Consider the following 144,179-nt stretch of genomic DNA (forward strand, 5'->3'; position numbering starts at 1 on the left):
TGGTTCACATAAGCACCCTGAAGATTATTGCTGGAGCTCCCAAGTTAACCCACTTGACACAATGTCGACCTTCCCCAAATTCTCATCCTCTTACGTTGGCTGATGTTTTCAGAATTGTTCAACAGCTCCTTCACTAGCTTCGAAAATGCATTTCAGGATCACTCTGTTAGAAGTGTTTTCCCATGCAGGCGTTCTTTACGTCATGATTTGCATTGTTAGGCTCGGTTGGCCTCAGAAGGAGGGTGTGCAATTCATACCGGTGCAGGGTTTGGCTCTGTTGCTTTAAAGTTGTCGGGAAACTAGAATGTAGCGTGTGAAAGCGTTCACCACTGCGAAATGCTCAAGTTTGGAAGCTTTCCTAAAGATCCAAGAAACGGGTAGGTTTCACTTAAAAGAAAACCGCAGGTAAACTTATTTCAGACATGGAATACCTCTAGCAGCAGCAAAGTGGAGTAATAGAAGAAACGAGCAACTGGAATGACTGTGAAGCTTTGTAGATTAAATGCAAGGCACCAGTCACAGATGGAAACTTGAGTTTGGAAACGCCCGTCACATTGTGAGCTGATGAACTAAGTAGGGAAATGGGAGGCAAATGCGGCACTGGACGTGCACAGCCCTTGTTTAGAATTAGGCTCTTGAACAGAGCTGCTCAGAAAGCTGGGAAGGGAAACGGGAGTAATGGCATGTGAAGACAAAGGGGTTACCGTAAGGCAACGGTTGCGATAAGTGCTTTCAAAGTGCTAAACCATCCTTTTGGATGTCATAGGAGGGAGCAGCTGAGGAGTTGAGGGCGACAAGGGGTCACTTCTGCAGGGCCAGCAATTACTTCAGAAACACAGACTCTTCAGAATCGGCAGTCTACCAAAGTCGTAACACAACAGCGTGGTGTGTTGAGCGGTCTTGGAAAAAAAGCTGACCGCTGGACTGTGTGTGATAGCAACGATAAACTTGGAAACTTCTTACAGCTTACTAAAAATAACGTCTTGGGATCTACTCAGCTCGGGATCTTACCATGCTACTCATGTTAGAGATGAAAGAAGATTTTACAGAGCTGAGTTTCTCTCACAGTCCAGATACATTCTGTGTTTTTAGGGAACATGAAAGGAATGACTGAATGATATTAAGCAGGAAATTTTTTTATTACAGTAAAAACTATGATTCCGTCATACTAAGTAATGTAGCTGGACCTGTGGGGAGATCCTTTGTTGAAGTTTTTCCATCAGTTTTAAAATGAAGGTAAAGAGATGGTTTCAAATAATTTTATTATCATCTATATTGTTTTCTGAAAATAAACTGTATGTTCTATACAGTTATTTTTCATTACACCTTCTTCCACATATGGAATATTTGGTTGGCTTTCTAGTCATTCAGGAATTTACTTTTGAGTTTTCTTCTCTTTTGGCAAATGTGAAAGAAAAGATGTGGCAAAGTAATAATTTTACATCAGATAGCAAGGGTGTCTGTTTATTCAAGGTTGGAAAAACTCATGGGTTGTCTAATTGTGATCATTTGACTTTAATTTGATCCATTCTTAATAAAAGACTTGCCCTCTATTTGACATATTACAGTAATACCTTTCTCTGAAGGTTAGGTGTTCTTTGTTTCCAAGGCCTTTTTTTTTTTTTTAAATTATTTAGTTGTAATAAAACATTGCAAAATAGAATATTCCCTACGATTAGCTAGCTAGCAGTGCATATAAACTTACACAGTGGGAACATATTCCTTTAGGCCACAGTAGCTGACCTACAAACAGTGTTATTTCACATAGCTTTTACATACCATCACAATTTTTTTAGAACTAGTATGATCAATGGAAATTTGCTCCCTTACGCCAACTTTTCTGAACTACATAGCCTCTATATTGAAGGTTTTACTGCTCCCTAAAAGTGACACCAAAGCCTTAATCTTTGTCCTCTCAGTTGTTTTGGGTTTAGGATTTAGAAACAATCTTCATCTTTAGTGCTTTTTTTTTTGGTTAAAGCTCTGAACTTACACCAAATATCTAAATGTGCTGATCTGAATTCTAGGCAGAAGGTGTGTCTAATATGACCGTCACTGAATCTAGAGTCAAAACCAGAGAGTGCACAACATAGTACTAAAGGTTTATTCTTGAAACGTAGCAAGGAACAGTTTCCTAATTTATATGTTATCATTTTCTATCCATTTTTGAGTAAACCACAGGCAGATGCCTTAGCAGAAGGCAAATGTTCTAGGGAGAGATTTGTAGTGAAAGAAGAGGTATTTGGAAAAAAATTTTATAGCGCGAGATCCAAGCTAAAGGGGAGAATGAAAGGTGTGAATGAAAATAAGAGACAATGCTTTTAATGTGCAACGTGAGTAGCTCATATTTGGAAGAGGGCTTTGTATAGGCAAGATTTCCAAGAAAGAACCACAGTTTTGGCCCATACTAAGAGCTGAAATATGAGGAATGAAGAATTTTGAGTGAAAATTTTGGGTGGCTTAGAAGTCTGTTGAAGACATATTAATGGGGGTAACATACTAGCTATGCCCACTGCCAGACATAAATAACGTGTCTAAGTCATCATTCTCATCAGGGAAAAATCTGAGGAGACTCCGTGCTCTTGTTACGTTCAGCTACTTGTCTACAAAGGGCTGGAGATGAGACCAGGCTAAACGTCTTGCCTCAGGTCAGTTCTGGAAGCTGTGTGGAACCCAAATACTTGATTTGCAGCACCTTTTCTGACTGCAATGCTTTATGTTTTAACAAGAAATCATACAGTTTGTTAAAAAAAAAAAAAATAGAACTCATGAAATATTTCTCATGAACCAGCTGCTCGTGTGATGCTTCAGCTACAGCAGAGGCTAGGTTTGCTGTAATACTTGCTGAAAGCCCTGCTGAGAGGACAGCTGTCACCTCTCAGATGAGGGGCAATGGCCATCCCATCAAAGCAGCGTCGGAAGGGTTGGCTTCTGCTGACAGGTCCTGCCAATGTGCGTTATTGGTAGCGTTATTGCAGAAAATGAGGGGGTTGGATTTTCGTCGGGTTTTAGGATATCTGGAGGAATCATAGTTCCTATTTAGTGATATTGGTCTAGAGATGAACTCGTATGCGAGATGATGTAATAGATCATAAAGTTTTATTTAGAAAGCTGATAAAATTCAAAACTGAAGAGATTTTTCTGTGGTGGTGTCATTTGTCATCACTTCCCCTCCCCCCCCCCCCCCCCCCCAAAAAATAAAAATAAAGGAAAAAAAGAATGTGGAGAAGAATCCTTTGCTCTGTATAAAATGTCAGTGTCATTGCAAAGTGCCTCCACTGTTGATCACAGTAATAGTAGAAAATTAAAGTTCTACATAAAAAACAGATAGTAATTCTTAGAAGACCAAACTACATTGCGTTAAAGCAAAAAGGAGAGTAGTGAAACCTCGAGATTTAAGGTAATATATATGAATCTTTTCCTTTTCAATTATGAAGTTCTATCTGGTGCAGCAAAATTCTCAAAATTGAGAGGAGGAGTTATCAGGGAGTCTCATCCTTTTTTAAATTCATGGATTGCATGAAAATGTGTAAGTTGCCTATCTTCCTTTAATAGTGCTTGGCCGTCTGCTGACTTTGACATTTTAATCACCTTCATGTTCTGGATGTGTGCAATTCGTTGTTATGCTAGTAATCTGAATATTCCCCAGGATTTTTCTGGATGAGAGGTTACAGAGTATTATGACTTAAATTTGTTTTTTTTTTTTTTAATGCATGTGTCTTCAGAGGATTGATGAAGATTATAAAGTATGAAATAAAATCTCACTTGTTTTATTGACTAATAGCACACAACATTGTTCTAGCAGAAAGCTAGCTAAAAAATCGATATTTTTAAGTAACATCACATCTTATCCACAATTCTGCGAAGCGCTGGCCATATTATCTTGTTCTGAGTTGGAGCCTAGTCAGTGTTTGGATCAGCATTAAGTCCTACCCAAAAGGCTGAAGTATCACCAAGCAGTTTCTAGGGCTGAACTTAGATCTTGACAATTTAAAATAGAACTAAAATGTGAAACAATCATATAGTCTTCCCAGCTGTAGCAAAAAGAAAATAAAACAGGAAGGAAACTTGGGTACTGGCAAGTTGAAGCGGGTGAAGGTAATGTAGAACTGCACGCCTGCCACAAGCCATTGGTGATATTGCTTGTAAGCTGTCGTTAGGAATCGGCTGCAGCACGGCGGGAAAGAAGTGTTAAAACCATTCAGTGGAATAAGAGGTATCCTAGTCATTCTTTATTATAGAAATTATATATAGTTGCAAAAGATTTAGCTGAAAATTTCCTCTTGAGGAAGCGGCAAATACAGCCAGCGAGCCAGGAGTCAGATTTTAATGAAGGCAAAATGAAGTTCGAAGTATAAACGCGATGCAGTATCGTCTGCTTGGGTTTGATGGCTACAAAGGTGAATCAAAGACAGATGAAGAGAAAATACAGATAGTAAAGAGAAGGCCAAATCTTCAGACCTGACAGAAAAGAAAACGTTTATTTGGAATAGAATGGTCTTGTTACAGTAAATATGATATCTAACATGTTTAGTTTCGTAGAGGGGATTGTTGGCAGAGAGGGATGTGGTGAGAAATGCTGGTCGAGTTGCAGGCACGTGCACTGGAATGCAAGCCAAGTATTTACATCCCTTGAGAAGTGCTGTACTATGGCTTTTTATCTCGAACCTCTGCGTAACTTCGTGTAATTAGAAAATAATTATCTGATAACTATATTTGCTGTTGAAGCTTGGATTAGGATATCAAAATTAAAGAGAGGGAGAGTGAACTTAAAGGAGCTGTTTTGCAAAAGTTGCATCTTGCCGAAGTTGGAAAGATGCTTGGTTTTATGCTAGTGTACCTTCGTCATTAGAAAGGTAAATCCGTTTTAAAATTGGGCAACTTGTTGGTGAATTAAACCAAGTCACACTTTATGGGTTTGCGTAATTACAATTTGTGGTATGTGACACACTGAAATCATTCTAGCAAAAGATCAAGGAAAGTTAAAAGCAAACTTCTGAGTCTCTGAACCTACCTGGTTACTTTGTGTTTTGCGAATTCCACAGGCCTGGAGGAAAAAAAAAAAAAAAAAAAGATGATGAAATATTGTCCAACTCTATCCAATAATGGATTATGACAGATGGGATTTATGAATCTCATGACGTGCTCTTTATTGATCAGAAGCTGATCATAGCGTTTGAATTAATAAAAGTACAGTTAAAGCCATTCACAAATGATGCTTGGGCATAAGTGAGAGTAGGCTTTATTGATTTCTAGTGTCAACGGTGCTTGAGAGAGATATTCCATATGTTCAACATATGAAAATAGCAGAAACAAAAAATCAAAAGAAATCTCTCCTACCCTATCAGCCAATAAAGTTTTAAATGTGTTTGTAAAGAATGGAGTGGGCTCAGTGCAGCACATCCATGTGTGTTTCATAATATCCCATCATTTAAATGAGCAGCACAAATAATCAGTTAAAATTATTAAGTATGTGTTTGCTGAAGGACTTATTTAAAACACAGTTTTACCATTTTCCCAATATATATCTGACTACCGAGTTATTTTAAGTAGGTTTTCAATAGGGAAAGCAATGAAATTTACTTTTCTATCTATGCCTCTCCTGTGCAATGTACCTGCCATGGACACAGAACATTCCAGTGGGAAAATAATCATAACCAGATTTGGTATGCCTTCATCTTCCAAAAGTATTTTCGAAGCATTTTATGTGGCTCTTACAAGTCTTCTGTATCGTATCATGTCAAGTTCTGGTCATAGGCCAACGAACCTTTGGTTTCTTACACTACAGGGGAGCGTGCCAAAAATGCATCTCTGAGATATCAAAGAAGTCATGCGGTGTAGATACACAGCGCGGAAAGTAAGGCTCGATGTCGTTACACGGGATTTCAGTGTACGACCTGCCGTCGTTAGGAGTGTGTTGTATGAAAAAGATCTTCACGCTTATTTAATACCCAGTCCTTTGGAACTGGCAGAATCTGGGCATTGTTTCTTTCGTTACGGGGTTAGGGGTAGTTGTCTCCTGTAGTATGTGTTCGTGTTAACTCGTACCCTGCTGCCGTTAGGTGAAATGGTTTTTGCCAAAATGCCTTTTGCTTGGATGTGGAAGCTCGTGGTTCCCCTGTTTAGACCTTTTGCCCAGTATATTCATATGGACGTTGATCAGAACCGCTCCACTGGTCAATTCAGTATAAGCTTTGAGAACTTGTAAGTAGTTTTTTGAAGTGACTGAGAATTTTCTGGATCACAAAACTGTTTAATCTTCATAGGAGTGATACAACCTGATGTAAGGAAGGGGGTAAATAGAAAATTCATTACCTACAACTTAGCGCTTCCTTTACTAGCTGTTTCTTTAAAACCTCTTCCACTGGAATTTCTCCTTGTGCCAGCCTGGGTACCTTCAGTCTGCTGCTGCTTTTTCAGAGAATGACTTTTAAATATTTGAGATGGTCTGTCCCCGTTTCCTCCTAGTCAATTATGCAGCTTTGGAGAGAAGCATGGAGATTGTTTATTAACCTCTTACCTCGTCAGACAAAATTTGATGGAACTTTTTTGTATTTTCTATGAAACACCTCCAGGTAACCTCGACCTTTATTTGGTAGCTGCCTCGCGTCATTTGACCACTAGCATAAATCAATACAGGTAGCATTCCTGGTTTTCTAGCTGCTGTGGGTTACCCTCGGCTAGCAGCCAGGTGCCCACCCAGTCGCTCGCTTGCTCCGCTCTCCCATGGGAGTGGGACAAAATAGAAGGAAGGTGTGGAGATGCGTGGGTCAAGGTAACGATCATTTGTTAGTGAAAGCCGAAGCTGTGCCTACGAGCAAAGGAAGAAGAGGAATGTGTTTACTGCTGCCCATGGGCAGGCAGATGTTTAACCACTTCTTGGAAAGCAGGGCCTGAGCGTACGTGATTGTTCCTTGGGAAGACAATCGCCGTGACCAGAATCATTCCTCCTTCCTCCTCTTCCTCCTTTCCCTGCGCTTTTACTGCCGAGCACAGCACCATATGGTATGGAGCATCCCTCTGGGTCAGCTGTCCCAGCTGCGTCCCCTCCGATCTCTTGCCCACCCTCAGCCTGCTCGCTGGGGACAAAGAGAGAAGGTGCTGGCACAGTGCGAGCGCTGCTCAGCAATAGCTGGACCTTGGTGCAGCGTCAGCACTTTTTTGAGCCACAAATCCAAAGCCACGGCACCGTAGCACTGCTGTGAAGCGAACTCCCTCCCAGCCGGACCCAGGATGCTAATATTGACCAAATATTGTTCACAAAGGGTGAAAATAACCTCTGCACTGTAACGTGCTTCTAATGATGAACCCGCTTGTGGCAGCTCTGACCAGGTTAGGCTTCTTGCGTCAGAGAAAAAGCTCAGCTTGCCAGAGCAAGAGGAAAGGAAGCACGGTGCTTGTCAATAGATCTTGCCCATTTTCTTTTCCCTCCTTCTTAATGAGATTCATGTGTCATATGGCCAATTAAAATGAAGGATACATTTGAGAATACCATTTATTTAGTAAAGAATATATTTAGTTGCTAACAAACGTTGATAGTCTTGAAAAGCAAAAAGAAATGGCATAGGATAGGCTTTATCCACCGGCTTTTAATAACAACTTTCCTGTTCATTCTGGAAATGCTAAAGGATTTTGTAGTGTAAAATGTGTATTTATTGTGATATTGCTGTTCTAGGTGAAATATGTCAGTTTTGAAGCATGACTAATGTATATTTAATGATTTTTAATTTTACAACACAACTAATCCGTACTGTTTATAGTTCAGAAGGCAGCTATGTCAGTGCACAGTGTAAGATGCGTGCGATGAGGGAAGCAGCGAAGAGCGTCTGAAACGATGCGTACTCAGAATACTCCGTACTTAAAAATAATATCCATACAAGTCTGTGTCAGAGTGTGTCTGCACGTGTTGATCTAAATGCCCTACTTTTCAGGAAATTCTGTGCTCGTCTGGTTAAGCTAATATTCTTCAGGAATAGTGATGTGATGTGTCCAATTTTAGAGTATTCAGACCAATAAAGGGGGCTTGGCAAGTGTTTGTAAATTGGGCCAAATGTGTATTTTTGCTATTTCTATTAATGGAACGAGCGCTTTCAGATCAGAGGACTTGATTTCTAGATCCTGTGCAAAGTAATGAATTTGTTGCAAAAGGCAATAATAAAACCTTTTAAAGAATTTTATCAATTTGTGGAGAAAAGAAGAAAAACACTAAACAAATCCTTGCACTGGAACTCTATCACCGAAAATGAAAAATGTAATTGCCTGAAAATTTTCAAACTCTCAGTTCATTAGACGCTGCAATTTTCAGTGGAAATCAGCTAACTTGAAGCATACTGTAGTTGTCAACTTAAACCAAAACAATGTCATCGTAAATCCTAAGCAGGCTGTAGAAAAACATATGGTTCAGCAAATACAATAAACCTTCATTGCAGAAATCATACACATAAACCAGATCACCATCTGAAGTAGTAACACAGATTATAAAGGCAGCCCTTGAAAAGGCATCCCCCACTTTAATGAAACAAGTTTCAGTTGAAAACGAAAAGATTAAAGAACCACAACAAAAAAATTTCCCGAAGTCATATCATTTATAAGTACAACCGGTTTCCAGATGCAAAAATGCTCAGCTGTTTGTGCTATGAGCTTGCAATTCAAACCATGTCTTTCATTGATCTACAGAACCCCTTCGATTTGACTTTTGTGTAAAGATCTGCCTAAGTATTAGACGTCCAGTCACCTTCATTGGGGCTGGGCATAGGCAGAGGAAGCCAATATGCAACGATTTACAGCATCAAGACCTTGTCTTTCTTCTCAAATTTATCTCTCAAATCTGTTCTTATTGTTTGTATTTGATATGCATGAAGATAAACAAAATTACAGTAAACAGCATTATAAACGCATTAGTTTTATGATGGTAAAATAAACCATTTGACATATGTTTGAAATTCTGCTAGGAAAAACAAATAGACAAAAAGAAAACCCAAAAAAAACCCTAGCTGAATTGAGACCTTCATAATATTTGTTTTGAAATCCAAGGGAACTTGATGATGACTGCCACAACAGTGTCATAATTATTCTTAGTATCCAGAAACAAGGGGGAAAGGACGCAGGATTGGTTGTGTAAAGTAAGTAATGTGGACCTTTCTGGACAAACAGGAGTTCCCAGGTTGAGGAGCAGCCCTGCCAAACGTGCTGTTCTCGCATGATTTGAACTTTAGACTATTTGATTACTCACTGCCCTTTAATTAATCACCGTCACTTAACAACAACAGATGTGATTGTATAGTTTAGTAAGACCTTATTCTCCTTGGATTAGGAAAGAGGTACAGAGGAAGGGAGCAAGAAGAAGAAACCAGGAAAAGGAAAGAAAGCTCTAAGTTACAGTTACAACACTCGAAGAGTGCTGCCAAGCATGGCTAAGATGTGGCCAAGTATAAATTCAGTTGGAAAATTATAGGAACTACCAAAACAGTGAAGTTCTGAAAGAACCGTGTAAAAAAAGTACTAACATCCAAAATATCCGTAAAGATTTTATGATACATGAACTGCAGTGATTAGGCACTGGGCTTAAAGATCTAAACAGCCTGTTTAATCTTCTGTTCTGCTGTTATAGTGTATAGCATAAGGAGTCCCATTCTTGAAGATCAGGCATAATCTAAGAAAATGTGTAGTTATGTTCTGTTGTTTCACGTTAGTGAAGTTATAGGGTACAACATACCAAACAGGATAGAATCATAGATTCGTGCAACGGTCCCTGAAGATCATCTAGTTCCAGCCCCCCTGCCATGGGCAGGGACACCTTCCACTAGAGCAGGTTGCTCCCAGCCCCATCCAGCCTGGCCTTGAACATCCAACCTGGCTTTTAATCTAATTTTGGGTCTATTGAAGGCTGAAGAATGTGTATTTAATTTGAAATTGTTAGTCATTGCCACTTAAGGGTAGACAGCACTACTTAGAACGTGTGTGAGTGTGTATGTCTAGGGCCAACTGTACACGTGCCAGTATTGCACTAAATAACTGCAGTTTCCTTGGGTAAAGATGGGTATCTGCTGGCTTAGCATTTAGTTTCCAACTACTTCGTTTCTATAAGGCGTTATCCAACAGATTACTGCTAGTCTCCAAAGTGTTAGCATCTCTACCAGGAATTCTACTGTCTCCTTGCCAACCTCCCAAAATAAAGACTAGAATTCATGTACTAATTCAATAGTAACGTTAACCCAGTTTGAGAAATCTTCATGTCAGCCTCAACTGTGACTGGCCAAAGGCCAAGCGTTTGTCAGATGGATTTTGGCAGTGGATTAAAAATGAAATCTATTTCTGTTACTTTTTTTTTTTATGTCAAGCATACATTTTTCACTCCGTTTTGACACAGATTTAAACTACTAAGTGACATTTTGTAGGACTGCAGAATTCCATGAAAGATATCTTCCTTAAAATGTTTTGGCAACCATATTAAAAAAAAAAAAAAAAAAAAAAAATTGTAAAAATCTTGCTGAGTTGAAAATATTGAGTTGAGTTTAATTCTTGGTTTCTATTTTTCAGTTTGTTGTCACTAATAAGTGGTCCTTTTGTGTTTGGATTTTAGGCATCCCAAATGATGCTGCAGGTTTGTAAAAGATGCCTGGGTGTTTAAATTTTATTTTATTTTATTACATGATATTAAAATAAGGAACAATACTTGCTTCCTTTTCAGAATACCTATTCTTTGCTGTAAACTCTTGATGATTCAAGAGGAAATATGCTGCCCACTCACTGGATGTTGTTCTTTTTTGCATCAATTCCATGTTGCAGATGATAGAGGAAAAGTTTTATAAAGTTTCACAAATACATAATTTTACTACTTGATGACAGAGAAGGAAAAGGAATTTGACTGTCAGGAGCGTTATCTGCTCTAGAGAAAATAGCCAACCGATAACTGCCTAAAAATTGGTCAATTAAAGTTGAATGGCCAATGAACGGTTATGGTGGAATATGTCTCATTTTAGGACAAAGTATAAACATAGAGGAACGCTGGCAGTTGAGAGATTCATTTACTATTGTGGCAGAGATAACTGGAAATTAAATCTGTCACTGAAGTTGCTAAGCCATACAATACAAAAGCTGTTCTCACCTAATAAATCGTACAAAGTGGAACTAGAATGAAGTTTGAATCTCAAAAGGGTCATTTTCTTTAGCAGAATGGTACGATACTTGTGCTATAGCTAGTTGGCCAATATCCACACAAAGTGTGAAGGCCACGGGCTAGTAACAGTTAAAGCTGTCATTACTTCTGGTATTATCTATTGAAGTCCATACTCTCAGCAATGAAGCAAAACGTTTACGCTGGGTACGTAAGCTCTTGTTGACTGAAGTGTTCTGAACACAAGCAGAGACATTGATTTATTTTTTTTTTCCTAAAAATGTGGAAAATACAAATGAAGATAGAACATCTTTGAGAGGGTAATGTGGCTTACTTTAAAAATGGTAATAATTGCTTTCCTAAGATTGTGTAATTTCAATTGCTGTATAAAATTATTAGCACTAACGATAAAACAGAGGTTTTTTACCGTGTCAAATATTAAGAATTGTGAAAAGCCGTTCATTTTAGAGCTTTCCTTGTTTCTTCTGAAAGTTTTATCAGGTCAATTCTGTTCCCTAAAAGCATTTTGTTTTAATCAGTAACATTTTCTAACGGAGATATGTTTAGTTGTATATTTTCTTTCCAGGTCTATGTTTTACTTCATGCACAATGATTGAATCAGCAGTAGGGGACAGAAGAATCACATTAACCGTTTTAGTCAATTTTTAGGTTTGTGGGTTTTTTTTTTCCCTTGGCTTGTTCAAAGGTCCATTGAAGTCAGTTGGGAGTCTCTCCCATTTAGTTTTGAATCACGTTCCTAATTTTTCCTCATTAGTGGGAATTCTTTCTGTATGGTTGTTTAAAAAAAGGTGACTGAAGGAAGGTGATGAAGATGTAGCAGAAAATGCATGAGGTAATTCTTTGCCGTGTGATTTCTAGACTTTATTTTTTAAACCCCTAGGATTTAGACATTCACGTGGGCTGCCAGGCTGGGTAACTGGGTGCCACTTTGTACGTAAGAGTATGTCTGCAGTGTTTGCGGCTACAGGGAGGAAAAAGGAGCTTCTGTTACTTAAGGTGCGTGAAAGAAGCGGTACTTCAAAATTTTGCTTGAACTCGGAGTATTAACGCGATAGCTTGGATCTGGGTTTCCCTGCTGTCGTATGGCATCTGCAACCTGAAGGCTCATGTTGATGCTGCCTAAAGAGGCCTGCTTAGTCTTGGCCTGGGCTTTTAGAGTGGAGGGAGTGCAATGGAAGGAAACTAGATGAGAAAGCCCCTTTCTGCTAAGTTCAATCTTAAAAATACAAGCGTTTGATTCAGAGCGCTGTGATTCCTTAGATCTGTCATGTTAAAAATGCTTTTATTTCTGCACTGTTTCTAGGTGGCTCTGGAGAGGGAGCCTCTCAGAGTCCTGTCAAAGTGGAAGCAGCCAAGCAAACAAATTTTGAAATGACAGGTCTGTCCAGAATGTCTGCGGTCTAATGAAATCTCTATGTCGAGATACTCTGCTTCGTCCAGTCTTCTCCAATAAAATATCCACAAATCAGCTTTCAGTTAATGTATGTGCCTCTCAGGGGAGCTCGTAAATGGGAACACAGGTTAGATTCAGCATTTGTAAACAAAGTGTAGTATTAAATAGTACCTTTAACCTGCTTTCAGGCAGGAATTTTTAGAGGATTTAAAAAAAAAAAAAAAAAATTAAGAAAACAGTCAAAGAGCTGGCTTGCCAAATGGGATTTTACTGACTCTCACAGCTCTAACCATTACTATACCACAAATAATATTTAACGTGTCGAAAGCACATCGCCGTGCCCGGTGGGTATTTGTTCACATCACGCAGTTTGGCTCCGTTCGAGACACTTGGCAGCCTCTAGCCAAGGAAGGCCAAGAACTGGAAGAGCAGGAACGTTGCAGGTCAAGGCTTGCTCGCTGGCAAAGTTGTGCGGGGAAGTTTGCACGGTGCCTGTCTGCGTTGTGCTTGGCTCTACGTGGTGTTGTCAGTCCTTTATTTTCAGGAGCACAAAACTCATCCCAAATGTAAAACGCGTATTTTGTGTGAATGTCTGTATTACATTTGATGGACGTTTTCTAATAGAGTGCCAGACACTGAAATTCTTATATGGCCCCAGAGAGGGGATCACTTACAATGCAAGGTGCCAGTTATTACAGCTGTTTTTCATGGCATTTAATGGGATTTTTTTTTGTTGTTGATGTAGCTCAAGTAGCTCATGTAGTCTTTTACACGTCTAGCTGGAGCTACGGAAATTTGTATTAGAATTAGGTACAATTCCATACGTAAGTCCAGTGTAGATTTCTTCTTGGTAGATATCTGCTGTACCTGAAAAAAATTATTTTCTCTTACTGCTTAAAAAAGGGTGCCTTAAAAAGAGCTTCACTGAAAGGACATATACCTCATTCTTGGGGAAGATTTTCTGCAAAATCAGTAATTTTGCCAGGTAAAGACTAGGCTCTTAGACTAGACTGGCCAGATACACATGCTATCAGCTGTAATGATATCTATAACCAGATATCACGATGACTGTGGCTTGAAGAAATAACTCTTTTTGCCAAATACACAAAAATAAGTAGTCAATGCACCGCAAGAAACTGATTGGTCCTTGTTTTAACTAATTATCCTATGCCTGTCTGAAAATAGAATTGAGGGTTTTGTGTGTTTATCAGTAAGAGGCAATATTTATGTTGACAGTGACTGACAATACTTCTGTTTAGAGGAAAATGTCCTATTGAGCTTCCCCAAAAAGTTCGTTGTGGCATTTATTCACACCTAATTAGCACCTCTTGGGATTAATACATCATTTTATCAAACTAATGCAACCTTAGTATAAAAAGATGTAAATTCAATATAACAACACATACCTGGATAGTTTAATTAATCTGTCTAAACTGAACATGCCACTCCAAATTTATAATGATCAAGCTTTAAACTTCCTCTGGAATTCTCAGAATATTAATTGGCTGTTTTGCTAATGACTGCTCTCCTTGTTGTGCAGGGTAGTTGCTAGAAGCCCCGTTGACCCTGATGGCAGGTAATGTAAGGGAAAAATCTGTATTTTAATACGCTTGTGGAGTAAATAATACACCAGATTTAAGTTTAAATAATATACTGAGTATAACTAATGATTTAACTGAACTAGTGTAGGTTGAAGTAAAAGCAAATAAATGCTTGTGATATAGTTCATCAATAGCTTGCTTATTTAAGGTTCTTTTCTTTATGCTGGAACTTTTTATGTAGGTGAGAAAACCGCAAAGAACATTGTTAACTGTGGTGTTATGGAAGTTCAGAATTTTCAGAAGTATTGAAGACGTACTTGAAGTATACTTCCAAAGAGCTTTTCAGGCTTACTCTATTGTACCTTTACATCTTATACAAAGTACTCTTCGTATAAGAGATTCTTCTCACTCTCCACTCCATTATTTCCCAGTCCTTTTTACTTGTATCCGTTGCTTCTTATTCAGATTATATCAATAAATAACCACCTCTCCTGAGCCCCTCTTCTCTCCAGGGCCCCCTCTAAGGGATTTTTCCAGCAGACCCCTGTAAAGACCAAAGCCTGCTCCTGGTGTCCACAGCTGCAATCCTGCAGTTTGTCTCGTTCCCTCCTCTCAGGATCCTGAACTCCACCATCTCACGGTCACTGCTGGTAAGGCTGCTCCCAGCCTTCACGTGCCTGCCCAGTTCTTCCTTGTTTTTACATATGAGGTCCAGCAGAGAACCTCCTGTCATCAGCTCTTCGCCTGTGGCAGGAAGTTGTCACCCATGCACTTAAGAAACTGCCTGGGTTGCTTGCACCCTGCCCTGTTGCCCTTCTAGCAGCTATTGGGGCACTTAAAGTCCCAAAGGAGGACGATGGCCTGTGAAAACGGAGCTTCTTCCCGTTGTCTGAAGAAGGCCTCGTTGATGACTTCTTCCTGATCAGGCATCCTCTAACAGACACCCACCACAACATCATCCGCGTTGGTCTGCCTCCTGATCTTTACCCATAAGCTTTCAGCTGGCTTGTCACCCACCCCCAGAGCAGAGCTCCATGGGTTTCTACTGCTCTGTCATACCAAGGGCAACTCTCCCTCCTCACTTTCCTGGTTTGTCCTTCCTAAAGAACATCTCCTGCAGCGAGTTATCCCACCACATCTCTGGTGGCAATGAGATCGCAGCCCTGCAACTGCACATAGACCTCTGATTCCTCCTGTTTGTTCCCCAAGGTGTGTGCATTAGCGTGCAGGCGTTTCAGAGAGGGACTTAGTTACGCTGATTTTCCAGAAACGGTGAGAGCTTTCTCCATAACACTGTCTTGGAGGCACTTCCTTATTTTCCTACCTTTGCGTGAGACGGGCTCCCTTCAGCCCTGTTTGGTTGGCTGTGAGGTCTTTCTAATTATGAATGTCTGCTGATTTTAGACTGTAAGTAAAATACCATGGATCTTCCTTTAGATACCAAAATTACCCTAGTTCCAACAGCACAGGGCATTTCTAATTTTGAATTAGTCTATCTGGTCTTAGAAGCAGTAGTGATATGGCCTAAAGAGAATTGGATGTATGAATTTTCTCCGTCACTAGAAAGGTCAGCATTTCTAGAAAGAGTCAATGGAAAAAATAAAACACTCTATTAAAATTTAAAAGAAAAATCAATTAAAATCGTCAGAATTGATATACAATAAAGCACAAATTGAATTTTCAATATTTGAAGCTGATACCTCAAAAATACGATTTAGGATGCCTGAAATGGAAAGGCAACTTATTTCAAAGGTGGTACTTCAGTGCAGTGGAGCAAGGAGGAGAAAAATTTAAGAAAAGCAGCCTTTTTCATATGAAACAATGAAATGCTTTTCTTTTTTTGTCATCCTTAGTCCTTGTAAGAAAAGGCATTACCATTTGTAAGAGACAATTTCTTGGAGGATGAGACGTCCAGAGTTTAGGCGTATTTAGGAGGACAGTGACTTATCACATAAGCTATTCTGTGGGCTGTTTTACTTTGAGCTCCTGTGCTTGATAAGGTAGAGCTGAAAATAATATGGCATTTGAGAAGTATCGGGCTGCACAAGGGATATATGATAATGCACATTGAAAAGCAAACATGTCCCTTCAGCAGTATTTCAGGGCATGACCAGTAATATAACTTATTTAATTTTCCTACTCAGTTTTCTAGATGAGAGCAATTGCTTTGTTAATATATTCTAGGGTACCTGAGTGTAATATCTTACTAATATGTGTCCTGAATGACGACTGAAGCGTCTTTATTAATTTAAAGATACTAGCATTTTCAACGTATGAGAGCAACAAAAATACAAAGACACATTTACCTCTTTGTGGTGCAGTATATCAGCTCTCATTAGCAAAGTATGTCTCTCATTCTCATTTGAAAGTTCAACCCCTAATATTTCTTCAAATATCTTATAATAAGAAGAGACCTCTTGTTCCTTATTCGTACTCTATCACTTGGTGTTAGCGGGTGAGGTTTGAGTGCTATGAAATGCAATTTTTCTAATTGCTCAGTCTGTGAAAAAAACATCTTTAACACTCTTCAGCTGTAATTTTAGCCACCTTTTCTATAATTTAAGCAGATTTTATTTCGTTTGTGTGTTCCAGAGTGCATATAAAACAGAGATGTGTAGTTAGGAAAAGTATGTCATGAAGCCCATTCACTTCAGCCTATCTATTTTCCAATATCAGATGATAGTATAAGATCTATGGCAAAAGAAAACATTACTTCTGGACACGGTTTTCATTTTGTTTAATGGAAAGCGGTAAACGGTAGCTAAATATGTAACAAATGCTGATAGAAATGAGCAGGAAGGGACCAAATTTTGGTTTCATTGTTATTGTAATTCATTTTAAAGCTTTTCAGTTCAATAGACTTGCTCTGAATTTGCAGTGATGTAACTGAAATCTGAATTTATCGCTGGAAATCTGTCTGTTCTCTGATGCTTTAAGTTGTGGTCTAGCGACGCTTGTCTTTTAACTGAAACACAAGAAGCACAATTTAATTGCAATTTTATGCACAAAGAGCAATAATTTTCTTCCTGACTGACAGGTTCTAAATGGTTGTCACTTGTAAAGTACATAACTATCACTTTCAGGTAGTTTTGTTTGAGTTATGTGAGCATTGCAGTTTCTTGGGAAAGTTCCACAAAAAAAAATGTTATTTCCTTAAAAAAGAAACAACATGTAGCTCTATTGTGGTGGGGAAGGGAACATCAAACAATGTCAAACTGCTAAGTTCAATTTATTAAGTGAACTGAGTGAGGGACAGGTGATGCCAGGGGAAGCTTTTCACATCACATACACACACACATACACACAATTACCTTTTGAAGTACCTTTGAAACAATTGTTCGCCCCAACTATTGATCCCAAGAGTTTGGACTGTCAAGCTCCGGAGAAGGCGATGCTCCCTCTGATGACTTTCAGAGCCCAGCTCTGGGGTGGTGGCTTGGTTCCATTTTAAGCAGAGTGCTCTGCTCCTGTGCAGAGTTGGACACCAGTGTTACAACGTCCTCCCAGTCTGCTTCTCTGGTGCCTGATCAGTCTTCATAGCCAAATGCCATCCCATCTGCGATGATATCACTGTATGCCTTTCTAGCCATTTCTCCTTCCCCTTGCTCATCCATGGTCTGTATGAAGGCCCGCTACTGTCTGTTCTAGTTGCGTGGTCACGGGGGTGATGGCTTACCACATTCAGCCCTTTGTTGGATTGTATCCAGCTCCTGGCCAAGGCAAGGCCATGCTACCCCCCTGTCAAAACTCAAACGTTGTATCGGTGAATTAAGAAGTCGTAGGACTGAGCCTTGCAAAAGAAAATATGATTCAAGCCCAACACATGAGAACTGGACGAGGTCATTGTCTTGTAAGTGCTTCCTTTCATGTCAAAGCTGTCAAGGTGACAGTCACACCTTACCACACGTTGGCAAGTACAGAGAGCAGTGATGTGGATGACAAGGAGAAATATCAGACATCCTGTTGTGCCCATCCTCGACAAAGAGATAGAAATGCATTGCATAGAATCACCCCCAAGTCCTTCTCCCCAGGGTGCTCTCCATCCGCTCATCCCCCAGCCTGTACCTGTGCTTGAGATTGCCCCAACCCGGGTGCAGGACCTTGCCCTTGGCCCTGTTGAACTTTATGAGGTGCACATGGGCCCACGTCTCCAGCCTGTCCAGGTCCCTCTGGATGGCCTCCCTTCCCTCCAGCGTGTTGACCTCACCACACAGCTTGGTGTTGTCAGCCAACTTGCTGAGGGTGCACTGATCCCACTGTCTGTGTCCCCAACAAAGATGTTAAACATCACCAGTCCCAATACCGACCCCTGAGGAGCTCCCCTCGTCACTGATCTCCGCTCGGACGTTGAGCCGTTGACCGTGACACTTTGAGTGCGACTATCTAGCCGCTTCCTGATCCACCGAGTGGTCCAGCTGTCAAGTACATGTCTTCTCTAGTTTAAAGATAAGGGTGTCATGTGGGATAGTCAAATGCTTTGCACAAGTCCAGGTAGATGATGTCAGGTGCTCTTCCCTTGTCCACCAACACTGTAACCCCATTGTGGAAGGCCACCACATTTGTCAGGCATGATTTGCCCTTAGTGAAGCCATGGTGGCTGTCACCAATCACCTCCTTATTTTCCATGCGCCCTAGCATATCTTCCAGGACAGTCAGCTCCATGATCTTGCCGGGCACAGAGGTGAGACTGACCGGCTTGTAGTTCCCTATTTCTTCCTTTTTTCCATTTTTAAAAGTGGGGGTTATTTATAGCTGCGTTTCTTGGTCTGCGGTGCAAAACTTCAGCGTGCTTCAAGGTCGTGTCTGCATTTGTCGTGAGACACCACAATTGGTTCTGCCATAAAACAACTATCTTGCAGTAAGTGAAATAACTGAGGTAAAACATGCCATTACGACTCAAAATCACTTTTGAGAACTTATGCTAGAATAAATTCCTCAGTTTCTCATGGACAACTGTAAATGTAATGCCCAACTTGCCTAATAAAACTGCAAGAGGAATAGAAAAGATGGTGACACCTTCATTAACTTCATGATAGTTTTTTATTCCTGAAAATGGCTGTGAAAAAGTGATGTCGCCCAGTTAATTATACAACAAATTTAACACTGTGACAGAGTGATCTTTCTCTTGGAATTATTGTATAATACCTGGAGACGCTGACATATTCTGCTATTTTTCTGACCACTGTGGTGTTCTCTGGGCGCTGCTTAGATGTGAAGTATAAAAAAACAAGTATATATTTCAAATTTTTCTGGACCCAGTAGTTCTAGCTGTCAGCAGAAAACTTTCTTAGTCTTAATGGGAGAACCAGCCAAACGTGTTAGCCGGGTATAACCGACACACGGTAATAATAGAAATGTAAAGAAATTAATGTAAAATTAATTTCTGGTACTGTTTCATTGGTAAAACCTCATTCGGTACTTTCAAATGTGAGAGCATAAGATGTTTAGAATGTAGAGAATAGAGGAAGATCATGTAATTTTATGATTTTTTTCTTCCTTTTCCTTTGTTTCTTTAAGCTTCTTACGGCATTTCTGACAAATAGAACCGTGTTTGCTTAAGAAAAGAAGAAAAAAGGTCACTATAGTAAATATTCAGTATCTTGGATGATAAGTGGTTCAGGCAAAATTCAAAGAAGTTCCTTCATGTTTTCCAAATGCTATTGATGCCAATTATTAATTTCTTATTCTTTGTAAATATTAATTAATGCAAAACGGCATGATTGCTGCAATCCTGACATTATTTGGCCGTATTCTCAGATAAGTAAACGATGAAATATTCAGTGACAACATTTCAAATTAATTCTTTTTGCTGCCTTCAAATTGCCACCAAAAGTACATTGTACCAGCCCATTTTATTGAAGCCTGTATTCCCCAACACCCATCAGATACATTGGTTAATACACAGCCGTGAAGATGCTGTAATTCTGCAAGAGAGAAGTACAGCAAAACTTTGTTGTGAGCTGGTGATTTTAAAGAATGAAAGTTCGTGTTGATGTTGTGTGAAGAATTATAATTAGACCTTCAGCTCCTTTCTAGGGTTGCTAGCTGAAAAAGAAAAAGGAATGCAGGAAATTTCTTGGTGCTTTCCACCTTCAAATTTTAACATGGACAATATTTTTCTTTTCTTTTTTTTTTCTTCTTTGAAGTCTCTGAAAGAAATGTAGAAAGACAGACAAAGTACAAGCCATATAGTAATTACGGGGAAGTAGCGGAAGACGACTTGTAAGATTTTTGCGCCCGTTCTGTTGTTCTTTGTTCAGGTTATATGAACACAGTTGTGAAACGGCAGGGTAAATTAAGGTCCTGGCATAGCAGATTAAAACCTGTGCAAGTAGTTGGCCTGATGTGAACAATCGCTTTGACTTTATTCAGTCAAATAATGAGGCTATTTTAAAATTCACTGAAGGAAATGGGAATCTTAGGGCTTCCAGCATTAGGCTAAAAATAATGGTTGGTGTGAAAAGGGAAGTCAAGAATAATTGCTTTTCTGTGTTGCAAATATAAGACTTTTTTGGAAGTAAGAGTTTGTAGAACATTTCTTGTACTTCATAGTGTGCAGTGGCCTGAGAGTTTTAGTTCCCTGGGATTATGTGTCGACCAGGATTGGGTCTCATTATTATTACTTATTTTATCATGTAGGTCATTGACAGATAATCCAGAAGGTAGAAGCTCGCTTGCAGGTGGTGTAGATGTACCTGACGCGCTGTTTTGGAGAGGTCATTAACAGGTAAGACAGACAAAAGGTGTTATCTCCATTTGATGTGTGAACAGCAGGGGCACGGGAAAGGGAAGTTGAAGCCAGAATTTCAACCATGATGCCAAGGTGATATATTTTCTAAATTCCCAGTATCAAGTGCTGTGGGTAAAAATATTTATAATATGCTGAGTGGCTCTCTTAAACCTGTTTTTCATGTGAAATTACATGTCTTCTCAGGGAACATGTCGTTTTCCAGACATGATTTTATAAGGGGCGTTCAGGAAAATTTCTTTGAATTTTTTTGTAAAGCAGAGGCCAAATTCAGCAGTTAGATGTTCCATCAATATGCAAATAGATGTAGGGCTGATTTTTTAGTTGTCACCTGGCTCTGCCTTAAATGAAAAAAATGTGTACCTCTTTATTGTGTTCTGTGTTTCCAGAGATTAAAATCCTTTCCTGAATGCTTAACTTTTCAAAGTTGCTGATTTGAATGGATCTGTCCTTTCCAAGTCCAAAGATTTTGGGGATATTGACTTTATGTTGAGTTTCTAAGGGAGATTAATATTGTTTTGCGTCCTGTGAGATGAATATCTACAGTACCAGAGTTCAAGTTTAAGAGAATTTCTGAATCTGTGAGGAAAGAGATTCCGATGTAAGTCTACAAAACAGTTGGTTTTTAGGAGTGAAGCTCTTAGCTATGCCTTGAAGTTTGAAGAAAGAGGAATTGACTGATAGAATCTAGGTAGTGTCATGGTAGTGACTCTTTGTTCTTGTCTACTGTGCCAATTTTAACCCTCGAATTGTTTGTGCTAGGAACCTGGTTATGAGATTTATTGTATTAATTGTTGTGCATTTGGTTTCAGTGGGGTTCTGGAACAGGCTATGTAATACAGTATGCAGTCAGTATTCTTCTGTGTGGTGGGTGGGTTGGTTTTTGTTTTATTTAATATTACAAAGAGATTAGTAATAGCCACAGCCAAAGTTAAAGTGTTACACCTATGACATAGTGTGTATGATATGAGTCAATGTCAAAGAATAACAGAAGCGGAATAAACATTACAGTTCCGTTCTTGTTTCCCTAGGTGTTTTAGTGTACTCCTGATATCTATAATGCTGTTAACGGATGTAGTTACAGTTGTTTTTCTTTCTGTTTCCATGCCAAATTCAGAAGAAACATAAGATAAATAGGATGGGGACAAGAAGTTTGCATCTTTAAGTGTACCTGGTGAACATGCTTGAGGCAATGAAGGTTAATGACAAAATTTTAAGAACTGTTTATCCTGTGACCAGTATAGCAATAGGAAGCATAATGTAGGTGTATGTACCAAATACGGCCGTACTGAAACAGTGAAAGGAAACGGTAGCCAGAATGTAACGCGGGCTTTCATGTTCATCACAGTAATTGTTGGTCATTTCAGCATTAAACATTAACACGCCTCACCACTTACCAGATGGGGTTTAGAAGATGTTTGGTTATTTTTGGCCTTATGTCTTTTTAATAAGTGCGTGATAAAATATATAGATGTACATTTCTCCTGTAGACCATGAGTTGGCGTTTTTGATGTAACGTGTATGTTAAACACATACTCTGTGTTTGCCTGAGAAGGTGAATGGCCTTGACGCTGTTCATCAGTTCAGACTAAAATCTTGGAGAATATTGGCTTCATAATTTTAAGTGTTAAACTTTAAAAGGGTTCATGTTAGCAGTCACTGAGAGGACTCAAAGATCCTGGGACAGTCTTAGACAGCACACTTGGGTCTCTCTTCATGCTTTACAACCTACTGGCTGTGGATTCACACCTTCCTGCTGGTGGGCCAGTGAGGGTTGTAATGACAGGAGAGTTACAATCCCGTGGTGAATTACTGTGTAAAGGTACCCCAAAGGGTTGTTTTTCTGTTACTCTTCAACCACAAAGCGTGCAAAATTCACTCCGCCGCTGTAAGGAAAATATAGTCCTCTCACTTTTAAGATTCTTGGAGAAAAAGCTACTGCCTTTGTGGCATCCTAGTTGAGAAGGTGGCATCAAAGGAAAAAGAAGCGATTATTACAATGCACAGCACGACCTGGCATCAAAATCTGTATCCATTGAGTATGTCAGCTGCCTTCTCGTAAAGATACAGTGATGCTGTTGACATCACAGCTAAGTAAAGCTAGAATATAAAGAAACTTAAATGGCTTCCTTAAAAAATGAACCTGGAACTGTGTCTTCTTCTAAACTATATCTCCTGCTGAGAAAAGGCGACTTCCTTCGTGCATCAGGCCGGTAGACAATAATTTTTCTATTCACAGGAGTTTTAAAAGCCTTGTTTTCTCCTTGATTGTAAGGGAACTGCTTGTGAGTTGATGTTTTGTATTTTGTTTTTACGTCAAGTAAATAACACATTCTGACTTAGATAAGCAGAGTAAACTTGAGTTATCCCTCAGCTTTGAAGGCTTCATATTAACTGACCAAACTTAGATTATAGAAATTTTATCATCGTATTTTTCCCATTGTCAGTGGTCTTCCGATAAAATGAAAACGAGTCAGTCTTGCAGTGCCATATAGACTGGAAAAGTATTTCCCCAAAATAAATATAAATGTTGTTGTAAGTGTTGTTTTCTGGTTTTATAGTATGTCATCAGGATGACAGCATGATATTTACCTAAAAGACACATAAGCCACTCTTCAGCAAGAGCATATTATGGAACAGCTTGCAGATCCCAAAGCTGCTTTGTATGGAAAATTCTTGCCCTTTTGTGTTGTTTGTTTTGGACAGAGTTCTTTGCTTTCACCCAAGGATAAATCTTCTGCATTTGTTCATTGTGAACCAGAGATGCTTGCGCTCATGCAAGACATAATTAATGATTTGGGCTTGCGTGAAATACAAGCAGGAAGGGGCGCTTCCCCTGCGGCTGCCAGGATGACATCAGGTAAAGCGGCAATATAGCTGTACCACGTTCCCTTAGTAGGATTTAAAGCCTGTGCCCTCCGCTTTCTTGTCTAGTGTCCCTTTGAGCTCAAAACAAGCAAACAAAACCCCCTAGACAGTTAACAGGAGTGGCCTCCGAGTCAGTAGGGCTGCTAAGCTTCTACCTTACTGCAGCTTTGAAACAGAAAAGGACAAGAAGGTGCTCCATGAAAGACTATATTCTTTCAGCCGCTCTAGTCAGAGAATAAAAGAAACCTGCTTTTAGTCTAATATAGGCTGAAGGAAAGAAAGAGACAATGTCACTGTTAGAATTCTCCACTAATTGCCCAGAAAGTAAGAAAAAAACCGAGACAGTCACAGTTAAGAAAAAGAAAAAAAAAAAAAAAAAATCTCAGGAAGTTAATGAGGAGATAGAGAAATATTTTATAATCATGCTCACTGAAGAAATCTGGCCCTCTGACATCTCCCAGTGTCTCCTGCATTATAAGGGAGAGTCAAGGGACAGCTTCATAGAAGGAAAACTGTTCTGCAATTGTATTTATTGAAAAAATAAATACATTCCTGCACAGCAGAGGGTGTTAGACAGGACGACATTTATCATGCCATGATACTTTGTCTTTTCTGCTGTAATTTCAGTTCCCTCCTCATATTTGGAGGGGAAAATTCCACCAATATTACAATATATTACAACTTCCACCATTCTTGCAATGGCACTTGCTGAATGCACTGGAAGAGAATTTCTGAATAAATGAGAACTCCTAAACGAGTTATATCAACATTTTGCTTTGGGGAAACGAATATAATAAGAGCAATAAAATAACCTCAGATACACTTTGGGAGGCTTATATCAGCTTTTATACAGCGGTGAAAAACAATCTTCTGTCGAACAACTTCCCCTATTGTCAGTCTGCAGTGATGACGGCTCCTGCCAGCTGGAATCCTTTCTCTCCCTCTTAGTGTCCCAATCTGGCTGTAGTTCCACTCCGGGCAGCTTACGTGGGCTTCTGGATTTATGTAAAGAAAAAGAGGAAAACCAGACGAGAATGTCATCAATTCCCCTTGAAGGTAATGGAGGTCAAACAGGCGAGGGCTGGAGGGGGCAGGTGTTACATGGAGCAACGAGCTCTCCAGGCTGGCGTCACGAAGGACCGTGGCGTTACCTAATCAAGGAGTCAATATTTGTTTATTTAAAATATCAAACACTTCTAAAGTCTGATCAAAATTCTTGCTTGTGTTGTGGTCCTTTGATCTTCTTTCTCTAGGGAAATACTGTCTTCCACATTCAACATTTTATCTACGTGCACGTAGTCTTTTTAATACCAATAAACGTATCTTCAAAACTACAAACTGATTTCTCAGCAGTTGCCTAACAGATTACCACGCTAATGCGGAGGAAACTTTGTTATGTAAGTGGATATAAAATCCTGCAGGTTAGCCCGGGAGCTTCAGTCAGTACTTTGTGGCATCCCTAAACGAGAGTCTGTGCAGAGGTGGGGAAAAGGGTGGAAGACTGATCAGTAGGCCAGAAACGATCGTTTGTCATTTCTTGCCTTTATTTAATTCCAGCATAGTATAAATGCGTGAATTTTGTTTTATTATGAAATTCCTGCTTCTGCCATAGTGGTTATTTAGGTTTATTATCTGAGCCTTGCTCTCTGAAGTAAGCCAAAGCGAACAAATTGTTTACTGCTGTTTATTCGAAACGCCTTGAAACCTTTTTAAACAATTTTTAATGAGAAACGTGAAGTCTGATCTGTGCAATTTATCGCTGATTTTGGTGGTCACAGCGTCGGGCCACGGCGCATGTGACCATGGGCATTACATACGTACAGGCACATTTGTGGTGGTGATAAATGTGATGAAATAGGGAGCTGTGTGATAAATTGTGCAACCATGTGATACGCTAATTTATTATGCACCTTTGACTGCTTCACCTGCCCTCTGCCCATTAATCCTTCTCCCCCAGGGCTTCCTCTGACACTTCAAACCTTGCAGCAGATTTGCACAGCTGCCATCACAATAAAAAAAGTTAAACTTCTTTTAGAGCGCTGCCTTTCCCCTTTCACTGGAGGGAGGATTTAATCTCCGGTTACACCCGCCCAGTGCAGGGAAGGGAAGAATCAGCCCAGTGGCAGCTTGCTTAGGTGTAAAAATGTCACGTCTCTAAAGGTGGGTAGCCCAGGGAGTCCACGGGGTTACCATCCGAAGTCTCAGCCACCAGGAGGGGACAATTCCCAGCTTCCCAATGTGCCCAGGAACGTTCCTCTAACAGATGGCAGCACTGCGACGTGTGCTTTTCAGTCGCAGTGTACTTTATGGATGGAAAATATTTTTGAAAAGGACCAAAAGGGCTCCTGGAGTGGTCAGCATCCTACAGACAGCAAAATTGAAACTATAATGTCAATCAATAGGTTTTGAAAATCCTTCCAGGTAATGTTTTGAAGGTTCTCTGTACCGCACCATGATATTGTGCGTTCCGTAGCTGCTACGGATAAGATGTTGTTGGCAATTAAAGAATGACCTCTGCGATGGATTATTTTGTAGTGGGGCAACTGTACTGAACTGGGACATCTGTTTATATCCCAGAAATCTATATGTGTTTCTCCATAGGAATTAGTTTATGTTAATAAATTAGTGTAAATTACCAGAATGAACATTATGGTAATTAAGAGATTATGACAGTTCATGTGCTTGTGTAGAAGTAAACAGATATTTGCCAGTGAGTTTGCTTAAAATGTATGAGCAGATTAAGATGGGGAACAGCACTTTCTCTGTAGTTGCATCCTCTTTTTGGAGTAACCCGCTGTGTTTACTGCTTTCTCATGTTGCCTTCCTGGCTCCCGTCTTCAGAGGTAACAAGGTCAGACTAGCTGTGGATGACAAACTCTATTTTCAAAACTCTTTTTTACCGACACACCCTGTTTCAGTGTGGACATTATTCTGTCATTATTTTGCTTTTAAAACCTGTGTGAAGTGGGCTTGAGGAGTTTCTGGAAATCCTTGCATATTCTGTCCATCTGAAGTATGCGCCATTTTAAATCGTTATACTCCAGGACGCTTCATGGCTAGAGAAAGAAAGAAAGCAGAAGTTTTTAATAAATGATAAGGAACGTACACTTTACGTGGTAATACATTGATTTGTATGGACAAAACTGTATAAAAGCTTTTTGCAACGTACTTAGCACCACCGTAATAAAAAGTATTTCTCCCTTACTCTAACTGTGAACTTTCTGCCAAAATTAGATTTTGACCTTCTCATGGACGATAATCTTTCCAAAAAATGTGGTGACTTGTAAGAACAACAATTCTGTGTATTTTCTGTTCTCGTGTACGTGCCTTTAGCTGCATCCCCAGAAACAGATACTGTCTAAAAATGGGCCAAGTTAAAAATACCGATAGCTACTTATTTTTTGCTTTGCCTAACTTTTTATGATTTTAATTATAATTAAATATAATAATAATTTAAAAAAATATATGCATATAATAAATAAATAGAAAATTATCTTAACATAGTGTTTTGTATGTAGCACATGCCTACACGTACATAACAGCGAATGTCTACAGAGCAAGAGTTACTTCTGACTCCTTCTGTAGAAATTTCATACGTCTGAAAAAACGATTATCAAATTTTGTGGCTTTCCCTCCATTATCAATGAGTCTTTGTTACACTCAAAATGCCAATTATGTGGCCAATCCCACATAAATAGGAAAAAAAATAGCAACTGCAGCTGGACCGAGCTTCCAGAGGAATAGCTTAGCCAGCTGCAAATTCATGACTTCGTCTGGTTTCCAGGGTCTTCTGTATGACTCTGGTTCTTGCCTGTAGAATGGTTTTTAATCCTTTGAACCATTAAAAACCCCACACCACCAGTGTATCAGCACTGGATGGAAACCTTGTTTGTTATGTAAAATAGTTGTTTTGTAGTATGTCTTAAATAAAAAGAAAATTCCCTTTGACAGGAGTAGGGGCCTTGCAGACCTGATGTAAAAAGGATTTGGGGGAATAACAGTATTAAGCATGCCGTGTGCAGAGAGGATTGCAGTGGATGAATTCTAGTGTCTCCTGAAGGCTGTCTGCTAACTAATAAAAAGAAAAGATTAGTAACAATAAGCTGAAAAATCAGGAAGTTATAATCTCTAGCTCCATGAACCCGACTGTACAGCGACCCTCCTGGTTCTAGCTGAAATCAAAACGTCTTCTTGGTTTGTTTTAACCACATGCAAGGACTTGTGTAGTAATAATGTAGACACGCTTGTGTGGAGTGTGTGAAGGGTATAATTAGTTGACTTTGACCGAGAGAATCAGAGCTGAGGCCACCAGTAAATGCTTAAGTCATGACCCTGTTTGTTAAACTGTTGCTTAAATAGGATGCACCGATGAAGCGTATGGGCTGCAGGACAGGACCCATAGGCTAAGGGTGCCTGTCTTTTCAAGTCCACCAGTCAGGAGAGTACCTACATTGTGAGTGAGCTAGGAAAAAGATTTTTCCAGATTTACTTTTATGGGTTTAAAATTCATGGCTTTTGTGTTATTTCAAATGGATCAGTTATTAGTGTTGAAACAGAGGCTAAAGTACAGTCCACAATATATTGAAAAAAAATTGTCTTACTCAGCTTGCCATTATGCAGAATTGATTATCAGCAGAAACTGTGCGCCACTGAAGTTAAGAGCGTTCACAATCCAGAGCTGCGTTTTTGAGTTTCTCTGTAGTATTTTGTGATGTTCAGACACACTTACCCCACCCTAGTCTATCACATTAAAGACAGAGAGGGTGTACCATATGGTATCCCAACAGAGATGTACCTCCAGACTCTAAATAATTATTTAAAAGCTTTCCATTTAGTATAAGCTACCTAATTAATTTCTGATATCTGTACACAGTGTTCTGAATAAATATTTCACGGTGCTGTAAACTTTGGCAATAAGTTTGGTATCATTTGGGGTAGCATGAAACACTATAATCAAGATTATTTTAGGCGAGATGCAAAATGAGAACGTTGGAATTGTAACATCAAAAGAAGGTCAGTTATCATTTCAGTTTCTCAAGATTTGAGTCAGGCTTACAACTCCCGTTATTATTAGCAGGTCTGTGAAGCTGAATCCAGTCGCATCTCATTTACTGTGCACAGTACTGGGAAAATGCTCTGATACCCTTGCTTCTTTAGTCTCTACTTTATTATTTTCATTTTAATCCTATAAAAGTAGAAAGAAATGAAGACGAGACAGCAAGCTTTCTTAACAATGTTGATGTTACAGATCCATTTGCTGTCCTAAGCAATTCAGGAATAGTGCTGTAAAAATGCAAGTTATGTTTAATAGAGATTAATGCAAAGTTATGTATCCCCGTGCTAAAATATTAAAGACAGCAAAACTGAAGGGCACAGCGTCTAGCGAATGGACTCTGAATTGCATGTGAAGTTAATGATAGTTCTTGTCTCAAATGCACTTTGCAGTTTGAAACAGCAATGATGGTACATTAACTTTGAAGCGAGTAAGATGAAGGTTCTGAAACAGTGTGAAATGTTTAATTGCACATGTATCAAAAGCCAATTTAACCCTGAAGTCGTGGGCCCTGAAGAAACAGTTGACAGTTTGAACTGTCACTTCGCAAAATCCTTGTCAAAGGATTATACTCATACATGATATAAGCAAGAAACGGAGGTGAGGCTCTGCTTAAAATGAAGAGACATCTGTGAAAAAAGCACAGGTTTTATTATTGAAAACAGAAGTCGTTTGGGGTTGGTTTTGCCTTTCTTCTTAGATTCATCTCTAAAGGGAAAAAGAATCTTTTGTGTAAGGAGGCAGATAAAAATTTTAGCTGAAATAACTTGAAAACAGACCTGGGCACATCTATCAAAGGAATTTGTACTGTATTATACAACCAAAATAAACAAAATACCGATTTGGAAAGGTAACAGCCCGTTCTTTCTAGCAGTCAAATTTTCAAATAGGCCTCACTTTGGGCTCAAAAATGGTTGGTGCTGCTTTTACGTGCAGGCTGACTTGGCGTCAGCTGACAGTGTGAGTTGTTGGTCTTCAAAACTGACATACGGAAAACGTGGCGTGTATAGATATTACAAAATATTTTTAAAAATTCTCTGACCTTTCAGCGTATTTCAGCTTTCTGGGAGGCTTAGGGCCACAGATGAGCATTCCCAGTGTGAGAAGTGAGGATCTCGGGTAAGATAAAGTTACTGAAAGACAACTGGGCCCCTCTCCGTGCTGCAACTGCTTCATTGTGAGCTGTTCAGACCAACTCCCGTTTCGAATTGCCTTATTGACAGAAATAATCAACTTTTAAAGCTGGATTTTGGCATTCAGTGGGGAGGCCAGTGGATGGTGAAGGAGCAGTAGTTTCCAGTGTGAAATTCAAAAACCCAGTAATGCCTCCCAATGGCACGCGGAATTCCATCGCCCCGAAGAGCCTGTGTTTGGAACTTTTGAAAACAGGTTTTTCGTAGTGGAAGAGTCCAACTTTCAGCTTAGAAACTTTTCTGTCATTGGAACATACTTAATTAGGGATTAGGCTGCCGTAATAGCAAGAAGTAGGAAACAACCTAAAGTCTCTTTCCGGAACGTAGGAGTTGCAAGAACTGCAGAATTAAGTGAAATACTTTTATTTTTAATCTTCTTATAATACACAAACTATTTCTAAGGTTTAAAACTTATCCTTATGGCAAGTGAATGTAGGAATCTCCGTGTTGAAACTACAAGCTATCAAGAAATGAATTAAATCCTCTAAGAATGCAGGATGGAGTCCTGTTACTTTTGCTATCATAGGCTGTCATGTGCCGGATACGTACATCTTCCTAAATTATCTTAATGCTGCACTCAGTGTATATATGGCAAATGTAAAGAATGACTAGACTAGATAATTGGTATTTTAGCAGAAACTTCTGAATTCAGGACACCTTGAGAAAAAAAATCTGTGGAATGGAGGTAACCATCGCTTTGCTTTCCATATGAAAGGAAAATTGGTAATCAGGTTCTGAAAAACTCTGCCCAGCCTCTCACCCGCCTCAAAGGCTGTTGGCATTTAAGAGTCCTCTGGAATGAATATTCTATCCTCTAAGAAATGTATTTTATCTACAGCACTCCATTTTCTTCTTGTGCTTTTTTTAAGCCTCTGATTGACATTGAGTACCCCGTATTTGTGTTGGCTTTGCACGGTGTTGAACGCCTGGTACCTCTCAATTCCCAGTCACTCTTTGCACAATGTACATTTTAAAGTCACATCTCAGCGTTGCATATGACAGCAAGAGAATTCAAAATATTATTTTCTTGTGCATCTGCTCAGAAACTGGAGCAGACACGTGAAGCAGTGGTAGCTTTTGCTAACAGGCCAGCTGTAGCATAGTTACAGCAAGACTCAAAGTAATGTCTGGCTACCTAATTAACCTCCCTTCGCCATCCAAATTCGAAGCAAAAAGTAAATTTAACAAATGATTTAGGTCAGGTGTGCCCTATTAGTCTCTCAGTATGGGTCAGGTAGGACTGGCTAATTGTGACAAATGCACTTTAATTGCTGTCAATCTAGTTAGCTAGCTTTGTGATAAATGAACTTTTTTTTTTATTAGACTTCCACACTTTACTACCAGCTATTCTAGCATCAGCTCCCATCATTGGCCCTTGCTGCAATCAGGCATTTCTGCTTCTGCCTGAATTTAAGATGTAAAAAAGCAGCACAGCGGTAGTAAGCAATTCTACTGCTAACCATCGTGATGCCGTCGGAGCAAATTATATTTCTGGGCGATATATGCTGCCAAGTAAAGCCTTACAACCCCGTCCTGGTTTTGCAGGCAGGCCCATTTCAGATGGAAGGGGGTAGCTGCTGATCTGAGGTGCAAACAGTTACCGAAGAGATGTTTCAAAGCCGGTGGGCAGGAGAGGGCCGGGGTTTCGCTCCACACTGCCGCTGGAAAGGCAGAGGAATAGCTGCACGGAGCAGCGGAGCTGCTGGGAGAAGCAGGCTGCGGGGATGCAGGAGCTGCCCAGCATTGCAAGTAGCACCCCTGATAGCTTCACCCAAAAGCTGTCAGGGAAGGGAAGACTATAATTAGGAGGCGGATGGAGAGGGAAGGGGGATTAAATAGCTACACGTGGCAATAAATTTGATCTGATAGGGGAGACCAACAGCAGCAGCAGAAATCAAGGAGCTGGTTTGGGCTGAGAGGCTGTTGTGGCCGGTGTGTCTTGTTTCTTAAGCGTTACAGCTGTTTACTGTTAGCTTTCACACTGTGTTTGGCATTTGTTATGATTTAGCTTTAAGTGGGAGCCTCATCCTGTCTTCATCGTTACAAACAAGGCTAGAAATTAGATAATGAGATTTTAAATGCCGTTCCTTTTTTTGAACGGAGCCTAGATGTGTCACTTTTTCAGCTCAAGGTGCTGCCAGGCTCTCCTGCTGCATGCACAAGCAGGTACAGCTGAGGTAACAGCAGTATATTTATACATATATACACGTATATGTGTATTCCTGGGTGGCTTAATTGTCAGGGCTCAGGCAAAGATGTTTTGTTGTGTCCTTGGCATCTTTGTGGAGTCTGGCAACAGGATCTCTAGCTAGAGCCAGTTTTAGTAAGTATCTCTTTTAATCTTTCCGTAATAGGAAAGGGATCAAGACTGACAAAAGAATTCAACGGTATGTGTGAAATTAATTGCTAATTCTGTGGTTGGATACAAGTCAGCAAATTGGTCAATACCTCTGATGCTGTTTACTTTCCTGGTGCGTATCGCCGTGCCTGCGGAGTGACTGTTTTTCCAAGCTGTCTTTTTAACCTGCTCTGAGTTTGCTTTCCGTGGGAAGCTACAGCCATTTTGTGTGCAACTCAGGTGCAGCCTGTTAGTGCTGGAGACAGGCTCTTATTCCTTTTTCTGTTCGGTCGTGCTTTGTCCCCTCAGTCTGAAATGTGGAAATCTGAAAATATGTGGCTTTCTTTGTAAAGGGCAAGCGTAATATTTACCGGTTTAGTAGTTGTGTCATCATTTTATTGCTAACAAAATGGCCTTCATATTTCTGCAGCATGTAAGATGCTAAATGTGAACACAGAGCTATTTTTCTTTTTCATGCATGTATTTTACTGAGGAAAACTCCTCCTCTTTTGGTGCTACTTCGACTAGTATATATGTAAAAATGCCCTACAGCAAATAAGCTGTTTGTGAGTTCCAGTTATCTCGGCGACTAGAACAATGTTATACTGGGTAAATTTTTTTGGAACCAATTAAAAGTATCTTACGGTTTTTACCTTTCTTGTGAGTTAATCGTATATTTTTGGTAACTTGCATGATCAGGGTTTGACGTTAGCTAGTATAGTTATTAGTCCTCTATACATAAATGTTTGGATTTTGTGAAAAAAAGCTTTTGGCACCTCAAAAATCTGATAAGCAAGTAGAGTTCTGAAATTAGGACACCTGAAATAAGGCGCTGTTCAGACACTTCCCTCTTATTCTGGCATCATACAAATAATAGTGTTCTCAGTAAGCATTTCAAAGTGAAGTTTAAACTTCTTACAAGGAAGATAAGTTACGCAGGTGCTTTGAAGGGTATTGAAGGCTTATTTTGTTTAAGACTTATCCCAATTCTAAAGTAGAACACATTTTCATATGATTAGAGAAGAATAGTAAAGAACAAATTTTTTTTCTCCCAACTCGTGTTTTGTCCCTTATTACCTACAGCGTCACATCAATTATTATTTGATTTTTTTAAAGATACGTTCGATACATATTAGGGGGGTTCCTATTTACTTACAGTTCTATTTCTCCCAAGTGCATGTAATACTCTGCAGGACTGGGTTTATGTCCCTGTCAGGTTCTAATTTAATCACATAATAAATTAATTTATCCTTAGAGTTGTTAAAATAAAACAAATTTAGAAGGACATTTTTGCCTGGAATACTCTATTAAACTTCTCTCCTGGCTTTGTTGCTTAAAATTGTCTTTCAGGCAGGCAGTTGAAAATGAACCTATCCCTTTTATTTTCATTTAGAATTAAAAAATATGTATTCTGTCTCTGAGTGGAGTCTTACTTCAGCAGCTCACAGTGATAGACTAATACTCTGGAACAGATCACATACTCGAAAATGTCAACCGTAATGGAAAAAAAGAAAACTCAAAAAAGACCAAGTTGACGAGAGGTGCGATGAGGGGTCTTACGCTCTCCAGGTTCTTCCACAGCAGCCAGACCTGAGGTAGGAGCAGCACGCTGCTCCCGGGAGTCTGTTCTGTGTCACTTAGCTGCCATTCATCACTCATAAACCTCCAGATAAACAGCATAATGTCAGTTCTTTTTGCCAGCCTAAGATAACAGTTTTTTATTACTGGAACTCTGCTGGAATGCTTTTCCTTCCTTCTTCCTTAACAGTCTAAAATGTTAGAGGATCTAGTCTAAGACTTATTAAAGTTTTGCAGCAGGGGATACCACCTGCGTTTCCCTGCTTCTTCTGGCAAAGCCTTTCTCACTCAGCTGTTCAAAAGGTTCAAAAATACACAATTTTTTTCCCTCTCTCGTTGCTTGTCAGTCAGAGACAAAAGGGATTAGTAAACAGCAACTTCGGCCGCTGAAATAGGAAGTTAAATCTCGCGTTGGGTGCCAAACAAAGTTTTCAAATCTGTATTTGGAGTAGTAGTGAGTTTCTTGATAATTAAACCTGCAGTAATACATGGAAATACTTCGAAGTACTGTGTTAAAAACTCATCTCACTGCAGTAAGTGGCTTCATTATCTGGTATTAGAAGAAACTCGGAGTCTGCATTATGGTAAATAACTGTGGTTCCTTGGTCCGCCTGGACTCTAGCGTGTGTGTGTGTGAAAAGGTAGTTCACCAGACGGTTTGGGCAGTGAGCACAGCTTCCCCAAGGCTTCCTTCTTGTGTGCGTGACTGTGTGTATGCAATAGCATAGCGTGTCATACCCTGTCTGCCTCTGAGCCAAAACCACCCGGCTTTTGCAGAAGGAACCGTACGAGGTGGATTCTCACAAAGGCCAAATCCACTTGTGAGCTAAATGTGTGCTTAGTGGAGGTTACAAGGTCTAAAATCTTGGCCACAACGTGACACTTCAGCCTTAAGTCTCTTGAGGAGAGATGGTCAGTCAACTGACCTGAACTGAAACGGCAATTTTGGGGTCAGACAGGAAGGAAGTAAATCACAGACAGTTGATTTGGAGAAAGAAGGATAATATCTGCATTGATGAGTAACAACCAGGAGACTTAAGTAAATATTGACGCTACAGGGATATGCTGTTTACCCACTAAAATATCACCATGTAGAAACGTTTGAATGGCACGCAATGCTTCCTGGTCCTGCTGTGAGTACAACTGCCTGACTAGTATAAATATTGCTTCTAAAAATTCTTATACCTTTCACAAAGTATGTAAAGCAAGCATTACGCAGGGAAAACGATAGTGCACAAGTGCTTTGCTGTCCGTCGGTGTAGTTTACATGACTTAGTTTGTGTTTATTTCAGAAAAGCACGATGCTTTACTTTCAGCAGCCTTGGATACATATGAGGTCTTCCAGGTTTTGGGGGCGTCTTTTTAAGCCTAACCTTACTCATTTGTCCAATTGCAGACAAATAGCCTTACTCCATTATCGTGTTTAAATCTATGTTTAAGAACTGCACTTAAATAGTCTTTCCTCAATAAGACAATTCTTGTGTCTGCCATTGAGGGAATATATGAGCAGGTAGAGGAGATGTGCAGTGGTTTCACTGGCGTAGGCATTGACATAATGTAAATTGTGTTTTCTTTCAGATTCTTGTTATCTGTAATTTGTGAGGCTATAAAAAGTTGTTCTAAATGATCTCGGTAGTGTATAGTGCAACAGTGTCATGCTTCCCTGCCTCCCGATTCAGCCTGGATTGAGGAGAGGGTATAATATCAATTTGCAGAGAGAGGTTTTAAAATGTTGTATGGTTAAACTCACTGAACGTTGTTCTTGCACCTATGAAATCTTTCCCTACCTTCAACACACACACATATACACACACACACAGAGGGAATACATGATTTTAACCAAAACAGATGGACAAGAATTGAGCAGAATGATCAGATGTGCTTTATCCCTTTCAAGCCCAAGCTTTGAATTGGCTTGTCAAATAACGTTTGGGTTGTGTTCAGAAAATTGAAATTAAGTTTTGGTCTGCAAAAGGGTTTCTGCTTCAGATAGGGTCTTTTTTTTTTTTCCTTCCTCTTCTTTTTGGGAAAGCAGTTGCACTACACTGAAGACACGTTAGGAGCTGCCACTCTATAGTAGCTGTAAAAGCAGCAGAAAACTGGCTGCCCTTGTTTATGTTAAGAACCAGAGAGCATATGTGAAATAGTTAAAAATCTGTGTGGCTACAGTAACTTGTGTAATTGGTACTTCTTGCATACAGATGTGATTGGGATACATGGGTGGTAATGTAGACAGAGCAGCACGTTCAGCAAGTTCAGTCTATCTCCTTTATTTATTTTTTTTTTTTTTTAATGGAGCAAATGGTTCCCACACTGTGCTTGGCAGGTAACATTCAGCAGGCTAACCACTGCTATCAAGTCAGGGAAACACGATGCTTTTAGTGATTTTTACAGTATGTGCACATAACCTGCTTTCCTGTTAATTGGGGACGGGAAAGGTAATCAGAATTCAAATTTGCTGGAACTCTACTGTTGGGACTTGCGCTTAAAAGCCCTAAGACTTCCATACACGTACACCGTTCTGCCTTTAAAATGGTTCGCAAGTTTAATCACCAACTAGAATTGATTTTGCAGCTCAAATGGGACCAACACATGGCGGCAACTTCTAGTCAGATCTCCCTGTGAACAAAGCCACTGTAGCTGGAAGTTTTAACAGAGCGGAAAATACCCAAACGTGTCTGAAGTCCCCAAGTTGTTTCTGTCCTAAGGACGCTCACTTTTCCGTAAGCGCACAAACTCAGACGGTTTGATCGTAAATAAACTGACGTGGTTAGCTCAGTTTGCCAGTCTTTGTGGTACGTGGCCATAACAAAATGGTCAGATGTGTTGATCTGATTAGAACAACAAAGTAGATTTCCTGTAACGTCTTGTCCTGTGCTTGTTTGCTATACTTATCATTTTTTTTAAGAGGATGGGGCCTAATTGAAAATGGTACCGCCTTTCAGGAAAGTACATCTTGAGATATGATGTACAAACTTTGTTGGCTGAAGCCAGTGAGCGTTAGTCCATTTGAGGTCATTATTAAGTGTTCCTTGGGCGGTTTACAGAAGCAGTTGGAGGCATAAATAATACCATTTTTCAACAAGCTCTTAGCAGTTGGCTTGTCTAGCATTCTTTTTTTCATCCTTTTCCCCCAAAAGAACAAAAGAGAATACTATTTGGTCAAGCCCCGATAAATCAATAACTTAATGCAGTTAGTTACACTTATTTAGTGCAGTTAATATTAAGAGCTTGTAGGAGTTTCTTTGTATTTACTTCTTTATTCCCCCATCACCCATTAAAGAACATTCTCATTTTCCACATGAAAGCCTCAGGAGCAATTTCACAGCGCAGACCCAACAAACTGAACACCACCAGATTAACTGACTATACTACCTTGCATTGCTGGTTTGGCTCTGCCCGTAGGATTTAAATTTGTGCTACCCCTCTGAACAACCAAAACCAATTTAACTACATCCCAAATGCTTCATAGAGAAAGTCTGTTCAATTTCTTCCTTTCCTAGATTGCACGTTCAAAGTCATTTCTCCTAAATTAAATGTAATTTGGTTGTATTAGACTAATCAGGACAACTTCAGATTTTAATAAGCAAAGTTATTTTAGACTAAAACTGTTGAGATGGGTTTAAAAAAGCCAAAATCAACTGTTAAGTCTCAAGGCACAGGGAATAGAAGTAGTAGCATTATAAACACATAATCATATCCAAACATCCTACGTTTTTTCAGCCCTGCTAAACTATAAACTGTGTTGGAAATTTTGAAATTGATAATTTAAGTGGGAAATAAAATCTTGAATTACGTTTCATGCCAAACCGTGGTTCTTCTTTTAGGCCCCCACAAGAAGACATTTAGTTTTAACAAACCTTGTTTTTAATGTAGTCGAAGACTATAAATATAAACAAAGTGTGAAGGCATTGGAAAACCATGGGCGGGCTTTGTGTGTTACTGGGTGTGTGGCAACTTTCATCAGATGGTCCAGATGATTAGAAAACACACTTTTCTTCCAGGCAATCTTTTTATATTTAGTACGACTGATCAAAGATAGAGAAGTTACTCAACCTTCCTAACTCCGTTTTGTGAAACAACAGCCTGACTCATCACTACCTTTTTAAAGCCATTTCTTGGTCCTGCTCTTTATGTGGAAAAAAGGTTTTAAATACAACAATATTGCACTAATTATTTGAAATCACATTTTGGTATTAGAGTAGGACTGAAGAGTTGCATTCTCTAATGACCATTTTATTTGTTTCCAGGTTTTCCATGACTTTATCAATCTCCTTCTTGAACGACATATTTTTCTAACCTGCATGCCAAGGCTTCTTTTCTAAGTTAACAATTGCGACTTCTAACATCACATTAGTATTTTTATTTCTGCTGTGCCTCTTTGATATTGGCAGGAATCGGTTCAAAAGAGTGCTATGAAGTCTTCATTAGGGGACTGTGATACTCAGACTCTGGGAATTCAGCCAGGAGGAATCAATTGGTGGAATATTCAAAGAGGAAAAGTGTACTGCCGCGTTTTAAATTCGCATACACCAGAGCAGGCTCCTGAGAGAGACAACCAGAGACACTGGGCCTAGACTCTGTGGGGAGTTCAGTAAATTCTCTGTCTCCTGCGTCCTTAAGCCTTGAATGCTGTTTGTGTTAGTTTATACTCCAAGGGTGACAAACCATGGCGCCTTGTGGTTTCAAGGCAAGGCTTTCACAGTTTTGTTGTACGTTTATGTATCGGGTATAATGGAGGTTGGGCACGGGTGAGACCAGGGGACAGCGATGGGCCTACGATGGGTACGAGCAGAGAGCGCTTCAGGTCGCTCGGCTGGTGGGAGCGCTGCGTGTCGAAGGAGTCAGGTGTGTAGCTTGCAGGGCATTCCTGAGTGCCAGGAATAGTAAAGTGGGTTGAAATACCAGTTCTCGATAAAGCACATTGCTGGAAACTTAATGGTTATCCTGTGTAATTCAGGCTCCACATTTCAATGAATTATGCCTAAATGACATCTTAGCAAGGATATAGTAGTAATCAAAGGATCAAGAAGTAATAATCCTACAGCAACGTTTTAACTGACTAAACAGCTTGCTGGGGCTAAACTTATTAGTAACCTGATAAGCATGTAGGTAACTAATTGTAGGTACTTAATTATGAAATGTAAACATTAGAATTTGTCTTTTAAACTGAGGGGATTTCTCTCCTCAGCCTGGGACTAAGTGGAAAGCAAAAACCCCTTTATAATCCACTATCTGTATTTGTGTATAATTTTATCTGATTTAATCTTGTACTGAACACTGGTGCTGCATACGTTGAAACTTAGTTACTTAGAAACACTTCAAAAGCTATAGCAAATATGCATCAAATTGGCCCGCTTCCCCTCAGCACCCGTTCTTGCAGCCCACTCTATCTGGGATGCCCCTGGTTGTGCCCTCTGTTTAAAATGGGAAATAGCCATCGTTGGCTGCAGGCCAAGAAGAAAGGGTTTGGGTTTTTTCTTTTATTTCAGCTGTGGTTAACAAAAGTCTCTGGGTCCATGCAGAAACCATAGTAATGAAAGCCTGTACACGCTCAGTTTGATTCTGTTAAACGTGACAGCGTTACCGTCCTTTGTTGTTTTCCATGGTGCTCTGTCTCCAAACGGCTCTTGATCCCTACCCACAGGTCTTGCAGGTTCTGGTTTGGTTTTAAAAAACAAACACAAATCTTCTTAAAGGAAAGCCCTGAAAGAACCAAGTTGTTTGTCTCGTACTTTTTCCCTGACATGTTGTTGTGTTTTCTGCTCCTCTTGGCTCATTTGCGTCTCTGAGCTTTACCCTGCTAACTGGGTTGCTGTGCTGGCATTTGGAGAGAGCCAGGACATACTGGCATTTGAGTCATGGACTGTCTGTCTGTCTTTACCAAAGACAATATCAGCTAAAATTGGTCTTCTGGCGCTTTAGCCATTTCATCCGCTTGGCAAAATAGCTCCTACTCGTAGCTGAAGTAGATTTGCAAGCAACAGTAAAACAAAGGAACTGAAAGAAGAATGGAAGCGATGTTCCTGTTTAGCAGATGGATTTGAGGTCAAGGATACTTAGCTGTGTTCCCTGATGACGTCAGAGCAGTGCACCAGTATCCCAGTCTGCTGCCCAGTAGGCTACACTTCCCTGCATTATTTTTCTCCACCATCATGCACGCGTATGCAGGTTAGGGGATATGAACTGGAGGTATGACATGCAAGTTAGGGCTTATGAACTGGAGTTTCTGCAGAGTGAAGTACGTGGGCAGGGGTAGGAAATGGAAAGGGTCAGTGCACTGGAGTACGGTAGGCAAGCACAGGCGTGTGAGCAAAAATGTGAACACCACCAGATAGTGCCTGGGATGGGAGGTTTTAGGCAAAGCTGGGCCAGGAGAAAAGCAGATACAGCATAAGAGCTGTGATAATATGTTGAATTTAGGTTTCTATGACTTTTAAAGGAAATATGTATTTGTTTTAAGGGTGATACTGGTTGTTGAATAATCTTGTTTGAATTTTACATGGGACCGTCTTACTCAAGACTCTCTACTAAAGTCTAACACCAATATCATCTATTTATGTATTTATCTAGGTAGTTATCTAGAATATCTACATTTGGATAATTAAGCATAGTACCCGATGCTACAAAGTGCAGCAGGCCGAGTCCCTTTGCGGTGGCGTATCTAAGGAGCAAGTCAATAGAGAATGTGCTTTCCGGAGTGGACTGTGCTGTTTGTTTTCCCCAGGAGATTCATATTGGTGGCTCTAAGGTGCTTAGAGGACTTCGGTCCTTTGTGCCAGTGAAATGGAATAGAAGTTGGTCGTTAGAGACGTCATCCAAAGTTCCTAAAGCATAGCCATGAAATACTAAAGCTTCTTCAGCGAAATGTGGAGTGTTCTACCACAACTGTTTCCTTATCTGGAAAGTCTGCATGGTTATTCGTTACAACCAGAAAGATGAGGTTTGGGTAAATGTAACATGCCATTTTCTTCGCAAAAATTTGGAAATGGTTTTATATTTTGAAGAAGAACGTTGACCAATATGTCTCTAAAACTCCAGCTGATATCAGTGACCGACATAAACTCTTTCATCTTTTATTTCAGTTCAGCTCTACAACACACCTCTCGCATAATTTCACTTTTGAGCTTGATCTCTCAATTCTTGATTCATATGAAGAATATATTTTTAATAACTCACTGAAAAGTGCTGGGCTTAACCGTCGCCCTTCTGATGATACCTACAGAAAGCTCTTGGCTTTCTCTATCATAGATTTTCTAATAAAGCCATACATGCCTTTGTAGATGTCTTGTTGGGGGGTTGGGGAGAGCCTTCAAAAGAAAGAAAAGAAGTCTTTAAAATATTTACTTTTAGACTAGACTTTGTTATGAACAAAACCATATTGGTTCTGTCAGTAGGTGAATGATACAGAGCCCCCAGAATTTCCTTCACTTCCTTCTTGCTCCAGCCTGTATGAGTGCTGGATACATTTGGAAAAGTTGTCCTGAGGAAGCAGAGAGGTCCTCATCATCTCAGTGAGGAGGTCTCACTTCTACTTTATTTGCATGATCCCATATGGATTGTGTTTTTTTTCTTTCTGAACTTGCTCCAGCTATCTTTAATAAACACATGCGTGTGCAATACACAAGCTATAAAGAGAAATACAGTATATGAATGGTGTATATAGCCTTTTAAAAATTGCTCATGTTTTCTGTTTGTCACAGGCTTTCTATAAAATTACTCTTGAGCTCTATAGAAACAAGTGAAGATTTATGTTGTGGGGGGAAAAAACTGGTCAGTCGTGTTCTGTGCTTCCTTCAACTCAAGGTCCAACAAAGCCTAAGTTTGTAAATATTAGTGAGTTTTGTAAATGGACAAAACCTGGCAATAAAAAATAATTGGCAGACATGGAACAACAAAATTACTGGTTATTTCCTCAGACTTCTGTAAAGCTCAAAGTTTTGAAGGATTTTTGAGCTCGTATTGTTAAAGCCTACATAATTTTTATATTGGCACCCCACACCCCCGTTTTTATTCAGGCAGGGTATTTTGCTGAGACTTTTTTTGTCTGCACAGTGTTACAGCCAAGTACCTGTTGCCTGTACTTTGTTTATCTGTATTGTTTGCCTCTGTACTAATACCAGCTTCGGGCAAGCTGCAGCGTTACTTGGCCTGTGTTCGCCTTGCCTCTGAATTCTGCCAGTTTCTCCTGGTTTGGTGGTGACTTTAAATAGCATATAGTGACATTACTTGTTGGGAAATGCATGATTTTTGCTTGAATTATATAGCCAGGCCCCTAAAGAATGAATTCTTTCTTGTGTGTGTGGTTTGTTTAGATCAAGTTATCAAGGATGAATTGTGCCTTAACAACCTGATTAGTTTTGGTGATGAAATGATTCTCCCTGGAGGAAAACCGTGGATGTTGTTTACCTTAACATTGGGAAGGCTTCTAATATAGTCTCTTGTCGTACCGTGGCATCCAAATTGGGGATAAATGGACTGGGTGAGTGAACTGTAAGGGAAGAATATGGGGCTCAAAGAGTACAGGTGAATGGCAGTCTTGCTTGACAAGGTGGTATTCTTCCAAGGCTGGTACTGGGCCAGTATTGTTGGACGCTTTCATCACCATCCCAACTGGAAATCTGCAGATGACGTTAATATGCAAGAGGGCAGAGCATCATGATTATAAGCTACCATTTTACATGTCTATTTGTCTCCTTATGTGGCAAGAATCTATTTCTAAACTATGCTGTATTTTTCTTTTGTGGGGTTTGAGGGTTTTGTTTGTTTGTTTTTGTTTTTGTCTTGAATGAGGTGGCAAGGAAAAGGGAGCAATACGGTAGCTCACCCGTATTGAATGTATTTCATTTCACTTAAAATCAAGCCCTTATTTCATCTTGGTGTTTTGGTTGTTGATGGTGGTGCGTCCCCCGCCCCCCCACCCCATTTTTGTCATTCATCTGAAGGAGCCATTGATCTTTGAGGTCCCTTCCAACCCAAGCCATTCTGTGATTCCCTGAGCAGGAAGTCCTGATAACATTTGGTTTGCTTTGCTAAGAATTGCCTTTTCAAATAATAACCTGAGAGCTCTGTAAGCAAAATGTGACTGCAGAACATAGGCAGCTGAAGAGAAAAGCATGACTGTTGCTTTGGAAATCAGCTTATCAACTGTACCTGACTCTCTTGTGAACTGTGAATCCTGTACTGTGGTCAGTAACTTGCTTGTAGGAGGAAGTAATAAGTAGTATCTGTTGTTTAAATTTGGGTAATATTATTCTATTTAACTGTTCAACTTTGAAGATATTGGCAGTACCCACCCATCTTTTTATAAGCTGATGCTTGCAAACAATTACACTGGGATATTTGAGGTGCTGATCTATTATCACCTAGGTACCCATCTGTTAGTTCTAGTAGTTTGGTAATCATTGCATAATACTGATTCTTTAAAGGCCTAAAATAATGGCTCATGAAAGGTTACAAAGGCTGGTTCTATGGGGTTTAGATCAAGTTTATGCATTTTTCCATTTTTAGCTCTGTAACGGTGTGCATTATTCTGTGCCATAGTGGAGATGTGGAATATCAAGGGTGGGGTGGGGGGTGAGGGAGGAAATGTAATGGACAGCTGAGCCAGGTTCGTAGTTTCTGTTTTGGGAAAGTGTGGGCTCTGTTTATGGAGAAATGCCCGTAGGTTTCTGTGGGCTTACATACTGCGAGTTCCTCGCATCTTTAGTGGAGTGTTTTAACATGTTGAAATTGTGTGGCAGGGGCAGGGGGTCTGCAGAAGGTCTATACATTGTGTTCTGGAGAGGCTCCCTACACCCACACTTCAAGAACAGGGATGAGGAATTCATCTACTACAGCCGTATATAGACCGTATAAATAGATGCAGCAATGTTTGAGTTCTGGTGATGTATCCGTTAGCAGGGAAGCAAATCTCCTTCCAGAGAGACACAGCGACATGTGAATGTTCAATTCTGCTGTAGTTTGCCAAGAAAGTAAATATTTTTATATGGTGATATACAATATTAGCTCATTCCCTGGGTTCTTTCCCCGTGCGTTTTGCACAAAGAATGCACGGTTTTCAGCACTCGTACCACATACTGAGATGTACCCTAGTTTCTGTGTTTCAAGTACTGGCACTGAAGTGAGATATAACCAAGTATTTTGCACTGAGAAGTGTCATATGTTGGTGTTGAAGATTAGACCACTGACATGTAAGTGAGACATACCCAGTTCCTTTGTTTTTTTTTTTTTTTTTATCCTAAAACATGATACCCACGTGTGTTCCCTCTTCCTGAGAAGTGAAGTGTTCAGAATCTGATGCATTGTCATATTCCTCTCCACGTGTTTTGTGTCTTTCAAGGATGCATTGTAAAACATTGAAACATGGGTGTACTGCCTGCCCCTCTGGGGGATGAGAAAGCGATGGTGTTGCTATGCTTCCACCACTGTAAACACAGCATAAAAACCGCATTCTGAATGAAGAGGGTGAAGGCAACTAAACTTAGAGGCAGGTAAATATTTTAATACATCATTTCGTTGCCTGATATACTGCTTTATTCTAATGCAAAATAATCACATCCTGTAGGAGTCGTGGCCCCTTAAAATAACGTTAGTGTCTTGACTTCCCCAGATGTGTGGCCCGTGGATGTGTGGAACCGTAAGAACCTAAGCAGCTGTACAAAAGGTAGACAGGAAAATGACGGAGAGGCAGAGTTGGCAAGTGCTTATTTGTTGTAGAAAACCCAGCAAGTGCTGGAATATGCAGTGGATTAGGCTTGGATGGCAAAGGTGTGTTGGATGGGAGGCAGGACCCTTCAGGAGGGCGTAGGCCCCCAGACTTCTGAACCTAAGCCTGGAAGTCCTCCTCCCCATTGCTGTCTCCACATCGTTCTGATTACATTATAATGAGGTGTTACTTAATGAGGTACGTTTGTCCTTCTCTTTTCTCCGTGTTCCTGAAAAGGCTGGGAATGAGAGTGGAAGTCAGTACTGTCCATTGAGCACAGATTTATATCCTCTCTCCTTGCAGAAGCAGCAGATGGCTACCCAGGCCGCCTTCTTTAGCGGCACACTTACTAGAGGTCCATGGATGATGAGGTAGTTACGTGACGCGCTCTCATCTCGTGGTTTGTACTTCTTCAGTTGCAGCAGAAGAAGCTAAAAAGCTGCATTAAGGAAAATGGACGTTCCATGCAAGAAATTGCTGTGCTTGCCCCAGGGGCGCTGAAGAAGCGATGGAAAAGGAGATCGTGTCTCTGATACAGATGGGAGAGGAGATGTGCATCTCTTTATTAAGATGTCGTACAGAATATGGAAGAAGTTTGGGGACTACTGCCCTATAATGAACTTGCTTTCAGAAATTTACTGAAAGCAGCTATTTACTGAGGATATCAGTTGCAGCCCTCTGGAACTGAGGGTCGGAGAGAGCTGATTATTGCCAGCCCAGAATTAGGATTCTCAATAACTTTGCGGCATTGCTGAGCACCTACTGTTTAACCCTAAATTACATTTATTAAGTTTGCACAGACAGTGGACCGACAGAGCCGCTTCCCCATTATTAAATGTGGGGGTTTTTTTCTAATTTTGCATCATCTCAGTGCTTTATTTAAAACAAAAATCAATATTCATGGTGCAGAGGGCTTTTTTCCCCAACTCTCATAAATCGAAGTACTTCTTAGTTTTCAAGTACCTTCAGTGCAGACAGTGAGTGTAATACATCTACGACAAGACAGTTTCAGAGAAATTTAAACTCTGAGAAAGAGCCAAGGTTGTCACACTGGTTTTGCATCTTCCCAAAAGGGGATTTCTGTCTTGTCTATGAAAATGCAGTTACTGAAAAATGTTGCTGTGCTGCAATGTATGATGCAATATTAAAAGAACAAAATAAGCAATGCTTATTCTTGATCACTAATGTAACAACTTGCTAGTCATTGTACAGTCTTGCTATCAAGTAATTACACAGTTAATTACTGGAGTGATATCTTAAAAATAATATAATGGGGATTTCGGAAGTCAACTGAGAATAAAGGAAAGGTTAAGCACAAGTTGTTTCAATCGCGTGTGCTGCCCAAAGACTGCTCCATATCAGATGGGTCGGTGTAAACCCTGCACAAAACAGTGGAATAATATCCTCTTGTAAAAAGCCAAAGTCACTGAAATACTCGCTGATACACTTTGCTTTTGCATTATCCTAAAATGGTAATGCAGAAGAAGACTGTTTCAGTTGTCATGTTTTTGTGTTGGGTTTTTTATTTATCCTTTCTTTCTTTCTTTTCTTTTTCCTTTTGTTTTTTTAACCATGAATATGGGAAACAATAAGCTAAAGCCACCTGGCAGTTCTTTATGTGTATGCCTAAAAGTTAGGGGATTTAATAGGTATTTATTTTAAACTGTATACCTTCAGATTAATCACTAAAAATAAAATGATAAAGAAATAATGGCATTTCATATAGAGAAAATGAAGACTCCTAGGCCTAGAATTCTCTGTAATGAGTCAATCAAAATGGGGTTAGTAGACAGAAGGATTAAAGGACTGTAATAAGACCAGGCTACAGATGACCACCACAGGAAAGGCTGGGGAAAGACGAAATACTATATGATAAGATAAGAAAGCTATGTATGGATAATAACACTGTGATGATGGCTGATAACACCTCCGTAATATTAATTTGAAAACCTTTGAGACTCTATGGAAATAATAGCTGTTGCAAATTGCTGCTTCCTGAATCGTATCAGGAACAGCTTAAGCACAAATCTGGCTGTAGCAAAGCTAATGCAAATACCAACCTGAGTAAATAAGAAATAGTTGGTACACAAACATCTCCCTAATCTGGGAATTGAACCAATTACTACCGCAGAGAGAGGCATGATTTCAACAGCTTTTGTTCTAAAAAGAAACTGATTGACATGGGGAAATGACTTGGAGAAACCTTAGCACGGAGGATAAAACATGAAGGCAAAGATGCTCCTAAAATTGGCCAAGGATGTTGGTGTGGTCTTTTCGTGCGCTTGCTGCAGTTCCACGAACTGGGACGGGGTGGACTCTTTAAGCAGCATGGGGTTATAAATGGTTTTGTTCCATAGTGGTTCAGTCAACTGTCATTAAGAAATTAAGGACAGTATTTGGGGTCTGCTTCAGTGAAGTAGACTTTCTGCTTGCTGATCGCCTCGACTGTAGCTGCTCCATTAGGAGCTTGCAGTGGCGTCTCCCGCCTTCACGAATAGTAGTGTGAGCGTTACAAAGCGGTTAATAAAACCTTGATGTATATTAAAGCTGGTGCTTGATTTTATGGATTTGGTTGAGAATATGCAATGTGGCAAAGATGTTCATAAGCTGGCGAAAAAATCGCTGACACTTCAGAAGAACAGAGACAGAAAGATGCCAGACCAGATGAAACAGAGCAAAATGGGGAGGAAAATGAGTAATAAATGAAAATGTAGTGAAGCAGCCTCTCCAGTCACAGGCTGGAAGACACAGGACTTTCTCCTTATGCTCTACTATAAAGCATTTGTAAGGGAACAATTGCAGAGAAGAGAATAGGAGAGTCCTTGCTAGGTCCCCTGGATTTAGTTATTAAAGGAATTTGTGAAGGTTTTTGGCAAAAAAAATTGGAGAAATAAACCATCTGATCAGAAGGGTGGAACGCTTTTCCTAGCGTAAACAAACAGCACAGATCATATTTTCTAGTGCGCTTCCCAAGACATCTGTTATTGAACACTGCTGGAAACAGAATATGAGATCTGGCCTATTACAACAGGCTTATTATGTTATTGAAGAGCTCGCCATAAAATGTGTTGTCAGGAGACAGGACATGTCATGTTAACCCTGAATCCGAAGGCACAACGGGAAAACATTGGAGCAGCAGTGATGAGTTTATAGAAGAAGACTTGAAGCACTCTGTACCCAAGAATGTCATTAATATAAAACATCGCCAGCGTCTCCCTTACACATTTTACTGTACAATTTTTTGTTGTTTTCTTTTTACTGCAGTAGTTTACAGGTAGGCAGGTGGGTTTCTAGCAGCAATCCTTCTTCTTACTAGTTGCAAAATCAGTATATTATTTTTTTTTTCCGGGTACGTTGGCTTTATTTCACCTTTCTTGTAAAGAAAGTACTTTACAAAAGCAAGTGGCCGTTTTTAATCCCGTTTTTCAGCTGGAAGCAAGCAAGTCAGGAATGAATTCAGTGAGCCACAGAATATTCCTTGCAGTGAGGTACGGGTAAAACTGGGGACAAACACAGACCTCCTGGAGCTCAGCAACCCTTCCTCTTGTCCGAGCGTTACGCAGCTGCCTGCCTCTGAGCGCCGCTGGCAACCGAACGGCCCTATTTGGCCCATAGCGGAGACTTAACTTGGGGTGTTTAGTGATGCAACGTGACGTGGAAGGGATGCTCTTCGCAAAAGCTTCGTGCCAGCGGCTCGCACCGCGTTGAGCACCGATGTTCGGCAGAGCGGCAGCGAGATGTTCCCCGCGGGTCCGAGTTCTGTCCCGCAGCTCCCCTCCCAGCGTGGAAGCCCCCCGCCGCTTGTCCGTTGCGTTCCCGTTTGGCAGAAGGGCGGTTGCTGCTGGGCTGACATTCACCACGGAGCTTTTTACCGTGGCTCTGGCGTTCCTGTGCTGACGCGCTTGTCTGAAGTCAGCATGGGGGTGTATCAGACCTGGGGAGGGCTTTTCTTTTTGGCTGAAATGCCTTTTTCTCCTCCTGTGGTATTATATTCCTTGAAATGCCTTTTTCTCCTCCTGTAGTATTGTATTCCTTGCTGTTCCCTGGAACTAGGTAAGCAAGTGGGATAATAGGAAAATACCAGAAGTAAGGAAAAGGCTGCATAGATGGATAGATACGGGTTTGGTTCCTTTTCCCCAATTACACAATCAGCTGAAATACAGATTTCAGTATGTGATACTGCAGGAGGTCTGGCAGCCCGTTTCTACCTCGGTGACTTTATTTCAGTGGCGTGTTTCGGTGCGTGCCCCCAGCAGCATCCTTCGGTGGGGCGGGGGGGGGGGGGTTGTTGGCTGGGGGTGAGGTGGTGTCGCTTTGCTGGAGGCCGGGGGGGGGGGCAGGGATTTGAGTATTCCGAAAGATTTGCGTTATGTTTTCTGTATCACCAGTTGTCATGTGACAGACTGGAAAATGCTGGAGATGGGGTAGGTGGTTTGGTGTGTAGAACACAGAGACTGAAGGCACCTCTGCTGATGAAAAGGGATTTTTTGCGTAACTTCTTGGATCTTGATGCTCCTTCCAGTAGGAATGACATTTCAAAAAAAGACTGGATCAAATTTTCGGACATGCTGAGTGTCTAGTGTCTGTTAACTTCAAGTTATCTTGGGGCTGTTCAAAAATGGTGAATGTTAGGACCAATGAAGTGCAGGGTATCTCTTTTCAGTAGCAGCTCTCTTTAAATCGTTGTGTTGTCTCTACATACATGTTCTAAAATCTGTAAGTACACCCATTTTAACCAATAGACTGGTTACGTGTACTAGTACTGTGTTTCACTACTCAAACATTTTTAATCCCTTTTTTTAATATTTCCTTTACCGAGCTCTTGTCGGATGACCAGTTTCATTCAAATGAAGTTCAACTCATGGCACAAGTGAACTACTTTATAACTTCCAAAAGAGTGGCAGCATCTGTACTTCAAGCGTCTATAAGCTGTTGCAACTAATACCCTCTAACATCCATAATAGTAGGTGCAGAGCCTGTAGGTGTACTTTATGCCTGCATAGTAAACAGAAAATCCATATAAATGGTAACATTCGAGGCCTTTTCTGTTCTGCGTTTCGTGCTCCCCGCATTTGGTGCGGAATTATTCTCTCCTGAATTAAGCCACAGCCTCTAACGTACCATTTTAAGAAAAAACACCCCTAAAATGTCTGGCAATGAACAACTGGCGGCGTTAACTTGTCATAGAAGATGAAGTGATAACTGATGTGCTGTCCGAGCCTGCGATAGTTGTCTGAGCTGAAAGCAGCGGCTCTGCGAGAGGTGCGAAGTGTGCTTTTGATCACGGCGTTCGCCCTTAGTCAAAGTTCTAAGGATAAATGTCTGAGCATTTGTACTAATTTTTGGTGTTGATCAGACATCCATTGCTCTTTCAAATCTGTTCTCAGGGACGGTTACAGGAATTGCTGTTTTATTCTCCATGTGTTGACATAAATCTTAATCATATCGATGTAAATCAAATACAGAGTTGGAGTTTGATGCAACAGACTCCCTGTTTTATAGAAGTTTGGATGCTTCTTCAAAAGAAGAAACAGCACTGCTCTTGACCACGTGTCATCAACAGTGTATTAAATAGTACAAGAAATACTTAAGGATGAAGGATTTGAGATCAGCGTACATTAAAATACATTGGGATAAAATATTAATTTAGCAATTTGGACTTCTGATTAATAACCTTTTTTTCAGGAGTTCTCAAGTAAAAGCTGCCTCAGTGTACCTGTAGTTCGTACCTGTGAGTGACCTTGTTCTTTTGCTTCCTTGTGCTGATATTCCAGTAGCCACACCTAAACTTCTGCGGACGTTTCCCTTTTCCATAACCATTCAGTATGACCGATTTCTGTATCAGTGGAAAGTAATCGTCCTTGATACACCGGGCAAGATGACACAAAAGGGAGGTGGTAAAAGTTTAAGGCAAAAATGTGCAAACTGGTGTGTCTTGTAGCTAAAAAGATTTACATTTATATAGTGACTGTTACCATCTCTTTCGGGGAAACACGTATTGCAGACATCGAAACCCGCTTTTTTTCTCTTACTGGCCGAGTGTTCGGGGGTTTTTATTGTTATCTACAGCCTTAGACATAGAATCTGCGCTTCTAAACGTGTCCAGGTAGTTGTTACACAACTTCTGTGAGTCCTTTTGTACAGGCGGCTATTGCATTCAGATAGTTGCTAAGAGTCATTTTATCCAGAAATGACTCTGAAATTAGAATTTAAATAGCTGTGGGATTGTAGGAGAGGATACACCGCTTCCGTGTAAGTCAGTTTAATAAAAATCAAACCTCTACTATTTATTAGAAATGATTGGACAATAAATAGTGTACCAGAGCCTAGAAACACACTGCTAGATACCAGACCTGTTCGTGTTAACTTCTGCCAATTCAGATTCGCATCTTCCTCTCGGATATATACTGCATCCTGAGACAAGAATTTGCTGATGGAAGCCGTGTAGTTCTTTGATAAAAGCCAGAAAGGAACACAAAGCAGAAATAGAGCTGGAGAAAACATGAGCATCAACAAACCTTTAGACAAATATTTAGTCTATCTAACGTTACATACTTAGGCCCCCATGAAAAAGACCTCCACCCTCTGCTGAAATGAAGTATTGTATAGGCAGAAATGTGTTCTGTGAAGAACAGGACGCGTAGGCAGAGCATTTTGGTTTATGGTGTTTGCTTAAAAATAAAATAAAAGAGTCTTGGTAACAATCAGCCTGTCTCTCCCAGCGATACTGGTGCTGTGTTGGAGTTTCCAGCACGACTGCGGTGTGCCTAGTTCGTGGGTATCGGAGTCAGCAGGCAAAGGGAGTTGTGATGAATATCACAACATTTTATTATTGATGTATCCACTTGAAAGGAGGTTGGTGAGGAAAATTGACTTAATGAAAAGCCGCTTATATATTATCTAAGTCTGAAATAGTTGGGAAGGAGAAAGAAGCATTGAAAAAAATGGCCAAAAATGGCAATCAAAGCGATTTAAGAGCCTGAATTTACCTCTAGGTAGTTCAGGGAGAAAATGAATGAGAAGATACATGGCAGAGGTTTGTGCAAACTAATAGTGTGACTGATGAGTAGGTACACTGTGTGCTCATGTTTGCGCTTTCTGATGTTAAAAGAACATGCTTTAAAAATAAATACAAGTGTTTAAAAATTTATACTTTTTCTGCATGGTAGATAACGAGCTCATGAAACTTGCTGCCACAATGTATAATTAAATTCAAGAGCTTAATGGGTTTGGGTTTTGGTTTGTTTGTCTATACTTTTTTAAAAAACTTTGGTAATGTGGATTTTCGTCTTGATGTAGATGGGTTAGAACTAGAATGGGACTAAACGATGCATTCTGCCTGATCAATCTGAAAACAAACTGCTTTTCTGATCAAGTGTGGAGTCGTGTATAACAGTGGAATGCATTAAGTTAGAAGGTTGAGCAGCAGACATGTTAATTTTATTATTTTCTTTTTTTATTTCCCATCGACACCTGTAGTTACCCTTGTTTTTTCCACGTTAAGGAACTGGAACAAGAAAGGGCTCGCATCAGCTTAGTGTCTGAGAGACACTAAACAGTCAGGAGCTGGCGTGTGACCAGGGCTCCCATTATTTCTGGGCTGACGTCTGTAACCTGTGTGTCAGACTTCTGCCTGATGGGTTTGGCAGCCGCTCCGTCAGGGGCCCTCACAGCCCGTTCTGTGCGGAGCGGGGCAGCGCTGCTCAGCTCTGCAGCCCTCCGCGTTGGCGTCCCGGTGAGAACCCACTTGTCTGTGCCACCCAGCACTTCGTTTGGTTGCAAGGGCAGCGTATGTGCCTTCGTGGAGTTGAGGGTGGGGTAGGGCTTCAAAAAAAACCCAACAAATTACAGGTGAGGGCTTGGTGGAAAATATTGCATCTGCCTAGTGCCGTGGTGATCCTTTCATAGGACGAGAGAAACCTTGATGTCAGAATTCTTGTGTGTACAGAGCTTCAGAACAGCTGTAAAATAGGTGCCATTTAATCCCGGCGATTTTGGTGGCTGCGTCGTCAGGGTGGCTGTTGAAGGCGGTGGGCGAATGTCCTGGTGTGACCACTGGTAAATTCAAGCAAGGGCTTAAACTGTTCTAAAGTGCTTAAATCCTTTCAGCTCATGTCATATTTGTGAGCTCCCTCTTGGAGGGAGTGGGGTATGAGCAATGTGAGTTTTCTTATTCAGTAGCATGTTTACAAGTGTAAAAAATCCCCTTGGGATTAGAGGAAGCAAGGTTGTTTATGGGTTTTTGGACTGTGAGAAAACAGCTTGAAATGGGCTATACTTGATCGTTTCTATGCCAATACAAATATTTTGGAATATTCAACTTGTTTGAGCTCAATACAGTTTGAAGTGGGTGAGGTATTCAACTAAATACAGGCATGTGTAATAAGTTCTTTGCACATGACTCTCTAAATGATGTTCAAAAATTTTGTATCAGGGAAAGAATCATCAACATATGGAATTGCTCATTACCGTTCTGTTTATGTTTATTAAAGACTATGAGAAACACAAGTATGTTCACCAAATAGTGGAAATGTTGTTTACAGTGGTCTTTGGGAACTAAATGTCGTGAACTTTCTATCATTAGTATGGAGCATTAATTGGTGCTGCATCAATTGGATTTTCAGTGATTTGGACGTAGTGTTGTTCTTCCCCTATGCAAGACTAGGGAGCAGAAGATCCAAACCACTTCATAGACGTAACTGATGTGGTGTATGTGAATAAGAGCATGAAATTACAGGCATACATTTCAGGCAGTGCCTCTGATGGCCACTGTGAAACAGAAGGAACATTAGAGTAATGCTTTACCAGGATGAGAGGCTGAAGGTTCCCATTTTGCCTTCTCCGTTTCCTTGGAACTTGGCAAAGTCGTACGAGGCTTCTCCCCTTGGGAGCAGCCTTTCCTTTCTTGGGGGTGGATTGAACAGCCAATTGCTTCAAGCATTTCCTGGGACAAGACCTGGTGAAGGCAGGTTAAAGCGACTGTCTCACCAGGCAGAACACGGCCAAACGGCTGTAGCCCGTCACCCGCTCTGTGCTGGCGCTGGGTTAATGACTGCTGCAGGAGAGACAGGCGTGAGGAAGGGCAGGAGGGGCTCCCTTCCCTTCCCTTCCCTTCCCTTCCCTTCCCTTCCCTTCCCTTCCCTTCCCTTCCCTTCCCTTCCCTTCCCTTCCCTTCCCTTCCCTTCCCTTCCCTTCCCTTCCCTTCCCTTCCCTTCCCTTCCCTTCCCTTCCCTTCCCTTCCCTTCCCTTCCCTTCCCTTCCCTTCCCTTCCCTTCCCTTCCCTTCCCTTCCCTTCCCTTCCCTTCCCTTCCCTTCCCTTCCCTTCCCTTCCCTTCCCTTCCCTTCCCTTCCCTTCCCTTCCCTTCCCTTCCCTTCCCTTCCCTTCCCTTCCCTTCCCTTCCCTTCCCTTCCCTTCCCTTCCCTTCCCTTCCCTTCCCTTCCCTTCCCTTCCCTTCCCTTCCCTTCCCTTCCCTTCCCTTCCCTTCCCTTCCCTTCCCTTCCCTTCCCTTCCCTTCCCTTCCCTTCCCTTCCCTTCCCTTCCCTTCCCTTCCCTTCCCTTCCCTTCCCTTCCCTTCCCTTCCCTTCCCTTCCCTTCCCTTCCCTTCCCTTCCCTTCCCTTCCCTTCCCTTCCCTTCCCTTCCCTTCCCTTCCCTTCCCTTCCCTTCCCTTCCCTTCCCTTCCCTTCCCTTCCCTTCCCTTCCCTTCCCTTCCCTTCCCTTCCCTTCCCTTCCCTTCCCTTCCCTTCCCTTCCCTTCCCTTCCCTTCCCTTCCCTTCCCTTCCCTTCCCTTCCCTTCCCTTCCCTTCCCTTCCCTTCCCTTCCCTTCCCTTCCCTTCCCTTCCCTTCCCTTCCCTTCCCTTCCCTTCCCTTCCCTTCCCTTCCCTTCCCTTCCCTTCCCTTCCCTTCCCTTCCCTTCCCTTCCCTTCCCTTCCCTTCCCTTCCCTTCCCTTCCCTTCCCTTCCCTTCCCTTCCCTTCCCTTCCCTTCCCTTCCCTTCCCTTCCCTTCCCTTCCCTTCCCTTCCCTTCCCTTCCCTTCCCTTCCCTTCCCTTCCCTTCCCTTCCCTTCCCTTCCCTTCCCTTCCCTTCCCTTCCCTTCCCTTCCCTTCCCTTCCCTTCCCTTCCCTTCCCTTCCCTTCCCTTCCCTTCCCTTCCCTTCCCTTCCCTTCCCTTCCCTTCCCTTCCCTTCCCTTCCCTTCCCTTCCCTTCCCTTCCCTTCCCTTCCCTTCCCTTCCCTTCCCTTCCCTTCCCTTCCCTTCCCTTCCCTTCCCTTCCCTTCCCTTCCCTTCCCTTCCCTTCCCTTCCCTTCCCTTCCCTTCCCTTCCCTTCCCTTCCCTTCCCTTCCCTTCCCTTCCCTTCCCTTCCCTTCCCTTCCCTTCCCTTCCCTTCCCTTCCCTTCCCTTCCCTTCCCTTCCCTTCCCTTCCCTTCCCTTCCCTTCCCTTCCCTTCCCTTCCCTTCCCTTCCCTTCCCTTCCCTTCCCTTCCCTTCCCTTCCCTTCCCTTCCCTTCCCTTCCCTTCCCTTCCCTTCCCTTCCCTTCCCTTCCCTTCCCTTCCCTTCCCTTCCCTTCCCTTCCCTTCCCTTCCCTTCCCTTCCCTTCCCTTCCCTTCCCTTCCCTTCCCTTCCCTTCCCTTCCCTTCCCTTCCCTTCCCTTCCCTTCCCTTCCCTTCCCTTCCCTTCCCTTCCCTTCCCTTCCCTTCCCTTCCCTTCCCTTCCCTTCCCTTCCCTTCCCTTCCCTTCCCTTCCCTTCCCTTCCCTTCCCTTCCCTTCCCTTCCCTTCTGTAATAACAGGAAAGAGCCTCTCTGTCCCTTTTCCCTCCCTTCCTTTTCCGGGCCACAGCGGCCCAGCCTCACTCATTGTTCGGTGCGCAGAGAAGCCTCGAGCCAGCTCTGTCCTGGAAGAGCGATGATTGTGTTTTCAAACTCTGTTTTATCTCTTGATCTGCCGCAGTCTTGAGCCGAGCTCAAGAATTAGGGGCAAGAGGAGGAACATCTGCTCTGTGCTCCTGCACAGCGTCTAGAGTCTTTCCGGATTGTCCGTAGCGTGTCTGTCTTGACCAGTGCAAGCGCTTTTCTTATGAAGTCGAGAGACTTCATTGACAAGGGAGAGATTCAGTTGGTTTAGCTCTTGCTCTTCTGGACAGTAAACTGGTGTCTGGGTTCGTGTTAATAAATTGCTGTCACAGTGCCAGGAAAGGGGTAATTTGTGCCGAGTCCAAAATCCGGAGTTTGTAAATACTCCATGGTTGGCTGTTCCCTTCTTTTCTGTTCACTGTGGAGACAGTGGTTTCTTGAGTAGGTCATGGTGACTGAATGTCTTCCAGAGCAAGGTGGGTCTGTCCTCAGGAAGGAGCAGCAGGAGCTACGGAGTAGCAAGCAGTTGAAATTGAGGGAGCTGGCTTTTATCTCCACAGACCGGAGTGAGCACCCTGTACTCCATCACCTCCACGTCACGCTGCCCAGGGGACTCCTGAACACATGGATTCAAATCTGGCTTGTTACTGCAAACGCCTCTCAGATATAGCAAAATGGGAACCGGGGTGGGTTTTCGGTTTTGACATATCTGTCTCAACAATGTAGGAAGAGGATTTTTTCCTGCAATAATTTGAACCTGGAAATCAGAGCAGTTTCTTCGTGCTGTAGTAGAATTTCTCTTCCTTTTCCACATGTAGCTAAGTTGTACTGATGGGGTGAAGGAAAGGACATTGAAAACTGGTATTTTTAACCAAGAAGTGGATGCACGAGCGGGGACCACTGTCACCCTGCTGGTACCTGTACAGATGTTTTCTTCTCTCTTACATCCTTGCTTCCCTCTGTGAACCCTCAGTCTCGTTGGCTCTCGCTTTGCTTGAGTTCCAATCTTGCCCTTCTGATTCCCTGGTAATTTACACTGTTTCCCTGTTGGCACCGTATTTGGAAAATTGCTTCTTTGTGCTGCCATTCAGGAGCATCTTCCTCTTCCTGACCCAAACTGGTACCACTTACTTCTCCAGTCAAATGAGGAAGCGTGTGCAGGAATTCTCCTACAGGTAGAAATAGTTCTGCAGCTGCCTGTGCCGTCCATGCCTTTGAGTGCTACTCGGATATGTTCTTTTGAAACACAACCCAGGAACTTGCTGTTGTCTTGTGGCAAAACTGATAAAGTTGTCACCAGTTAAGGGTTAAGGGCTTAACAGAAAATATTCTCTTTTCTTTCTCCTGCTATGATTATAGCTGTATTTGTCTGATAGTTTTTGGTTCCTAATAGGATGGCACAATGTGACCAATTAGCGTTTTTATGTCATGCAGTGATATGTGAAAACACTTTTTGGAGCAGAAAGCTGCCTTCCCAGCAGCCAGTGAGAATCCAGTTCAAAGTTGAACAAGCGTCTTCATGCAGAGAAAGCACATGGTAGCCCACCCAGAACGGAGATTTTAATGGTATAGTTAGTGGAAGCCATGAGGGAATGTTTTAGCAGAGGTTATCGCTAACTAAATTAAAGATGGATAATTTAATCTTGCTTCCAAAGAAAGATGGTGAGAGTTGCATCCTGGTGTTGGTTGGGAAAAATGCTCTTAATACAAATTATATTCTGGCACTAGAGAAGTGTGTCCCACCGTATTCCTTCCGTTCGGTTGATTAGAGAGCACCAGCGCACAGAAGCGACAGCTATACCGTTAGGGTATGTTCATGACTGAGATAAGATAAACAGATCCTCGTGTTAACCCTGCCTCTTCTGTAATTTCCCATGAAGAGCGCGCTCCACAAAGCGTCCCGTGTCTCTCAGCCGCGCGGTGTGCATCAGGAGGAGCCTCAGGACGGTGTGATGAGGATTTTTTTACTGCTGCCAGATTACAAAGAAACCTTTTTAAAAGCAGGTGTCCGTGCAATGTGTGCGCCTGTAAAGATTTACCACAGGTGGTTGTGTGGCATTTATCACCTCAAAAACTAACCTGCTGGAGCAGTGAATGTCATTATACCCATTTCACAGATAATGAATCTGGGCTTTGATATAGTACGGTGCAGCCTCAGAAGTCGGTGGCTGATCAGTCCCATGGCAGGTTTATGGAGAAGCTGGAAGACGCTATGCCCAAAGATAATCTTTCCTTCCAAAATGAGAGCTTTATAAGCAGCAGTTTTTAATGCTGTTAAGGTAGAACTTCTTACAGTATGGCCAAAAAAAAACCCCTTGGGGTTGCCAAATGAGAGATCACAAATGAAATTAAAATCCTTTTCCCCCCCCCTCTTAGAAACAGTGTATTAACCTCCTTGATATTGCCATAATGAGCACAATGTAGAGACAGAGACACGAGCCTTTGTTTAGAGAGTGAATCACAACTGGGTTTACTGCAACTTCTGCATTTTTGGTAAAAAACCAACTTCCTGAGATGTGTGTGTGTGAGAATTCAAGGGGTTTTGATTCAGTTGCTGGGGTTTGTGCCTGCAGAGGAAAGCTGGAATGGTGAGTGCTGCAAAAACAGAAGGGAAATTTAGCCAGCATTTTCACCAGCAAACTTGCAGTTATGCCTTGCTTACATATTCAAGTGCTTGAGGTTAGCAAAAGTCTGGAATCTTTCTTGGAAGAGAAGTGGTACAGGGAAGAGGTTCAGATATGGGTTGTATACCAAGAGCCTGTCACCTGCTCGCCTTCAGCAGGTACGCGCCTGACAAATCCCGGTGGGATGACAAACAGGGCAGTCGTGCCTTCTCCCGTGGCCGCTGTGACTTACAGCTTTAGACACCGACCAAGCAAAATTCGCTGGTCTGTGGGCAGTCGCAGCAAATCACCGTGTGGCTGTCGTTGAAGAGCCTGGACGAAAGCCCTTGGTCGGCTCTACTGCTTGTTCCGCAGGAATGGCAGTGTCTGGGTGTTTTTCAGAGGTATCCACGAATAAAGCACGTTACTATAACCCACAGATAACACGGCCGTTGTCACAGTACGACCGCTCAAACCCCGCATTTAAAAAGTGTGCAATTTATAAAGGTTGTTATTTTAGCACTTTTTAAAAAGGAAAAAAAAAAAAAATAAAATTCACTATCGCATGGATGAAACAGGATTCACCCAATTTAGGAATGAAAGCGTACAGAACAGAATCAGCACTGCAGGCGTACCAATGATGGAAATGCCTGTCGCCAAATAAACAACAGGTACTCGATAGCCGCTTTGGAATGCGGGCGAAGGGAATGGCATCGCTGCGGCACGCGTGCCTGGCTGCCCCTGAGATGTACCTGGAGGTTATACTCCACGAAGATACAGCACGAAAGGGAACGGGGAGCAAATGAAGTCGTATTGCTGGGGCAGGAGCCCATGAAAGAAAAAGGTTTGCTGTGCCTCCTCCTCCTCCCCAGACCACTAGGTAAAGGAGGTGGTTTGTAATCATGAGGGATGGGCAGTCAGAGGGGTTTGGGGCGGTGTGTTTTTCTTTTTTTTTGGTGATGAAAAGACAGAGTGAGAGTACAGCAAGTCGTGTATTGTCAGCGAGTCAAAGTCGATTACAAAGGACAGTGAACACAGAAGAAAAAGGCAGCTAAAAAAGATGTTGGTTGCTTTTTTTTTTTTTTCCCCTCCACTAAAAAGCTTAAGAGGGAGAGAAAAAGTTCCTTTATCTAAAAAGAAAAGAAATGAAGACATTTGCAGTTTCTGGACCAGCACAAAGGCTCATCTCATAGTTGCACGTTCTCCCTTGCAGGAGATCAAGTTAGGGAGTGACCTCAAGAATTTTCCTCGCTTGACCTTCCAGGCGGAGGTACTGCCACCTGGAAGTTTGCATTGTGCAGTACCACACGGCTTGTACGGGAACCCCACAGGGTTTGAGATGAAGGGGAAGCCCTTTCAGGAGACTGTTTGCTTTGCCATTTGCAGATAACCCGTGCGTGGCTGCTGGGCTGATGGTGCTGACTTGAAAAAACGGGGAAGACGAGCAATTTATTTGGCTTCTTGAGTAACTGCAGCAAGAACAAAGTGGGAAATGGCTCGCAGCCTCATTGCCCTGAATCCCTCTGTTTTTAGGACTAGTGTTGGTCAAACTGGTTGATCAGTGTAACGCAGACTGCTCTGCCAACAGCAGCCTCCTGTGAGCGTGCAAGCCTCCCCGGTAATCCTCACCGTAGACGTAGAGGAAAGATGTGATTTATCCTATATGGAGGATCCTGCACTGCAAGGAAGTCGTGACCTTCTCTCTGCTATTTCCAGCTTCAGTTGGTCAGCAGATTAAAAGGCTAAATTTGGGCCACGTGAAGGTCAGGAAAACAAGCCACCATCCTTGAGTTGAAACCGGGTGCTAAGATACCACAGTACCTATTGGAATCAAAAGAAAATACACTGAGCAAAATAAAGCTCTGCTAATATAGGTGCTTCTGGGAAACTTCATCTCTGTAACTACTTTGCTGGCCTCCTCAGACCCTAACGCTGCAGCAGCAGAGTGGAGTGAAATAACTATAACACCTGCCGGGGCTGGAAAACCAGTTTTAACAGACTATTTCTTCTAGCTTGCCAGGTTTAAGCTGGCCTATGTCTTTCACCAGACCAGAAAGGCGTACTAACCTCTGTTTTATGGGGAGGTTTGTGAAAATAAAACAAAAAGCGACCAATCCCTGCTGCTTCCGTAAATTCTTGTATAAAACAGAAAGTGGCCCAAAAACGTCAGCAAGGAAATTGCTTTTTACATTGCCTGCAAAGGACAAGCGGAGTCTAGGGCGGGTGGTTAATACCACTCGCTGTGCTGAGCATCAACCGTTCTGTCCTCTGAAACAGTTTGTGCTCAGTATCGGACCTCAAGACTGTTTTTTACGCTTGCCTTCTTGTCGGGGTCCGACCTGAAGGGCACCACTTCGCTTAGCGTTCCAAACTCATCTGTTCGACGTGCTAAGCCTTCCCATCCGGATTCAATGCCAGAAGAGAGTATTTTTGATAAGTCCTGAGTTTTGTTCTACTACATCAACAGGAAAATAAACATTTCAGGCTTTCTTTTGCTGTTTTGGGTACTATATTTGAAAGCTAAATTATCTCAACGTAGGTGTCCTGGAACTAGCTTACGTAGTGTATTTCCAGTCGCTTGGCTGGTAGGTTGGGGTTTTTTTTCCCCTCTAAATGTCAGAGTATCGTTGGCTGAGAGAGACTGTCTTTGCATACTACAGATAGACAGCAGACAATGAGGGCTACCAGGCAATGGCAAGGAAACCCCTGCTGAATTGACATCCCAGGCACTGGCACCCACTGGGCAGCTATATTAAGTTGTAGAAAGTAGGAATCTCCATCCAAAACAGTTGGGTTTTTTTTCCCCAAAACAGAATTATTTACTACCATTACAGTTGCTGTCAGGGAAGTTTTTCTAGTCTGATTTCTGTCCAGACTCTTTAGAGTTCTCAGTAGTATTGGGTTAGCATTGCAAGGCTAGTTGGGCACAGTTAGCCTAGCTTTTATGTCTTCTCATATGGGAACATAAGGACCAGAATGTGCAAGCATGGCAATGCTGAATGCTGGTACCGGTAGGAAAACATGTGTTGTGTACATGTGCCTTGCAGACCCCTACAGCAGGATCCACATGGAGTACATCATCTTGAAGCATCGGAGCTATTGCAGGGTAAGTAATTGCTTCATCTTCAGCTGCATCCAGACGCGCAGCCCACAGTCTTGGCCAGGAGTTCACTCTTTCACCAGAGCCTGCTGAGAAGAATAAAATCTTTGCGGTACAAATGTTGCCACATTTAGCCACGTTTTTTCTCGCTCGGAACAAGATTGCTCTAATCTTTTGCATGTGGCAAAACGTTTAGAAATGGAGACTAATACCGAATGTCACAACTCGGTGTGTCGTTCTGCAGCGCGATCTCACGGCAGTGGTGCTCGGGTTCTGCTCTGGTTGCCAGGAACTTTTTGAGTAAAGTTGTTGGTCTTAACTTCCCTGCACCAAGCTGTTGCTGTGAGGAGTAGTGGATGTGGTAGCTCAGAGGTACTGCCCGTGAAAGAGCTGCACTTCTGCAGTTCAGCCCCGTTCTCCGGGGAGGGAGAGGGGGAAAAAAGCTCCAAGACTGTTGTCATAAACGTACTGCCAGGCCTGTTTATTGCTGTCTGTTCCTCACAGCCTCCCAGAGGTATGGAGTCTTTCTGTTTTGCACCATCCTAACAGTGTGATGGTCACCCATACGTGATCAGTGATGACAGTGAAATTATCTGTACCGCTGCCTATTGCATCATCTTTGCCTAGGGTGTGCTCTGCTGCTCTGCCTTCTGCCGTGTCCTTCCCCCTCTTTCCCCTGTCTGCAGGAGTTCCAGGATGAGCTGTTTATCTAGCTCTTTTTTTCCCAAAACTAAAAAATCTGGCCCACTTGAGGAAAAAAACGCACAGCCTTGTGGTTGGTTGGTTGTGGGGTTTTTTGGTTTGTTTTTTTGGTTTGTTTGTTTTAAAGTGTAGGTTTTACAAAGGAGAAAGATTACGTAGCAGGGGGGAGGGGGGGATTATGAATACTGCTTTGAAACACTCTAAGAAAACGTGCAGTTTCCTCTTCTTCTGAAATTTGGAACAAAAGGCGGTCTGTCAGGGGCCACGGGTGGCAGACATGGGCTCTGCTCAGAGGTGAAAGGAATCTTGCAGTCTAGTGTCTGAAGAATGGGTGTATAGCCTCGCAGAGGGAGAATTTAGCTTCACGATGTGTTGACTGTACCATTCAGCTGAGAAAAGGAATTTTTCTTGAAACCATTATGTTGTCTTACAAAACCACCAGTCCCTCGAACTTTGGATGGACAGAATGCCTTGCCTACCTGCAGGAACACCGAAACAGGTAAAGAGGAAGTGGAAATTTCTCTGCAGGCCTCCTGGGCACTGCAGACACACAGAGTGGGTGTTCTTTCAAAGCTCAGTAAGGCTGACAGGAAAAGGGGGTAGGAGTCAAGGTTCGGTCCTGGTCACTTTGTTGTGGTTGTGGATCCACCTGTTGGGCTGCGTTCTTCATCATCATCAGTTTTCGTATGTTTTGATCCCTGTGCCCTTGGATAGTCTGTAGAGGCTCTTTGCCTCCTCATGTTTCTCTTCCTGCAGTTTAATTTGAGCAGAAATCCATAGCAAAGCACAAGATGCACGCCAACGCTAGCTGCGCAAAGAAATGGGTAGTTTATCCTGATAAATGTATTTGTTTCCTGGAAACCTGCTGCTTTATTGATACTTATTTTTCCATAATAAAGTCGGTGCATCTTGTCCTCCTGATGGAGAATTAGGTAATATTTAATTGCCATTCACCTGAAACATTGTTTTGACATAAATTATATTTAATGCTAATTGAATTATAAAATTTGAGCTTATCATATTGAACATTTATGATCTGTGATACACATCCTGGTTATACAGAGTCAAGGAGATGTTATTAAATGCTTGGTCACCTTTGCTGTGTTATTATCAATTATGTCCTTAATTATTATTATCTGTCAAGATGGGCTTTATGAATAAGTATAAGGTAGAGTTGAGAGGTTATGTTTCTGAATCATTAAATTAAACTTGCATAAATTCAGTAGTGTTTGGAAAATTGGTCTGTGATTCTGCTGCATTTCTTCCAAAACAGTGTATCCAAACAGATTAAGGAGAGAAGTGGTGGTTAGTTTAATAATAAAAAGTGGATTTTTTTTAAAAAAACACCGTAATTGAGAATAAATAATTTCCAAAGTGAAAATGGTGAATATAAATGAGACATCATATGTACAGCTCAAGAGGTATTTTGACATTTATGAATGTGAGGAAAGCATAAAGAATAGATTCAGATCAAAAGCAACAGGCAGGAGCCCAGGTTTTTGACTTCCATATTTTCGAAAGGTATGCAACCGGCAGTGTTTGTGCATGCTGTCTGATCATTTATGCTGGTAAAGAAGAGACTGGCAAGATCAAAAGCTGAGGAGTAAAGTCCTCCTAAGCTCTGTTAAGGCCACCTGTCTGAGAGCCAGGGTTCACTGAGGACTGGAAGATAAGCAATTCTGTCTTCCTGTCTTTATCTGAGGAAACTCCTCAAGAAGCTCAGATGATCCTTCAGTCTGGAATTGTCCGCTTTAAAATGAAAATCAAATCCTTACTGAAATTTGACCATAATGAAATTAAGAGGTGGCTCCTGTCCACTGCCTTGTGCCAATCTCCTCGGGTAAAACAGGGAGATTGTTTAATTCATTTTCCTGTGAGGCGAAATGTGTTTGTTTGAATATTACCCCATGGCAGAGGCTCAGCAGGCAGGTGAGCTGCTGCGTCGCTACAAAGCACTGCCGCTTGTCAGTCATGCTTCCTTTGCTGGGAGCTGGTGTTCAGACCAAGCCATCGTCGCTGTTGTACGTCAGTGAAGCAACATCCTTCCCTTGGGAGTGTTCATCCCTGCGTTGTGAATTTGGCCCATTCTTTGTGCTGAGCAAATGTCTGCAGTTATGGATTGGAAAAAAACCCGCTGAAATAAACTGTAAACCACCTCTGATTCACAGCTCCTTTGTAGCTGTTGCAAAATGTTAGTTTTGAAGCCCTTGCCTGGTGTTGTCAATCCAGGCAATTCGTGCATATGAAGAATACTGACGTTATTAAATGGTTCACTAAAACTCTTGACGCTGTAAGGCGAGGCAACGCTATTGTTTCAATCTGTGCTTAATGATAATTGAATTATTAATCTTGAACTTACCATACTGAACATTTAAAATCATCGTGTTTCTCCAGAATGAAAGCAAGTGAAAGAGAGAGAAACTATTAAATGCTTGGTCACTTTCAATAAGTAGTATTATCAATTATATTCAACAGTTATTATTATCTGTCAAGATCAGCTTTACAAATACGGAGCCTTCATGGTGTTAATATGCATATTAAAATATATGAAAAGTTGCAATGCATGAACAGGAGCTGATTTTCAGTGTTTACAATTCAAATATTTCCATAACTATGTGGTTCATCCAAAGAGTTAACCGCCAGAAGGAAAGTAATGTTTTGGAACCAGAAGGCCTTAGAAAGAGTCTACAGCTCATGGGGTTTTAAAATGGCCAAATGGACTGCTGGAAGTACGTTCGGATTAAAACATTCAGCTCTTGCTGAAAAATAATTTCTTCTGCCGGATGACTTCGGCAGGGCCCAACTAAAACAGTGTTGGAGACGATTTGTTTAAAACATCTCAAGTGATTGGTCGCAGCCACCCAGTCATTTCCGAAAGTATTTCTGTTCGCGTTCTGTAGAATTCAGGAGATCTCGACATGTGAAACCAAAATACTCCTCATCTAGAGAAATATAATTAATTAATGACGTGGATGAGTGAACAGGGATCATATACAGTGTCCTGCTAACTTCCTTTCCCCCTAACGCGAACCATGTTTCCCTCCTCTAACAACATATTCCAGACGTGCGTTTTTGAAATAGTATTTGTAAACATTTAGTTAATAAAAACATTGCATGAGAACTTCCTCATGTGTAGTTTGCATCCAAATCAAATGTTCTCTTGCATCAGTCTCTTAGGCAAGCGTGTGCCTAATATTACCTTTTTCCTCTGGTGCTCTTAGAACGTAGACGTCTAAAGCGAATCGTTGTGGCCTTCTGTTTAGTCCTATGAATAATTGTTTACTCATCAATAAGTGTCTTGTCTTCTGAGAAATTACTCCAAACAAAAATGAAATACTATTAGAAATAAGTATCATAGTTTTGTTCGAGGACATTGAACGCAAATCCCGAAGCTGAAATGTAGTTATCGGAGATGAGTAGTTTCCAAAGAAGCTAGTGTCGTATCCCATCTTTTAGGGCTACATTTTTGTTGGGCTGGAGACACTAAGGTGAAGCTTCAAGAAGACGACAGTTTTCTGACAAGATTCCTGCTTTATATACACACTCTTCCAGGGAAGGACTAAAAAGGATAAGTAATTTATTATTTTTTTTTGAGGGATTATGTTTTCCAGCCTACTTTTTCATTGAGAACGAAAGATTACTTGGGTGATAGCCAGGAGAAAACATACCTTCCTCTTGACTGCTACAGCCACTGGATGAGACTTCTACAAATAATTAAACCTCCCATTCAAAGGAAAAAAAAGGAAAGAAAAAGATACTTGCTTCTGCCTTCCATGTTTTGTGTGACATGTCACTTTAGCAAAAATAAACCCAAAACCCAGGTTTTACTTTGGCAAAAAAAACCCCAAATCTGGTCCAAGAGAGACCTACTTCTGTCGTCGTACTGCGTGATAAGTTGTTAATAAGCATAAGCTCTGCATGTACCTTGAAAGTGGATTGTTTGGTTACACCAGCCCACGAGACCCAAGGTACCCCAGGGTGCTGTTGGAGCCCCAAGTTTGTTTCTGCCTGTGAGGTAGTGCATCAGTTAAAGTACTGCACTGCGTTGGGAAGGAGCTTTCGAGAATTTAGCCATCACTTTTGTCCAGTTTCGTGGTATGCTATCAGGAGCTCACAGGAGCTGGTTGGCACCTCTGTAACAGGAAGATTTGCAGCCCTTTTTTTCTGTTTTGCTTGTGAATCTGTGAATAGCTCTGGCCCCGAGTTTCCTTTTCCTCTTCCCTTGTGCACTAAGGCAATGAGTTGTTTTACCATATGAATGAATTGTCAGATGGCTCTAGCGTTTCAAGAGCGTTCCATTTTTTAATTTACTTTTTCTCTTGATGTTTTCAACTCTTGTCTTTCCCTATCATGGCTGTATCTCAGTTACCAAAAAAATTAAGGAAAGGCAAGCCATTCTGTTTTCTCCTTTTTACCCCCCTGGTAACATTCTTCTTCAATGACCCTCCTCTATCAAGGAAAACACAAATCTTGTTAAATGTGTATTTTGCAGGCCACCTTTCGCTACGCGAACCGATCACCTGCTGGCTTTACAAGAGGAGCTCGTACTTCAGAAGTAACAGCCTCATTGAGAGAGGCATTAAGTTCTTACATTCTGCCATACTCCAACTAGTCTAGTCTCGGTAACTGCACTTTATGATTACCTCATCTATCTCATGACATCTCGTGTCGGAGCTGGAAGTACAGCTATTGTAAGTTTCTGGCTCGCTGGCATTAACCTCCGAACTGAAGATGACAGACTGTGTAACCTCTTACGTTCTTCGGAGCTCTCGTTACACCAGTTTTCTCTCCATGCACAGTAGTTCATTTTCCTCAGCAGCACGAGACACAGCTTTAATATTCCTGACTGATTACAGCTAGTGAGATAAGGCACAAAAGCCTGTTTTAAAGTGACATTGTCAAGTGCATTTTAGTACTTAAAAATATGTTCATAGAAGGACATGTACATAAAAGAACGAAAAGACAAAGTCAGAAGCAATCAATTATAAAGAGGATGAAAAATCTCAAGCGCATGCTGTATTTCAAATAACCTATCAAGTATTTGAAAACTTAATTCATAGTCAACAATAATAGACCATGATGTGTAGAATATACAAAAACCTGCGTATTATACAGGTAAATCAACGAGGGGTTTTGACAGCTATGGTAAAGGAAGATAGTGGTTAATATTTCCTGTGAAGCTGCCTACAAATAGTTCACTCCGATTGGAAAATGGAAGACACACAGACTGTAAAAAAAATAAAATAATGTATTAAAAAGGATTATGCCTTTCTATAATCCTATTTAAATATCGCCTGAATAATCAGCACATTTACATATCTTTTAGCATGAAAAATGCTTGGAAATTCCTTTAACCCATGATCTATTTTGGAGTTTGGTACTGCAAACCCAGAAGCATTTGCTGTTGTATTTCAGGAATCTGTATGACTCGTTAGAAAGAGGGCTTTTTCTAACTAGAGTTTGGAATGCGTTTGCTATCCATTATAGTTTTAAACCAGTTTTGTGAACATTGAACGTTAGACAATGTTTATGAACTGTTTACGGCAAGTAGATTATTGATTATTGCGCACTCCGAATCTGCTTTTGAAGTGTTTGATAGGTCAACCGAGAACAGAGAGTGGGTTGTTCTCCCTCTCCAGCAGTGGCAGAAGGGTGCTTCAGATAATTGGTTGGTTATGCTTGCGTGCCTGTTAACAAATACTCATAAAGTTACTATTGATTTATATAACTTCCTGGAAACATTAATGGAAGTGTATATAAAAGTGTCTGAAATATAAAATAATGCTGAACTTTCAGGCATTTATGTGAATACTTTTATTTTGACTATGTATCTGTTCAGAAATTGTGTGCAGTCAGTGTGAAGACTCCAATGGACACTTGGACAAGGGCCTTCTTGTGCAACTACATTGTGCCAACCCTCATAAAAGCTTAATCCAAAGACAGAAAATCAATAATATTTTAATATCTGTTCAATACTGCTATTGTTTAGTTTCTTGGTTGTTTTTTTTTTTTTTTTCCCAGCACTCGTTACTCTCCTTCAACTTGGATAGTGCCAAAGATGGGAGTCTAACTATTTTGATCTACAGGCAGAGGTTTAAAATCTCTGGTGGACTTCTCGATTTGCTCTCAGTATTTTTTTCCACTGGTGTAGTGAAAAATCTTGTCTGGATGATCTTCCTGGCAGTTTCCAGATGATTTAAACAGACTCGAGCAACATCCAGTTATAAAATGTACATCTGTATGGAATAAAAATTAAAAGAGAAGCCAGTAAAGGTTTGTTCATTAGTCAGTTGAGCAGAGGTGATCTCATTTATTATACTGCTTATTATACTAATTGGTATGGTTATATATCTCCTGAAGCTGTGTAAGTGTAAAAAGGGCATTTAGACAGAAATCCCCCATCTAAAATATACACATCTGTCTTGGGTTTTTTTGTGGGTTTTGTTGTTGTTGTTGTTGTTGTGGCTTGGTTTGGTTTGACTTGTTTTCCCCCAACTGGCTTTTCAAAAGATCTCAAAAGCTCTTCTATCAATTTACACACTCAGGCCAGGTTTAATCTAAGGACTGGAGAGCTCTTGACTTTAAAAATAAATAAATAAAAGTTGTTGTCTTTTGAAGTATGGGTTTCTCGCTCTTCTGTGACGGTGCCAGTTTCTGTATGTATTGGATTGTTGTTTTTCTCTCTGGCTGTGTGGAAACAAGCATGTGAAAAGGTCACGGGTTATCCTTTTTTTTTTTTTTTTTTTACTGCTTATTTTTTTTAAACTTCAATTATCCTTCTTCTGTAGTTAATCATCCTTGACACCTCTCACAAGCCTTCTGGCATTGTCTGTGAATCGTGCTTGGTGCAGAATACAGGTAGTTTCTGATGGGCCAGTTCTGTTGAAGGAGCAAACTGGGAGAGCCCTCAGTAGGACAAAAGCTGAGCAGCACAGTTGTAAAACAGCATAGTAATCAAATAGCAGCATGTGTGGCTTCCAGGTAATTAACACTGCCATAAAATTCCTGCGCTGAATATTAAAGGGAAATTTTAAATATTTTAAAGGTGACTAATGTAGCATGGCAAACTTACATAGGACTGCCAGCTGCTATAAAAGTCTGGCAGGAGCTCTGAGGACTGCTCTAGTCCACTAACATTGGGTATTTCATCTCATCAGCTTATACAAATTCTTGCAGCCGTATTTCAGTACAGTAAAATACGATGAATTTGCTTCCAGGAGCGGGCTTGCCATTCCCATCAATAATGTCATGGACAATAACATGTTCTCATCAGCTGTTCCTCTGATTCTTACTCTTAGGCCGCTCTTATTTTAGCTGATTTAACGGGAGCGTTAGCAACGTCAAATAGAAAGATTTGGCATCTCATCCTTGCCATGACAAAGCATTACGCCGGATGAGGCAGTGCTGCTCTAGAACGATGACAAGTGCCTCTTGGTCATCAACCTCCTCCGCGCTATTACAGAGAGGGAAGCAAAGGCGTGTGAGAGGGCTCTTCTGCCTGGCGTACAAAGATGTGCCAGTACGCAGCAGCGACTGATGAGCCAAGCAAATTGTGTGTGGGAAAGACAGCACACGTGTGACATCACAGTGATGAGAGTACCGAGATGTGATGGGCTGTCCATCACCGGCGTCCAAATTGGATCTGTTCCTGCGGACGCTCTGGCTTGAGCAGGAAGGCCCGCATCTTGTGTTACGCGTTTGAAATCTTTTCAATTTGACACGCGTTCCCTGTAAGATACGGTTTGCTGCTTCATTTTGCTCCGTTTTTTACCTTGGCATCGTTTCCTTTTGGGGCAGCCATGTTTGTATTAACACATAGGGCAGTCCGTGACTATTTTCTAACCTTTAGTTTATAAGATTTAGCTGTTAATTTTCCCTTCGTTATTTAATACTTTAAATAATTTAAGTATTTAAAAAATTAAATACATTATTCATAATGTATTACATTCTCTTTTGTTCCATCATTTTCATCCAGCAGCTTCTCTTACTCCTGAGACACAATATCTTCAATTTTATGGCTAATTCTAGCTACGTGAGCTTTGATGAGTGAAGTGCTATTTAAGTGAAATTATTCTCCTCTCTTGTCTAACGTAGCAAAGTTCTAGCCTCATGTTTGCCACAGTAGGCACTGTATGGGTCTCTCTGTCAACACAGCGATCAGCTGCGCTCTATAAAGCTCGTGGTGATCTTCACGTGAAATATGTTTCATAAGCACTAAATACTGATATTTAATCCTGTTTGAAGTCTCTGCATTGTTTTGTTAATATGTGTTAGTGTTTTACATTCTTCGAGCAAAGGGAGAATCTGATCAAAGTCTCTTGAATGAAGGATTGCCGTTGATCCACTAAGAGTTCTTCGTGGTAGACACTTGCTAAGGAATTTCAGTGTAAAACAGGAACGTAACAACAGCTAGGCTTCCAGACCCCACTGAATTAGTGCTTATGCAATGAAAATCGATTGACATTTGGTAGCTATGGATGGAGAGAGTTTTTGTGTGGACTCAAAGTAACAAACCATTTCTTTCACTTCGTCTCAAACTACTGTCGATGTATTTATTAGTGTGTATGGAGATCGTAGTTTGTCTGTCTGCTGTGGATGGACTAGAATGTAGGCTTTCCTGATACTGTGTTAAAGGAGAAGCTAGCTAAATAGAAAAGGTAATATAGACAAATGTGTCACAAGAAGATGTTTAGCCCCAAAATCAATGCTGAAAATATAATGAACAAGTGAAATACGTGATGTCACAAAGTTATTCTTCTAATGTAATATCCAATGGTGCAAATAAGTGGGAGGCAAAACTGATAACACCCTCTTTAAAATTTCCTAACACCATTTTTCCTCTTAAATGAGGAAAAAAATAAAATCCTTGGTAACAGTCTGCATATATTTTAAACATACTGTATATGAAAAAAGAAATTGCTGGCCAGCTGAGACCGTGTAGACTGAATTTCAGCCTGAAGTGAATTTGACAGCTGAGTTATTGCAGACAGTGCTGTAATAACAACATTACCACCCTGACTGAGTACATACATGGAATATTCCTTACACAGGAACTTATTTGCAATTCAGAAAACTCAGCTTGAACTTTAAGCACCAGTGAAATGGATTACAGCCTCACGGTGATATGCTGGAGAAGGTTTTCAGGCCACCTCTTGCTTAGCCTGCTTTAAGACTTAAAGGAGGCTGTTTCTGGAGAGCTCACCCCTCCCTTTGATATTATAAAAATCACCCTTGCCTGTGATTATCTGAAGAGATGCTTTTTGCCTTCAGAATGTAGCTCGCTGAACGAAATGAAGCAAATGCACCGACTCTCGTGGTTCTCGGGGAAGAAGCCCAAACTACCTTCTAAAAAGTCATCTTTCTCGCGTGTGTACTTACACCCTGGGCACATCATACACGTGGAAAAGAGTATGTTTCTAGAAAATGGACTGAATTTGATAGTCATTCTTCTAATACTGCCATCTTGTCCCTTCCCTTCCCTCCCAACCTCTCTCCCGCTGGTTGTGAAAGCACATTTCGCGTGACTGAAACACCGTTGTGTCTTTTTGAGTCCTTCACCTCGCAGAATACGGAATTTTAGCACAGGCTCGGTGGTTGATTGAACTGATGCAGGAAGCCCCTTGCAACAACCTTGACTGTGGCTACGCTGAGAGAGAGGTCCCTGAATTCAGATGATGTAAAAATGCTTTACACTTTCCCTTCTCTGGAAATGTAAAGTGCCTTTGTCATGGTGAAACGTTGCCGGAGAGGGGAAGTATGTGGGATTCGCTCTTATCAACTGCGTAGCAACCTCTCTGTCTTTATTTTAAATCAATGAATATGGTAATAATGCTTTCATGCAAAGATAACTGCACACTGCTTTTTTTTTTTTTTTTTTGGTAGCAGTCCTTATCAGTTTACAGGATGCCAATCTCAAAACTCAGTTCTTCCTATCGTTTGGGGGGGTGTGGGTGTGGAAATGCAACCTCTTTGAACAGCCTGCCTACTTCCATATACTTAGTAACTTCATTATCTTGGAATTTGTGTGAAACTCATGGTGAAACCTTGAATAGACTGTTGGCATTGAAGCGAATGTTACTTTTTGCTGTCGTAACTTTGACTGTTGTACTTGCTGCATGGGTTCCAGGGGTCTTATGCTGAAGTTACGTGAGAATACAAGCTGCTTCTCAACATCGCTCCTTCCAGAGAGGTTGGTAGTAGTGTATGTTTGAAAGAGAGAAAAATGTTGGACCTTCATATATACAAAAAAGACTGTGTGGAAATGGCCATAACTTTTAATTTGCCGTACCTGTATTCTCCATTTTGGAAAATATGAACAAATATCCAGGGGCTGGCATTTAAGTCGGCCTCCAGGCAGATCTGACTTGTGCTCCGAACCTGTGTGACTGTCAGAAATGCCACATGACAGGAAACCCCAAACACTAATGCTGACCAAAACGCTTGTGTCTTCTCAACGTTTTCAATATAAGGGCTTGATAAAACGCATGCAGTGTTAGAAAAGTTTCCAGTGTTCAGTAATTCGCTATTAAAAATCACTTGGTCCGTACAGTAGGGTTCTCTGTCTCTTCACATGTTATTAGGAGCTCCTTGCATGACTGTTTGGGTACTAACAGTGTCTGAAGTGAGTAATAGTGCTTCCCAGGAGAAAATTCTCTATGGTTCACTGTAAAATATGGCAGACCATTTGTTGGAAGAGATTAACATGAAATGAGCCAGAGGAAGCCAAAATCTCAGATCATTTTGACAGACTATCTTCTTCTGCTGTCTGCGACAAACCCCTTTCTACCTAAACTGATTTTCTAATGGTTTTTGAAACTCTGGTGAAGTATCACGTGACATCACTCTACTATTATCATGCTTTACTGGGCTTCTTATGCCTGTTTCTCCTCATTGATATTGCTGAGAATGAGTTCAGCTCTAGCCATGATCATCACCTATTATTTTCATGTTAATATCCTATTTGCTAATCTAACTTAGGATTCTCTCTGCAGCTCTCGTGATAACTCTTTTAATGATTAGTTCAGCAAAAATAATTGTTTCTGAAAGAAGGAATGAAAGGGAAAATGTTCTCACGTTTTTAAAACTGCAGCCTTTTCGGGAGGAATCTGTGTATTTCCGTGCTTTTGAACACCATCTGGCAGAATGGCTCATGATGTCAAACACATCTTTTGCTGCCCATCTGAAAGACCTTCCAAAGCTGATTGTGTTAAAAGCAAAAAAAGTCCAGAGTTTGAAAGTAGTTGAAGGAATTGGAGGTGATTTCCTCAAAGCCTTAATCTGGGTGGACCGCGCTGGTCAGTACCAAGCTCCAAGCATGTGAAAATGCTTTAGGTGATGTAGGGGTGACAGCAGATGATGGAGTTTGTGTGGCTTGATGAGTTACCATTCATCAGCCGAACCACTTCAGTTCGTTGTGTGTTTGTGCTCTTACCCCTGCAGATGGAAGGAGACCAGTTGCAGAAGTGACAATCGGCTGATGAGCTGTAGTTTATTAAGGGCTGTAATTTAATCACTTGCAGACCCAATAGGTAGCTGCCTTCCATGCTTTCCAGTTTCTTACTGATGGGAAGGAGACTGTGTTGGATACAGAGTGGTAAGGCTGAAGTAGAAAGGAGTGAAGCAAAGGTAGTACGACAGGGCTGATTGCTGAGCTGGAGCTGTATGTTGTGATGTTTTGAAGGAGTGACGCGTGCTCTCACCTGTAAACGATCTGTGTGAGGAGTTCCAAACAGGTAGCATGAGATCCCATGCTGCAGCCTCTGAAAAGCATCGTGCATTTCACATCAGACATCTAAAATGAGTGGGGGAAAATGTGTTGTTTCGCTAACTATAAAATGGCAATACCAACTCTCGTTTCGTCAAGACATTGAGTGAAGGTGTAAAGAACTTAGGTTCTAAAGTGATGGAAAAAACTAAAAAGTTGTTGATGAAGATAAATTAGTGAGGTCTAGCTAGCCTGCAGTCCTAACATGGAATTATAAGGATGAAAAAAAATGTAGAATACACATTTTTCTAAGTGAAGATCAATTATGCTAAGCATGGGGTCAGGAATTCTTAGAAACACAGTATGTGCTTAAGTAATTAAAAGCAGGATTATAATGCTTACACACAAGACAGCTGAATCCCAATTACTTCTGGTAGCACCTATTTTTGAAAGCCTGATTTCAGAAACAATGAATTGCTAATGTAGAATGTTTGTTCATACTGTATCTAGGGAAGAACAGTGTGTGCTGAAACGTGCAGAAGGGGGGGCTCCTTCAGGATTTATGGGAGTGGGGTTTGTTATGCCGCTACAGTTTTTAATTTATTGAAAAAAGCACCCCGAGTTAAAGCCGTTCGAAGTGACCTTGATGATATGCGGCACCTTTTGAGCCACAAAGCATAAATTAAAGATACGCAGGTGTTAGGTCAAAAGATTATAATATAATGTAATACTGGGCTTAACGGATGGCTCTTGGAGTGTGGTTTATACTACAGCAACTTAAGTAGAAGAAACATCTATTTTTAAAAGAAGTGACCTTCGGTTCGTGCCTAACTCATCCTAATGGCAAGCCCTGTGTCAGGTGTTGTGCTTTCGGTGTAAACATTGCAAGAAACAACTGCAACTAAAGCATTACGTGTGGTGATTTGTTGGTTTGGGTTTGGGTTTGGGGTTTTTTTTTTAATTTCATATATTGGTTTAGTGTGATCCAGTACCTTCTAGAATTATCACAGAGGATTTCTCCTGTGGGCAAATGGCTGTCGTCAACTGACGCGATCTAGGCCCCGTTTGCTTCTGGGGTGTCGCTGTTATCCTGTTCCGTGCACATACGTGCTGAACCCAATTTATGTCATTGTTGTCCCCTTTTTTCCCCCGCTACTGAACGGCTCACCGATAAAAAGCAGCGGGAAATCCCAGCCAAAACACAACTTCCCCCCATTAACAAAAGGTGCATTTGGCAAGTGCTGAGCTCGTTTCAAATTTTGTTTAATTTGTTGGAGTTCTGCTATGATCATTGCAGGGGTGATACACTTGGGACCATTAGTACACAGACAAATTATAATCTCTTGTGCATGCTTTTGCTCCACTTACATGTGACTAGAATTAAATAGCTAATTTTGAGACAAATCAATTACTACCTGATTGTATTTTGTAAGTAGTCTTCAATCTAGAGCTATTGATCTTCTTTCTAAGTTGTGCTTTTTTACTAATTCTTCCATAGAACTCTATTCAGAGAAAAATAAATGATAAAATTATACATATTGAAAGAAGCATTATTTTAAGACTCTGCTGAAAAGTGGATTAAAATATTTATCTTAGGATTAGCAGTATAGTGTTCAGGACTCTCATGGGTTTAGTTAAATACTTGATATAACTGATCCATAAATTTAAATTCCCTACTGGTTCTAGTAAATCATAACCATAAAAATGCACTTTTGAAAATAGTAACCTACTTTGTATCAGAATTATCTCTATTCAAATTCAATCACAAAAAGCAAATCTAAATTCACTTAGGGGACTGTTACGTCTAGAAACATTTGATAAGTCACGGGATCAATAAGAATATTGTGATTTAAATGATCAGCCGTAATTAATGAAAACAGCTTCGACAGACTCAGTATTCAGAATGCGTCTAGGAGACCCTATCCTCTTCTCAGGCCCTTAAATAGTAGTTTTCCTGTTTTCTGTCTAATGCACAGTAAGTTTTGAGGGGTGCTGTGCACAAATAATTATTTTTCGGCTGGCCATATGTTTGAAACTTTTTAATAAGAATTTTCTTGCTTGGTTGTAATTAATGCACTTGAGGAATTAATTCTCCTTATAGATATTCTGGAGTCAGAATTGTTTGTCAGAAAAACGATCTATGTGAAGTTTTTAGTAGAGATGAGCCAAGTAAACATATTCAAGTATGTCCTGTTGCAAATGTTGATGCATGTGCTTAATAATACAAAGGTTAAATAGTCCCACTGGTTTTGGTGGGAGTATTCACATATTCATGGTTGAGCACATGGGGCACCACCATAAAGACTGTGACCGAGTCGTTGTTAGGCAAGGGGACCAAGGTTCAGATTCAGTAACAAGAAAATACAGAAATCTGTGCTACAAGATGTTGCTCCCCATGTGGTAGAAGTTATGTAGGCATAGGATTCAGATATTCCTCCTTTGGTGCCATTTAAACTGGAAAGCAGGAACTTCTGTCTTTTTAGCCATCTTGGAGTAAAACCACAGGAGGTGGGAAGGCAGAGAATTAAGAACTTCAAACCTGAGCCAAGAAATCAGACGTGGAGGACTTGGTTGGGTCCCTGTCTTAATTAATCTCGTACAACGGTACGTTTCAGGGTGGAATGCACGAGTGCGTCCCGTGCATAGAGTCATCACTGGGCAGCATAACTGTCGTTATTCCCTGTGGTGGGTTGACCCTGGCGGGATGCCCTGTGCCCACCAAAGCCGCTCTGTCACTGCCCACCTCAGCTGGACAGGGGAGGGGGAAATATAACGAAAGGCTCATGGGTCACGATAAGGACAGGGAGATCACTCGCTGGTTACCATCACAGTCAAAGCAGACTTGACTTAGGGAAAATTAATTTAATTTATGATCAATCAAATCAGACTAGGATAATGAGAAGTAAAAACTAAATCTTAAAACACATTCTCCCCACCCCTACCTTCTTCCCGGGCTGAGCTCTGCTCACGATTTCTCTCCCTCCTCCCCGCCATCAGCAAGGGCGGAGGGGGAATGGGGGTGGCGGTCAGTTCAGCACACGTTGTCTCTGCCACCTCTTCAGGGGAAAGGCTCCTCATTAGTCTTCCCCAGCGTGAGGTCCCTCCCACGGGAGACAGTCTGAGTCCTTCCCACAGGCTACAGTTCTTCACGATCTGCTCCAGCGTGGGTCCGCCACGGGGTCACAAGTCCTGCCAGCAAACCTGCTCCAGCGTGGGCTTCTCTCTCCACGGGGTCACAGCCTCCTTCAGGCACATCCACCTGCTCCGGCGTGGGGTCCTCCACGACGAGCTGCAGGTGGAGATCTGCTCCACCATGGACCTCCATGGGCTGCAGGGGGCCAGCCTGCCTCGCCATGGTCTTCACCACGGGCTGCAGGGGAATCTCTGCTCTGGAGCCTGGAGCACCTCCACCTCCTCCTCCTTCTCCTCCTCCTCCTTCTTCCCTGACCTTGGTGTCTGCAGAGTTGTTTCTCTCACCTATTCTCACTCCTCTCTCTGGCTGCAGGTGGTTGCACAGGTTGGTTTTCCCCCTTCTTCCATGTGTTATCCCAGAGGTGCTACCGCCAGCGCTGGTGGGCTCAGCCTTGGCCAGATGCAGCCGGCTGGCATTGGCTCTCTCAGAAACGAGGGAAGCTTCTAGAAGCTTCTCACAGCAGCCACCCCAGTAGCCCCCGCTACCAAAACCTTGCCCCACAAACCCAGCACATTCCCACAGTGCGGTTCGATATTGTCTCAAGATAACGTAGATGTGACTCGTGAAGGGGTAGATGCTTCTCCAAATGTTTATGGTTGAATGATGTCAGGTATCAGTGGGACTGGTAAATCCCGGAGGCCAGCCTGGTAGGCCTATAGAGAGAGCATCGTCCGCGGCACTGCTGCCGTAATTAGACGCGGCTGACGAGGTTAGCCCGCGCAGGCCGGCGGTCGTGGCTGTGCCAGCGCCACCAGAACAGCTGACTAGACTGGGGGACAAAGCACACCTGATGGGTATTTAAGGGATTGCTAGAGGAGGAACAGTTGTAACGTCTGTTTGCTTCTTGTCTGTTCAAAACCATGCTGGAAAACAGCCTTTGAAGGCTGCAAGCTTTTCCTGTTAGACCCCTAGTCAATGCAAGAGAGACACTTGAAAAGGTGGAGGTGGTAAGGATGATAATAGGGAAAAAAAAAAAATTATCTTGAATGAAGCAATGAAAAACAGTCTGTTCTCAATGTAGCAGCGAAGAGTATGAACGACCGTATTGTAAAAAGATAAAACTATTCCAGACCTTGCCTGGAATTCTTGACATTCATATTTATTTATGCAAACTACGTTAATTTAAATTCTTTGCAGGCAGGGCACATGAAAATTTTTGGAATGAAGTTTACTTTTGCAAGTTTTGCAAGTGAATGAATTTACTGTTCAATATTAACATATAAATTTACTGGCCTTCACTGATGGCTAGGAGAGGGGGAATGTCATTACTATTGGGAAAGATACTCTAAGCAGAGAGAACTTGGATGTGTTAGAGTTGTTCAGTAGCTAAAGATGGTTACGTGCTTTATTCTGCATAGGATTGTGCTGTTGATCTCTGGAACTGCTATGGTATCTGCTGGATTTTCCTTTTCTCCTTTTCTTTTTATAAGCAAAAGTATAAAATATGTCACCTTTGACATGATTTAAATTTAAATTCAGCAGGTAGAAGCATGGAGACGTATGATGAGTGGATCTGAATTCAGACAATGCTAACTGAGGCTTTGAGCATGGATTATTTTTTTTTTCCCTTCCCTCAAATGCAGCTGGGATATTAATTTCTTGTTTGCCCAAAATGTCAGAAAGCCTGCAAGAGGAATATCCATTGCTTCCGTACTCCCTCCCTCCTTTTGTGGTAAGTCAGGTCCACACTGCTGGAAGAATTGGAGGAATCCAGGACCTTCCATCTCTGTCCTGTCTTCAAGTCTTTAGTTCGAATGGATTTGAGAACTTTAAAGGAGATGGGACTGTATTAGGTGAAGAGAAATTAGCTACAGAGAGGCCTAGATGAATTTAAGGCCGATTTTCAAGGTGAGAGACCAAGCTTCTTCCTCTCTGGTTGTGCTGTTTGTGGTCAATGTTACGTTGTGAGCTGCGTGGAAAAATAGCAGGATCGTGGCATAACTTAGTCAGCAAATGGAATTCAGCAGAAGTTTTAGATTCTCGGTTGGTGTATGGAGTATTTCTCTTCCTTCATTCGTGCAGTGCTGGGCTGGCCTTCAGCAGCTCTTCAGGCGCCCATTTCTCTTCGGTGGGGTCAGCACTTGAGGGCTGATGCAAAGAGCAGAAGCGTGTAATGCCGTGGTCAGTGAAGACTGTCACGACGGACAGGCCGGTGCCAAAAGGGGGGGGATTAATGACCTCCTTGCCCAAGTTGCTGAATTACGGTGGTTCTTCTTCCCTTACTCTATGCGGCAGCCAGTCTCTCATGACAGGGAGTCACATCCCACTGCTCTCAACGCCCTTGTCTGTGGGGAAAAAACGGTGAAGTCTTCACAGAAGAACAGAAAAAAAAAGTATTGATGTTTTCTTAGCAAGAGGTATGATCATGCGTGGGTTCCTAAAAAACATACAAACAAAGGGCAGCCTAAAGGGTGAATTTTCTTCCCCATGTTTTGTCTGTGGATGTAGAAATGCTTTCAACATCCTTTGTGCTGAGTAAGTCTTACGGATAACAACATGTGTGTTCCCAGCCGTTTGCTGCTGCTCTGCTGTAGTTTGACAAATGGGGAGAAGTGGCTTGTGTCATGGATATTGACAGCATCAGTCTCACTGCTGACGTGGAATTAAGATGGGCCATCACGAGGAGAAAGATCCGTGAGTGTTTATGTTCATTCTGCTTCTCCATATTTCATTGTCAAGAAGTGGTTGGCTGGAATTCTTATGCTGCTCAAAAAAAAAAAAACCACCAGAAATTCTCTCTTTTACTTTGGGTATGACCAGAGAAAGTGACAGTAATGCTTTCTGCTACAGATATTGATCAGAGTGGACATTAGTGCTCATTAAAAGGAACTGTTCGGTATGAAAAACAAAGCTTTGAAACAAAAAATTGCCTAGGGGTAGCTCTCTTAATGGACTCGTTCCCACAGAGTCACCCCCAGAGGCACTGCCTTTTTCGTAGCGCTCATCCCGGCTTTGTGGCTGTGCAGAGAGCCCACAGCAAGGATGGGACAAGTCCTCCCTCGCTTCTAGCTTTGGTAAAAACAAGGCACCATTTGAGAGAGCCCTGTGAGCTGAGTGAAGCCTACAAATGAGTATTGAGCATAGGTAGGCACTCAGGGGCTTCCAGCAACGGCTGTTTAATGTAAAAAAGGGGATTGCTGGATTCAGTCCATGCGGGTGTTGAATGTGACCTTACATGTAACGGTAGTTTGTGCATCAGTGCGTAGCCCCGGTGTAATGGGCAATCTGCGCGTGCTTGAAAATCCCACTGCATGTGAGGCTGGGCGTTGTGTACAACCAGTGGGAGGAAAAAGTGGAAATACATTCTAGACAGCTGGCAGAAGTGATTTCGTCTGTGTTCTGGTACTCCAGGAAAGGCCTATTCCATTCTAGAATTTTGAATAGATCGTTAAATTTGATCCATCTAAAGAAAAGATTTAATAAAACCTGGAAGTTCCTGGGCTTGCCGTGTTTTCAGTCCTAAAATGCTTATCTGTCACTGGCACCTGGAGAGATTCAAAGGTGTTTGGGTACATCTTTTCTCATTCTTCCTGATAACAAGTGTTAGGATACCTAACAGGGAAACCAAAATCCTCCAGCTCATTTAGTAAACGCAGACCAAGCATAAAGTCAACACTGTTTTATTCACATTTCTCAATGGGACTCATTGCCGTAGTAGTTAAGTGCCTCGTGTATTACAACTGAATCCTCAAAACTCGGCTGCACAGAAAGGGAATACTCCTCCCGCGGCTGCACAGAGAAGTCAAATTACTGTATCCCCAAGTAAGGCAGAACACCTACGCTGAAGTTGGGGGGAAAAAAAAAAAGCTGCCTCCTCTGAGAACTGTCCTTTTGTCTTGTATAAATTTCCATTTTTCCTTTCCACAGTGTGTGAGTGTAAATGTAAAGGAAGCCTGAAACTGGCTGAGGCATAGTATTAAATCCTAATTACAGTTTTGACACATACCCCATCTGTGCTGGGGTTTCTTCGTATGGGTTTGGGTGGTTTTTTGGCATCTGACTCCAAATCATTACTTAAATTCATTGCTGATATACGTCCTTTTGTTTCTAATGAGCTCAGTCATTGGGGTTTTGTTGTTCACCAGCCTAATACTAGCACTGTCCCTCTGGGGCCACGTACAGGGTACGTCATTTTTTTTCAAACTCAGATCTGTGGAGCTATTCTGACTTTTGTCACTTTTAACAACTCTAGAAGGACATAAAATATTTTAAAAGGTATAATTCCAATGGTGGTACAGCGCAGCACAAGTCTGTAAGATGGCTCTTGAAAACCAAGGTATTGTTACAGTATATCATTATCTGGACATTTGTCATAGAACAGGTTTTCATAATAAGCTTCAAAGAAGGTGGAAGCCCAGATGTAAGCTTCAGGTTTTTCTGAAGTACTTCTGTAACAGGAGCTTTATATTCTCTGCACTTTGACCAGTAATCTCCGCACGACCATTAAGGTTGAAATAAAGCTGGTTTCTCTATCTGACAATGTAAGGTGAAACTAAAAAGACTGAATTTTAAATCTTTTATTCTATTTTATGTCATTTAAATCCCTATTGCTCCCCTGAATTTCCCTTAATCTATCTGTTATAATGTACTGAAATTAGAGGTGGGGCATAATTATCTGTGAAACACCAAATCCCTTTCAGTAGGTTTATTAAAGATAAAAGGATGTCGAACCTGAAACAGGTTAAGGAGATCATGGAGAATGCTGGACCAGCAAACCACTTTTGTAGTTTGGATTCCAAATGAAATGGCATTAAAATAGCCTTTTTCACAGCAGTACAACATGAACCAGGTCCATGGTTGTTCCCAGAATGCAGGCTGAATGAAGAGTCTGTTCGTAATGCGGTTAACTCCTGCATTTCATGGGTTTGCAGGTTTTTGAGATTCACCCACGGTGCCTCTAGGAGCTTTAGCTCCAACTCTTGAATACCTTGTGTTTCCAGACAGTCTGAGTAAATAACAAACAGACAGTACGTTTCACTTTTCTTACAGTTGTGTATACAAATTGACCTTTTTGTTTTAGTGTTAAGCTGTCAAAAAGACGAGAAATTTTTATGTCTCACTCAATTTTTGTGGCTTAATTTTTTTAGAGGTGACCAGAAAGATTTGTGCAAATTTTCTGTAAAATTCGTAGCTACCTCTGTGGTCAAACTTTGGGGGTGTGTGTGTATTTGTTGATGCAAGTAGGGAGGTGACTAAGTCTGAATGAGTATCTTCTCATTAATTTCTTCTGCAGCCATATTGGAGAAAGAGCCTTTAATAGGATAAATTTCTTCAAGAAAGCACACCTTCCTCTAGTTATTGTGTAAGTGCAGGGAAGTGACTCTGGGGCACAGACAAGCCCCATTGCAGGTGCTGGCTCTCACTGTCCTTTCTCCCTTTGGAGAGCATATCCCTCTCGGTTCTGAAAACCGTAACCAAAAGATCCTGCCGAGATGTAATTATTAGGCGTTTTTACCATCTACCTGTCACGTTTATTTGGGGGTCTTGTTTTTTCCGTTTTGTTTTTATTTCTCGAGAATGCCGTGAGTAGTTTCAGAAACGCGCAGCTACGGCATGAGGTGGTCTTGCAACCCAGAGGTCAGGCGAGTGAACTGACATAGCGTTTTTAGATGTGCTGCTTCGTCAGGACGGCTGACAGTTCTCCTGCGATGTACATAAAATCACATATAGCTGTGAATGCTAACTTGGTTGTCAGGAGCAGTTCCGCCATTCTTTTTAGCCTGTGTCATGTAAGATTCCTTTAAGCAACTAAAAAACCAGCCATAATCCATTTGATTTTCTGTCTTCCCATGAGGAAAACTTTTGACAGATGATAAATAGCAACTGCTGACAATCATCAATGTGAAGCTATCATGCTTTTACATTAAATACAAAAACAGAGTTGTAATGTCACTAGGGATAAGACTTTTGACACGTAAGAGACAAATATATAATCCTCAGAACTAAATCACTGTTGGGATCTAAGGAAGTGCAACAAAGCACAGCTGCTTTTAGAATCTCACAAAGTCAAACTAAAGCTAACTTTGATATCTGGAGTCTTATGCATGTTCCAATCTATAACATCTTGCTGTTGAGCCATAAGCTGCTGTTATACATGCAAACATCAGTGGATGTATGTGCACAAAGTAGAAAGACGCTTTACGGCACTGTCTTGTTTAATTAGGGCCAAAAAGGGACCAACACCAGAATACAGAGTGGTGCTTTCTGAGCCAGTGCTAAAGTAAGGCGCCAGCTCTTTTGATGGTGAAAAGCCAGTCACACTAGTCGTATTTAAGTATTTTATTCTATGCAGCTTATTTCATGCAAGTATTTTACCCGTTTACTCATAAAAGAAGAATTGTTAAAGGAATAAATAGTATCTTAAAGTACATTGCGCTGGCTGGAAGTTTTAGCAGTAAAATCTGAATTAGTCTTTTGTCTGACTGCATATTTCTAAAATTTTTCAGCTCTCTGGATGGGAAAGTACCGTCAAAGCACTGCTACTTTTAACCTAGTATCTCTCCTAATGAAAAGCGTAACGGGGTATTTTACAGCAGTTTTGAAAACAGAAGTAGTTAATGTATAACCCTGTTCTTATAATTGGCCTATGAGTCTGTGTTTATTTCTAGCATACACTGTACAGTTTCTGTTCCATGCTGCTTTAATGTAGAAAGAGAATTTGGTTTGGAGAGAAGCTGAAAAGTCCCATGTTAAAAAGAGGTACGACAGGAGTCCTGTGGTATCAACACAAAGCAAGGAGTAGGCCAGCTGGGTCACACCAAATTCACACAGAAGTGCTAGTCTAGTTGAAACACGTGGCTAAAGAAAATTCTAATACTCTATTTTTTCAGGGGAAAAAAGAAAAGAATAGATACTTTTACACCATGCTTTTAATTATTCCATTCCACTTTCACTAACGTAACTTTGTCGTGATTTGACGGTGCAGAAGGATTAGAACGAGTACCGTGTTTATACCAAAGCACCCTTACCTGAAACGCAAAATGCTTTCAAATGATTTTTTTTTTTGTAAATTGAAAGTCAGTAGGCAGCACTTTTATGGATATGCCCTTTACTGCAATCATTTCCCTCCTCCTTGTTAGCACTGTCTAGCTGGGATCACCACAGTTCTCTTGGGGCTTGTTTAGCAGACAAGCTGGGTGGCTGCGCTGGGCATATCTTTGAGACTGGGATTTGAGACTGGAAGGTTCTTTCACCAACGTGAGGTGCCTCAAAACGTCATAAGCCTCACGTGCCTAGAGGAGCATGTTCTTATCAGCGCTGTAAGAGGAAAGCCGTCTTTATTCCCGTCCGCAGGGTTCTCAGCCAAAATTGCTGTCCTGTGCTGTGACAAAACTCGTTATAACGTGGAGTTTCTCACTTAGCCATCCTGACTATCGTGGAGGAATTTTTGCCAACTGATCTACATCTATTTACCAAGAATCGCTGTTGTCCTTCATTATCTTTATCATGGCCCCTCTTTCCCACTCGGGGGCAGGAGTCGAGCGAGTTGCACAAACCCTCAATGCAAAACTTTCTGCCTTAAATTCAGTGACCGATTTTATGTAGATATTAATATTGTGAGGTTGCAATATCCTTTTTGCTTTTGATATCTAGGAATGCAAATGGTCTGCGTATTCACTTCAGAAATGTATTTTATATCTATGACTTCCTAGATATTTTAACTGGAAATGTTTACATTAAGCCGATAGAAAAGGAAGTTTAGCGACATAGCAGTCAATACCATTTGTATCTGTTAGATAAAAATTGCTTGCATTAGTGTTCCATCATGTCTTAATGTGACAAGCTTCAAGTTAAGACAAGAAGGAATCCATGGAATGGATAATTTAAGCAGAAGTACCCAAGTGTAACAGACAGCAGACAAACTGCATTTCCAGCTTGTGAAGTCTCAGAGGAGGAGGGTTTTTTTTCATATAATAAACAGAACATCCACCATCAAACGTACTCTTTCATCCTTCTGGGACGCTGACCATTCACTTTTTAAGAGGCCTTGGGATCCTAATAGCGAGTTCTTCTTCAAAACATCCTTTTCCTGTCACGGTGTCTGTCTTTCAGATCTTATAAAATTAAACTTTGAAATGTAGAGTTTTAGAAGGAAGTGTGTGGAGAATGACACATTGTGAAAATGCATTCTGCCATTTAGGAGTTGCTCAAAATGGCCAGAACCATGGAGAATTAGAGTGATGTAATGAATAGCTTTAATGAACGCATCAAATACAGATGGCAGATTTACAGCTGAAACAAAGTCCTCCTTTGTGCTGCTAGTTTTGGTGCATTTTTCTCGCAGGAGCAGAGCCATTAACAAAAGCATTTTTTGGCTTCAGAAGAGCTAAAAGGAAAGTAAAGCGAAGCAAAGTATATAGTCTCCGTATTATTTTATCCTGTTTTAATATAGGCGCTGAAAAACATTGTTACTCTGATTTAAGTTTATGAGAGAAAAGATGGAAATTCTTATCGGCTCTAGTAGATTCATGAGCTCCAGGTCTAAAGAACTGTTTGTGTTTTAAGTTTTACAGCCTGCCAAACGTTTTCTTCCTTTCAGCCTCTTAACTAACTCTGAACCAGCCAAAAATCTCAATGGATCCGTCTGATGAGGAGGGACTCTGGTCCCTCTGATAAAGAGTTTTTCTTCGTTCCATGAAAACATCGTGGCTCCCTTTGGCTAGCGTCAGACAACTCAGTTGTGATACTGTTAGAGGAAACAGCTCTCCTTGTAGGGGAGAAATAAATCTTAGTGAAGAAGGTCAAGATGGCATAATACTTATCAATAACAATAAAATAAATGTGTTAATGGCCTGGTTTTCTAAGAGCCAAGTAGCACAGTGTAACGCCTTGAGAGGATACCTGGGAAACGTACGGGACATTTGTGGGCACGTTAGCAGTTGATCTGCTCAGTGTACTGCCACCACTTCCACTTGGTTCTTCCAAGAGCTGGTGTACCTTGAACTGAACTATCATTTCTTTACGTCTAATGAGTTCATTCTTCTAATCTGCATGTCTGGGTTTTGTGATTTCGCTTTTTTGTGGCACACAGTTGCTAAAATACCTCGGAGGAGCTCGGCTGATGATGCGTTCCCCAAAGATGATAGAAATCTGAGAACTGCACGGGCTCGTAGAGGAGTACTGACTTGGGATTTATAGCTGCAATAGCTTTTCATGAGAAAACGTTGCCTTACTGCATGTGGCAGTTCTGTAGATTCATTTGTTTGGCTGAACTTTTGTTGAAGTCTTTTAGGTAATAGCCAAAAGGAAAAGAGCGTTCCAGGCTATGTGATAGTTTGGTAGTTAAAATGGAGGTAATGGGGGGTGAGCTCTTGGTCGGAAACAGAACAGAGAAGTCCCCAAACTGCTGTGTTGGTCTGCCTCAGAGCTCCCCCTTGATTTTTCTTGGAGAGCTTTGGGAAGTCTTTATGGTGGGAAACCCCAAATTCCTGCCGAGCTCTAATAAGAAGTACTTAAAACTGATCTTTATGCTTCTATGATTGTCTTTCCAAAAAGCCTTTTAGATAGAGAAATTGTTTTCTCTAGCGTGCTTCCCTCCCTTTAGTGCTCATACACTGTCCCTGTGTACCTGTGTGAATGGGACTTACAGAACCTGAAAGTCCGAACCGATAAGGAAGGAAAAACTGGGACAAACTATTCTACTACCCACAACATTTTCAATGCTTGTAAGAGCAGTCAGTAGAGTGTGTCTTTGTGAGCAGGAGAGAGGAGAAACAATTTCATTTAGGAAAACAGGCACTTCAGAAAAGGGAGATAATGTTTTCTGCACTTGCAAAACTGTCCCCTTGCTATCAAGGAGGTTTCTTTCATTGAGTTTCCAGCGTGTTTTACACCAGCGCCGATAAGTCCTCCTGCAGATTGCGCTAGACGTGGCACTGCCTGCCTGTGATGTTCAGGAGGCTCTGAATGGGAGGCACAGGAAGGGAAGTGTTTTTGAGTGAAAAGCTTTAAATGCATATGTCTTATCAGGTAGGAGCCGATTGTCGGGGACTCGGCGCACCCGTAAATCCCCCCGCCGGAGGTTTTGGATGCGAGGCCTTCCAGCATGCGAGCACAGCAGCCTCGTAGCTTGTCGGCAATCCGCTCCGGAAGGCAGGCTGCTGGTTTTTACACGTGAAGATGGGAGGGTAAAAGTGAAGCGGGTTTTAACCCTTGTCTCCATCGCAGCCCAATCTTCCAGCTTCTGGAGAAATAAAAAGACGTGAAAGAAGGATTCTTAGAGGGCAAACGTATCTTGAGGGGGGAGAAAAAGGAATGAAAATGCTTTCTTTACGTTTTTTATCTTTGTACTATATGGCTTTTTTGCGCTCTCTGCTTTCTTGTTGCTCACTGCCTTCTTTTTCCACCTTTACTCTATTTTTTTCAAACACTTCCATGCAATTCTTGTTCTGGAGGTGTTCCCCAGGCTGCCCGCCATCTCTCTAGAAAATGCCGTTCCCTTTCATTTGCATCCCTTTTATTTGATTCTCTGTTCCTTTATATGTCCTACATAGATTTCAGTTCTAGTTCAGCTTCTTGGTTTTTTTTTTTTATTTAGGGTTTTTAAATTATTATTATTTTCTTTGATTTTAGGAGCTTTGGGGGGTTAATTTTTCCCTGCGTCTTTATGATGTCTCTCACTTTTGCTGTTCTCACAGAATTTCTTGCTTTCCAAAGTGCCAAATATATCAGTGTGTGCTGTTTATTTAATCCAGTCTTTATTGACAGAAGATTTTTGGTATGCCCTGACTGAGTAGGAACTAGTTAAAAACCCTCAAAATAAATTCGTATCTATTGATTGCACATAGCATGTCAATTATTAGTTTGTAAAAAGAAATAAAAGCTGCTCTTTGTACACTTTTTTTTGATTTATTAGCACTTTGCAATGCAGTGAATGTCAGAAAAACAGCCTTACATTTATCTGTGTATTTTTCACAAGTTGTTTATCTTACAGGTATTTATAAATAGAACATCCATTTAGTAATAGCACTATGCAGTAATTTAATAGAAAAGCAGTATGATGGTATCTAACTTGTTTTTTTCTTTCTCTGAAAAAATAAAGTCTGAAAGTTTCTGGATAACTAAAGCCTGAAATTGAAGAGGAAAGTGTGATCTAAGTCACTCTGGCAACTTCTGTATGGAGTTACTTAGAATTAATATTAGAAGACAGAATGTTTTCTATCATTTCTTGTAAAAACGCTTTGGTACAGCATCTCACCGCCAAGTTGTTTTCAGACTTTTTGAAAGATTTTAGTCTGTAGTGTCCAGAGGTTAAGAGATATCCAAGGCTGGTGTCTTCCTGTGGCTTCTCCTGCTCCTCTGGCTTCTCCCTGCTCCCGGGGGACAACTGGGCATTCATTTGGCTGTGGGTGTCTCTGGGGGGGTTGGGGGTGTTTCGCTAAATCTGTTCCGCTTTCACCCCCCGGGTCTCCTCTCCTTTTCCCAGTTCCCCCCCCCGGCTGGTGAGGGGCTGTTGGTGATAGAGCCGCTGTTGGAGTTTAGCCCCGGGTGCTGGCTAGACGCAGGCACTCTGCATTTCCCTGCAGCTTACCGTATTGTCTGAGCACGTGCTTCCCTTTCATTACGTTTGAGTGGTTTCCCTGACCATGTCTCTCAGCCTACCAACTGTGTATTAAATTAAGCACGTACTTAACGTACTTCACTCAGGGTTACAGCCTCTTACAACGCCTTTTCTAATAGTTGGTGCGGGCATTTTAGCTACACAGTTACCCTTGATGTCAGTGTGAACCGTATCTCCTAACCTTTTTCAACTCCGTAGAAGTCTGGTGGGTTACGAGTTCAATTCTAAGGATTTTTCGTGCAGCACTCTTGCCAAGTTCACGGGATGTTTGCCTGTTAAAAGTTGCAGGACCTAAAGTAAACAGAACCGCCGCAGTCTGCCTTGGCAAAGTATTTTATTGTCTAGCTGAATTACTGCTTGTGCTTTCTGATATCTAATTTAACATTTTGCTTGAATTCACTCTCAGCCTGTCATCAATCCATGCCCTTCCTTTTAGGATGAGATATAACAGTGTGACGATTTGTAAATCATTTCTGAAAACCTGCAAACGCTGAAGCTGACTAATCATTCTTCAGAATGAATAACCTATCCTCCCAAATTGTAAGACATTTTGATGTCCATCTAGCGCTTTATTTCATCCTAGTGATGTCCTTTCCACAGTGTAATGCGGTGATCAGAATTGCGCACAATATCCCACATGTGGCCTCAGTGTTCTTTCATGTGGTGCCAGAATGCCTTCCATTGATAAATTATAATTCCCTCTCTTCTTTCCCCTCTACCTTATCCAATTTCCTGCTCTGAACTCTTGTTTGCCTTTTTCATTGCTGCCAAATATTGTGCATGGTCGCGGAAAACACTTTAAACTATCTTATTCCCACTTCCTTTTCCTGGTCTGTATTCTGTGTTGTGCTTTAATTTAGACTTCAGTCTCCCTGATTATTTTTGGTCCCTAGCCTCATTACCTTTTACTTCTTTACATGGCACCGCATAAACTACTTAGCATCCCATAAGCCTAATTCTATCCAAATCATTATGACTTTGTTTGCTCTGTTCCTCTGTATTTACTACTTCTCAGCGCTGTGTCATCAGCAGATTTAGCTACTTTTGGAAGGATGTCCTCCCGCAAGGTCGTTTCTCTGTTAGCCTAGTAAAAGTGATCCATGTGTGATCACTTGCTGCACTTTTCTTGTTTGTGGAGTCCTTTTCTGGGACAGCCAGTTGCCAGAGGGGTGGGTGGTAAGGCGGCTCTCCAAAATGTGCAGTGTAGGTGTCCTGGTCCCCGGGATGCCGCTCGTGTGTCTTGCTGGTCCTGTGGCAGTGGAGTCTTGCAGTAGGATGGAGGGACAGAAGCAGAATTCTGCCATTATAGGGACACAACTTGAAACTTGGCCAATGAGGACCAAGTACTGCTTTGATTAATAAAATAAACAATCAATAAGTGCACAGAAGGAAAAATCTGACCATCAGTAGAGCTGCGTGCCCAAACCTCAAAGTATCGAAGCTACTTTAGAAGTGAGTTAACTCAAGGTTTGGAAGCAAAGCAGCGTCGGCCAGTTTATTCTTGAGATAATCAGTAAAACAAGAAGTAGTTTCTTTGTGAAGGGCTCTGTGCTGCTGTGGTGATCCTCTTCCCTCTGCCATTTCAAGCTGCCTCTCGTAGGTTTTGGTGTAAACGTATCCCTATATTTCAAATGAAAAACGGAGAGGAAGAGAATAAAAACTTTAATTTTAAAGGAAGAAGTAAATATAAACATTTAGTTGTCTTGCCAAGTAGGTGGGAAGAAAAACAGAGTTTATGGAGAGATTGGAAGGAATTGATCTGAAGGCGGAGCAGAAAGGACTGTGACTGAAAACACGTCTTTGTGTTTGCAACAGGGGACCCAAGTTGTGTACCTGCGTTGGGCTCCAAAGAGCTTTAGTTTCTTGATACATTCAGTGGCAGGGATCATGTTCCAGATAAAGAAAATGGTGCTAAGATGTGGGTTCTGATTCACACCCAAACTTTCAAAATGTTGAACTGTAGAACTGAAGGAATAATGAACACAAAAATGTAAAATGAAGCAAGAAGGAAGGCTGAGTGAATGTACTTGTGATTTTAGGTTTGGTTTTACATTACAGTGGCTGATGACCTTCACTTGAGTCTCTTTTATCCGTTTGCAGTGTGCCATAAAGACAAGGAATCCTTTTTCACAGCTCTTTCAACACTTACTCAGCACGTTATTCTTATCAACACTGTTTATACCTGGTGTCTCTCACTATGATTTGATGTAGGTGACTTTATAGGAGCAAGGTGATGGAGAATCTAGCTTAGATGTCTTAGAACTGTGTTCAGTTCACCTATGGAGTGACCCTTCTTGGTAGCTTAGACCAGGATTTATCTTCTGGTACAGTTTAGAGCCATCACATGCCTCCTCTAATTTAAGTAGCCTTCAACAACCTCAGCACGTCTGGGGGCTGAATCAGAGGGAATTGAAACTATTATAACATTGCACAGCTAAAGGAATTCTGTTTAGCTCGACAAAATGACTTACATTGTGACTTACATCTCTGTGAGTGAGGTGGGAGTCGGGCAAGCAGGACATGCTGGTGGGTTTACTACCTGTCTCAATATAGATGTGTACACTTCATGTGAAACAGCCAGGCGAAGATACAGTATGGCTACAGAGGGAGAGCATAAGGTTCATTTAGCTGAGAGCAAAATGAATTCTTTGCCTAAGTATTCCCAAAAGAAGGGTAAGGCAGCATTCCAGAAACTGCAATACACTCTCCTTGGGGAAAAGTGAAATGTTAAAAGGTTTTACCATCATACTAGAGCAGATAATTAGGCAATTATGACTATTAACTTTGACAGAGCACCAGGCTTAAATGCATTAGATTCCAGAGTTTGGATGTAGATAGCTAGGGAAATAGTAGGGTCTTTGGTGAGTCTTTCTGCGAGCTCCTTAAGACAGGTTAGCAATGAAGAGCTAGAAGGTGTGAAAATAATTCCCGTATATGTGCAAGAAACAAAGAATGACTCTGGAAATGGCACCGAGTAGGAAATTTGTGTTCAGCAAGAATGTAGATATTATCAGAAACATTTATAAGGATCGCTTCAAAATCTACTTAGCAGTGCATAATTTTAGCAGCGCAGAATGAAGTTGGGTTCTTAAAGCCATTGTTAGGTTGGTTAACTAATCTGATTTCCTCGTGTTACTGTGAGGTTTCAGGAGCTATTTGGTCGAATAAAATGAAAAGGTCTCTGAATCCTGAAGTCTCTCCTCAAGGGTTGATTGCTGCATGGATGTGTACGGGGTGTGGTTCTACTCTTCCCCCAGGGCATAGCAGATCAGGAGCGTGGGCGATGTGGAAAGAACAGCTTCAACCAAACTACTAGTGTGATAGCTAAGCAAGCATGACTAGAAGATGAAGGAGGGCTATAAACCCCGTTCAGCCTTTGTGCTAGATCCAGAACTGTGTGTGTCCGCGGAGAAGATTATTCTGTGTCAGCAAATGCAGATCTCTCATGCCACACGGCTCAGTGCAGTTGTTTAAGAAAACCTGTGAGTGAAGAGATGCATCTGCTGTGCTCAGCCTCTGGTAAAAATTAAAACAAGACCTCCAAACTTTTGACATTGCAGCCAAAGTCAAAGCTCAGGTTTCGTTGACTCACTTTTAGGTTCGGCTCTTTGAATACGTCCATTGATCTGAATAACTATAACATACATTTCCTTATAGCTGAGTTTGGCAAAATTATAGGAGGAAGCCTATTTAGGCAAATGGTACACAAAGTCATGACAAATTCATGAGATATAGAACCAAAGCAAAGCTCTGTCACAGTTTCAGATTTAGCTAACAATATTTGGCGTTTCTGATAGCTCCTCTCACTAGAGATCTTCAAGAAACGGTTTGCTTGTGAGTCTGTGTTCTAGGTTTAGTATTTTGAATCAGCTACGAATCGATCTCATCGCTTCTTCCTCTGCCTTTCCTCTGTGCATTCTCTGGAGGAAAAACTAGGTCAAATTCTACTCCTAGATGGCACCTCTTTAAAAATGAGCGAGAGTTACGCACAATCCAAATGCAAAATTTGGCTTATAGTTATTCAAATGAGCAGTGTGACAGCTGAACAGCCACGTTTCCTCAGCTACACGAGGAAATCCTGTTTTCTTAGTTGTGTGAAAACGCAAAACCTTTTTCTTTTCACCTTGGGCTCATCAAGGGAACTCAAAGAAGTTTTCACAGGTGGAAAAGAGTTATTTTTACACGGAGACATGTGCGAGGTGGAAAACAGCTTGGTACGCGCGTTCACGCTGCGCTCCGCTTCCGACGGCCGCCTGCGTGATGCGCGCAGCTCCCTTCAGGCGACTTGGGGAGCAAGTTTTCCAACCTAGGCTTGCCCAAAAGCATTGTGAGTGCATCAGCGGAGCCCAGGGTGGCGAATTACTGTGCTCGTACGAGGGATCTTTGAAACTTCCAGCTGTGCCGTCGCACGCTTGCTTTGGAGTATCGGAGCTGTGGATCTGAAAGGTTAGGAAGCCTACGAAGCAAATGGAAAGAGGCATGGATGCGCTGAGACAGGACTGAAAGTATGTGCCTTTGTAACAGCATGCTGGCAGGATCATCAAATTTACTCTGTGAAAGCTTAACTAGCTTGGATCTTTTATCCTTTGCCGAGTTCTGGGCTATGCTGCTTCTGGAATTGTACAGTCGCAGGATACGGACACTCCGAGAGGTGAAAGACCTGGATTTTATTCTCAGGTTACCCGCAGACCTGCTGTGTGGTCTTAGCAGGTCACTGTACCTTTCTATAAAATATTTTTCTCAGTGGCAAATTTGTTTTATATTTTTCTTTGACAATATATTAAGATCCACGGATTGGAAATGTCTTTTTTTTGCAGGCGCGTTGTAACTAAGGCAACTGAATCAGCAGATGCCACCTAGGAGGTACAGAGATCTGTTAAGGGTCTTTAGTCCACAACAGGCTATATGACTCTCAACATTTCAGGCAACTTTAAATACAAGCACACTCTAAAAAAATTTAAAAATCAACCCAACGCAACAACCAGCTTGACTTCACCATTGAACTAGCTAGGAGCTCTTGACTTCACTGACACCTGGTCTGGTTTTGAGGGTTTTTTTTACAGTCCAGCTCTACCTTTTGTCTGGATATGTCTAGATGGAGAAATGTAAATGATTCCTTTGCCTGGAGGTGTCTTGGTCTCACTTGGTCAGGCCCAAGTCGGCCCCAGTCCCAAACCTCCGAGCTGCTTTAGGCAAATGTAATGAGACAGGTCGTTGCTGTATGCCTTTTGAAAAAGAAATTGGCTTGTGTTACTTCGACCTTGTGCAGAATAGGTGATGTTCTCACCAGTGTGAAGAAATCTCCCTTGCCATCTTGCTTTCTGGCTTCTGGGAATATAATTTTTAGTTCATTAAAAAAAATAATAAAATCGGTTAGAAGCAGAAACAGATGCATCAAGAGAAATCTTCATACAATTAATGCCACAAACCTCATTGCTCTCACGGATTCCAAATCGTAGATCAATACCTCTGTATGGATTCCAAGTCATCTCAGTCTGGATTCTAGTCCTGAGGGCTTCTCACAGAAATCATCGCGGAACCTTTGATTTGCCTTCCTCCTTCTGGTGATGCTATTCATAACACGATCATTATTAATCAAGAACTATTTCCAAGCTTTGTCGTGTATTCGTGCAATCAGAAATTGATTCGTGCTTCTGTGGAACGGAACTTTGAGTTCACTTACTGCTGGTGCTTAATTTCCTGCATTCCTTGCCCCATTTCTGATTAAAATAAAGACGAGAGCTCAAACAAGTTGTTCTGTTGCAATAAACCACTGGAAAAGGAGACTGAGTGTAAGTCCAGGGTTCTTTGAGAGCGGAACAGCATGCTGAACTAACTCTTGGACCTGACATAGGCCAGGCGTTCCCATTGCCCCTCTGACACTGCCTAGCCCCAAAGCTAGGAGGTCAGCGATACTGTGAAGGCTGTGTCATCACGTTCCTCTTAACGCACCAGCCTGTCTAGCCACAGACACAGGGAACTACAGAGGTTTGGCAGTCGCGCTTTTCAGTCGTTCTTGGCAGGCACTGAGGGAGGGAGAATGCAACCCCTCATCTCTTACCCTCCTGGCCACTCTTCTTTTTCCCTGTGGAGGCTCTGACATGAGCAACTCAAAAGTCGTACCTGTAAAGAAGGGCCTTCTGAACACGGCTTTACCTTCTTCAGTGTCGTGGGGATCTGTCAGCTCTCTCCTTTGACATATTCCTCTCTATTAGCTTAGTTACAACCTGTCCTTTCCTTTCATTTTTCTTTTTTCTTTACTTTTTTTTTCAGGTATTCCACTGACTCAATCATTTGTTTGGCAAAAAATACTGTGTTGTACTTTTATTTCCTTCTAATGTTTTGATTTTTGTAGGTTTTTGGGCTGTTTTCCCTTGAAGTACTATAAGTAGTACTACTATACATAGTACTTCAAGTATGTAAAAATTAGATCATTGAGATTAAAACTATTTTTTTTCCTTTTAAAGGGGAAAAATGGGCAAATCTGAAATACTTGCCATTATTAGAAATGTATATGTACTGAAAGGAATGTGATTTCAAGGATACTTAAGATTTAGTTTTAGTCTTAGAGGAGGAAATAAGATGTCTTGGTTGAAATCATGGGCTGGCAATCACGCTTTTCAACATTGTGCCTGAAATATTGTTTTGAAGACAGCTTCTATGTCTCGCTTATGAAGGGGTAAATGCATGCAGTGATGATGACAAGCAAAAATCCCCAAAGGAGAAGATGAAAAATGAGTGTGCCTAGTTTACGTTGTTTCTTCTATTGCCAGATCCTAACACAGAGACCGTTATTTGTTGTTGGATGAGATAAGGAGTGTTGAAAACTTTAGTTGATTATGTCTGCCTGCACCATCAGTTGTCTTTGTGACATCGGGTCTGTAATAATAGCTGTTTTAAAGGACACAGTATCACTCCAAGAAAACGGAAATACATTCCTTAAAAAACACAGTTCCATCTAACGTTGTTATGCGCTTCTACATTAAAATATGTAAGTTGATTATGACTGTGTGGGTGTTGTAAAATATGCTTTTCTAAACCACCTACAGGTGGTAATATATCACCCATGTCTCCAGGCCTCTAGAGAATTTCACTAATTACTTTTCCAGAAATATAGAGGAGGTCAGTTGTCTACTACCTTTTATTACTACTTACTGGAGCAGCAGCTTTGAATAGTTGTCTGGAAAAAGAAAGAAAAAACCCAAAAAACAACAAGTAAGGACTTTAAAACCTGGAGGGAAATGTGCTTTTTAAGTATTTGATCCATAGTTCGAAATGTAAGCCATAAATGCTGCAGAAAATATGGAAAATACAGCAATTGAGAGAAAATGGGAAAAGACAGGCGGGGGCATGGGGGGGGGCAGAAATTCAGTTTTGCCTCCAGTCATCCTGCATGCTGTGTAATCATAGTGTCACAGAACGGTTTGGGTCAAAAGGGACCTTAAAGATCATCTAGTCCAACCCCCTGCCATGGGCAGGGACACCTCCCACCAGACCAGGTCGCTCCCAGCCCCATCCAGCCTGGCCTGGAGCACTGCCAGGGAGGGGGCAGCCACGGCTGCTCTGGGCAACCCCTGCCAGCGCCTCACCGCCCTCACAGGGAAGAATTTCTTCCCAAGAGCTCATCTAAATCTCCCCTCTTTCAGCTTGAAACCATTTCCCCTTGTCCCATCCCCACACCCCCTGATCCAGAGTCCCTCCCCACCTTCCCTGCAGCCCCTTTCAGCACTGGAAGCCGCTCTAAGGTCTCCCCGGAGCCTTCTCTTCTCCAGGCTGAACACCCCCAGCTCTCCCAGCCTGTCCTCACAGGGGAGCTGCTCCAGCCCGTGAGCATCTTCGTGGCCTCCTCTGGACCCGCTCCAGCAGGTCCGTGTCTGTCTTGTGCTGGGGGCCCCAGAGCTGGACGCAGCCCTGCAGGGGGGTCTCACCAGAGCAGAGCAGAGGGGCAGAATCCCCTCCCTCGACCTGCTGGCCACGCTGCTCTGGATGCAGCCCAGGATAGGGTTGGCTTTGTGGGCTGTGAGCGCATGTTGCCGGGTCATGGTGAGCTTCTCACCCACCGGCACCCCCAAGTCCTTCTCCCCAGGGCTGCTCTCCATGCACTCATCCCCCAGCCTGTATCTGTGCTGGGGATTGCCCCAACCCGGGTGCAGGACCTTGCCCTTGGCCTTGTTGAACTTCATGAGGTTCGCACGGGCCCACGTCTCCAGCCTGTCCAGGTCCCTCTGCATGGTGAGGAACCACTTTGTGTAGTGGATAGGCAAATCTAGCAAGAAAATGTTGCTGTTTGTGGTTATATACACTGTGAGTGACAAAAAAAAAAAAAAAAGACACTTCTATAGTTGCATAACTTCTATTTCAGACTCTATTAGTAATTTTTAGATTTACCTTTTTTTTTTTTTTCTTTAATTACTGGTGAAAGCTCATTCATATATAGGAGTGGACCGCTGTGGGTGTTACAGTAGAAGACCTTGCCAAAGCTCTTCACACAAAGGAAAAAAAATTCCCTCTTTTGACTAAGAGGATCTGAATGGAAAAAGTGCTTCCAGTCTCTCTTGCTCCAGAAGCCCCCATGATGTTGGTGCAATACTCTGACAAGCTGCTGATTCCACGCCAGAGTTGCTGAGTAAATCCTATGAGGTGTTGAGTGTCCCGAACAGCAGCCAAAGTGCGCAGGGTTATAGTATGGCTCACACCTTTTTGGCCCAGGGTGTGCATTGCTGAGTCCTTCATGCTACTGTGTGTATAATTAAGGTTTTACCAAAAAAAAATAATGTACCTTTTCAGTCGGTTTCTATAAAAATATCAGGAACACAACATCGATCTTAAATCTGGATATAAGATGTAAGAAAACATTCCTTAAATGACAGTTTAAGGCTCTGCATTGCACAAAGCACAAGTAGAGGAGGGATTCTGCAATCACCATCAACCTGTAAGTTGGATTAACCAACCTATGGATGGTTACCAGGGTAAATCCTATCCATATGAATGGGTCCCTAATGTAATAAACATAACATGCTGGAGCCTCGGCTAATGTAAATGAGATTGGTGGTTCTGCTGATTTACACCAGCTGAACATTCACCCATATGTTCAGTAGTAAATATTTGCGAGATCAGCCCATAAATAATACTGTATTTGCAAGTGAACATGGACACAACCATCCAGACTCTAAATGAAGCTTAACACATGAATGCTGAAAAGGTTTCTCCTGCAGAGGCAAACATGAAGATATTTTTTTGAAGAGAAGTTGGTGTTGCTGCCAAGTTCCCTTCCCTGCCTTGTCTTTTCGTGCTGGTGCATCGTTGTATCTTCAGCATGAAAAAGAAAGTCCCGTGTGTTTCCCCTGCCCCCTTTTCCTGTTTGACTTTTTTAGTAACCTAATATTTGTGACTGTTAAACTCAGGATCACTTAGAGTGAAGGCGGTCTCCAAAGAACCGATGCTGGGTTGTGATGGGAGCGCCGACTTATTATCCGTGTCATCTGTCAGATGCTGTTACAGCTCTTGTCTCCCCCTCCTCTGTAACTGGGATACAGTAGGATGTGCAAGCGGCGAAGGGCCGTGTATTCACAAGAGCCTCGTGAGGGGGGAAGGGAGGGAAGCGAGGCACGGAGACTCACTGCGTTTGTTTGGGTCTCAGGGGTGCGAGCCTGGTAGGGCTCGGCCTTCTCCCGTCAAATGGGACCTACCTCCTAAACCACTTGTGGATCGTGGCCTGAGTTTTCAGTACAGTTCAGCCTCAGCGGACACCTCTGAAATGGGGTACGGGCAGCGAGCGTGGCTGGGCTGTGGTCGGGTGTGTTTGGGGCACACAGAATCCTTCACTTACTCACCCGGTGTCACTCCGGATCGAATCACGGAGAAATGAGCTGGCACTTGGGAACGGTAAATCAAGCCTTTAGAATGTGAAATAATCAAGTTAGCAGCTGTTGGAGTTGGAAAGTGGAGTGGTTATTTGCCTTTACTCACCTTTTTTGTCCTCAAACGTTTTCCAGCCTTTATGCTTGCAAAGGACACAGTCGTGAGTGCGAACGGTTCGGCACGGTGTTACGGACACTGCAGAGGCTCAGTCAAACCATGGGTCAGAGAAGAAGCGTTTGTGTTTATGATAGCTAAAAACATTGCGACAGCAGTTTGAATATCGACTATTTAAATACTCTTTTCCAGCAAAATAGTTTAGCTTTTGCAAAATTCTGAATTCAGTAAAATTAAAATCCGTGCTGAAAAAGAAAACGTGATAAAAGGGAGGAGAGTGCCAGACAAGGTGGTTGCAGGCACGTAGGATATATCCTCAGGCAAGGCAGGTTAGGAGAACTGAAGCTTCTTCTGAAGCTCCCAGCCTTCTTTTCCATATTTAAATTTGGGCTACTTTATATTACTCAGCAGTAAAGGGACTTTAAATTGGGTGCAAATAATTTCTTCTCTTTAAACTACATTGGTATAACCTGTATGGAAAAAAAAAAAAGTAAATGACAATGCATCCAGAGATATTAAAATAGAAATAAAGTTCATCTTCAGTATGATATCTTGGAATGAGAACAATACCTTTTTTTTTGCGTTTCTTCCCTCTCTCCACAATCATGATATGTATTTTCTAAATTTCATCTTTGTAGTTATTGATAGAAAAGGGAGCTTTTTCACCTTATAGGACAGCGATTGTCGTTGGTAAAACACCTACCGGTAGCTTGGTTTCTCATGTTTTTTTTTTCCCCAAGCACATTTATTTTTCCCTTAGTCTGTACGATACCATGCAGGCAGATGTCAACTGGTGCGTTGTGTTCTTATTGGGTCTGCAAGTAGGAAGGCTGCGTTTTCCGTCAGGATACAGTTACTAAGGGAACGGCTTTAAAATATGTGGGGATGGATATGCGAATAAAGTGGAGTTGTGTTTGCGTAGTCTAAACGGCTAATAATTTGGAAAGCACGTAGGCAGGCCTAATATGGGAAGTAAATGCTTCCAGAAGCCTGAGCCGTTCCGATCAAGATGCATACTCGCATAGTTGATAAAAACTGTTGTGGTTTTTCCACCAGCTAATGTGACTCCTGAGTACTACCTAAACGTTACAGACCGAAGCTGCTTTCATTCCACACGATCCACTGAGCAGCCATCAGATGGTTATCTGTGCTGTAGTTAAAATTTGTAAGTGAACTATTTTCAAAGTGAAAATATCAAAGGGTTTTTCGCAGCCTTCAGAGAGAGCTAAACTTCAAGTATTATTTTATTTTTGCTAGCCTTGAAGTGGATCCAGAACCTCAGTTGTTAACTTGAAACTGGTTTCTATAGTTCAGAAATGTTTCTGAATCTTTACATGGTAATAAAAATGTCTTACAACCTCAAATATTAAATAAAACACTTTTTTTTTTTCTTGGTCTGGACCAAAACCTTATGCCATATGTTGAAAATGGTTTCTTCGATTTGAAGTGTTGTACTAGGCTATTACTTGTAGCATTTAATTAAAATGATTGCGTTCATTAGAATCAAAGGGGTTACAGATGGAAAAACTGTTATATCACTGAGCTCATCTCCCTGTTAAAACTGTAATGTTGTATAACAACAGGGCGGTCTGTATTAGTCTGTACTACCTCTGAGATTAAAAGAAAAAATGTACTATAACAGTGAATACCTTAATCTGTGTATAAGATCGCTGTGCTTTGGTTACCAACTCTATTAAGGTTTGTGTGGGAGGTTTTTTTTTTCTTCTTAACAAACTGCCAGGGTATAAAAATGTAGTTCAGCAAAAAAAAAAAAAAAGAAAAAAATCCATTTCATGATGTTCATTGTGCAAATGTTGGCTCCAAATAGCATTTTAACAGATATCATCAGAGAACTCGGTTACATACCTCAAAGATGGCTACAGAACCGGTATCAAAAACCAGTCTCTTTTGAAGTACGTGGATTTTTAGATCTTTGGCTTTGGTTAATGTCTCGACCAGAGTTAAAATATTTAAGTGGAGGTTCAAATATGTTTCATCAGATAACCTACATATTTATTACTTGGCAGATATTTTATTATCAGCTGAATATATTTTAAATAGAAGTCTGTATGGCACTAGGCGCAGCACAAGTAACACGTTAGTATCGTGGTGCTCTTGGTTTATCATAGCTGTTTCTAGAGGTATGCGAATCATTTAGGGCCAAATCCTTCTCTTTAAGGTAGAGAGTGAGTTTTAACTCTTTAAGTCAGAGTGAGTTTCTCTGGTGGTGATAATTGAGTTAATTCACACTTGCACATGTGGAACTGGAAAGGGTTCGGGGACCTTTTGCACTTTGCATTCGAACTCTGATGACATTTGCGATGCGCTATTTTGCACTGCGTAAGTATTTTCCCTCCGCAAACGTGCCTTTATGCAGACAAAATCTTTCCTACGTTCAATTCAAACAGGTAAGAGCGAGATCCAGAAAGCCTCGCAGTCAGAACCTGCTTATGGGGACGTGCTTTGCCCTGACGTGGGCTGGCTCGGCCCGAAGGACTTGTCTAATGCGTGGGATTTACGGGTCTGTGGCCTTCAGCCGCGGCGTTCCTTTCCCTGCCGTGTCCCGTGCGCGCCCAGAGCTGTCTGCCCTGCCGTGGCACGGGGTGTCCGGGTGCTCCCAGGGCGAAGGAGCAGCGCTGAGCTCAGGACTCCCCGTTTGGTGGCTTGTTTCTTCCCCGGCCGGGGGCTTTGTGTTCCCCAGCAGCTCCCCTGTGCTGCTGCCGCTCGCGCGAGGGCTGGGACCGCGGCAACTGTTTGTACGGTGTGCCCAGTTCAAGAGCCGTGGGTTTGCTAACCCTCTTCTGCTCCTCAGGCCAGATGGAAAGAATAATGGGATGTTCAAATACCTGCAGATCTCTTATTTTAGGTATAAGCAAAATATTATTTGACTGGAACAAGAGTACACAAATTTATTTGTCTAGAGTGGTGGTGCTTGTTTTGTTCGGGGTCCAAACTGAGCGTGGATGAGGTGGAGTCTGCGGGAGGGCACGGAGGTACAGTGCGCCGGTGTTTGAGCTCCCTTTGTTGGTGTGGAATTTACCGACGTCACACCGGAGAGACCTGGGCAGGGGAGAGATTACACGCAGTGTTTGAAGAAAAGAAAAGGTAATACATTTTGCAAATAACACCTCTCTGTGGGGGGGTTTAAGTGCATCCTACGTATTGGTTAGATAATATGAACTAAAAGTAACTTTTCTTAGCTTTGTGGGCAAGGTAGAAGTGAACCGAGGAGACCGTGGAAGAAAAATACAAGAAGCGAATAAGCATTTTCTATGAAGTTAAACGCAATACAGTTGAAGCTGCAGGGAAAATCACCGGTTAAAATATAGTAAACAGTCTTCAAGTCTTTAAATTCCCACAGGAAGGAATTGTTCTGTTACAGGAATTCAGTATGATGAAGTGGAATTCACCCGACAGGGCAGGAAATCCCCTGTAGGACCAGCAGAAGTTTAAAGCTCAAGGCTGCGTGTTGAACTTCCGCTGTGTGCTGTTCTGTTAGGGAGAATTACAGGGAGAGATAAGGAACAACACTTCTCTCGTTATCCAGGCTATGCATCCCGCTTTGCCCTCATTAGTGGACTTATCACTTGGTTAGCTGCTGTGGAATTGGAAATATTTCCTTCTTGCTGAACAAAATGAAGAAAGAGAGGGGGGAAGAATAGAGTTCCTACTGAGAAAATGCGGTGGGAGTGATTGAGAAATGCGGCGGGATGAGATTCTGTGTGAACGTTCAGGTGCAAAGCCAGCGCTGGTATGACTGGGGCAGAGGTGGGCTGGTTGGGCTTCCCTGGCCCTGCCCTCGTGGGGGTCACAAGCCTCTGGTGCAGTGGTGGTGGCTGGGAGAGGTTTCACCCGTGCCCGTGCACGTGTGTGACGTAGGGTTGGCCCGTGGGACGGCGTTCGTATCGGCAGAAGAAGCTGTCGGAGACTTCGGAATGACAGGGTAGAAATGTCCTGGTGGAAGCAAGGGGGCTCTGCGACGGGAAGAAGCAAAGGCCAGGGAAAACATCTGTTAGGAGCAGTAGTACAGGGGCTGGAGAAGAGAGCGTGGGCTGCAGGAGCGCCTACGCCTCGCTGCCAAGCGTGCAGGAAAGCAGCTAACACGTCGGATTTCACCCCCCGCCCTTCGATAGGAGAGGAAAAAAAACCCGATGCAGTCTGCCACAGCTGCAGAAAGTATCAGTAGAAGGAAAACAGGTATAGGAGTGGTGCCTCAAATAGCTGACACAGAAACGCCCGAGACGGATACCTGCAGAGGAAGGAAGGGCAGAGTCGGTAGAACACAAATTAAGTCCATGTCTGCAGAAGGACTTAGGAAGGTTAAGGCAAATCAACTGAAATTGATTCCGCCATGTGGATTATCTCATTCGGGAGGGAAGCGGCCATAAAGCTTTGCTGCGTTTCACCCAAGGGTGGGAAGGCGGGATCGTGGGCCTACTGCCCTCAGGCTTTGAGCGGAGCTGCCTTTCCCAAGTGTCCTGCAGGCAGAAATTACAACGTGAGGATAACTTGTACTTTCAGTGGAGGAAGTGTCACAGGTAGCAGCGTGACAGGCATAAAGGGTATGCAAATTGCCCAATTAGACGTAACCTGCTATGGAAGAAACAGTGGCAACGGCAACACAACGCAGCGCTAACCGTCACGCGGTGTAAGATGCCGGTTCAAAACCTGTCCTACAAATACATATATAGGATACGTGACTTTCCTGTTTATTTATCGGGGCACTGGAATTCTTCAGGATCTTGTGAAGAGTGCAGTTCTGAAACATAAAGTACCCTCTCTAATAAAGGTGTGGTGGATGGGAATGTAGATAAGAAAAGTGTCTTTATTTCCTAAGCCCAGTCAGAGGGAGAGGGCAGGGATTACTTAGAGACCTTCACCCTGAACTGCAGCTCGGGTCAGTGTCGGTTTAGTGGAGACTTACACCGTACGTTGTCTGCTTTCTCATCAGCGTGGCTTTGAAAGCAATAAATAACCATGGGGGGGTGTTTGGAAATTAAAAGCCCCTGGTCTCTAAAGAACAAGTGTAAGTGCATTTAGGCTACAAGCACTCTCGCCTCCCCCCCGTTTCCTTCCAGCATCGGGGGGGGGATGACAGCACTCAGCATCTTTCTAAAGGTGTGGAGCACCAGGCAGGTTCAGGCTGAGTATCTTTCTTTTATTCTGTCTAGCAAGTGGCAGCTCGGTTTCTCTCCTGTCCTCTGGCCATTAGGAGGAGCGTGTGAATGTGTTCCTTCTCTGCCCTCCGAAAAATCTCACCCACCCACTAGTGAGAGAAGGAAATTGCTCCTTCTCTTGGAAGCCTTGCATCGTACTACTCACCGCTGTGGTGTCTGGCCCCTTTCTGGAAGGGAACTGAGCGTTGTGACTAAAACCTGGTGCGTGGGGGTGCCCTTGCCTTGTTTCGTTTTCACCGATGCCTCTTTCAGAAACGGGTTCCTGCTCCGTCGCCCCGTCCTGGATACGTTGTCAGGGACAGGGTTTATGCGCAAGGGGGTGAACTGGTGTTCCCTGGAGCGTTCGGAAATCTCACCGATGCGTCTTGCATCCTGAGGGTTAATGTGTTTCCTAAATTTGGTATCGAGAAGTAGCTCTCCAGGGATGAGGCTGCTCAGGGCAGATGGGGGGGGTTGTTGTGCTTGCTTTGCTCAACAGCAGGAGGTGCGGTTCTCATCCTAAAATCACCCAGCAGATCCAGCAAGTCGATTCCCTCCTGTTTCAGGCCTGTAGGGTACCTGTTCTCTGAATCTCCTTTCCTTCAGAGTACAATAATTAATCTTTTCTTTTTTTTTTTTTTATGATTTATTTGTATTTTAAACAACAAATCTTAAATGAGTCTTAAGTTGGGAAGAAGTTTGTGATGGGTGGGTACGGACCGCTTGTTCCACGGAGCGCTTCCAGACTAAGCGGCTGTTATTACGTGATTGCCTGAGATTTTGGGGGGACTATTTGATGATCTGTGCGACCTCTTCTAATCTTATTATAATCATTGTTGCTCTCTGCTTTGCCGTGCTTTCTGATGGTTGCTATGGAGACATCCTACTCTCCCTTCGTTCTTAAGTGGGAGAGCGAGCCAAGGCAGCGTCTCCGATCTCCCTCTCTTTCTCACCTTTCTCCCTCTCTCGCGCTTTCTGGTTGTCGCTGGGAATCACGCCAGCCCCTGTTCTTCACCTCCAGAAGAAGCCCCGATGCCCTCTTAGCGCCAGCGCGTTCGCTCAGCGTCTCCCACCGGTCCCTGGGGAGCAGCGCGGCGGCGCAGACCGCACCCAGGGCGAGCGAGGCGAGGCGAGGCCGAAGGCAGGCCGGCCCCGCTCAGACTTGCAGATGCCCCGGCAGCTGCGCCGCGCGCCTCGGAGAGGCACAGTTTGACCACCAGGAATGTCGTCGGGGTCGGCTCCCGCGGACCACCCCTTGCTGGCGGTTCAGCAGCGTGAAGGCTGGATGCTGTATGCGTTTGCCATACCGAGCATAAGGGGCTCTCCGGCAGAATAACGTTAGAATGTTTATGGTTCATTCCGAATGAGAAAATCAGATGCTTTTAAACGCTGCAGATTAAGTGCGAGCCGTTTCCAGGGGATGTGTGTACGGAGTGCATTTAGATTTGTTTTTTATTGTCTGTTTCATAAATTATATTCCTTTCCAGGGTAAATTGAGTGGATTAGGTATGGAATCATCTGTAATTAACTGGGTGCTAGCTACTTAGGAGGGCACATACAGCTCGTGTTATTAAACAGCATCGTGTCAGATTTAATGGATGTCATTACAGAAGTACCTCGGGGATCTATCCTTGGACCGTTGTTATTTATGATCTCTGTCAATGAACTGACAAGTCGGCGCACTGAGCGCAGTGTTCATTTTCATTCTGATGACGCAGTCGTGTCCTGAGCTCCTAGCCGCTGGCTCAACGTGGAGCCCTGTACGTACTCGTGAGAGCGCAGCAATGGTTAATTCTCAGCGAGGCTGTTTTAAGCCACGCTAAGGCAGACGTTCTGAATAAAGCAGTGCCGTGCTGGGTCAGGCTACTCTTAGTGTTAAGCAGATCTGAAACTTCCATGCAAAGGAGGGAAAAAAAAAAAAAAAGATTTACTAATGCCCTATTCTATCCCAAATTGGCAAATTTTGTTGTTCACATAGTATGCTTTTGTTGTAAACGTAGAAGATTTTCTATTTTTTTCATCGTGACTGGTCTATTTTATTGATTGTATGAGGCAGATGTAACTGCTAAATATGAATGTGCAGAAGGGCTCAGAAATGGATTAATGCAAACATATTTCTATTGGCATTATGCTGGTTTGTAATTTTCTGTTCGTTTGGTGCTTTGGGGTTTTTTGGTGTGTGTTTTTCTCCTCCCATTTTTATCAGGAAAACAAACTCCAGCGTGCTCCCTTTTCACAGACCTTTGTGAATCTCTCCATGCTGGAAGTCTGCTTATGATAGTGCAAATTGTTTTTTTATTCCATGACAGTGATATGACTTATAAGGATCATCTGCTGATATATCAGCTCTTGGGAGAAGAAGCCTGGAGGTTAGGCCCAGATTCTGCCCTTGGGTTTGGATTAAGATTACCCTTGGGGGAAGGAGGCAAGTTCCGACAAGTCTTTATTTCCGCCTATAAATTGAACTACGAGGCACCAGAGACAAAATGAGGAAGCTGAGCTAATGCTGCTGCTCTGGAAAATTGTGTTAGTGGCTCTGATAAAATTGAGGGTCTGACATGGCAAACGGAATTTAGCGTACAATGGAAATAACCGAGGAGAACGGGTCAGAAGGTGATTCATTCAATAGAAAGTAATCATCAGGGTATCATCATCAGTTGCCTGTCCATAAGCAAATGAAAAACGACTGGTGCTTCTTTTATTGGCTCGGCTCTGCCTGGCGGCCTGTTAGCGGGTCACCGTACGGAGCTCAGGGCGGGAGGAAAGGTAGAAAGGGAAGGTGCTGCCTCGTCCCTGAGACGTCCCTCCTTGGTGAGCGCTGGCCTTAGGACAGCTTCCGCGCCGTGGGAGGCACAGGAGACAGCTGCTCTGCCTTTCCCCTTGGGTCTGCTGTAGAGCTCCTCTCCTCCACGCGCGTGTGCCCATCCCTGAGCACATCAACGGAGGGCAAAAGGGCTTTTTACTGGTCCCCACCTACTGGGATGGTCTTCTTGCCTTTAGCTTTTACCGGTCCCAGAAACATAATGTTTCTGTTTGTTTTCATTTTCACTGGATTTCAGCGCTTCGGCTGCCAAGTGAAAAATGAAACTGCTAAACTGGCTGGAAGCACTAGGCCTGTGACCAAACAAGGGTTTCCTCCTCAAATTTTCACCCAGAGAAAAAAAAAAGTCCTCGACGTTTAGGTACGGTCTCATCTAGCGCTCATTCAGGCAAATACATTCTGCATTTTAAGTTTCCCAGGCCCTAAATGATGTCACTGTTTAGAAAAGATATATTGTCCTGATTAATGTTCCTGTGCTGGTTTAGCATCAGTGTAAGTTTGACTTTTTAAGTCACCAGTTCAGTCGAGAGGTCCAGTTCTCTGAAAGGAAGATGATTTACTCTTCAGTTTATGATATGTATCATGTTCTTTTGTTGCCTATAACACATCACTGTACCCTTTTGGAAAAAAAAAAAAACAACAAAAAAGGATGCATAAAAAGGGTGTGTTTTAATTCTTTTTAAACCATCAAAGGGTTATTGAAACTCCTTGAGTGGTTCTGTTGGGCTTTTATCATGAGCTGGCCTTCCAATACCTACAGGAAAGATAGAAACCGGAATCGTTCCCTTTCTTCTGAGAGGACGGCAGTAGAATTTTCGTTGTGCTTAATCAGTAAATACTATAATATCTTCCAAATGTGGCTCATATGGTTATTTAAAGCAGAACTATGGTTGTTTTAATATGGTTATTGTAGCCATACATTTTGTTTTTATGAGTTTTTATATAGCACTATTACTTATATGCTAATCTTAAGGATATTGTTATAATTTGTTTTATGTGTTAAGTATTATAGAGGCAGTTGCTAGTATCACTATAGTTAAGGGTCTTATGAGCATCACATCTGACAAACAATTGCTTGCTGCCAGAAGCCCAGTGAAACAGTTATACCCAGGGATACAAATCACCTTTGCAGACAGTTTACACACATTTTCTTCAAGCAGGGAAAACCATCTAAAACGCATTACGCAGAAAGATTTGCCGTTCTCTACGTTCATACGCTTGTGCGCTTGCAAAATGTGCTTGACAAAAGGTGCATCCGTATCCGGGTGGTCCTGGGCAGATTCTTCACAGTTGGCTTTGCCTCGTCTTTTATCAAGCGTCTCTGTCGTTTGATCCGTTGCGGTACGAGTCCCGTGGAAGGGGCATGAAACTCTGTGCATGCTTTAGAGGTTCCTTGGGTTTGTTTTTTTTTTTTTTTCCCTGTGTCATGCCCAGTGCTTTATTTTATTTGTCTCGTTCCAAAAGCAAAGCGATACATTTCCTTTGAGAGGGACACTCAGAGGCAGCAGTGACAACTTGCTTTTCTAGACAAACTCCTACAGGAGCATTAATGCCGGTGAGTCCTGTGACAGGAATACATTCCTTATCCTGGACATTGATGACATATGTGCTTTGTCAAGTATTGTCATCAGGCTCGCCAGGGACCCATATGACAATGACTTCTTAATTTTCCCTTGTATCTCTGGGAGTGACAAAGTGGATTTCTGCTTTCCTTTGCCGCTCGGAGTTCTGGGAGGCAAACTTAAAGGATTTGTTGCTTGTGCTGACTGGCTGGGATTTTGTGGTGGCAAGGATTGTTGTCACTGGGTGTTTATTGGCCAAGAGGGTAGATCTGGCGCCCCCGTGCAGAAATGAAGGGCTCATTTGTTGAAGCACACCGCGTTGAGGCGGCAGACCTTTGCGGATGAAAGGCCCGTTTCAAAGAGATCCTCTTACCAGCGGGGCCGGGAGCCCCTCGCCGTCAGTATTCTAATACTGAACGAGTAGATTTTTCTCTTGCTGAATGAATATTTAAGCCTACGTGTCACGGGTGCAGTTTCAACATTTGTGGTTGTCCACTAAGGATGGGGCATTCCTTAGGTGAAATGATTCGAATTCCCGTGGGCAGTTGGACTTTAAAGCATATTGGGCTGTGATAGTGTTGTATTCACTGAATTAATAGTTAAAAAGCATGAAGGGGAAGATGAACACTGTTAGTTCTACCTGTGGGGTTCTATTTTGAAGGCTGGCTGACCTAGAAAACATTTTACTAGAACAGGGCAGAGCGCTGACATAGATAGAAAATCATCCTGGCAGGTTTTACACACGAGAGGGATGACCAGCCAGGCACTGGCCTGCCTAATAAGTGTTTGTGGCGTTTAATTTCGAAGAATTAAACACCAAAATTCAGGCTTTCCAGGCTGAGTCTCCTCGTGGGATGTGGTTTGAGGATTACAAGGTCATTCTAAGAAAGTAGTTTCTACAGAAACGGGCGGTTTTAGACTCGTACCCTGCCTGAGTCCTCTAGGACGCAGCGCTAAGTTTTTAGGCGCTACGGAGCGTGTGGTCCCTTCGGCTAATAGTTTCAGTGATATCAAAATATCTGTGTGGGAATCACTGAAAGGAAATTAAATTGAATTATAATTATCACAGCCATTTATACCCTAAATTAGTTATCTAGCTGTTCACGGAGAGGTCAACAAGCCAATGGACTGAACAGTAACTGGCAGTAAGTGCCTTACCAGGGTAAACGATAATTGCTGGCGACGTTGTGGCGCCTGCAGACGAGAGGACGGGGATTTTACAGAGCTGGCATCGCTTTCCTGTAGGAAAGGAGCCACAATAATGGTGGTCATAGGTGCTGAGTAACAGGGAAGTGGCAGAGCAAAACAGACCCATGACGATACATTTGGGGCTTGAGAGAGAATTCCACTTGCATTTTGAAGTTAAAGGGCAAATAAATGGGACAAGGCTTTGTTAGAAATCTTGTTGATCTTCTCTGGAATACTGTGTCACTGAGCCAGGCACAAAAGCAAGACGAGGATTCTAGATGAGTGTAGGTACTGAGGGAATGGTTTCCCTAGTGATGATCCCAATGTGTATTAAGCACCCAGCTCGAATTTATTTTACAAGCGAGAGAAAGACTGCATGCTGAAGTACCCAGATTATTACTTTTGGATGGTTTGTAACATTTTTACATCGCTCTGATGAAAATACTTGACAAGACAGCTCTTCTTTGGAAGAACTATGCTATTGCTAAGTAGAATGTCTGCGCTTTGTAGCTTGGGAAGGCATGAATCTGAAATACTGGTACTATGTAAAACAGCCCTGTCACCCATATGACATGGATGCCACTACATGTTCTCCACCAATGATTGATATGACAAACTCCATATGTTAAAAGGAGGCTGAGGAGAATCTTTTTTTTTTCCCCAGATGGAAAAAATATGTAACTGTGGTACACAAACACTCTTTGCAGAGTTTCTCTGTTTCCTCAGCAGTAATAACGTATCTAAAAATAAGACTTGGATCTGGAACAAGAAAAATATCATAGCCTACCACCGCCCTACTTTTCGGCACAAAAGAAATGTAGACATTTAAGGGCGTCAAGGGAAAGTGGATTTTTATTTATAGTGCCCATGCTTATTATTATTCAGTAGAATTATCTGGAGAGAGAATAAGGAAGAGTGCTTAAGGTGTTGCTTTCCAAGTAATTAACAAAAATATTTCAAACGTACACAAAGACTGGCAGATCATTCATCAGCGCTTATTTAGGGAAACAGCTCTCAGTAGTTTAACCACATGGGCTTGTGACTGCACCTTAAGGGAGCCCTATAATTAAAGAAAAGGAAAATAATTACAATTGTTAGCTATGAATGTTTGATTATTACTGGAAGAAATGACACAACGCAAGCTAGATAAAACACGATGTAGTTAAGAGATCAGCCATGATCTCTTCAGTTACAATGTCTTGTAGGTGATTTTGGTTCGGGGATTTTTTTTTTTGCCAAACTTTCAAAAGAGCTTGTACCTGCTCAGGTCAATGTTTTGAGATGTAACGGTATTGGTGCAAAACGCAGAGATTTCTGAAAACTTACATGTGGGTTTTTATATGGGTTGTATACGGGCAAAGAAATGTCGTTCAAGGGTTGATGACTGGTTGGTTACCAATATATATGTTATCAGTCTGTAAGATATCAATTTATAATTGGGCCTAAATATGTGATAATTAAGCTTTTAAAGCTGAAAAATATTCAACTCAGTTCAAAGAAAACATTTAAAGAACAGTTTAGAGAGAGAAATGTCGAGATTCAGCTGAAAGACACGTTGCCTTAATGCTCATTAATGTCGAACACTGAACTTGCAGGACTGAGAAGGTACCACCTGCATGAAGAGGTCGAGTGATTTGGTGTGAAAGCGTTTGTTAGATCCTAACCCTGAATTTATCCATGTCTTCTTCCGTTTCGTTTTAGAAACAGTAGTACACTGTTGTTCCTTTGTTACGATGCTCATTTGCATTGGTTTCAGTCTCTTTCACTCCTTTCCTGACTTATTTTACAGCCTGTGCATTTCTCACAGCTGGATAACAAGCAGGAGTCCCCTTGCACAACATATAGCCCATGCTGATGAACACTAATTCTACGCGTGGATCATGCAGTGAAGCATACGGGAAGAAAATTACAATCACATTCTAGTTTTTCAAGTGACCAGCCCACACGACTGGAACAGATTTTCAGGTGGATTCAGATCCTATCTTAGGGCTCCCAGAGGGCACAGATGATTTTCAAAGCGCTCCAGTCCTAGCACATTTCCCTCGGGAATTACAACGTTTATGGCTGCGTTTTGAAAGCAGCTCAGTTTCCAGTGAGCTCACAAAATTCCGAGATCGTCATTTAAATCTGTTTTACTTTGTAAACAAAAATATGTTTAAATCATAAATTCTGCAAGTAGACCGATCTGTTTGTTACAGAACGCGGAACTCAATTTTCCTGGGCTTTAATACGTTAAATACAAACTACTGCAGAGCTAAATATTCAGGCCTTGAATTTTCACTTGTTACTTTAGGTGTAACTGTTGTATGTTACAAATCTGTTCACGTCTATGGAAAAACTACGGTGTCACGTGAGAGTTTGTGATTAAATCTGTGATTTATAAACTTCCCACTGGTCACCACAGGGAAAGATAAGCGCACCCTGCTACACCGATGTCAGTCGGCAAACTTGCTCGAGCTCCAAGGAAGCCAGTAGATTTGGGAATAAAGCAGAGGACAGAGTAGCCCTTTGCCTTGAGCCACTGGGAAAACGATAGCTGAAGCTGAAGGAAGGCAAATACTGCCCCGGCACTGTGGAATGAATGTCACAGGCTTTCAGCAGAGCTTTGGTGGGTTTCTGGGCTTTTTGAGCAGACAGTTCTCCCATCCTGTGCTGTTTCCTTGTGTTTGGTTTCCTTTTAATAAACCTGGAAGAGCTGGGATTCAGGGGACACGGGTGGAGTTCCCCCATTATTACATTTCTATGACCTAAGCAACGTGGACCAGAGTCTGTGTGAATGTCTGGGAGCATTTGCCCTTCGGAACTGGCCCAGAGGGAGATTCCCCAGACTCACGTTCGTGCTTTGTCCCAGGACGCACATGGAATTGGGAGAGGCAGAGACTTGGCTCTCTCCATTCTGAAAGGCCGTATTTTGAAAATACAGTCCTTTTGACATAGTCAAACCTCGTTCTTGACATCGTTGACATAGTTCTTTTAAGTATAGTTCTTTTAGAGTTCTTAGCTAGGTTGGGTTGGTACTGTACCCAGTCTGATTGTCAACGTACATCAGGATACCCGGAGAAGAATCTGATTCCGGTGTTTGACAGCTGAGGGAATCCTTGCAGCGTCGGTGAGGCTGAGCTTGCAGTCGTTCAGCGTGTCACAGCAATGTTTTTAGGCTGTACACCAGAAAGCGTTCTGCTATGTTGAAGTTTCTTAGCATGAGCTGTGTCCTTCTGGATGGTCTCCTATGCAGGATGATGTAAGGAGATACTGTTTTCCAAATGGGTCCAAAAATCCCCGAGAAAAGGCTGTCATTATTTGTGTCTGTTGGGAACTTTCTTAAGCCTTATAAAGATTTGTTTGATAAAATGACATGCCTAGGAAAATCATTGCTTACTCTGGGTGCCAGATACATTACCATCAGTATGTGCTTTGAGTTTAACCGTGTCTAAATACATGGTTTAGTCATCCAAATAGTTCATATGAGAACATATACCATTTAAATTAACCTGTTAGTTAATCCACTGTAGTCTCCCTAAATACAATTCCCTAGCTCTGGGAATCACAGCATATTACATCGAGATCATACAACACCTGCAATGATGGTGAAGTCTCATGCTGATGCCCCTCAAGGTCTAAAAGAGCAGTGAAGTGCATATCAATTTCAATAACCTAAGAAAGAACTAAAGTCTTTCCTAAAGCTTAGCTCAGAAATGACCTGAAAAAAATACTATAAGGCGTATAAGATGATTTGTAATGTTATGTATCTTGCCTTCACATAAGAAGTACTTTAAAACCTCGATCTGGAAGAATTCAGACTAATTTTCAGACTGGAGAAGTTCACATCGGCATCATGTAAAACAAAGCACATCCAAGTCAGATTTCAATGCTTTAAGTGACTGTGATGCTGGCAAAAATAGGTTGAGAACCTGGGGTCTTTGATTTACACGAAGCTTTACATTTTCCATTTGATGCCTCAGCCTCCTTCAGTGGGAGTCTGGGAGGGGTTGCTAATCTACTGCAAGAGGGTGGGTTCGTTTTCTGGGACTGCTGAGGCCAGAAGATGCTCCAGGCAGCTGTTTGCCTAGGGCAGGACAGGGTCAGGCTGGGTGGGAGCATCAGGAAAAAGCTCCTGTTCTGTCAGGTGAAGGAAAGGTGCTGCTGCTGCTGCTGTGGTGGGGAGGGCCCGGTGTAGGGCAATTGCTGCTCAGCATCAGGAATGGCAGCTCTGCCTCCCAGGCTCCTCTTCTGTCTTCTAGGATTTACTTAATTGTGCCATGCTCGCGGTCTTGGCTAAAGTGAAAATGATTAAACCACGTTTGACTTTAATTTGTTGGGCTGACGTGCACTTTTTTTTTCTTCCAGTGTGACAAATTACTGAAAGAGCGAACCAAATAAAGTGTTAATTTACAGATAGTCTGCTGTTGCGTGAACACGGAATTAAAAGCAAAATAATTTAAGAATGGCACAGTACTTTAATTAGTTGTTCAGGGTCCCCTTTGCTCTGTGTTCAAACCCGTGTTCAGATTTGGTCTTCCCAGGGACCTGTTGCTGTGAGACAGCTTAGCAGGGTGACGCAGGTCAGATGAAAAATTTTGATGGTTTGTGGTGCTTCAGGAAGTTTGGTGTAGCTCTGTATATGTGCAAACACAGATTTGCCTATCAAAACAGGTAAATCCCTTATGGATTCTGAGCTCCCATCCTAGGAGACTTGTGAAAGTTCTCTTGGAGAGGTGTAGAGCACATCTATTTGATTATATTTGGTGGCAGCTGAGAGTAACAGTACTGGGATTTTTTCTGTTAGGGCCAATTATGAAGACTTGAAAGACAGTGAGAGTGTTGTATGGTGAAAGAAAAGGAATATTTCATGAAGAATGAGTAAAGGAGCTTAAACACGATCAAAATACTGTTATCGATTGTAGGTTTGTAGAGACCTAATATAGAAAGACTCCAGTTTTCTCAAGCCACTATTCCTAGTTTCATGGGAGTGCGGCGAAGCTCGTTAAGATTACAGTGCAGAGGAGGACTGAGGCAGCCAGTGAGTGGTTAATGAAGTGTCCTGTTTTGGTATGGGTAGGAAAAGGAAGCAGGAGACTGAAGACGAGACCACTCAATGATTCAGATCCGTTTGGTGTCACTCTGTCCAGCTGATTGTTTTGAAATTTGTCTCTGACTGCAAGTATGTGATGAAAATCTGCGAATGGTACGACCTTTGTGCAAAATATTTGTTGTTGGGAAACCAACAACTCTTCCCTACCATGCTCACCAAGTTACAGGGGTTTTATCTGTAAAAATAATTTAAAAAAACCAAAAACAAAAACAAAAAAAAACAAAAACCCTGACACTGTTTTAAAGACGCAACCCACAGCGAGGGAAACTCAGGCTGGAGTCTGGCAGGAGTTTTTCCTGTCAGTTCTGACTGTTATACTTGAAATACCCAAATCTCTTACAAAACCAAGAAAAATATGCTTACTCCTGTTAAAACCTCTCTTCAAGTGTTGGGCCTCGTGTCCGTAGTGCCGAGGAGGAGGCATGCTGATGTTGGTTGGACTGTGTAGCCATGCCTAAATTCCTCTTTAGAGAGTTGTACTGGGGGAGGAGGGAGCGTATATTTGTGTTAACTCACCGTGTGAATATCACCATTAGTCCAGCTGCTGCGAGGGCTTGCCTCCAAAAGCTTTAATGTTTAATTTTGTGACAAATTAAAGAAGGTAGCAAAGCCTAAACGGTCAGAGCTGTGCTTCCCCTTATGAAATGACTGTGGTTTAGACCCAGAGATCAGAACGCTGTTTAATAGGCGGCAGTGCTGTTGCTGTTACCAAAACTTGTGCTTAGGAACCTCTTGCTGACTATAACTGAGTTAAAGGAAGGCCTGAAGGTACGGGAATGGAAAGGAGAGGAGGATATATTGAGCATAAAAATCTGGGCCGCACCAGTGGCAAACCAGTCTGTAATCTTCACCGGGAGCGTAAATGATAAAAGATGCAATTAGGACGCCAAAAAAAAAAAGCGCCGTTGGGATCTCGGCTGTGTTTGATAAGCCCTTGGTCAGCCATCTTGTGACATGCCGTTCGTGTTCGTTCTCTCCCTGGAGGCTGGAGTACCCACGGCTGACCTGATGGTGAAGCGCTCTGCGTTTGGTTATTTCAGCCCGACGAACGATTTGCCGCGAACTCTGTTTCTGATAAAGCGCGGGCTGCGTCTCTGCACGTAGTCGGCCGTGACCGTATCGCACCCTTGAATCTCTCCAGTCTGCAGAAATACGTGCATAACACGTGAAACTGGTTTGATTGGTTACCAACAGTTTTCTGCTTTCAGTGCTTATTCCTCCTGCTATATCGGTTAATTATGACTGGTCAGAAAAACCTCCAAATTTTCTTTCTCTTCCTTGGCTGGCTGAGGGAGAATCGTTTGTCTTGTGCAAATATAAATGCACTGACACACTTCAGTCCATTTTAAAAGCCTCTTTCTGATCCTAATACCTCGGGCTACATCTTTGGAATTTACTTTAGTAAACATTCATGCCAGCAAAACCCAAATGAACAAGTTTTTTCGGAAAGCAAATACACAAATGACATTAATGTGGCTTAAGTAAATTCATTTATAAATACAAGCAAATATTTATGGGAAATTTAGCCCCGTTAGCAATCCCCAGAGCTTGTCAGTCTCAGCTGGGGTCAAGGGCAGGAGGATATAATGGTGTCAAAGAAAAACAGATGCAGGCAGATAACTGCCGTGTGATTCAGAGATATAATTCACCTGAAGTAAGAAATGGGATCTGAAATGCAGCCCCACTCTCTTAAATAGAAGGCACTCAAGCTTGTTTTTGTAGCAGGTTGCAATTTTCTTAAATAGTCTGTTCTACGTGTTCTTTTCCAGCCAAAATATATTATACGTTTCTGTACTTTTTGAAGTGGGTACTGTAGAGTGGTGCGATTACAGCTTTTAGCAGCCTCTTTTTGGCTGCCTGGGCGTCCTTCGGTAATTGAAAACTTGTTTATTGGCGCCGTTTGTGGGACTTTATTTAATCACTGTTTCTCCTCTAGGAGCTGCTTTATCCCTTCTGAGGGCTGACTCTTTGCATAGGCTTTGTCTGGTCCCTGGCAATGGCCGAGCTCCGTTCCGTGCGAGCGGATTTGTAACTCAGACGCGGCGAGCAGCCACCGGCTATCTCGTCCCGGGGTGCAGCGGGGGATCCGCTCGTTGGGGGCTCGGCGGTGCTGGAGGTGCTGATAAGTACCTGAGCCAGGAGAGCCGCGTCCCCCGCGCTGGAGGGCTGCCAGCCGCCGCCGCCAAGGCCACCCTCGTGCCGCTGAGCGCAGCAGCAGGCAGCCTGGCCGCCGTTTTAATTGGGAAGAGTTTGTTTAACGTTCCTCTGTTTATCAAAGTGGACCCTTGTTAACACTGATCCCTTAGATTTCTGTTTAATCAAATTACATACAGTGTATACTAGGTTTTGCTCTAATTTAAATATTGCCTTTTCATCCTTGTCGGCAGAATGCTTCAGCTTCGTTCCTTATTAAGCCTGACAGGAAGGAAGAGGTTTTTATCTTCGATTACAGTCTCTTTTCTGGGGGCTGACAAGGGGTGTTGCTTGCTGACAGAGGGAGAGGGATGCTGCCATAAGCGACCAAAGAGCTTCTTGGCTGATGTGAAGGAGTTGCAGGGACTGTGTTTGCCCCGGTGTAATCACACTAAATTTCTTTTGACCCCTTAGGAAAAGCTGCAGGCAAGATTCTTCTAATAGGCTCGTTATAGGACAGAGGAAGAGTCATCAAGTGGCTGTTGCAGGCTGAATTTTCCGCTCATCAGCTGGGAGAGCGGGCTTGCAGATCGATCTCGGATTGTTTCTTTTACTACATCTGTGGAAAGGATAGCTGAGAAGAGACGCTGAATTATGGTAGAGGTTTCCTTGATTAGTGCTTTGCGTGGAGCATTAATTGCGTTGGATTGGTGCTTTATGTTCTTGTATTGACACTCCTATATAAACACGTACCTTCGTAGTCTTCCTTTCTGCCAGTCGAGGTGGCCGCTCCGAAAGTCTGAAGCCCCTTCTTTGTGGTGGGGCGGCACGGGCAGGGTGTGACCAGCAGCCCGGTGTACCTGACACAAGAAGAAGGGGAACAAGCGGGCGCGATGCCTACAGCTTGCACGCTTGTGGCTAGGGCACAGGCGGAACGTGCCGCCGCCCTTATGTTGGTTGAAAATTGCCAAAAATTAATTGTTGGAAACGCTCAGGAGGGAATTGTAGATGTGCTTGTTTATTTGCACTGGAAAATGAAATACATGGAGACATGCCCATACATATACATACGTGCCTATTTATAGACGTGTGACACAGGATAGACTTCGCTTTCGCTGCTCGATGACAGATTCTTCAGTGCTCTGGCACAGGCCCAGTTGAGCAAGCCAGACAAGAGGATAACTGCCTTCCTCTGGGTTTATAACAAGCCCACCTACTCGATGAGTTTGTGTTGGTGACAGAAAATTAGAATGCATGGGTGGTTATTTAGTATTTTAATAAATTACGTTATCCCTAGTGCGGCAGGAATACAGCATTCCTAACGCTTCTCTCCCAACAAGCAGGCTTTCAGGGGACGGTGATCTGGGAAGGGACTTGTTTGTATTGTCCAAAACTGTACCCCGTGCAGTGGCTTTTCGTCAGTTTGTTCTAAGATGACTGCTTCTATCCTTAGCCAGGCAATTTTAGAGTAGTCTGTCTCGTTGCTGTGCAATGACACAGCCAAAATTTGTTTTTTTCAATCCGTGGCAAGGTTTATAATGATTAAAAAATCCCTGATCCTGTTTACCAGCTAAATCTCCCTCAGGTTTGTCTCTCCCAGAGACTTAAAGTCATGGTTGTTTAAAAAAGGTTCGAAATTATAAAAATTAGGCTAATGCTGTTTATGAAGTGGCATGACACTACTTAACTCTTAGTCATTCAGAATCTTTCATGCTGAGTATTAAAAATGTTTAATAACAATAATTTTTTAAATGAAAAAATAATTATTTTTAAAATAATGAAACCAGAAAATTCGTTGACAACGTATGAGCGCATTTGTGAAAGCGTGGTCTGTGGACGCAGGAAAAGAAGCCACATTTGTGGAGGGCATTGCTGACTTCGTGCTGGTTCTTCTTTTTTCCTCCCCCTGTTCTAGTATTAAATGATTGTATGAAAGCTTCGTGAGTTTCTGGCAATTGTATTCTTAATTTCTGCTGCTATGCAACGTTTACTTTTATCAGCGAGTTGCTGGTTTTCCCTTGCATGGTTCCTAAGCTTTCTCAGTTTGAAATACATATTAGCTCCTCTTTATTGGGAAAATATTTCTTGGAGAAGTTACGAATGCTGGCAAAAATTAGAGGGAGGCCACGGTGCTGAATGACTTGGAGTGCAAAGCTATAAAGCTGGTAAAATGGCACTTAGTACCTGTTGTAAAACAGGTAGAGTAGTTAGAAGTGTCTAGAGCATCAAGGAGATGAATGAGAAATAGATTGAGCAGACAGAATTCTGCTGTTCTTTTCTTTTTTTTTTAATTTTTCTTTAAGGTGTTTATTTCTCCTCTTTTGCATTTTACAGTTAGTTTTAACGTTAGTCCCACTGACATCAGTGGGACTAGAGACAAACCACGTCGCCTTTGCGAGGGGCACTTCACGTATAGATGCGAATGTGTGCGTGGGTCTGGATCTATATGTGTGCATCCATAGTACCTACCTGAATACCTTGTACTCTTGAGAGCTTCTGAAATGTCTCCTTCCTGCTTTGTTTTCTTTATTCTCTTGGAAAAGATAGCGGTGGCTGCTTTTGACAGTGGTCTGCTGTGTTTTAGATAAAATCTTTGATACCTTGGAAATAGAGCTCCCTTATGTACCTTCTGAGATATCCAGCAGTGTCTCGCTCTTATGTCTCCAGACTACATCTGAAAAGCTGCTTGGCCAGATGGCACTGTAGAGCTGTAACATTTAAACATATTTTTGGCAGCCCTGTGCATGCATAATATCCTGGGTGAAATATTTGTGCTTGCCAGGCTAAAAAAGTGTGTAAACTTCAAAATTACATCCAATGACACCTGAATATCTTTCTGTATTTTCTTGGCCAAGTACCTACAGCGGACTTGGCTTAACCAATAATAAGCAGTTTAAACAAAAGTGTAATTCTTCACTGCAGCTGTTATCTGACTCTTACCCACTCGTGTGACGAAAGGAGCGGCTTTTAAAAGTCTTCTAATATGCTGGATTTTCCAATCTGGGACTGCTGAGCAAAACTTACCTATAATGTGTCGTTAGTTATTTATAGATCTGTCAGCACCCTAGAGAATTTTTATGCTTTAGGTTATGAATGTAACCGTTACTCCTGGATCTGTTTTCCCCATGGTTATCGCGCAGGCAGGCTCCTCTCTACTACATGTGATAAACAATTTAAGACTCCTGTAAATAGTCTGACCTCTTTATTTAGCTGGGGCACACAATTAACATCATTTACCAAACACATGACATTTGGTGATATTTACCACACAGATGACATTCACCAAAAAGAATAACTTTATTAACCCAATGGAAATTCACAACATATTTGGAATGTGGGAAGCAGGCAGGGGGAAAAAAGTGGAAAAGGCTGGCTCAAATCAAATCCTGGCTGGTTCCAGAAAAGGCCGTAACCTAGTATTCATTTGGCTAACAGGTAATTAGGGGCACCTTGCAGAATGATGGTTGAATTTCGATGCCTGTTGTTCTTCAGTGATACTGAGGTCTAGAGTCAGTCCTTTGGGTTGATTCCATTAATTGAAATTCAAATCATAATCTTAGGCAAGTATATTTGAAGTACCTGCAAGCTGCACCACCATCTTCTAGTTTACTTGTATATAAACCTACTCGTGTTTGGACTTACCCCTGTTTACGCCGTGAGTCATATTATTCAGTTTACAAGGAGTGCTGAGGCGTGCACTGTAAAAGGCTGAATTCCCCGAGAGGCACAGGGTGTGCTGTCTGGTTTTCGGTTGTTAGACATCCAGTGCGAAGCCCCAAGTCGAAGCTGGGTGGCGAGGCTCCCGGCATTAGTGCGGTGGGGGAGTTAAAAACCCCAGGACGGGATTCAGAACGGCCGTCATGGGTTGGCTTATAGGAAAGTAAAGACTGCTTAATCGGGGCCTCGGGGAGTCGTTTTTTCCTCCTCAGGTAGGCGCCTGTACTACCACCCCTCCTCCCCTTACAAGTTTCAGGCATTGCTGTCTTTTAAAACACACATGAAAGGGGAAGAACTCTTCTCTGCAACAGCCTGGCGCTTGGTATGCAGGCTTGTACTCCATTCTTAGCGTCTTCACAGACTTTCCAGTACTTCCATCGCTTTTTTCTAGCGCAGCAGGTTTAAGTAGGTATTTCTACCTCCTGGGAATATGCCTCCTAGACCAGTTAGGCAGCAGTGGCTTGCCTTCCTCTCCTGGTGCAGCTGTACCCTTATGCAGAAAGCTGGCAAGCAGAGAAACCTTAATCTGTGGTTCGGTGGTCAGGACACTTGCCAGGAGCGGTGGAGTCTTGGGTTCTGGTCTCTCTCTACTTAGATTTCTGCTCCTGTGTTTGATATTAAGCGGTTTAGTTTCTGGATCAAGCTTGTGAAGCTGTTGAGCGTGGTCTAGACTAAAAGTACTCTGTTGGTTCCCGAGTTTTCGATTCTGAACGTTTTGGGGAAATTGCAGGGAAGCCAATGAAGCTTAAGCATCTCCAGGATTAGACAGAAGGTGAGTAGCCGTAGTATGGGTATAAAAGTGTGCTTAAAAGTCTTCCAGGCAGCGACCATTTCTTCGTTATCAGAGCTACCTTTAATGTTCCTCCCAAAGCTGATTGGTCCTGGTATTTTCTCTGCAACTCTTCCACAAACTGTACTACAACAAAGTCATTTCAGGATTGAAATGAAATGAAAAGACGTGATTGAGGAGGACGTGGAAATCTTAAGCAAAAGCTGGGGAAAAAGAAGAATTAAAAAAATAATAATAAAAAGAAAAGAAGCATGAAAAGATATTAAAAAACCCGACCCAAACAGTCAAGTATAAAACTGCAGATAGGAGTGAAGAGAAAAAAAACGACAGTAGCAAAGACAAAGAATTCTCAGGGTATTGTTTGAAGTACAGTTAATTCATAGGGAGGACAGAGCTTAGAAGAATTAAGGGAAGCATTGTTGATGAAAGACTAGAGGAGGACAAGATGATCAGGCATTCAGATATATTTATTTTTTTCTACTGTTTGAGTCTTGGTTGGTTTCTTACTCTAAGACCTGAGCACCAACTTGTACTTTATTCTGTAATTATTTCCAAGTCCATCAAGAGAACTAAACGGACTTGCATTCCAGTACAGTGAAAGGAAGAACCTGGAATTTACTAACCTGAAAAGGTGATGTTTTGCTCCAGCTTCTCCCACCGCTGCTTCATGGGTTTACTTGATATGGATGTGTTTGCTAGGCTGTAGGGATCCGGTAGCCGTTTTGACCAAACCCGGTATTTACAAGTGGCGTAGTGAGCGATGTGCCGGCGAGGCACGCTTAGGTTTTTTGGTTTGTTTTTAAAGACCAGGAACCACAATTGTATCGTAATGGAACCTGTCCCCAGGATGCCTCTCGCTCTCTCCCTTGTATGCTGCACCCTGGAACACAAACCTGTTTGGAGACGTTGAGTCTTTTGACGCGCCGCTGACTAGGGTCTCTTCTCCTGGAGAGGTGAATTGGTTACCTGTGCTGTAAACCATGGCAAATGACACGTACTCCATCACGTCCATGTCAAAGTTATGTGCTATTGCCCCCAAAATAAAGGAGAAACCGTCCTCTATCGTACTCCCTTGGGTTGCGAGGCTTTTCCATGCAGCAAGGGGTTCTGCCATATAGTGCCTTCTATCTGGCAAACCTAGGGCTCGCTGTTGGATTGTGGAGGGTCTTTAAAAACTGAATGTCAAGGTCCTGGGACATGTAGACTCTAGAGGAATGAAAAGCCAGACATAGCTAGTTCTCACCAGAGATTGTGTGCTTTACAGTAGTGGTGCGCTGGCTGCTTGACTCGGGCCTGGACAGAAACGGAGAGTCTGGAGCCACTGGTTTTCAGGAGGATCTTGTTTCTTGCCTTAGAGCATCCACCAATTTCTGTTCCCTTTTCAGGTGTTTGATGGCAACGAGGCTGTGCCTTGTAAATACGGTCTCTTTCTCCCTCTCACGCTTTCGTAGCCCTGAATCTGGGCTATGCTGGGTGGAAATGACTCCTCCCCTTGTGCTCTCGTTTAGAGCCGAAGCACAAAAAGAAAGACAATTCTAGGGAAAGGGAAACATTTTTGCCTGCCAGGTGGAGATGGAGAGATTAGAGGAGTATTGATGAACCACAATCTTAGAGAATATTTCTCCCTCACATGGCTCAGTCTGTGACCTCAGCAGCCTTGCTGTTATTTGGGAATCCCGACAAATACGTTTTATTGTATATACTTTATAGGTATATCATATAGTTATCATGGTTCCCTTAATATTACTGCAGATTTCCGATTGATCATGGCTTCCAAACCTCTATCGCTATTTGGGACATATTGTTCCACACATGTGTAATTTGCTCTCCCGAGCGCAGATGTTGCAGTGGTGATTTCTGACCTCCAGATGTGTTTATTATAATCCACTCTTCACAAAGAAACTGCAACTAAGGATCAAAGTTGAAGGTGGTAGAAATTGCAAGCGAGTGAAAACATCGTTTCTCTGTTCTGCATTCCACGCAGGCTCTCTGGTGAATGTATGTTGTAGATTGTTTTATTCCCTGATATGCAGAGCCCTATATATTTTAAATATACTCCTTGCTATAAGCTCTGACAGCTACATTCCACTGGAATCACGAAGCTGTGACCAGAAGAAGAAATCTCGCCAGCACAGAGAGGAGAACTAAGCTTCTGTAACTTACCACAGGCATAAATAAAAATGACTCTCAGCCTCGCAGCATTCAGCAAAACTCAGCTGAGTGAATTGGCTTTCCCTCATTAAATTTCTCATGCACGGACACACACCCGCACGCACTTTTCTATCTCATTTTTTCTGATGTCTGGAGAAGGGAGAGACATTATTTATTTTGAAATTCTTGGCGGAGTCTGGATATTGTGGTGATAATCAGCTTGTAAGAAAATAGAAACCTAACAGCTAAACAATGCCATCTTATCACTTAAATCAGAGAAAAATGGTATCTACCTCTTTTTTTCAGCCCCCAGTGGTAGTAGAACAGGATCTTCTCATGAAGTCCTTCAGTTTAGTGCTGTGTTCATAGGTGCTGAGAGGGACTGTAACAGCTGGAGATGGTGTGGAAAACTACATGATGTTGGTTTAGCCCTGTTTGGCGGAACTTGGATCGACATTTTTGACATCTCGGAAGAGTCGCACCCGGGCCTTTTCAAAGGCTGTGTGAGACGAACCCTTTGATCATAGTTTGGAAAAATCCCACATAGTTTTTCTCTTCGGTTTGGAAAATTATGCACAGCATGAATATTGATTCTCTGACATTGGTGAGCAAAAGAATTTATCTCGATTTTCTAGTGAGAGTTTGACTCAAAATCAGAAACTGTCATTGGAAACAAAGATTGATGTAGCCTGGGACTGTGGTATTGAGCTTCTAATTTTTTATTACAATTCCTGATGTGTCACTCGACGAAGATTTCCTTTTTGAAGGGGGGCTATAGATCACTGTCAGAAGTTGTTTCTGTTTGTACGGTTTTGTTTTTTACTTTTGTGCTCTTAATGGTTTTATTGGTGGCTGGCCATGACTGGATACCGGCTGCTACTTCACATGCACCGCTCTTCTTTTTCACAGTGCCTGAAAAGGCATTGTTTGTAGATGGGCGTAATGACAGAATGCCCTGAGTATTTACCTTTAGAATGCTCCTAGTTGCTGGAATTCGTGCTACTGCAGCAACCCCATCTTTGAAAAGTCCTGTAAATAGGGCGTGGTAGAATCCTAATCTTAATTCCTTCATTTAGGCTTAAAAATCATTTCTATAGAAAAAGCATTTAATCTGTGTAGAACGTGCCTGGTTTAAAATTTTTCGGAGATGTTAAAAAAAGGTTATACATTCTTATTTGGCTGCAGCTCTAACGATTTGCCTATGATGTGTCGGATTCCAGAGTAGAGGTACTCTGATGGTCTTAATTCAGCCATATATTTATTCCTAGTCTCGTTTTTTCTGTAATTGTGGCTTAAATCCCTCTTTGATACCATTTCTTTGACTTACAGACCTTTACAGATTTTTCTTGCTTTCCTGTCTGGTAGCATAAGAAAATAAAAGAATCACTTTATTCCTCCCCACAAAGGTCTAGGGAACAGGAGTGGGAATTGCATTAAGGATAAATTTCTCCACTTGAATGTGTTCGGCACCTCAGTATGTATCTGAATTCCAGAATGTATCCTGACCTTTATGGTTGCATCTCTATCTGACTAGATTATGTTCCAAAGAAAGGTCTTACTAGTTTTATATCTGAAACAGATTATCTAGAGATGAATCACTTGGAGTTGTACATACAGCCCTGTCAAAAATGAATAGTGTTTCTCTTTTTTCTTGTCCCTGTGATGCTCATTTGAAGGATCCTCCAGTTGATCATGTTCATAAGTAGCTGGGTTTTTTCCCTCTTTGGCATGCTGTTATTCCAGTGGAAGACATCAAGGGGTATGACACTTGCCTCTGAAATAGTTCAGGATAAAGCCAAAGAAAAGATAACTTACTTTGCAGCGTTCATTCCTATTGCTGCAAAGGGCTGTTCCACTTCTCTTCGCTCGCAATACCTTCCCTCTGCCAAGGCGTTAGGTATCAAAGACCGGCTTTTCAATGAAGTTTCCCGTTCCATTTTTCTTCTTTTTTTAACAAACATGCCTATTTTCGCACAACATTCTATTTGGTACCGGTAACATCACTTGAGGAGGTTTGAAGATCGAGTCAGATCAGCATCCAGAAAATTGAAATCTTCGTCCATCTGTCAAGCTATTGCATTTCATTTGTAACACATTAGCTACATTTCATTAGCTACAGTTAGCTCCTGTCCCAGCACAAGATACTTGCTGATAGAAAAGTAGCCAATAAAATTATTACTTTAGGGAAATGGAAGAGATCCATACTTCTGGCATTTGAAAATCCACATTTTGGATTTGGTTGAATGGCTCTGTGTATTTATCACCAGAATATACCTAGCTGCCTGCTGTCTTGTGAATATTTGTGAAGGTGGAACAAAAGCCTTGGAAGCGTATTGGAACTCCTTAGTAAAGCGTGGGCTGTGGAAGGAATGTCTCGTATAACTCTAGTTTAAATAAACACACAACCCAGGTTGCGTACGTCTCCACAAAGCCAAAAGGACCCTGGTCACAGTGATAAAAGACAATGCACGTCTGTGGATTTGTCAAAGACGAAAATTTATAACAAACAATCAAAATAGCAGAAAGGCATTTAAATGTCTCTCAAGAATTCACACATCGGTTAAAAGCCTTTGGTTGTAAATCTGAATAATGCTAAATAAATCAAATCTGACAGTTGTTTCCACTAAATACCTTCTGCTGTGACCTGAATACCAGCTGTCTGATACTGTCAAATATGAAGCGGGTTATGGAGTCGGATTAACTTGGTCCCACCTAGAAAGGTGCAAATGGTGTTCTCACTTCCAGTTGTGTTAAGGTGATAATTAACTAGAACTAAAGTGTAAAGATGATGCAGCTATTATATGAAATTAGGAACCTGCCGTTAGTCTGCATGTTCTATTGAAATCAATGGTAGTTTAAAGTCAATGGGGTCTATGAGCTGAAGAAAATTTGATTCTTATTAGACATTTTCCTACACTCATCCTCGAGAAATCTCTCAAGGGTTTCACAGAGAAATATCCGGTAAGTTAACCCCCGGGTTATTGACTGGAGGAAAATAGAGCAATCGTAACCTCTGCGATAGCTCTTGAGCAAGAATATGGAATTGCTCTTTCTAGGGCTGAAAGAATGTTCAGAAAGACATCTGGATTATCCACTCCGTGCTGCAGGTTGTCGAGGGAGGGTCTGTAAATTTGCAGGCTTCAGCTGCTTGACTTCCAGCTCCTACAGCTGATTTGTGGCTGGGGAGCGTTGCTCTCCCTGATGTGTCGCTTTCCCTCTGAGGCACCTCTGAAGAAGTGCACTGGTATGATGCAGGTTTTAAAAACTGCTCGTAATTCCTTCCCAGGCCACCTCTCCATCTTCCGTGAATCACTGATGTAGGAGCCGTTTTGAATAATATTCCAGCCTAGTCAGTAAAGCAGGAACGATGCACAAAATTTGGGGAAAACCAAAATTACCCTGTTAGTATTTGTATATTTAGTGTGTACTTACTACTTATTTTATTTAATTATATTAGTATTGGTATATTTTTCTTCAAATAGCTGATTATGTTAATTAGTAAAGACGTCAGTTATGGAAGCTAGACTTCATTAAATATTGATTCATAACTCACAAAGCTTGTCCATACTTTATTACACAAATAAACGAAAAATTCCAGAAGCTGTTCATCTGCATGAACCATTCACGATTTCGGTAATAATTTTCAGGAGCTCTGCTGCTGACATGCCACCTTGGGGGCAACCTCAGTCATTTATTTACTTTTTGATGTGTTTGATATAGCATTGTCAGAACAGGAGAGATGCAAACCAATTAAAAATCCTCCCTATGCCCAACTGGAGTCATTTACCAACGCAGAGGCCCTTCGATGCATTCAGTTTTATTGTGAAATAAACCACCGTGTATTTCTTACAGCGTTTGACGAGATTCATTTTGAATCTTTGTGTCAGGAGATGTACAAGTGTTATCTGTAAATGAGAAATGTATGCAAGGTACTCAACTACTGCTGAATTTCAATGAACTTTGTGGTTCTAATGTCATGAAGCTCTGTCAAATGTTAACAGAAATTAAAGGTAAAATTCATATGGAGCTTTCACAAATCACAGCCTTATCTGTCAGCGTTTTATAATAACCTAACAGTTATGATCTATCAAGGTATTAAAGTGCATTTCTGAGCCCCAAAGGAAAAATCATGACATTCTCAGACCAGTAAAATAACAATAAATATTTTTATTGAGCAGAATTGTCAAGCTTTCCTTTCAAACTCCTCTCACTAATTGCATTTCAAACAACTTCTGTTACAAATGCTGAGAATAGACAGGAAAAAAACACCGAGACTGTTATAACTTTGAATACTTTAGATACCACGGGTTTATGTTTATTTAACATTTCTTTCTTCCTGCATTTTTAAAAATAAAGCTGATTTTAAATTTTTGATAAGGTAGTTTTCTTTACAAGCGTGTTAAGCTGTGGCACTACAATTCTCATTTAGCAGGGCAGGAGAGACATTAAATACATGAAAGCATTCCATCTCATCTGTCAGCATTTACGTTTCTGTAAAGGTCTCTGTTCTGTGCATCTAGACACTGTACAGAAATGTGTAGCTTTACGTTCAACTGCTTGGCCCTAACTTGGAAAATCTCTCAGGCCTGTGAAGTTCATTGTGCTTCTTCAAAACTATATTAATCTTATTTTCTGCTGCTGAAAACCCGAAGGCTGAGAGCCAGATTCTGGTCTGCATTACAGCCCGGGTTTGCTGCCCGAGGTTCAAAGGGCTGGAAAGCCAGTGGAACAGTCAGCGAGGGGCTGGCTCAGCTTCCCCTGGCTCCTCCCGAGCTTTCCAATGGAGGAGTCCCGGGGAACGTCAAGCATTCCCTGTTGTAACAACATCTGCTTGGAATTATCTGAAGAAAAAAATTATCTGTGAGGAGTAATTAGTTATCAGTTTGCTGTTGCCCTTTCACTGAACGGCTCAGAAGTACGTGTTTGCTCAAGATGTGGAAAAGCAAAGGTCAGTTCTTTACATATACGTGCATGTCTGTTATACACACGTACGTACACAGACGCACCTGGGGGGATTAGAGCTCGCATACCAAGAAGGTTCTGTGATGGCCGAGATGTACGCTACCCACCTTCTCATATTGAAACTTTTTTTTTTTTTTTCCCTTACCTGAAATAGTTCAACATTCAAAGGATCAGGGACAGGATGAAGTACCTTTGGCCGCACAGCTGAGTGCCATCATCACGGCACTTCAGAGATTGTTCTTGGGTTTTTGTTGGCTTAGTCACTAGGCAGAGTCAAAGAGAAGGGGGGCACCTTCAAATGCCCGCTTTTGCACTCACAATGGGAGAAGACACAAGTTCAAACCTAATGTTTTCCTGCTTTGGCACGGTGTGGGATTATACAAGCAAGTACACCTAGCTCTTAAAGGGGTACCCGAGTGCTGGAAATAAAAGTGCATTTGGAAAGGCATTTCTTTCTCGTGTCTTACAAGTGATGTGTGAAGTTTCTGGTCATTTACACTGAGAATCTAAGGTCAAGGCTCACCCTCCAGCCTGGCGGTTAGGACATCTGCTTTAGAAACGTGGGTTTGACTCTCTTTAGCTGGAGGGAGATGTGGAAACCCTGTTTCCCATGTGTCAGGTGGAAGTTGTTACCAAGCGGTCTATTTATTAAAAAGGGGTTGTCTTCTGTTAGGGGAATCTGTCCTTTCATTTCCTTTGCAATTTTACACAAGAAAAGAGAGCTTTTGGGGGTTTTTTTCCATTTCAGCAACAAAAGTCCCGATCACTTTAAGTTTTGTTTTTGCTCTGGACTCTTTTTTGAGCAACATTTTTCTCTTTCAGTTCAGCTGCCAAACCACAAATAATCTCTGTCTCCTTATGTTATAAAAACGTAGTCTTAGGTTGGGGACAAACTGTAATAGCTATGATAATTTTACAACCTTTGAAGAGCTGCCTTTTTGCCACTTTTCCTCTGGAGAAATACCAAGCGAATTTTTCTACCATTGTCCATTCAGTATCATTTTTGTTTATCTGAAGTTCTCCACAAAGATACCCTCTGCACCCTGCACCTAAGTTTTGGCACGGTTGATGTGGATCGCTGTTTTGAGAGTTTTCCTGTTTAATCTGTACGGTGCTGTCATCCATCCAGCAGAATTAACTTGTGGTCGAACCTGCTGCTTGGGAGAAAGGCACAGCTTGTTCTGCTTCTCTAGGAAGGAGAGTGCTCCAGGGTGAGCCTGGTGCCTTGGACCTGGAAAGGAGGGTGGCTGGGACTTTCCTGCCTTAGGCAAGGGGGGCAAAGATCATCGCGTGGGGATCCTCTTGCGTGGGACTGTTGGCATGGTGTGGAAAGTGTGGTTCATGTGCTGGGATAATTTCCCTCAAACCGAAGCTAAAGAACACTTTTCCCACAGGGAGATTTCCTGCCTTCATTGGAATCCTGAGGAGCTGTAAGCAAACCTTTAGATCTTTGCTGCGGCTGCCGACAGGTCCCTCGTCTCAGAACTTACTGGGTCTGCATTCTTGCATTTTCTCGGGATACACTTGGTTTTTAGACCCTGGCACACAATATTTCTGACAGGACTTCGACTCCCTTGTTTGGCTTTTTTCCAGCATTCCCCAGGTCCACTTCCATCCCTGATTACATCCAGGAAATGCAGCAATGCAAAAATAATCGGTGAGAAATAGAGTAAAATTGATTTCCCTACTAATTTTAAGAATAGTTATGAATGTTTGTTTTAAGGAATAACAGTCTGTGCTCTCTTCACTGTATGATCTTTAAAACGGTTTCATGCAAAGCTGATGTCTCCCCTGCAAAAGGAGCACTGCACTCCGTGCGCTGACACTCCTGACTTATCTGCATGCATGAAAGCAAAACGAGAATGCCTGAAGCAAACCCCTAAACTTCTCGCTTGAAATAAAAGAGCCAGGTTTTCAGCATTAGATCTGGGTTATGATTGTTACTGCATTCCAGCTCCTAGGCAGGAACATCGGGATGGATAGAACTGCAGTTAAAATGCTTGGACTGTCTGCCTTTGCTAAAGAGCTTCTGGTGAAGGAAGGTGGGTAGAAGGAAGGAGATTGCTTTCATGTTGCGATCTCTTCTTTTTTTTTTTTTTGGCTAAGAACAGCCTCAGTACTGCACAAGTACTCAGAACTGCAGAAATAACACTGTAAATACATTCCAAAGGCTGTCATTTCAGATGGAATTTCATACCATCTCATATCAGATCTACAGTGACCTAAAGATACAGTGCAACTGGTGAGTTTTGGAGAAACCAGTATCATGCGCATTTTGAATCCATTTCCATTTGGAGAGTTCACATCCTGAGATTACGCCCTTTGAACAGGAAAAAGACTCTACTTGGAAAGATAAAAATGAAGATTAGAATTTAATAGGATCTAGAGTCCAGAAAAGGCTACAAAGATACGTTCCTTTGCACATGTAAACATTCAGGCACTGAGAAAATTGTATTTTACAACAGAAACGTTAAATCCCGCTATAAAACCCATCCTCTGCCGTTGTGGAATAAGTATTCCAAGTATGGTTTGGGTCTTTGAAGTTACTTTTTTTGTCATACTTAAAACACTGTGTTGCGTTAGAATTGTGAGGTAGTTTTCCAGCGTTACACATTTTGTGTAATATAGAGCATAACTTACAGGCTTAGTTTTGAAGTATCCCTTTTGTTTCGGTAGAGAAAGGATGCTGTAAATTTTATGGTACCAGGAACTAGCATTTTGCGGCATGATTCCTCCACTGCTAATGTCTCTTCTTTTGTGGTATTTTTGGAGATACAAGTGCCTGCAAAATGCCTAAGGGTATATACTGGGTTTTTTTCCTCATAAGAACTATCCTTGGCTGTAACAGATAATACCATACGTAAAACACAGGAGGGAATTTGTGGGTAGCAAGCACAGGAGCTCAGTGTCTCTGTGTGTGGTAGGTTCTAGAATAATATGGTTTATTTTGAGTTTTCCCCTCTGTACACGGGTAATTAATACGTTTGCAGAATTGCGTCACTGGGCGTTATCTTCTGTCTCTTGAGATCGCTGTGTCTTCAGCTCTCGCCCTTCGACGTGGGGGGTCTGAAGAAGTCAAAAAACCAAAAGATTATGTTCTGGAGCAAGAGCCTACGGCTTTGCTTTTGGTCACCAGAAATGCGGTTGGAGAACTTGTCGCAGCCTTTAGACTGGAATAAATTGGAAAGAGCTTTGGGTTTGTAAACACAAAATCAGGTGAATTTCATCTGTTCCAAAGATTTGGGTTTTGCAGAGTCATGTGTGTTCCCTCTAGACGTTGGCAAGTTTGCTATTTCAGCTACAAGCTTGTCCTTTAGTTAGCTGTCTGGACTTAAGAGTCCACATAACAAACCTGGAAGATCGGATTCGATGACTGGATGGAACCAAGACCAATTCGTTTTGATTTTTGCTTTAGTGTTGCCTTTTTAAAATTAGTTTGTAGGAGCAGTTTCATTTTAATGACCTGGTTCAGATCTCGGCGCTCTACTGAAGAAGGTTTCAATGAGCCTGAACACAAAAGATAAACAAGAAGCATTTCATTGTTTTCAGATAGCTTTTGAAGCTTGTTTGCTAGTACCAGACCTTGCTTTCAGCGAGATGGCCGCTGTGTCTGCAAAGCCTTTCGGGGAAAACGAAAGCAAAAACCTGATAACATGAAGACTGCGTTAAAGTGTGAGAAATGTTTCGTTGTCCAAATTCAGCTAGAGTGTCAAGGGTACGTAATGAGGAGACAATAAAGAACTTGGAGGTATAAAGGCTCAATCAGTGTCTTTTGAACAGATGGGGACATAAATAGTCTAGCATATATCAAAAGTGCTAATACCTTGTGTAGGAATGTTACTTTGCTGTGTTCGTAAAAACTTCATTTAATGCAAAACAAAAAAATGCTTAATTAAATGTCCATGGACCTAGGTACATAAAGTCTTCATGAAAAACTTGATCTTTGGCAACTTTTACTGTTTGGATAAACTGAAAAATGAACCGTACTTATTTTGGTGCCCAAACCCCCGTTAGGGTTTGGTGTTTCTAGAGAGCTTTGAAATCTCAGCTTTAATGGCAGGACAACTTTAAAAGCAGAGCTCTCACTCCTGGAAAAGTTCTAGCAGCTGATCATTCCCCGAAGGGCCTTTGCTGCCGTTAGCTCAGGGCTTTCTCCCCTTGCAGCCCAACTCTCTCCTTGAAGCAGGGAAACCTCCACCCTCCGTCAGATCATCCTGTCACTATGGAAACAAATGCACTGCTAGGATTTCTGCACTGGGGCGAAACAGGTAAGCTCCTAACCCGGCAATGTGACTGGAATAATACTGCTGGTTCCAGGGCTGGACCTGAAATCCTTTATTTCCCTGTCGGATGGAGAGGAGAGGTGGAACGTCGAACAGCAAAGCCTGTGTTTAAACACAAATGTCTCCAGTACTTAGTAAACGCCTTTCAGAGAGCTACACAGAGGAGGGAAATACTTGGTTTGTCTTCCTTGGTGCGAGTCCTTTGTTAGTGTGGCTCTGAATGCTGCCGTAGACTTTGTACCTGCTGGGCTTTTGCCTATTTTATTTTTGCTTTTGAACCTCAAAGTCCCAACTAAACCCATTCCTCAGCCCGTGCGTAAACAAATCCATATGTTACCTGTGTCGCTGAAAGAAGCACGAGGTGAACATTTGGAATGAGTCACTGAAAACATTTCTGGACAAATCTGGTCCGAGTTCCAGGTTTATGACAGAAGCTGGAATCACGTAAAATCTCATCTGGTTCTGCTGAAATTTTGTTGTCAGTTTTCTCACAGCCTTCTTGCGAGCCGTTGGCAACGGCGTCGGCTTGAGCACTCTCAGAGATCCGGACTGGCACAACAGAGACACTAGACACCAAACCTGTTCATCATCACGGCTCTACAACCCGGTCCTGCGCCTTTTGGGGTCTTCCACGTGCGGGACGTGTTCTTTCCCTGGGCTGCTCGGTCTGAACTACAAACGGGGGAGAAGCGTTCGGCAGCTTCTGCGCTCTCTTTTTGAAAACGTGTCTGTTTTATTCTTCCGTAGCCCCTGCTGCCTACTGACATCTTTAAGTAACTCTAAAAAGCCGTTTTCACTGCGCTTTTCTTTCTACCCCTCGTATTTAATCATTTCATTTCTAATATTTTTCTTTGCTTCCCCTTGCAGTCATCCTCCTCTTTTGCTATTCCCTTTAGTTCTTTTCTGAGGGGAATATACAAAATATAGTTCAGTTCTGTCTCGATAGCTATTCATAGCAGACAGAAAAAAGGAACCACGTGAGTTTATCCTGTATGGGAGCTGGCTCCCCGTTGCCTACCCGGGTTCTGCCAGAGGGATGCTAGCTGATACGTAGCGATGTGTACATCTCCTGAGATTCTCCAGCCTTACAGTTGCCCACAGGGTTTTATCTGCGCGCACAGAGCTTCACTTAGGGTTCATGGTTTGTTGGTTTTTTTTTTGTATCCAAAGAAATAGTGTGTTTTGGACACGTTCCCCTATCCTTCCTAATCCTAAAAGTGAAAACAAACTTTTAGCAAAGCACTAAATTCTAGTCAACAAATTTGGAAAGAAAGTTACAAAAGAGAAAATAAGATAATTTAAAAAATTTCTGGGTTACATTTAAAAGTCGAGTTCTTTTCTTGTTGCTCCTTTGCCCTCTCTTACTTCAGTGGCTGGCGACTCAGCCACCAGTCGTCCAAAAGTCTGACTGTACACGTTTGACCACAATGAAATGTAATTTATATTAAAGACAGCTTTGGCACCGTGCTTACTTCAGTGCCTTGCTAAGCCAGATTCTCTCTGGTCCTTCTGCTGCACTGTATTTCTCCAGCTCTTGTCTCCAGGTTCTTTACCTTTCTTCCATTCAGTCCGTCCTCGTCTAGGCTGCTGTAGATGTCTGCACTGTGAGTGCTGTTAGGAAATTGCAGTTGTCCTGGCCGAAATTCCTGGAGCAAACAATGTTTGTAGTTCAACGTATGTTTTTTGTAGTCAGTGAGAAGAATAACTGGTCCAAACCTCCCATACTCCTAACAGACTTGCCTAAATAGCATGCTTCGTGGCACCACTGGATGTTCTGGGGAAGCCAACACGGCTTGAATATTTCTCTTTTACTGCTATTGTTGCTTTGACAGCTTTGATTTTATAGCAACTTTTAATCATGTGTATGCTATTCCTTCACCTCTGGCATTTTGCAAATATCCCATTTCTCAGTTTCTGCTACCGTAACTACCTTCATCAAATTACAATTTATCAATCTCTTTCTCCCACGCCCACAGGGGAAACCCCAAAAGGAGACCATGTCAGCTAAACAAGAAAATGCTAGATGTATACATGTAACAAAATCTGTTAATTAATTTTTTTTTAAAAAAAAAAAAAGAAAGAAAAATTAGGTATATAAGTTAATGTGACCCCGAGGCAACATTGGCAGTAACTTATGCGCTGACAGTTAGGAGCCTGTTTATTCTGTGCTCAACCATACATGGAAAAAAAAGCGCCATCAAGTAGAACAACAAAATGGACTGGTGTTGTCCTAAAGATATGAAGTAGCAATAAATCATATGAGGAACACTAATGTTATATTTACATTTTCCCCTAAAAAAAATAATCATTTTTAGAGGCTTTTATTTTCCTTCTAGCATTTGTTTACCTCCCTCTTCCAGGCAAAGGTGTAGGATTTTCTGCCTGGATTACAAAAGTTTATGGAGCTATGCGTGCTGTCAGGAGCTATGGAGAACTGTGTCTGCAGGGCTCCCAGCAGTTCCCATTTCTTGGCCAGTGTAAGTTGTGTTCTTCCTCATCACCTGGCAGCTTCTAAGCGAGGTGGGTAAGTATAGGGCCACAAAAACGCTTCCATCGTGGGTTGGTTTGTGGCACGCTAAGGTGTATTGGCTGCTGGACCTCAGAGAGGACGTGGGCAGATTCCGTATAGTTTGTAATGCCTTGATTACGTTTTTGGTTAATCTGGTTTTGTAATGAATGAAAAGAAGCTAAAATCAAGTTTTGAGTGTGTTTCTGTAGCTCCCTCCCCCCCATTTACTGTCCACTTACTGTTAGGGAAGACGGGACTGCCAGCCAGCCCTGTACAGGAGATGGTAGATGGACAGGGGTTGTGCAGAACATGGCCCTGAGGCAAAAGCCAGCGAGCAGAACCAGCCTGACGCTTCGCAGCCCCAAAGGTGCCAGAAGAAAGTGAGGATGGTGAAGGGCAGGAAGCTGCAGCTGTGTCATTGCCTGCAGAAACAGATGATTTTCTAGGGGAAAAAGGTCCAAAGCTGCATCTTTGATGTGACAGATTCCCAGATGACTCCGTAGTCGCGGATAACGTAAGCCGTCAAAACTCATGAGTTAGCACTGGAAAATATGAGGTTAAGTACAATAGCAGCTGGATTAATTTCATTCATCTTCTGGCTTCTGACCCAGGCTAGTACGACCGGCTCTCTTTTTATATTGTTGTTTGCAGTCTGATCCTTGTTGAGTCAAAAGGGAGCCTGTTTTAGGCCAAGTTGGATCCCTTGATGGCAGGCCTGACTGTATGTCAATAAAGCACACCGCAGCCATGAGAGCTGCGTTCAAAAATGCATCTAAATTACCATTTGACTCCAGAAGGACCAGATGCAAAACTACCGGAACTGTAAAAGCTGCCTTTTAAGACTTGTCCCATATGATCAGAAACGGGAGCATGTATTTCTATGCATGTAAAGGCATAGCGTTTACTTGCTAAAATTCTATCTAAAGATGCAGTTCAAGAGGTTCTAAAATTTTCTAAATGAGTACTGTGGATCCTGACCCATCGAAAGGATAACCGATGTAGATGATTGCCCACACAGTAGTCTCAGCAGATGCACCATTTCCAAAGAAAGGAGGAAAACCCAACAATTTCTCTTTGAAAAGATAACTGAGATGTGAAATGAACAAGTATTTTTCTAAGCAATGTCTGAATTTCAAAGAACGGTGAACTACACACAGAAAAATGCGCTGTTAAGCTTTTCGCTAGCAAATCACTAACGATGGAGAGCTGTTGAGTAACACACCTTCTGCTGAGAATCTCCTGCATCTTACCTCAAGTGCAGTCGACAGAAGGAAGAGGATCCATTAAATCCTTAATAATAGATGAAAGCATCAGCTGATCTAAGTAGGAATTTAAAATCCCCAGAAATATTAGAAATGTAGAAAAAGAGCATGAATCCATGTCTCTACCCCAATTGTCTTCCCATACAAGTGATGTCATCCCTACATGAGCGCCATGGGAGTGGCTTGAAATTAGTAAGAGACCTTAGGCAACTCAACATGCAATGGTGGCATTCAAGAGAGCTTGCTATAATTGCACGGTATCGTTAGTTGAACAAAGAGGTAATGGGAGAATTTTGCTACATAGCAGCTCGTCAGTACTACTGATGCTACTCCTTATGCTTGACCATTTGGTCTGTTATATTTTATGTAATTAATTTTTCTTAAGGTGTTGAAAGCTCATATGTCATTTCCCTGCAGACTTAACTATGATGGCACACAAAGCTCGGTGCTTTGTCTCAAGATTCATCTCATAAAATGAGGGGCTATTACGGATAATTGTCATATATTTTTGAAGTAAAGCAGCTCTTTTGTTTATGATGTAACATATTCTCCTCAATTTATTTTGCACTGAACTGCTATGAGGCACCAAAACAAGAATTGGCAGCTGTTTTTTTTTTCTTGGTATAGGGTCGAACAAATGAAAAGGCTTTTGTTGATAGATAGACTGTATATGCTGCGCGTCTTTCTTCCCACCCCATCCCCTCCAAGTTCTTCGTCTCAGCCAAGGGCACTGCTGCCTATGTACATCTCAGTGCCACAGCACAGCGGGAGGTAGCAAGACCCCAGCTAAGCAGGATGGTGTGGTGTACCCCATAAGCTGAGGCACGGGGAATATCGACTCTGTGAGCTCATGGTGGACGTTGTGCCGTCGCAGGCGGGCAGTTTTAGCATCCGCTAGCATGAATCCCAGTGAAGAGAGGTGCTACAGCTTGAAGTTACAAAACTGAACGCTGCAGATGAGGCACACGTCTTCGGGCCTTTTCAGCGACAGTCTGGGCATCAATCAGATCCTTCCTGGCTTTTGCAGGTGGAAACCCAGGGTATCATCAATGGGCTTGGTGCAGCAGGGCAAGTGTTACCTGGAGTTTTGAAACAATCTTCTTCTTCCCAATGGCCCGTTGAGGAAGGAAATGAATACGAGTAAATGCCATCCCAGTTGCTGTTCTCTGTGTTGTTCCTGTAGAGGTAACAGGAGTTTATAAAAAGCAGTAAAAACTTATTTTTCCACCTCTAAGTAAGTACATATTTTTCTGAAATAGGCAGGTGATTGATTTTTGGACCAAGAGAGCTCTGTTATGCACAGGGGTTTTGTGATCGTTACGTTAGCAGTTTGGTCCTCAAGACTGTTACAATAATTACATGGCTGCAGGTGACTCCTTACATTTGATTTGTTAGGAATGCCCAAACCCAGTGTTGGACATGATCCCTTTCAGAGCTTTGCTTGTCAAATTTCATTTGTAATGTGGTGTGGTGATTAACGTGCTCTTGTTACCTGCTTTTGTAGGACGGGAATCCAGGCTCTAAAGAGGCAGCGTTGCAGCCTTTGTTGCTCTTTGTGCTCTTCCTTGTGCTATTTTAGTCTGTGTTAGGAAAAACCTGTCTTTTATTTACCAGTGCAGTTGAGCATAGGCACAGGTAAATGTAATTTCTGCGATGTGTGATATAGCCTGTCAGTGTGCTGTCCTCTCTGGAACATCAGAATTCTCTGCAAATTTTCCTTGCATTGGTAAATGGGGCAGGGGTCTTCTGTTATGCACAATACTTTATTATGTATATAATTATATAATATATATATTATAAATATATATATTATTATATATATAAAATACTTAGGCAACGAATACTTTTTAGTAGCTTTTCTGGATAGATCTCCGTGGTTATGGATGCAGGTCCTGTGTTTTCTTGATCATCCTTCTCTCGACTACGGTTGAACAAAGGCAGACAAAGAAGTTAATAGCTGTTTCATCTCCTCTAATCTGCTCCCACTCTCTGCTGCTTTTAGATACTGGCACACATGGTCCTTCCAACTTCTGAGCTGCGTGTTGCCCAGGGTAAGGGACTGTATCTCTTTTTTTCCTCCCACTTCCCAATGCTGCTGCCTTGCAGCTTTCCCTTCTTCCTCACAGTGATCCAGGCAAATTAAATTCCTGATGCCAGTGAGCCCTCTCGAGCTGTGAAGAATTAGATTTCCCCCCTTGTTTTCATTCGTCTCTGAACTATTACGAACTAGGATACAATGAGTTCCAGTGTGCAGCATATAGTGGTAGGGTTCTGCAATAAATCCATGCGAAGTGAGGCCTGGTGTACAACTCGCTAATCTCGTGTCCTCACCTGTGCTACGTCTTGCGTCCCCTCTCAGATCTGTCAAGAGAGAGAAGATCCATTTTTAATAATGCATTCTAGAATTTACTTCTCCATGTTGGTCCAGAAGGCGTGCAAAATACAGACTGCTCACGTATACTCTGCAGTTTAAACCGTCGTAGAAGTTCCAGGCAAAAGTTACAGAAATTCGTGAAGTCAGAGAAGACAGAATTTTGCTGTAGGTGTGTGAGCGCAACAAGAACACGGGGCTGAGGAGTTTATCAAGCCCACTGAATTCTGTCCCTTGCCTTTCTCACCACAGATTTAATTTAAAATACAGTCAAAGGATTTACTCAGTTACTGTTAACTTCTTTTTTGTTACCCTTGTATTTCTTTATACTGTGCTGTATTAGGCATTACGGTTTTCCCAGTTACGTTCTTCTGAAACTCAAAGGGCACAAAGCATCTGCAGTCACTGATTTGACTGGTGGAGTTTTGGCTGGTGAAAGTTTGTGACTGCAAAGAAATGACAAGAAGATGAGAGAAACTGGTGAAAAGACAGAAGAAAAGCAACAGCCTCCCTCCCAATAAAGCCCCAGCCCAAACACAGATCCATCCATCCATCCCCCCCGCCCTTGCTATGCTTTCAGTTTGGCCCTAAACAAATAAATGAATTAAGAAAAGGGCTCGAGAGGATGGTTGCTGTAAAAACTGAGGGAGAAACGGTTCAAGAAACCTGTCCCCTCTGCTGAGAGGAGCAGGATTTGGCGCATGCCTTCGAAGAAAAAGGTATTGCATCAATTTTTATAGAGAAGGGGAACAGAGAGGAAATTTCTTCTGACAGAGTCTGAGTTTCAGCTGAATGCCCAGGTCAAGAAGGGGAAGTAATTTGAAGAGCTTGTCTTGAGTCAATATCATCCTGAATTATTAAAGCAATTTACCTCATATATTTAAATAACATCAGCCACTGCTGAAACACAGACTTTTTGGGTAGTCTGTTTCATGTAATAGTGCATTTTCTGGACCAGGCACATTAAGCTTCTGTGTTTCTGTGATGTTCCTCCCAATTTCCTTCTGAGCACTTCGCTGAAAGGAGCCTGAGCTACAAGTTCCGAGTGCCAGATCCTGATTCCAGCCCTTCCTGCGTTCAGAAACATTCAGAACTGTGGGTTTTGTTTTGACCCATTTCTCATCGTGATTAAATGTATCAAACAATATTGGCCTTGCTGCTGGTCCCTAGGGTATCCCACTATTAATCTTCCCTGCGCTGAGAATGGGCTCGTTATGCCTATGCCTTGCTTCCTGCCTATTAACCAGCTTTTAATCACTGACGAGAATTTACCTCTTACCCTGTGGTTACTAAATCTCCTTAATAATCCCTTGTGCGGAACTTGTATCAAAAGCCTTTCAAAAGTTACATCATATTCCTTACTTCTTTCTCCACTGTTTTGTTTACCGTTTCAAATAATCATAGTGGGTTTGAGAAGCATAATTCTTCCTAGTCAAAGCTGGGTTTTCTTTCTTTATCATATTATTCTGTATAATGCAGTCGTCTTTCTTTTAAACTGCTGCTTTAATTTTTTTATGGTGCTACAGTGTGTTCCTATAGTAATAGGAAACGTGCTGTACTGTCTTCAGCAATATGACTTTGTTTTCCTTGTACTCAAGAAAGCTTTTCTGTCCGCATTTCTTTTCGAGTGCCCACTCTCCCATAATTCATCCTAAAACAAAATCTGTTTTTCTTTCTGTTTGTGCACTGGCTTCAGCAAGGGGATCTAATGCACAGCTTGTATGTTGAGTTGGTCAGGCATAGGTCATATTATGATTCTGAAAAATATAAATATTTTTCTAAAGAATATAACATGAAACAGTCGTCTATGATTCTGTATAGCATCGGCTTAGCTTGGAACAGAAACTCTGTAAAATAGAAATTACTCTTCATCTCAGCTATTGATTCTCAAAATTATTTCAGATCAGGATTTCAGGTAATTTAGGCAGATAGCTCTGCATCCCAGTTTTGTGTGTGTAAAATCAGGTATCTGTCCATGCCAACGGGCAAATTACCAAAGGAAGGAGGATGGCTGCGGCTTAAAAAGGGGGGGTCGTGAATTATCTTCTCAGTACTGAAAAGCCCAGCATGTTTAGCAATCCGTCCCAGAAATCTTCATTCTCCTCACTGAGTAAAACTCCGCTCCGGTTAGTCTCGTGCTCAGCACGTGAAAGGGTATTGTCGTGGTTTAGGCCCAGCCGGCAACTGAGCACCACGCAGCCGCTGGCTCACTCCTCCCCCCTGGGTGGGATACGGCGCAGCGCTGAGTCTGAACAGAGGCTGTCATTAAAAATAGAGCTTGTTCCTCTTCTCATAAGGTTTTAATGGCATTGGGCAATAACTACAAAATTAATTAATTAAACAAGCCCCGAACTACTGTTACGTATTATCCTAAAATACCAAAAAGCAAAAAATACCACGGGACTCTTCTCCTGTGCTTTCTGGGAGATGATTTGTACGTTGAAGAGCGACGATCACGGCACTGAAAATACACCCAAAAAAACCAGGTGGTGGTACCATCTTTAACAAAAATGTGTCGAGAGGCTGTCACAGCCCTGATTAGGGTACTTAGGTACAAGGTATGAATAAATGATGACAGAATAAAACCTTCCTCTGCTGACTGCAGTACCTCAGATGCTCTTTCAGCTTCCTTGGCAGTCCCTCTCCCCCCACCCTCCCCTTACCCTTCCCTGGTGCTTTTCTCCTCCGTCAGTCAATACCAATGCTTCAAGTGACAAATAAAATTTCTGTCTCCCGGTACTTTTCTAGACCACAGGTTGGAACAAGTGAACCATTAGTCACTTCATGAAATCCTCCTTTGTGCGACCAGGCTGAGAGCAGTTGCACCTTTATGCATATTTTATGCACATTTATGGGCTGCATTTCACAGTGCTGTATTTAGTTCCATTACAGTTTTCCATCATATTGCTCTTTTATTATGGCATTAATTATGTATTGTTTTTACTTTATCTTGCAGTATTTTTTTTGCACGATTTTCTTAGTTGTGTTTTATAATGCGTATAAAGTTAATTCGTAACAGTAAGGCTAATGTTATCCTGGCACTTTACATTAGCCAAGTTGTTATTTTCTGAACACTTTTGTTTGGGTACCTCTTAAATTCCCTTGTAAAAAAAAAAAAAAATAATCAACATTAAAAAGTCTGAGACGTTAAAAATTCATAAGCAAAGGGATTTTTTATAAAAATACAAGAGCTTTTTTAGGAGGATGAGCTTCCACTGTCCCCATTCTAGGTCCTAGGAAGCAGCCATGTTGCAAGTGGGCCACAGTCAGCCCGGGAGATGTGGTGAAACAGCAGCTCACGGGAGTGACTTAATGAAAATAGCATCTAGCCTTCGGCTCAGAGGGAGAGAAAGGCTTTTCCCACCACAGGTAGTCTTGGTTCCCCACACGTGATGATGAGTAGTGAGCCTCTGAGTTGGCAACAACACCTGAATGAGTCAGTTGCCACTTGTGGGTTTTTCCAGAGGCAATTCAGGGCACTGTGAGGAGAATCCTCGTGCTTTTGGATATGACTCTATGACAGGAAACACTGTTTTTTTTCAAGAGTGCTAATAGAAGGTTTATGTATGCCAAATAATAGTAATGCAGGCAAGAGTGAAACGTTATCATGAATTGTTGGGAGACATTGTGGTTTCTTGTGAAAATAATAAAATTACTGAGTTTGTATAGAGCGTGAACTTATACCCAATGTTTTCATTATACTCCCCTAAGAAAAAAAAAAAAGGAAAGTTATTTTTGTGTGGTATTTAAAGGCCCTGATGAGGCTTATTTGAGTAACATCACCCCAGACTTTAGTATTGTAATTGTGGATACTAGCCTGCAGGTATCACCAAATAATGACTGTATCGTCATGGAGATCATTTCGGTGACGCTGTCTGCGCTCTGCTTAAGCTAGCGAGTCCCAGCAGAAGCCAGAAGGAGGCTGGAAGTGTAGCACTCTTTGCAGCCAGAATTATTGATACCTGGAGATTCTTACAGTGGATGATTTGTAGTCATGTTAGAAACATGGTAAGAGTACTGCAGCAGTCTGGGTGATTTTACCCAGAAATCCAAAGGGATTTGTCTGGGAGGCCGATGGTGCTCCCGAGGGACAAAGTGGGCATGGGTGGCAAGTTTGCTCTTGAGATCTGAACTCGGATCTGCCATGCTCAGCAGTGCTGATGCAGGTGGTGAAGAGGAAGACTAACCCTGCAGCAGGATTCATCTGCGGCCGTGAGGTTGCCTCTGCTCCAGAAGCACAGCTCAGCCCTGATGGTGGGAAGTTACTGCAGAGGCAGCAACGGAATCCAGTTTGGTGCCACATAGTCTGAAAACCAGTAAGGACAGCCCAAGTTTTACAAACCCAGAGCGTATCTCCCTGTAATTGAAGTTCAGTGAAATAACATTACGATGTCCTAGCTTCTATTTCACGTGGAGACTTGATTCATTGGGGGTTTTTTTAATTTCTGGTCTGGCCACATGCCAGTTGTTCTTAATTTTTGGTGGGAAGATTTATTCAAATCAGTCTTTCTATAAGGTGCCAAAAATTTGGCCAAGTCTATACTAAGGATGGGTAAGAAATTCTGTGATGTTGATAGAACCGAAAGAAAAAAATGTTAATTGACAAAAGCTTTGGTTATGTCTTCCCGCCTTATTTCTAGAACTTCCAGCTCTTTGAATTTATTACTTTATAAATTCTTTTTAAAAATGTTAACGACTAGGTTAACAAAGCTGAGTGAGTTTTTATACTTAATTGCCAAACACCTGCAGATCTGAGAAATTGTGGCTGCTGACAGCTTTTGAAAATCAGACCATGTTACATTTCATATTGAGCTTTTCCATATATTTTCTCCTGTTTTCAGACAAGAAAATAAATCTTGTGAGCTGGTGATTGTTTGAGAACAGTCATTTTGAAGTGATTTGCCCATTTGAAACAAAGATTGAAAAAGGGAGGCAAAGGGAAAAGGTTGTTTTGTCCTTTGTTGCTGTTTTGCTGTTTTTAAGAGCACAAGAATTCTGTCGCCTCTTTCATACTGCTTTTCTAGCTGCAGGCACAGCTGGAGTGCTAGCTGCCTTTCCTACCTGAACACTGGCTTCTCTTTCCTATCTAATTTGGGTGGGCAGGAAAGGAAAAATATCTAAATGTAAACAGAGAAAACAAATATTTAGAGAGAACAGGTAAAGTGATCATGAACATACTTTCTCCCTCATTAGATTTGCCATTTGCATCCTTTACTTCATTATAAGGGTCATGTTGCACATCTATTCTGCTGTTCCTGCTTCAGTGATATTATTCATTCCTGGCATTTCTACGGCAGGAGGAAAAAAAAAAAGAACTCATCCATCTTTCTGACAGAAAAATCCTGGCAATTTGTTCCCAGTTACACTTCCTTCTTTTAGACGTAGGTGCTGAGCTACTTGAACCCCAACAACGGGCCATGCAGAAGCTTCAGGAGTCCTTTCCCCTTCCGTACCCTCTTGTCCTCCTTCCCTGTTTGTGTTCGTCCCCCCCGGGGCCCCGGCGCGATGGAGGCAAAGGCGGGGGCGCGCCGTCAGGGCGGGGAGCCCGGCTTGGTGCAGCATGGCCGCGCCGCGCGCTGGCATCGGCTCATGGCTGACACCCTTGGCTCGCTGTCCCTGTGTGCTGGGACGGGGTCGGGCCTCTCCTCCGGGGAGAAGGTGGCTGACAGGAGCGGGGAGCAAAGCCTGACTCGTGGAAGTGGAGCTTGGCGGGCCAGGAGGAAGCCTCTGAGGAAGGCGCGGGGCGGAAGGCGCGAGGCAGCATGGCGGTGCGGCCGTGAGGCGTGGGTGCCATTCTCCAGCTGCCTCGCGGGGTGACGGGGCAATGGCGGTGCCGGTGAAAGGTGGAGGTTTCCTCCCCTCCCTTCCCGGCTCTTTCCCTTGGTTTTGAGCACCCGTGTGCCGCGCTGGTGTGAGGGTCAGCCGCCAGCGGCTTTCAG

The sequence above is a fragment of the Leptosomus discolor genome, chromosome 3 (genome assembly GCF_034619465.1).
Source record: "Leptosomus discolor isolate bLepDis1 chromosome 3, bLepDis1.hap2, whole genome shotgun sequence".
Lineage (NCBI taxonomy): Eukaryota > Metazoa > Chordata > Aves > Leptosomiformes > Leptosomidae > Leptosomus > Leptosomus discolor.